The sequence below is a fragment of the Squalius cephalus genome (genome assembly GCF_949319135.1).
Source record: "Squalius cephalus genome assembly, chromosome: 3".
NCBI lineage: Eukaryota > Metazoa > Chordata > Actinopteri > Cypriniformes > Leuciscidae > Squalius > Squalius cephalus.
In genome coordinates, this window is record NC_137124.1 from 13,921,176 (window position 1) to 14,033,172 (window position 111,997).

General features: G+C 37.2%; 2 protein-coding genes across 4 annotated transcripts; both read right to left on the bottom strand.

Moving 5' to 3' along the window:
* Positions 1 to 3,595: 3,595 nt before the first annotated feature.
* On the bottom strand, positions 3,596 to 25,326 carry fes (FES proto-oncogene, tyrosine kinase). Of its 2 annotated transcripts, none has more exons than XM_079867212.1 (20): positions 25,078 to 25,326; positions 23,734 to 23,800; positions 23,380 to 23,626; positions 22,333 to 22,506; positions 19,560 to 19,656; positions 17,456 to 17,639; positions 15,986 to 16,123; positions 15,132 to 15,251; positions 13,726 to 13,848; positions 11,521 to 11,710; positions 10,186 to 10,266; positions 9,870 to 10,079; positions 9,426 to 9,548; positions 7,222 to 7,275; positions 7,001 to 7,119; positions 6,815 to 6,909; positions 6,276 to 6,399; positions 5,646 to 5,803; positions 4,161 to 4,292; positions 3,596 to 4,047 (listed from the first exon to the last, which is right to left on the bottom strand). In XM_079867212.1, exons 3-20 carry the CDS (start codon positions 23,602 to 23,604, stop codon positions 3,914 to 3,916), a joined length of 2,481 nt encoding a protein of 826 aa, XP_079723338.1. In that variant the 5' UTR covers positions 23,605 to 23,626; positions 23,734 to 23,800; positions 25,078 to 25,326; the 3' UTR covers positions 3,596 to 3,913. The 2 variants fall into 2 exon arrangements, with proteins under 2 accessions (XP_079723338.1, XP_079723337.1); XM_079867211.1 differs by having other exon boundaries at positions 9,870 to 10,106; positions 25,078 to 25,302.
* A 1,813-nt stretch (positions 25,327 to 27,139) lies between these two features.
* furina (furin (paired basic amino acid cleaving enzyme) a) lies at positions 27,140 to 110,533 on the bottom strand. Of its 2 annotated transcripts, none has more exons than XM_079867217.1 (16): positions 110,037 to 110,533; positions 105,788 to 106,112; positions 71,493 to 71,591; positions 64,503 to 64,598; positions 60,948 to 61,076; positions 60,789 to 60,865; positions 50,563 to 50,651; positions 46,337 to 46,509; positions 43,299 to 43,511; positions 39,601 to 39,701; positions 39,125 to 39,228; positions 38,751 to 38,868; positions 35,255 to 35,434; positions 35,040 to 35,164; positions 32,596 to 32,724; positions 27,140 to 30,043 (listed from the first exon to the last, which is right to left on the bottom strand). In XM_079867217.1, exons 2-16 carry the CDS (start codon positions 105,962 to 105,964, stop codon positions 29,424 to 29,426), a joined length of 2,430 nt encoding a protein of 809 aa, XP_079723343.1. In that variant the 5' UTR covers positions 105,965 to 106,112; positions 110,037 to 110,533; the 3' UTR covers positions 27,140 to 29,423. The 2 variants fall into 2 exon arrangements, with proteins under 2 accessions (XP_079723343.1, XP_079723344.1); XM_079867218.1 differs by lacking the exon at positions 110,037 to 110,533 and adding an exon at positions 108,569 to 108,677.
* Between the last annotated feature and the right edge of the window lie 1,464 nt (positions 110,534 to 111,997).

Consider the following 111,997-nt stretch of genomic DNA (forward strand, 5'->3'; position numbering starts at 1 on the left):
AATGAGCCACATGCCTGGGCATGTGATGCCACGGACATAGATATTAAAAAAAGATGCAATTTCTAGACTTTAGCAACAACAACAAAAATAACAAAAAAAAGAAAAGAAAAAATGCAGCATACTAAAGTGTAATTAGGAGATTTGTATAAGCTGGAAGACAATAAACAATGAGTAAATGCATTGAGTTTTAAAAAATGTGAAGAGGTGAAATTAGTTTCTAAGTTTCTGGCCAATGAAATCCTTGAAAGTTTCTCATAACTAAAATTCATATTCAAATTTCCACAACTTTTTTCATGTCTGGAAATCACAATTTTAAAATTCCGTCAAATACATTAACCAGGTTTTCCAAGACTGTGAAAAACCCTTAAATGACAGTTCTTAAAAGAACATAAGAAATATGTCTTTTATTTTTAGCTGTGTAAGCTTATTTTTAAACTTTTTTTTGTCTTATTTTAAATCATTTTAGTCCATTTTGTGTCCAGTCCCTTGTTTGAGAACCACTGCTATAATGTGTTTCTAACAAACATCTTTTTCCACATGAAACCAAAAAATTAGCCACCTGCATCTCTCTAGAGTTTTTGGTAGTGCTGTTCCTAGACCTTTCAAGATTCAATCTCTACTGTACACAAATGCTAATATCCGAACTGTAATAATCAATACAGGCAAGCTGAAATAACACACTCCATGTGTAGCAAAACCACTTGCAGAACATAAAAATTCAAATGTCCTCTAGCAAACTGGTACTGTCCTCTGGCAAACTCAGAACTGGTATGACTATATGTCCAGTTTCCTGAGCTGTATTTTTAATTGCATGTGGACAAAAACAACCAATTAAAAGTGTAATTTGACCACAGATCTGTCAAAAAACAAAAAAACACACTAGAGAATCTGCTACAGGCAATGCTTTGAAACGCCCTTTTAAGAAAGGTGTCCTGCTACATGCCTGGTCTTAACCCCCTTTGAGGCTGATCATCCTGTCAAGCGTTTAGATGGGAACATTTGTCCAATGTGCTTTTTTTTTGTGCATAATGAGTTATTTTATGCATAAAAAATAAGTTGTATAAACATAACACACATGGCAAACATCGAACACTCTTGACAGCACCAACCAGCGAGTGTTGTGAGGAAGCAGGTGCTCCATCACGAGATGTGTCAGCTGACACTCAACATGTCACAGTGGCATGTCGTTTATCAATTCAGGACCATCAATGTCACCCTCTCAGAACAATGATGACGTCTTTAACGCTCCATAAATTGAACTTGGGGCTCCTGTGTCAAATACATTGCAAAGCAACTTTGAGAGACAACAAAGTGAGGAAAAGCACATTTATCCACCCGTCTTTAAAAATCACGCTACTCTATCTTCATTTCTCTCTTCATGCAGCTGATTATTCTGCGCCAGAAAAACTGATATAGATCTGAATGCGTTTATTCTGTCTGCCGTGCGCGTAGACATAGTTTCATTCAAGATGCTCAAATATGTGCCAGCATCAAGTTTCAACATCTCCAATTGTGTCACACACAGTAAATGTAGAGGTATGATGCATTTTAAATATTTGCAAATATTTTAATTTAAAGTCCATAAGATACACCTGTACCAAAAAATAAAAAATAATAAAGTTATATACAAATATATATATTTTTTATGACCAGATCTGTTGAAACGTTGCGCTTTTCAGAAATAATAATATATTGTACGGAGCTGTAACTTCAGTGTGCAGACATTATGTTTTTTTCTATTTATCGTTCTTTTTTTTTTTTTTTTTTTTTTTCTTAGACCTGAGCCCAAATTGGGTTTAGGATGCGCACACCTTTTTGTAATTTTCGACCCCAAAAAGTATTTAGACATTTAACCCTCACTTAATGCATAAACGTCATTGCATAGATAGAATATCCCTGGAATCTGCAAACACACAATGCTAGATCTTTCTTGAATTTTCTGAGTAGTTTTTGCATTGCCATTTAACCAAATGGTGTTTAATTATGGACTTTTAATTAAACCTAACAAACTTCTTTTTGTGAAATGTTTTGATTAAGTAGTGTGCCTGTGCTATCTTTTAAATAAATGCATGTTTTGATATTATATTATAGTCTGGTTTAAGTGTCCTAACCCTTTTCATGGCCTCTGTACGTTGCATTTGTGCAGAAACAATGGTTGTTCTTGTGCGAGAAGAATTTTGATCTTTTGTAAACACTTTAGTTTAGGGTCCAATTCTCACTATTAACTAGTTGCTTATTAGCTTGCTTATTATTGGCTGTTTATATTATTTATAAAGCACTTATTCTGCATGACCATATTGTACATCTCTTAATCCTACCCAATACCCAAATTTAACAACTACCATACTAACTATTAATAGCAGTAATTAGGAGTTTATTAAGGCAAAAGTCATAAATAATAAGAATTGGACCCCAAACTAAATTACATTACAATACATTTTTCAATACCTCACACTCCATTAACCCATGTTGAGCATTTTTAGAACATAAAGATGAAAAAAAGGGTAATACTAAATAATGGTTTAATAGAGTTTAAATTGGCAGTTTGACAGTGCACTGAAATATTTTCTTATAATCCAAAAACTGTTCTGGACCCATGTTTATGGCATGTTAGCAGTAAAGCCTCTCAGCTTGGGTTATCTGTGACTTGTCCCAATAATCTCAACCAGCTTTATAAGCTAAATGAATCCTGGATCAGCAGAAATGAAAAATCCAAGAAGTGTCATATGATAGTCTTGTATCATGCAATCAATCTCAGTTATGCAAAGTGTTAAAGCCTTACAGCAAGTTTGGCTGTGAGTCACATGTCATATCTTCTGCTTTGTCTTCTTTCGTCCCTAAGGCAGATAAGACACATGAACAGATAGACACACCCATTCACACCTGTGTGGCTGTGAGTTCTGCAGTGCATTAATGCTTAGGAAAATGGAATGCTTTATGGAATCTATCCCATGTTTCATGATGAAACTGCAGCAGTGAAAGGCCAGAAATACATCTCAGTGTATGAAAGATTTAAGATTTGTTCACACCAACAGCTAAATTCATTTTTGGTGGAGTGAACAAAAACTAAATTGCCTCTAAGAAGATAATGTTAGCATATACAGTACTGTTCAAAGATTTTTGGGTTTTGAAAAAAGGTCTCTTCTGCTCGCCAATGATGCATTTATTTGATCAAAAATCAAGGAAAAATATTGTGAAATATTGTTACAATTTGAAATAACTGTTTTCTATTTTAATATATTTGAAAATGTAATTTATTCCTGTGTTGGTAAAGCTGAATTTTCAGCATTATTACTCTGTAAAAAAAAAACAGTGTGTCACATGATCCTTCAGAAATCATTCTAATATGCTGATTTGATGCTCAAAAAACAGTTCTCATTATTAATGATCTAAACAGTTGAGCTGCTTCATATTTTTAAGGAAACCAAAAGTATTTTTTTAGGATTCTTTGATGAATTGAAAGTTCGAAAGAACTTTTACAGCATTTATTTGAAATATAAATATTTTGTGAGATTATAATTGACTTTACTGTCACTTTTGGTACATTTTAATGTCTCCTGATTCATTTGAAAAAAAAAAAAGTACTCAAATTGTTATCAATAATTATTAAATTTATTTACAGTATTTGAATACAATAAACGGCGAATGTACAGACTTATATAAGATCACATTTGTCATCTGCAAAAAAATAATTTATTTGTTATTTAAACATCGGGATGTCACCCAAAAAACATTTGGAACACCACATTACACAGAATTGAATATATAAAATCAAATATTCTTAATTATAATCTATTCTTATTAATAATACTCATTCAGAATGCTTTTTTTTCAACTGTGGCACACAAATTAAAAAAATAAATCCTTTGCTTTGGCCTCATCTTAAAATATCTGCACTGTAAGCATGCGTGCGTTACCGACTTAAAGCATACAGATCTGCCTTTAGTTTGCGAAACGAGGGTCGTTTTCTTGGATCATACTGCCAGCACTGACACATGAGGGCATAGATTTCATCCGGACAGTTATTCGGGGCCGGCATACGATATCCTAAAAACAAAAACAAGACATAAAAAAAGATTTAAACAACACTTGCTTTACAAACAGGCAATAAGCCATAGTTTGCTGTGTGTGGTACAGTATGTGTACAGTATGTGAAGTACCTCTCTCCACCTCGTCTCTGGTCTGTTGGTTATTCATGTTATTTGGTATGGTATACGGTGTGACTCCTCTGGAGAACGTCTCCCACAGCAGCACTCCAAAACTCCACACATCACTCTCAGTGGTGTATCGCCCTGATGAAACAACAGAGGGCAGCGTTGAGACATGAAACCCTCAATCGTGACCAGTCAAACATAATGGATACTATGTGCTTCGGGTACAGACTGATCCCCCTTAACTTAGCATAAAATACTTAAGAAACAACTAAAGCAGCACATATAGTGCTTAACATCTGTTTTAGTTCTTTTTAATGAAGGTGACCAGATTTCTCATGGTGGAATACAAAACGGGATGGACAGGCATCTTTTTTTCACAACTTACTGCGCATAACACTTGATAAACTCTTTTTAAATATATTTGTTAAATGTACACACATGCTTTTTTGACATTGCATCTGACTTGATCTCCTCCACGCTCTTTAATATCCCTTTATTCCAATTAAGGAAAGAAGAAATAGGGAACAAAACATAAGTCGGGACACAAAAAAAAGAGCTGAAACACGGGACTATCCCAGGGAAAACGGGATGTCTGGTCAGCCTATTTTTGATGGATCAATCGATTGGCAATGTTTGCTTAGGGGAGCTATTATACAAAGTCTTGATTTAGTTTTTGGGGTCTAGTAGAATAGGTTTTCATGCTTGAATGTTCAAAAAACGTGTGATTTTTCACATATTTTCCATTGTTGCAGCACTTCTCTTCCCATTAGTCAGTAACACTCTGTTTAGTTCCAGTTTCTATGAATCCCCTCTTTATGAAAAAAGTGCAATGTGCTCTGATTGGTCGTCTGGACCAGTGTGTTGTGATTTGTCAACTGCTTCAGAAACGCGTGTTTCCATAACCCAGAGCTTTAACAGACTACAAACTTGGGAGAAACCCAACTGAGCCTGGTTTCTCCCAAGGTTTTGTTCTCCATTCTGTTACCTGAAGGAGTTTGGGTTCCTTGCCACTGTCGTGCTTAGTTGTGGAAACTTAATATTCAACAATATTACTGATCTGACTTACTGACGATGTTAAATGAGAACTGAACTCAGCCGGACGATGACATAATCTTTTTGCAGAACTGCTTCATAGATGAAATTAACTTATGATCTTTACAACGGAACTGAATCAACACTGAACTGACTTCAGCAGAACAACAGCCGAAATGCATCATTTTCCTGTTATCACTGTAAAGCTGCTTTGAAACAATCTGTATTGTATGAAGCGCTATATAAATAAAGGTGACTAGACTACAGACGCAACTCAACCAGGCCTCTAATTATTTAAATGAGGAACATTGTGATGTGTACGTTCCCTGAAGAAAACTCAAGACTAATCGAGGCGTTTCAGGGAGTTCAGACACAGTGCGCACTGATATTGAAAATATGTCCCTACAGAAATGTAAAAAAGCATAATAGGCTCCTTTAAGTGATAGTTGGTAGTGGTACCATAATTGAGGGCCTCTGGTGCCGTCCATTTGACTGGGATCTGCTTCATTCCTCCTGTAGCAGAATAAACACCATCCTGCTCCTCACGTGACATACCAAAATCACTGATCTTCACCACGCTCTCCTCTCCCACAAGACAGTTGCGGGCAGCCAGATCTCTACAGAGAGAGACAGGGAAAATTGGGATTTATTGTAGGTTGCTCTGAAAAAAAAGGAAAGCATAGTGTAGAGAGAGAGCAACCAGAGCACACTAGGAAAAAAAAAAGTATAAGAATGACAGACAGAGAAACACAGAATGCACTGGCTCTATTAAAACTCAATCCTTTCGAGAGACACTGAACCGTTTGACACAGCATGAGGGAAACAGGCACTATCAGATTTCCTCTCAGTCTCATTATCCCAAAATCTTCCCATTGGGCATTGCTTGCAAACCACTGGTAAAAAGACTTAACCATAATAGAGAAATACCTAGAGTCTACTTATTCGATTCAATAAAAACCAGCTGTGAGCTCTTTATGAGGTCTGCTAGCGCTTTATGGATCTACTATAGTTTTTCAGCGCTGAGACTAGGATCTTATGCAGTATATCACTATATTTCATTGTCTTTCTATTTAATTTTCAAACTCTCACCGATGAATGCATTTCTTGTTTTCCAGGTACGCCATGCCAGATGCAACATTTTCTGCCATTCTGATCAACATGTTTGGCTTCAAGTTGTGGCCCTCTGTGCGCAAAAAGGTTAGAAAGTCCCCTCCTGTCAGAAGAATACGCCATCAAGAGACTTGAACATTTTAAAGTAATAGTTCATCATTTATTCAATGATTTAATACTTTTAATAATAAAAAAATATATATATTAATTTAATAATAATAAACAAGCAAATAAACTTTTGTTCTTCAAAAAAAATCTATCATATAGATTAAGAGGATTTGCAATATAAGACACGAGATGTGTGAACTACGTTTATGGTGCTTTTTGCCATTTTTTAAGCTTAACAATATAAATCATGATCTACTTTCACTGTTACACTGCTAAACATCTTTTGAGTTTTGTGATAGAATGACAGTCATACAGCTTTGGAACAACATGAGGGAAGTAAATGATGGCAGAATTTTCATTTTTGGGTGCACTGTCCCTTTAAATGATTTGAATGAAAGGTTTAGATGTACCTTGGACTAGCTCCATGATGATATATATTGGCTGTTTTTGTGTGCAGACGCCGATTAGCTTCACTATGTTTGGGTGGTCGTACTGTTTTAGGATCCTGAGACAGAAATGGAGATAAGTTAGTTAAATGAGAGTGTGTATGTGTGAGTACACACGGTATGTGTGTGTTAATCAGTGTATCTACAAACCGGGCCTCCATTAGGAACTTGTTCTTGTGTTCTGCAGGCAGATTCTCTCGGCAGGCTTTCACAGCGACTGGCGTATTGTCTGAACGCAGGCGGCCACTGAACACCTCACCAAAGTTGCCCTAATATCATCCAAAATGTTACAAGAAGCAAGTTAGATCATATTTTTTATCTTTACTGAAATTTCAATCCTTTTATATAACACAGAAGATATCCGGGCTTACCCGACCAATGCTCTGTCCAAGGATAACATCGTCATGCTCCAAGACCCACTTATCCTAAAAACACCCCCACAAAAACTGTATTAATCGATGCAAACATAATAATGACTGGTCAATCACAGCACTCAGCAGCAGTGGTCGACTGATAATAATATTAATGGCCAATGCCCATATCTAGATATCTATAATGCCCATTCTCTAAGAAGAAACTTCAAATATAAAGTTCAACTATAAACTTTTAACTTCTGAAAATGTTAAAAGTTAATCTTCCAAATTCTATAAACGTCCTTTTGTCATTTGATATCATTAGTTGACTTAGTTGTCCGAGGTGTGTAGCTGAGCCAAAGAGAGTTGGTACTGATCCAGACTTTAGATTCAGACGTTCAGCAAGCCCAGCTCTGTATTGACCCAAGTTGAGGAAACAGTCGTCGGTGGAATGTTTGCCGCAGACATGCAAAACTTTGGGAAGTTGAGTCGGCGCATTTCCAGACAGAGAAAATGAAATTAATCCACTGGTTCTTCTTTTGGGGATTGGATGAAGGAACTAAAAAAATGCTTCAGTGTTCATTTGTACATCCAATTATTGAGCAATTATTATGCTTCGCTCGCTCAAAAGCCATGATATCTCTCGTGGACAAACTAAAATCGCGCGCGCGCGTTCCTACTTCCTAGCTCATTTTCTCAAGGGCGGAAAATATTCTCTGGGCGGGCAAAGCAGAGAAAGGGGAGGTAACATTTCCCCTTATAGAGCTGGTAAGTCCCGCCCATCCGTAAAACCCCAAGTGGACCTCTAGGTTGAAAAATTTTCAATGCAAGTGAATGGGAGAAAATAATTATTTTCTGGTCCCGTTTGAATTGTGCCATGAATGTGAATTGTCTGTGAATTTTTTATATAATTTTTCATGTTACGGTATATGGTATGATTCTTCGGCTAGCAGTTGTGGAAAAGACATAACGAGAAAGACTACATGTCGCCTATGTGACGTCACCCCATAAAGTTGACTTACCCGTGGTTTTCACCAACTTCAACGATTTTGTCCTCTCCCTGAAAGAAGGCGGTGAAGTGCACCAAAGACACAGCCATGTTTAGCGGGATCCGTGAGCTAGTGTCCGTGTGCGAGTGGTGATGACGTTTCAAACGCGTCGAAAGCAGCGAAGAGTTGTAGTCCACAAAGTGCTCTCACACAAAGTCTAACCGTATCAAACTTCTACCCGCTAAATTGTAGCATTCTTTACACGAAAAATTATATTAAAAATTCACAGACAACATATGTTCACATTCATGGCATAATTCAAACGGGACCAGAAAATAATTATTTTCTCCCATTCACTTGCATTGACGATTTTTCAGCCTAGAGCTCCAGTGGGGTTAGCGGAAGGGGCGGGACTTACCAGCTCTATAACGTCATAAGGAGGAGATTCAAGATCAGCCCGGTTGAGCTTCCATTTTCTCAAAGGCAGAGAAAGATAGCAAAAGCTCGATTTACACCAATTAAAATTTCTAGAAACTTGGGGACCATATACAGGCTAGGGGAACTCATATTAATGTTAAAAAACCTCAGAAAGTGAAAATTTCATGTCATGGGACCTTTAAATGTCCTTTAAGAATCTTTGCGTAAAAAAGGTTACTTTGTGACAAAAAGGTGTACATTTATGAACTTTTTTTCAAGGTGAACCTTAAAGGACAAACAAACAAACAATAAATTAAAAAATCCTTATTATTAGTATTAATTTAATAATTAATACCAATTATTATTATTATTATTGATGTATTACATATTTGAATAATTTAACAGTTTAACAGCGTAATCTTAATGTCATTATTAATTTATTTCTGACTAAAACTACTATTTTTGGATTGTGAGTTATGGATTTTTTTCTAATAATATTTTCTAATATTATTATTTTATTTATTATAATATCATTTGCAAATATACATAAAACCCCAAAATTTTGAAAACAGTTTATGAATAGTTCATCAAATGAACAGGCCTAAGTCGATTGTAGAGACCACTGGTGCCCATGCAGTTTAGTACATTCTGAAGTGGACAGGGAAAAGGGAAGCTCATATTTGGCCAAAGAGGAACTGATACCACTCAAAAAAAAAAAAGTTTTATTAATAACCTTGGCCAATAGATATCAACCTGTCACTACTCATCAGTAATATGTATAGTACTTGTGTAACTGGTTTGGGATCAGTGACAAACCTTGAGGATGGGTCTCTTCAGCACAATGTCTGTCCTCTTTGTGACGTTTTGATGGGAGCTGAGGAGATGATTCATTAGCAGTGGTACGGAGGCGAAGCCCTCACCGTCAAGACGATACACACCCTAAATACACACATAAACATGCCATCATCATATAAATGACAGCTAACCACTGCACACCGTGAACTGGAACAAAAAAATCACATGGTTACACTTTATTTTAAGGTGTCATTGTTACAGAGTAATTATATATTTAAGTACGGAGTAATATTAAGCAACTACATGTTCTTACTATAGGGTCAGGGTAGGATTAGGATTTGGTTTAGGGTTAGTTGCATGTAATTATGCTTAATTTACTGTTATTACTATGGTAAGTACATGTAACATATGTAACAAGGACACTGTAAAATAAAGTGTTACCAAAAGCACCTATAAAACACTCACTTCTGTACTCTGAATAAGGAAGTGCCGGCACTGGCCTCCCCAGTGAACAGACAACACGTATTCTTGTTTTCCCTGGCTTTCTCTAACCAGGAAGTCCCCATCATTCTTCAGCAGTTCCTGAACCTCCAGACGGGGGATGGCACCATGATACCAGCCCTGCTGGGACAGGGGCTTCTCTATCTCGGGCACCGGCGTCAGAGCGGGGGGAACCTGGTGAGATGCATAAAACACGCTACTCTACAGAAAGTTGTAGATACAACAGTGAGCAGGGAGGAGATGAGAGAGAAAGACTGCCACCAAACACAACACCACTAACCATATACTTGGGCTTGAACAAGCTGCTGAGATGGTTCACGATTACGTCTATGTTGAGGTGCTTATGGTCTTTGTCACGCTCCTGCAGGAAAACAACATGACAAATAACACAACGGCATGATAAACGAAGTAGTACTTTTGTTAAAAGTTCTTGCACTTCAGCTCATGATGCTCAGTGAGTGACTGAACAGTGGAGTTATTCGTTGAACTCTGATGTCTTTGATTGTTGTATTTAGTTATAGAATAAATTATGATTATTTATGCGCATGTCTGTTTTAATTTTTTATGAAAATGAAAATAAAGCTTCTTGTATTAAATAAATTCACATAATTTATATTCCCCCAAGCGCATATGCTTGAAATATTTTTTCTTTTAAGCAAAACATATCTGTTTGGAGAACGTTCAGTTAAATCGGGAGGTCAAACAAAAATGAAAATGATTTACAATTCATGTCTCAGTCTTCTGATATATGTAAGAGAAACATCCATATTCAGAAAGGTCAACCAGCAGCATGTGAGTACCAGGAGTTCAGAGTCAACAAAGGTTGCGCAATTCTCATATTTCAAAATCAATGTAAAAACACAGCATGACTGGCTTTGATATTTTACTGCACATAATTATGGTGCTGCATTTTACAGCTCTGAAGAAGCCACTAGATTCTTTACACGGGCCATAATGTGATTTTATTTCAGTCAAGTTATAATGTTCAATCATTATAAAAGTTTTTCTGCAATAATTTAGTTTGTTATGACCATTTCTCTTTATCCCTTATAAATAGATGGGACATTTTTTGCTCCTGTGCCTTTAAGAGTTCTGTAAAACACCCTCTTCTGCAAGTTTGACTAATTTCCCAACATTTTACTCTTATCATTATTTACTCTGGGTTTTAAAAATATTACTAGTTATCTATGCTACTTCCTTCTACCTTGACTAAATGGACCAAGTCAACAGGTGTCAAGTCAAGTCACCTTTATTTATATAGCGCTTTATACAATACAGAGTGTTTCAAAGCAGCTTTACAGTGAAAACACATACAGCGAAAAGAATTCAATTCTGTTGTAAAGCTGCTCTATAAAAGACAATAGAGCCATTATTTGTTCAGTGTTGATTCAGTTCAGATCAAAAATTGTAAACAAACATGAAAACATGCATGGCCTTGTGTTGACCTGACGTCAAAAAGTTGCAGATTTGTTTAAACAAATAGTCTTTCTTCACTGGGGAGGAAGTGGAAGCTACCGTATATGTTCCTATACTGTAACAATGAACTTTTATGAGAAGATTATGCAAAAAAACTGAAGCTCTCAGGACAGATTTATTGAGATGAGAGTGGACTCACTGAGTTGCTGGAGGTGACAGATATCCGATCATCATCCAGGCCTATAGGTGCGACCTCATTATTGCCCAGAGACTGAAGTTTATCGGAAAGAACTCTCCGCTGGGCCTCCAGACGAGCGCGAGCCACCATGGACAGAACTACCTGCTGTCTGCTGTCCTCCAGAGCATTACGCTTACTGAACTGATACACCCTAAAAAAAAACAAAAAACAGAGGAAGACAAGCTCTCATTAATACACTTTTTTTTTTTGTTGAGAATTTAGTGAAATCTAAATGTTCTTATTGTTTCAAAATGATTTGATTAGGTTCGTTTTAATTCAGTTCCTTTTATTGCCAGTCGAAGCACAAGAAGACTAGTTGATATACTATATATTGCAGAATGCTTCCATTAAAGGCGCAGTAAGCAATTTCTGAGAAAAACTGTTGAAAGTGCTGTTTAAAGGGATACTTCAGGATTTAGCATTAAGCTTTGTATTAGTAGAAAACCTGTAGTATTTTCGAATTACCGTGCTTTCCACCCTCATATCCCCCTGAGACGAGAGATTTATGTATTTTTTGTCTGGAAAAAATCCTCCGATGACGCAAAAATCGTCAAAAAAATCGTCATCGGAGGATTTTCTGGCCAGAGGCTAAAGACTACAGCCAGTAGGAGGGGCTGTTCCGCATGTTTTCAACCCGCCCATAGGAGGTGGGATCTCACTCACAGAATGTACACAGTGTCAGCCATCTTTTTTTGGAAGCTAAGCTAGCAGGCTCTTGTTCTGCGGAGAAAGCTGAGTAGTAGGAGAAAGCTGAGTAGTAGGAGAAAGCTGAGTAGTAGGAGAAAGCTGAGTAGTAGGAGAAAGCTGAGTAGTAGGAGAAAGCTGAGTAGTAGGAGAAAGCTTATCATCCTCTTTTTCCCGGACTTGTCCGGCCGTCGAGATCGTCCAAAATGTCCGGGATTCGTCTTTTGCTTTCTGCAGTCGCCATTCATTGTTTACATGCACACCTTTTGTTTCAATCTAACTGAATTCATTCCGATTGGTGAATCTGAATGTAGTGTTTACATGAACGCTAAACAAGTGATCGGTTGATGTACGTTTTAACATTGCTAAGAAAATTCCCGCTCCTCCGTGAGAGATGCGAGACCGGCGCTTCTCAGTAATCACACCACCGGCCGCGGGAGAACGGCACGGCGCGTCAGCCTCGTCCTGCTCGCCACAGTAAACATAATGAATGGCGACTGTAGAACGCAAAAGCTGAATCCCGGACATTTTGGGCGATCTCGAAATCCTGGGCAAACTCGTCACGGAGACTCACTAGTAGCCTAACCTTCTTGTTTTCAACTGCGCTCTCTAACTGTAGGCGTGGCTTGGGAGTCGCCTCCTAGGGCAGCGAAGCAAGTGCATTCTGGGAGTTGTTGTCTTTCATCCACATAAGCCAAAAATACATTTTCTGGCTTTTCTCAGTCTAGAAAGCTCCAAATTCAAACATTTCTTCACATTTCTTCTACATAAATGACCTATTTTAAATACACATTCATCTTTCCAGAGGTGAAGTATCCCTTTAAAGTATTAATACTAGTGTGGATTTTTTTCTACAATATTCACTCATGACAGTAAAATAGGGCATTCTAAGTCAATCTACCGCAGTATTTCCTCTCTCATTCAGTAGAAAATATGGTTAACACTAGTCATGCTTGAAAAAAAAAAAAAACGTCATATACCGTCAAACCGGTATTATTTCTGAAAAATTTGGATTTTTGGTCATACCGCCCAACACTACCAGAAATTTTCCATCAATGACGGGGAAGCGTTGTGTCATAAATGTAATGTGTGTCTGTCATTTTTATTTTAGTCCATAGATGAACGTTGTGAGGGATTTCCCCAATCCTCAAAAGAGGAGTGACATCAGCTTGGATTTCTATTATATAAGCTTTGATGGCGTCAATGGCGGTTCTCTCTCTATGTTGGATCTTCATGGTGGATCTTCACACCTCTCTCCTCTTTGCTGGAGTAATTAGCTTTGATTATAGTTTCATTTGGATTTTGGTGTTTTCGTTGACCCTTTGGAGTATATTTACATTTAATGTTCTTTATTTTAATCTCTTATCAGTAACAGGTAATGGACCTATTTTTCAGTTAATGTTTTAATTATTTAGAAAGTTCAGCGAGGGAAGCAGAGGTGTACTGCGTACTGTGGTGTGTTTGGAGAGCTCACAGACTCACCTCTGGCCTATGTTTGCAGAGCCTTCCTCATTCTGCAGATCCAACTCCAGCTGGTTGACAGTGGCCTGCTGGGAACCAAGAGTACTAGAAAGACACAAGAGCTCCTCCTCCACAGCGGTGAGCCTTGGAGGAGAGAAAATATGAGAAGCCACAACAGCGCAAAATGAGTTGTGATGCGATAGAAGATAGCCAAAATGCCGAGGGCCAGAAATAGTGAGTTACAAATTATATAACATGTAAATATGTGTGTGAATCATGGAGCATGACTATATTTGCTTGCATGTGCAATTGTGCATATACTGTATTTGCATACTACTGTTGAAAAGTTCGGGGTCAGTAAGATTTTTGAAAGAAGTCTCTTATGGTCAGTACGCATTTATTTGCTCAAAATTTTTTTCATATATTTCAAAATATAACTTGTTCTTGTGATGCAAAGCTGAATTTTCAGCATCATTACTCCAGTCTTCAGTGTCACGTGATCCTTCAGAAATAATTCTAATATGCTGATTTGCTGCTCAAGAAACATTTTATCATCAATGTTGAAAGCAGTTCTGCTGCTTGACATTTTTGTGAAAACCATGATGCATCTTTGATGAATAGAAAGTTCAACAGATCAACAGATATTTTGGTCAAATAAAAGTCTTTGTTGTCTCTTTTGATCAATTGAATGCATCCTTGCTGAATGAAAGTATAATTTCTTTAAAAAAAAAAAAAAAAAAAAAAAAAGACTCACTGACCCTAACCTTTTGGTATTATATATACTGTATAACATATTACTTTTCTTGCATTTCAGTATTTAGATGATCCCATGATCAATGTATGGTTTTGTGGTTTCTGCATGAACACATTGTGAATTTCTAAATGTGTGTTAAGAAAAAAAAGTGTTTTGGAAAGAAAAACCAGTTAAACGTTTTAACAAAATAACAGTTTAACATTGTTATAGAAATCGGCATAATGGGTCGGAATGTTCTGCTTCAAGAGTTGATTTGAATGTGTAAGTAATTGGAAAAAACAATTATCTGGTTCCTAATAAGCTTAAGATGGTGCCTTAAGGCCAAAATGCATGCACGCGCACACACACGCACACACACACACACACGCACACACACGCACACACGCACGCACGCACACGCACGCACACGCACGCACACACACACACACGCACGCGCATGCACGCACACACACACACACACACACACACACACACACACACACACACACACACACACACACACACACACACACACACACACACACACACACATCAAAAAAGACAATTCCAGAAATTCACATGACAGTTTCAGAAACAAAAACAAGGCTCCAGTGGGTGATTTCACTTCTGTCTTTCTATGACATTCACTTGCACTATTATGCTACACAGCGATGTAAAGAAAGAATAAACTCACCGATGCTGGATTCCCTCTACTGTGAGCTCATTGAGCTGCAGATCTTCAGGCATTAGACCTTCAGCATCCTCCAACAAACTGCTGTCAAACTCCACACATGCAGGAATCTCTCCTCTTGACCTGCACAGAAACATACATACATGTGCATGCAGAAAGATGTGGCCATTCAAAGGCAACATGAAAGGACATTTGCGATGCATTCCAAATGCATTGTATAAAGCAGAATATTTAACAGGAAATAATGCAAGGAAGGACTTGATTTTATCAATCATGATTTGATTGGACTGTAAAAACTGGGCTATGATGTTATTAGTTATATTATGTTGCCTCGCCCACATGGCCTTAGTTAATATTTGGTTGTTTATGCAAGAAAAACATTTTCATTCTATATTGACAGACATTTAGCATCGTAACACTTGTTTGGTCACATTTATTCACAAACAACTTATTTATTTTTGATTGTATGAAAATATTTAATTACAATATAATAGCTGTTTTGCCAGTGACCATTTATTTTTGGAGGAAAAGCTTGAAATTGACTTATTTTATGTTATTTATAGTAGCCTTCCACTTTTACACAGCTCATGCACCAGCAAGGTACTTCCTATTAAAAGGCCTGAGATTGTGAGCAACTGTTTGATCTCAGCTTTTTTTCTTTATAATAATAATCACTGATGAATCATGCACAATAAGACCTGGAACATTTCTTATGAAAGTAAACAGGATCCATTTTGATTTCATGTCGACTTCACGAGACGAGAAGTTAGCAAATGTGTGCAACATCCTTTGTTCTTCTGGTCTAGTTTCCCATTGCATTCTGCAAAAACTGGGAACAAAAGGGAATGTTAATGTACCTGTTCTGCTGAATGAAGCTCTCGTACTCTTTGTGAGGCTGGATGGCCTTCAGGGCGTTGGCCATTTCAGTGTGAACACTCACTACCTCATCATGAAGCAAATTAGACAGATCAAAATATTCCTGCAGAATCTCCTTCCTAAAAAAAAAACCAAGTAAGCCACACTAGTCATATGTGTTTTAATGCACAAGACGCTCAGCAAAACTACTTCTTCTTTTCAACTAACTGTAACTATGTGAGTAACGACTGTTAACATTGCTTGTGAGAGCTGAACAGGATGACATATCATCCATTCAAAAAAGCAGAAGTCTATAACTGTCACTGTCCTGTGTTTCTTAAAATAAGGCAACGAGTTCATAGTCTGAATTTCACTTTTATGCTTTGGGGTGCGACTACCACAGACGGTTCACCACTGCACAAGCTGGCAGTTATATTCAGTTATGAATTAAATGAATCAAATGTCTAAATGTCTACTTAACATCTGACAACATATTGACATATTGAGACATACTGCAGATGAGCAAACAGTCTAAAAAATCATCTTGCAGATGTAAATGCAGACATCAAATAGATGTCTCTGTGATGTACGTGTGCTATCAGCGAGCAAACTAAAATTTTAACTTTTAAAACTTTTTGTCAACCTAACAACAAACAGAGCAGCATCAAGAATATCAAAAACTGGGGGGCAATTTGGCCATTTCTAATTTTATGGGGGGACTTGTCCCTCTCAATCTCTATGGCAGGGGTGCCCAATCCTGCTCCTGCCGATCGACTGTCCTGCACAGTTCATCTCCAACCCTAATCAAACACACTTGCCTTTAATTTTCAAGTGATCCTGAAGACATTAATTGGTTGTTTCAGGTGTGTTTGATTAGGGTTGGAGATGAACTGTGCAGGACAGTCGATCGGCAGGAGCAGGATTGGGCACCCCTGCTCTATGGTGCTTACAGCCCTATATATTATATCTTCTACATTTCATACATTTATATATCATATCTTCAAAGTTTAAGATACATTAACAATGAACGACTGCTATACAAAAAGTTAAAAACATATCTTAGGCCTACCTAATGCAGAAGAAGCCACTTCTTTTTCAGAGTTGCGTAGATGTTGATAGTTGAAGAGTCAGAGTTAGAGCCCCCCCACTCCTTTAATTGTGGGTTTATTAAAAAAAAAAAACTTTGAATATACATTTTGTTTAGTTAGCCTGCTATTTAGCATATGCGTTAAAAAACGCGGGAACAGAACGAGAAGAGAGTGTACTCGTGTACCGCAATACTTGACTCGCGAGTTGTGAGAGAATGGGTCTTCTTGGTTTTTTATTATGGCATTTAAAAATAATCTAACTTTAGCTTACTAATTCTAACCACTGAAATACCCTAATAACACCCTAATCACCTAATAACCCATGTTAAAGGACTGATTTCCCCGTTTAACATTATAGTGCTGGTGTTATTGATGTTCACTCACAGAATAAGCACCATCTCCTCCTGCAGCGTCTGCAGGGCTCCCAGCAGGGCCGGCTGACTCTGGCCGTAGTGGAGTTGGTGATGCACCTGGGCGGCCTTCACCGACAGCACATATTCATTGTGATGCTCATGCAGCTTCAGAGTGGCTTTGATGTAGCGCTCCTTCGCTTTCTCCCGTTCTCTGTCTGTACAAAAGGCCACCCACAAACATACATGAACATGCAAGTGAAAGGTGACATGACAGCTGTATATCTGTCAACAAAAGAGGTAACCTGCAACTGTAATGTTAAAGAGCTTTTTCATTTCAACCTGATCTTAGCCTTAAATTTAGTTTTGTTTGTGTAACCCAATATTGATTTAATAATGTTAAATAACATTTGAATATATATTTGAATTAATTTGAATTTATATGTGTTTGTTATTTATTTGTTATTTTAAGGATTGTATAAGACACTTTCTTCTATTTTTCTAGATATCAGGCTGGTTTAGCTAGTAATCACAATTTGTCCATGTTTAAGTTCGCTGATAATTATAGTTTATATAGACATATTTCTCAAGTCTGTGTGACAAGTAGCCTACTGTAGGCCTATACGCGGTTCATTTTTGTGATGTGCTTCAGAAAGAACTTTATGGAGACAGAAACCGCAGAGAGCGCATAGCTGTTTGTTTTCTTGATTTCACAAAAGCACAATGTTTTGTTTTTATACTTATATTTTATATAGCCTATAGCCATCTCATTATCATGAAGGTTATTTTAAGCCGATTAAAAAATAACTCAATTTAAAAGACATTGAAATAGTTTGTAGTACAACCAAAGGCATCATGCCTGTTCAAAGCTGGGGGTTTTTAGCCAAATGGATTTAGAAAAAATTTGGATTTTTTTTATTTTTATAATTAAGTTCCACCATTACAAAATTATAAATGCCACAAAGTTGTTGACTTTTGGTAAATTTCGCCATTTTGAAGCCAAAGTATTTTGTATGCATGCAGGTGGTAGGGGGAATCAGTCCAATAATTGCCAACCATTCATTGTGTAAATTTAATGAATACATTTCAGTCTAACAAAAATTAAACAGAAAAATAAAATGCAATAGCTTAGAACTGTAAATAAAATAATGTAAAAATAATTAGTGCTGGGCAACGATTAATCGCGATTAATTGCATCCAAAATAAATTAGATTAATCGTTGCACAGCCCTAATATACACACACATGCATTAAGGAAAATGTGTTATTTATATACAAAATATTTATATTTATATATAATATAAATGATGTATAAATATATATACAGGCAAATATTTCTTAAATAAATACATGCATATGTGTGTATTTATATATACAAAATAATTATACACAGTACACACACATATATTATGTAAACACAAACTTTTATTTTGGATGCGATTAATCGTGATTAATCGTTGCCCAGCACTAAAAAATATATATAGAAAACAGTTATTTTAAGTTGACATAATATTTCACAATATTATTACTGCGTTTTTGATCAAATAAATGCAGTCTTGGTGAGCGTAAGAGACTTTAACTTTTGAACAGTAGTGTGTATTCTCGTAGAAATGAGCGTAGCCTATATTTAAATCAGGAAGCCATCAAACCACTATACTCCCCCATCTGCCAAGTGCTTTAAAGGTTGTGAACACTTTGCTTATCCTATCAAAGTCTGATATAAAGTACCCATCTATCACAGTACACTGAAGCTCATTGTAAGTACTGCCTTGCACAGTGCAAATATATCTGCCATTGCTCTTCATATCCGTTGTCTGTAGCTTTATATATCTAATGTTCTATTCATTGTGGCCCATATAAGTGCTGCAAAATGTGCTCTGTGGAGCATTCACACTTAGGTCACTGGAGAAACCACATTTAGTTTCCTATGTCAGTGTAACATAGAAACAAGTGTTCGTTTAAAGGCAGGTTACAAATGCCTTATTTACACATACTATCATAAAACCATTCGTGTTTAAACATTAAACAGTTCCTCTTATTGTATGTGTATCTCTTTCAGTACAAAGTACCCTATTCAGTCAAAATGAAAGGAAAGTGGCCATGCTTTTTAGAGAACTAGACAACATGGAGGCATCATACCTTTGCTTGCTTCCTGATATTTTCTTTTCGCCTGGGTCGCGTCCCGTACCAGTGGTCTGTAACTGGACTTGAGCCGGTCTACTTCGATTTGGGTGACCTAACCTTCCACAACAGGACACAAAATAAAAACAAATAAAAATCCAGGTTTGTGCATCAAAATGAGACACGTGTCATGTGTAATCATGAAAGGACGCTAGATTCACTGCTGACAATTCATTTCACATGTTATTAGCCTGGTTTAGCAATGAAGATGAATATGCACCATATTCAGCTAATAATAGTTTTACAAGCCTCCAGGCTAAACATAACAAAACCCACGCAAAAAAAAAAAAAAAAAAAAAAAAAGGTTCTCAACGTTAAACCATTCTAGAATCTAAAGACCAACAGGCAACTCGTGCATTGGTAATGGCTTCATTAAAGACATCAAACTAAATGATTTTCTAAATGATGATTTTGAAAACTCGTTTAATAAAATATTATTTAAAAACATTTAATATTAAATAAATGAGTTCATTTAAACTCATTTAATGATTTTCTAAACTCAAACTAAATGAGTACAAAAAGAAGTGCTATTTGATCACATACATTTCATCTATCTAAAATTAGATTCTGCCAGACGTCTAAACACATACACAAAGCCAGATGTGTGCTGATACAATGATAGTATGGTAGTGAGCAGCCTGTAAAGGTGTAGCTATGCGGTTTCTAATCTGTTACGAGTAGATTTTAGCATGCTATGAGGTTGATTACCAGCCCTAAAAAGAGCCTCCTCCTCCCTTTGCTTTACTAAACTGATCAAAAGTGAAAGCATAGACATTTATAATGTATTGTATAAAGGAATTTGTAAAAAATTCGAGCTCAAATAAATGCTGTTCTTTTGAACTTACTATTCATAAAAGAACTCTGACAATAATGTATCACGATTTTCACAAAAATATTAAGCAGCACCACTGTTTTCAACCTTTATGATTATTTGAGACAGCAAATCAGCATATTAGAATGATTTCTAAAGGATCATGTGACACTGAAGACTGGAAAAATGTTGCTGAAAACTCAGATTTGAATAAATTACAGTTTATAATATATTCAAATAGAAAACAGTTTATTAAAATTGTAATAATATTTCTCAATATAACTGTTTTTACTGTATTTATGATCAAATAAATGCATCCATATATATATATATATATATATATATACACACACACACACACACACAAAGAGTACTTCCTCATTTAATGTGTAACTACTTTTACTGACCCTTGACTATCTTCTGTTGCTTCAAAAATAATTTTATACATATGGGTTGGCCTTGTGAAGGGGTTTATAACTTTTGTGAAGCTATTTTAATGGCTTTAGTACTTATAATTAAAACAGTGGTATACTGAGTTTTTGGACATTGCATATATATATGGAAGTTTCAGTGGCTCGATGTCATGGTGCAAGAAAAGAAAATGTCAGTATGTGGCTGATCTTAATTTATAGAATTAAGTTGTTCCTTTAAGGGCCCTTTCCTTGCGTACAGGGTCCAATTGGGCAGGGGAGGGTATGTTATTTTAGGATATGTGCAGTTTATGTTTAAGGGTTAGTTCACCCAAAAAATATTTATTCTGTCATTAATTACTCACCCTCATGTCATTCCAAACCAGTAAGACTTTCGTTCATCTTCGGAACACAAATGAAGATATTTTTGATGGAATCTGAGAGCTTTCTGTACCTTCACTGACAGCTACGCAACTACCACTTTCAAAGAAAGCTAGTAAAGACATCAATAAAGTAATCATTGTAACTCCAGTGGTTAAATCTCCAACATGGGTGAACTAGCCCTTTAAGTGGGAGTAGTGAAGTTTTTTTTCCGTATATGCTTTTGAATTTTATTAAAACTAGAAATGAATAGTTAATTATAAAAATAACTTAATTTCCAATGGTAGTATATATAGAAAATTATTAATATTGAAAATTGTTCACCAAATTATCATAGTTACAACAGTTACTGTTCTGCAGAAAACATTTACAGTACAGTCTGTACAGTGTACTGTAAAATGATCATTTAATACAGATAGCAACAGTAAAATGTTGCCTTACGACAGTGTTATTCAAATGGCGGACATAATTGCGCCATTTTACAGTTTCTACAGATTAAAGTGTGCAGCACGTCAAAACAACAGAGCGGTTCACACAACAAGGACTCAGGTAATGATCTTTTGGAACTATATAATATTTTTTATCTAGTGCCAAAAGTAGACACGTTCGCTAAAACTAAAACACTGCAGAAAACGAGAATTCAGCTAATACATTTATTTTGACTGACCGTTTAACTAAACCAGGTTTGAGACAAGTTAAAGTGTGGCGTCTTTAGAGGTTTTTTTTCCAAATCATTTAGTATTATTAATCAGCATAAAAAGAGCATTTCGTAATAAACAATGTTACAATTTGGAAAACTATTTAGAGATGGCAAGGGAAGACCAAAAAAAACGTTGAAATTACTCGTTAACTTTCTGTCCTCATGATGAGAGTTTTGATTGGATTATGTACATTGTTTTTAGTAGTTTATTGCTTTGAGCAAACTATAAAATAAAATATTTTTTGCATTTCCCCTCTGTTCAAGTTTCATGGCCTAAATTTGGCATTGAATACTAATAAAAAAAACATTTTTAATAATAGTTGCAGTAAGTGCCTTTAAGCTCCCTTAATAAGAAACACGTCTGTATACGTGTGAGAATGTACTTGTTACGAGAGTGTAATAGTGAAGTGATGTGCGTGTGGCGCTGACCCTGCACATCTCTTGGCTGAGAAGGTTCCACTGTTCCCCGTAAGTCTTCCTCAGCTGCTGTTTGTCCCGGATAAGTAGGGTGAGTTTGCTGAGGGGTCCCACCATCAGATCCTCCGAATGCTTGCGCATGATCCGACTGAGGCTCTCCGTCTGACTGACCAGCACAGTCCACGACTGTAAGAACGAGAAAATTAATGCAATTTTAGGATTTACTAGGCATTGAAAATTTTGAATGCATGATTATATTTTATTGCGGTGCACTTATCACTGCTTGTAAGTGCTAAAGTGAAGGCAAGAATCCAAAAAAGACTCACCATCAAAGTGCATCCATCCATGATAAAAGTGCTCCACACTGCTCTGGCGGGTTAATAAAGGCCTTCTGAAGTGAAGCGATGCGTTTGTGTAAGAAAAATATCCATTTTGGCTATATCCAGACAGCCGTACGCATCGATTTACGGTGAAAGACTAACCCTTGAACTTGACGCACAACGTAAAGACGAAAGCGGTTGACCAGCCCTGTTTGTGTGAACCGCGAGAGGCGTCAAAGCTTACGCTACTCCTACATTCTACAACATACATCGTCAAGTGTTACTCTTTTGGCGCAAGTCGACTTGCGTAGGCCGTCTGCCGGAAGCTAGTTATTTTAGTCGATAAAGTTTTAAATATGGATATTTTTCTAACACTAATACATCACTTCACTTCAGAAGGCCTTTATTAACCCGCCAGAGCAGTGTGGAGCACTTTTATCATGGATGGATGCGCTTTGATGGACTTGAGTTGATACCCATTCACTCCCATTATGAAGCTTGGAAGAGCCAGGACATTTTTTTAATATAACTCCGATTGTATTCGTCTGAAAGAAGAATGTCATATACACCTAGGATGGCTTCAGGGTTTCATTTTTGGGAGAACTATCCCTTTAACATCATGTGGAAAGTAAGGATTCAGACTCAATGCAGTACTTAAGACCATTTTAGTGTGGATAATATATCATCTTAAATCTCCAATATACATTGAAATCAATCATGGGAACTTTATACTTTATACCTTATTGAACTGGCTGATGTAGTCGATACCTCCTCCAGGCTGGGAACCCTCCAGTTTCTCAACAATGGCTGACATCTGATGCAACTGTACGGAGAACTCGCGATCGCTCTTGGCCCTCTGCGTGATCCATTTCTTCATAACCTCCATCAAACGCAGCTCAGAGTCTTGTAGTTTCATCAGGGCGCCGTGACCCTGAGGGCACCACAAGTCCTCCGCAAAGCCCATACCTGCAGCTCACTACAACTGTCTGGGAAACATGCGCATCGTTACCATCGTTGGGATGTCATGCTGCTTTCTGATGTTCCAAATGTGTGTGAAAATGTTGTCAAAAACAATAACAAAGAGTCAAATTACCTATCTGTCAGCAGCAGTATGCTGGTAAAACAAACGTTCTGGTCAGGTCGACACCACAAATCGAGATCTACAGAAGGAGGAAGAATATTTTAGACTTTCAAAATATCATTTCATGGCATAATTAAAGCATTTTGAGCGCCTGTCGCAAAGTTTATTGCAAAAAAATGTAGGAGTTTTCAAATGCTTTCATTTCCTCAGTGGCAATTCAGGACAAAAAAGTGATGTTGTTTATTCTAACCACTTCCCGTATAGAAAAGACATTTCAGAAGGCTATTTTATAATGAACAGCTCAGTCATAAGGAACAATGCTGAAAACGTTAATGATTTACAATGCATACAGTCTACTTACAGAAAGAAAAATACATTGATTTTGTTCCATACTTCATGTCAAAAAACCTGATTTGCATGTGTAACTGGTCTTTATTGTCCCTCTGCGTTGTGTTGTGTTGTTAATAAAACTCGTTACACATGCTTTATTAAAACTCAACAAAGCCACATACAAGCTACTTAGGCTAGTTGTACAAAAGGGTAGGAAGTAAACTTCAATAAAAAAAGAACTTTATATAAAGACCAAGTGCACTTTATCCTACTATTTTCAAACCAATAGTAACTCAACATATTAACTTCTATATTAAATAATTATTTTCCCATAGCCCATTTTTGTTTGTGTAGCTATATGGTGTTTACTAATTAGACATTAGTCACATTTGGTTAACTCTAATAAGATGGAAGACATTACGTTTAAAAAATATGTCACTCAGATGTTTAAAGATAAAAAAAAAAAAAACACCACAATTTTATAACAAGGTAACACTTTATTTCGCTAGACCACTTTAGACATTTTACTTATGTAACTTACTTTACAACTACGTCAACTACCAGTCTGACCTGACCACTGACTACAAGTAACTTTGCAAGTACGTCAACTTGTTCTACTAACACAAATCTACTTATACTTTGAGATAGCCTACTCTGAATAATGAGAGTTAGTGGACATGTAACGTTAGTTGCAAATTAATGAGAGTTGAGAGACATGTCGTGCAAAGTTATTTATAGTTAAAAGAATGTTTAAAGGTAAACTAGCTAAAGAAAGAACTCTATTAAAAATATATATATATTTTACATTAACAGAGCTGAAAAATCAATTGTTTATTGTCTAAAGGGGATGTCGCCGTGACGTCACAGAAGCGTCTCTTCTATTATGTCGGTCAATGAAACATTATTATCTTATAATGATGCTCTTAAATCAGACAAACATATATATTCTTTTTTTTAAAAGCGATTATGTAACACTAGAGCTCCGAATAATTCATTGTCGAGACCTGAAATTGTGTGAATTCTCACCTCAGATGTGTCTGGCGCAGCAAAACGTCCTGTCAGAGCGACCGGAACACGTAATTATCCATAACAAAGCGATGAGAAGACAAGAGCGCGTCGAAACGCAAAATACTGGAGATGGTGAAATGAGCAGGGCGACAGACGAGCTCTTGTGTTGACAGAGGAGGCTGACTGAAACTGTACTGAAACCAGGAAGACAGTCCGGCAGCAGGACGCAGACTCACTACATTCAACAGGATTAAACCTCTAATGCACGACAACCCCTCAGTTACACAGGTACTAACATGTCTGCTAGGAATGCATTTATACATGCACATCTATTGATAAAAATAAACATGACAGTAAAATTCAGAAAAAAAAATTAAGAAGCTCATGACACACACACACACACACACACACACACACACACACACACACACACACACACACACACACATATATATATATATATATATACACAGTATCTCACAAAAGTGAGTACACCCCTCACATTTCAGCAAACATTTTAGTAGGCTATATCTTCTCAAGGGAAAATACTATAGAAATGAAACTTGGATATATTTTAGAGTAGTCAATGTGCTGCTTGTATAGCAATATTTATCGTCCTCTGAAAATAACTTAACACACAGCCATTATTGTCAAAATAGCTGGCAACAAAAGTGAGTACACCTAAAGTGAACATGTCAAAACTGTGTCCAAAGTGTCAATATTTTGTGTGAGCACCATTGTTATCTAGCACTGCTTTAATCCTCCTAGGCATGGAGTTCTCCAGATCTGCACAGGTTGTTGCTGGGATCCTCTTCCACTCCTCCATAATGACATCACGGAGCTGCTGGATGTTAGACACATGGTGCTTCTCCACCTTCCGCTTGAGGATCACCAGAGGTGCTCAATGGGGTCCAGGTCTGGAGACATACTTGGCCACTCCATCACCTTCACCTTCACCAGCAAGGCAGTGTGTTTGGGGTCGTTATCATGCCGTTCGGCCCAGTTTCTGAAGGGAGGGCATCATGTTCTGCTTCAGAACGTCACAGTACATTTTGGAATTGTAAGCCCGTCTAAATCGGTCCAATGGCGTATCCGATAGAACGGGTGAAGGTCTCTGCGTGTTACTGTCTTTTCCGCGTGGCAAAGTAATTTAGTTCCAATTAAACTTATCTGACTCCATATGTTTATAATTTATTTAGTAGCTTTACTAAGCTTTAATAAGAAATGCTCACATCAGATAGCAACATATAAAAGATCTAGCGGTCATACCACCGTCATGATTTAATATTTTGGTCAAAAAAAGACGATGAATCATAGTTATTTCAGTGAGCATGTTTTGCTGAGGATTACACACATTTTGCACCACTGATGTAACATTGTACAAATTGAGGGAAGTCGTCTGGAAGTCCACTTTTGTTGCAAAACTGGCAATGTTTCGTTCTGTCTACATTTTCATTGGATTTTCCAATCACGTTTCGAATAATTGCCAAGGCGCTGACCAGTAAATTGTTCCACACTTCTCTGTTTAACACTTTTTTTTTTAAACAAAAATCCTCGCTTTGAAGACATTGCAAGCCACACTTCAACCTCAACAGGATGCTAGACCTGTCTTAGCAAAGCCATTCTGGAAACCTTTAAAATGTCACATGTACCTTTGACAAGAGCATTTCAATTTAGCCACCTACTATAATTATAAAACCTTTGTTCAGACACAAACTACTAAAGCTGTGGACTACGAGATCGTCTGACCTACAGAAAATGCAATAAAGAGCTCACAAAGAAAAATTATGAAGTTTGCATAGATCTTTATTTTTTTTGTATAATCTTTAATTCGCATATTGACATCAATTAAATAAAAAGAGCAAAATAATCTTTAAATTACATGTAAATGACAATGCACCATATATAGTACAAAAATAGGCCTTATTTTTTATATCGTTGTCCCGTCTCAGGTAGTCATATAAATGATTGGTGTTTTCTACTTGGGGATCTACATGCAACAGTTGACTCTTCAAAAAAAGGTGAAAAAACCCCTATGAGTCTAAAAAATTCTCGTTGAGTCTGAACACACACACACACACACACACACACACACACACACACGCTCTTAAAGCACAACACAATCATCAGGGTGAAAGCATATTGCGCGTGGTTTACGCAAGAACTGTTGTCACAACACCAGCATTTTGTCCAAAACCCAACCTGCTTAAATTTGTCATTCAACAGCCTATTCTAAGCATTTCCTAAATGTGTATGGTCAAACCAGTGACCCAATTTAAAACTGCAACTAACCTCAACAAAAAGGTTTTTATTTATTTTTCAGGTCTTATCATCACTCGAAGGCAAGCAGATTTTCATCTGGTGGTCTTTGGTCATGCCTTTGCACACTTTAAGGCTTTCCAAAACACAAAACACCAAATCATTACCGCAGGGGGTGAAAGAGCTCAGCGGGGTCAACATTATTGTAAAATCTCACGTTATTTAATGGCCTTGAAATTGAAATGTTCGGTTGGTTTTCAGACCTTGAGTGTGTAGATAAACAAGACATTTCATTATAAGCCATGCTGCTGATGCATCGATAGTGTAAAACAAAACAAAAATTAAAAATCGGTTACCCTACTCAACTAAACGAAGGCAAGGCTGTTTGTGGACTGGCCACAGCTGTGTCCTTATCTATTTGTTGTGTGACAACAATGGTTTGGAGAGGCTGATCATGCTCACCAGTTATCGCAAATCACTGATATGATACATGATAAAAGAAAGCCGGACTCCAACTCCATCAGCATAACATCGCATAACCCTGTGGGGTCTGTATTGCACAGATTTGATAGATAGCATTGTCATTTCGTAAAGATACTGCATATGACCAACATATGTAAGATCATGAATATGTGATTCAGAAAAAAAAACTGAAAAACAACTACTATATTCCTGGAAAGTTGCAGATGAGCTGACAAGGCCAAGCAAATGACTAATAATAAACAGTAGTAAGCAAAGAAAATGACCTGATGAAGTGACTGTTCAGCATATAAAACGCACCAATCCTAACTGATATCTGGTATTCATTAGAGCCCTTTCTCTGATTTATTTCAAAAAGACACCCATACTGTGCAGAACAAAACCTCTAACATCTCTATATATAATCACTATAACACGACAAAATGGGAAGCCAGGTCCTTTCAGGATGCGCCTTTAGCAAAGACCTTTTCTAGTGTTTCAAACCCTTGACTGGAGGACAGAATTAAATTGACTTGGAGAGGATGGCCGACATCAGAGTTTCTTCCCTAAATACAGTCATATCTCACACAAAAATCTAAATATTTACCATATTCACTTACTCATGTCTTTTCAAACCTGCATGAGATCTTGCTAAAATAAAATACAAAAGTCATTTTGTAGAATCACCAGAGCAAATTTTGCACAAAATAAACGAGGATAGAGGCTGTCGAGCATCAAAAAAGACAACAAAAGCACCGGAAACGTGGTCCATAAAACTTGTGCACTATATTCAAATGCCATTCCTGCTCATGTTTAATTCAAATATGATACATAAAATATAAACAACAAATATAAAGGTTTGACGTCATGAATTTGACATTATGATGAGCCATATTTGAAGTGAATGACATTTGAGAATATAGTGCAGAGATCTGCACCCTAGTCCCTATTATATTTTGGTGATACGGATTCAAAGCATTTAGACTTTTGACAAAAAGTCATGCAGGTTTGCAATGACATGAGGGTTAAAAAGTTAGCAAATAATGACAGAGGTTTTATCTTTTGGAGAAGCATTCCATTAAACAGCCTACATCATGAATTCAGCAATGCAGATGCTCTAGGGGGAGTAGTAAGCTCTATAAATATGTGTAAGACAACATGCTGCTCTCCTCTCCATCTCTGACCATGTAGAAATAGTGATATGTTCTTCTAAAAGGCTCCCTGCGCAAAGCCAGTGGATCCGACCCACCGCAGCACTGACTGACTTCATATAAATGTAGTTTCACTCACTCACCCACTCACTCACTCAAAGATAAGCTTTGTTTTTCTCGTATGCAAATATTTCAATCTTATTTTTTTCTTTAAAATCTCACTCGGCAGGAGGAAGAGACCAAACAATAGTCATGTTTATTGTAGTTTCGACTCGTTCCCGTCGCTTGCGTTTGGAAGCTTTCCATGTTGAGGCACCGAGAGGTCAACGCCCAGGTGAATCATGGCTCAATATAACTAAGACAGGTGGGAAAAACAAACCAAAATGCCCCAAAAGTGTGATATGTTCAGACGAACCCCAAAATGAAAACACATTAAAAAAAGAGAGAGAGAGAGAGACAACAGTGCAGTAGAGGCTAGAGAGGGGAGGAACGGAGTTAAAGAGCACTTTGTGTTTTGATGAAGGCAGTCCTCTCGTTGTGGATCTCGAATTCCTCATTCTCAGACTCGGTGTTGCCCTCGTCCTCCCGCCAAACGTTTGGGATGCCTTTGTAGGCAACTGCGGTGCGGTTCAAGCCGAACCCGACCAGTAATCCGGATCCCGGCCCCGCTTCGGCAGATTGCAGTTTGTTCTGGTTGCGCGTGTGCATCTGCAGCAAGCCGAACACACCGACAAACGTAGCCACGATGAAGGCACAGCTGAGCACCGCCACGGTAACAGGCAGGCGAGAGGCGAGCTCGGCGTGGTTTTTCGGGGACGAGCCGACACCTTGCATCTGAAACAGTCCGCCGTCCGGAGACTCACGCAGGATCTGGTTCTGATGCAGACAGGAGCCGGTGACGTCGTCCAGGTGGCTGTGAGGTGGGCAGGAGAGGCAGTCCTGAGACCCGGGGGCGCTGCAGGTGAGACAGACGGGGTGGCAGGGCAGGCAGGTGGGGTGGAGGACGGACGACACCTCATTGTTGGGGAGGAAGGTGGAACGGGTGCCAGGGGTGAATCCGGCTGGACAGTCTCTCACACAGCCCTTCTGGTACAAGTAGAACCCGGGGTTGCACTCTGCATGAGGAGGAAGAAAAGTAAACTTTAATCATTTATAAAACGCTTCAGTACAGGCATGAAATTCTTCTGGGTTGAATACAAGTCTAAACTATGGTTCATTTCACAGAAAATCAACTTGACGAATAATGAAAAGTAAAAATGTGTGTATATATATATATATATATATATATAAAATCTATCTGTAAAAAAAAAAAAAAAAAACTCAAATGACAACAATCATTGTGATTTTAATTTTGAGAGAAATAATTGTGAAAATGTGACCAAGTTTTCATTGATTAAAACTAGACTAAAATGCTTAGACATTTAGTCGAGTAAATATGATAAAACCTAAAAAGGACATTTGACACAGGACTGACATTAATAAATAGCTGATGAAATTAACACTACTGTCAAGAGTGCTTTATAAAGAATGTGTTTTGTCAAAGCTGGGGCATTATCGTAGATAAACCCGTTCTTATATGGCACGCAAAAAACTGCCACTGGTTACTCTACGCGTCGGTCAGATGGTCTCTTCAGGTTTAAGTGGGCAGTTCTTGGCCAGAATAAGCCAGGTTGAATAAAAGTCTAAACTGCATTACACTAAGTGTAAACAGGCTTTGAGAATTAGATTTTTTGGAGAGAAATCAACTACATACTCCTCTGGCCATCACAGTACACACATAAAGAGATGAAGACTATCTTTTCAGCATTAATAAGGCCCTTTTAGGGTTGCATCATTTAAAGAAGGACAGGAGAGGAGGAGATGGCAAAGAAGAGAAAAAGGAAAGAGCTGATGAAGGAGGAAAACTGCTGAAAGAGAAGTGGTAGGGTCAAGTAAGTGTGTGTGTGTGTGTAAGAATGAGCTGGCAGTGAGTGGCCACATGAGGGGCATGGCCACAGGCTAAACTGGACAGCTGACTTGAACACGGCTGCCAATGCAGCTGGCACTGTGAACTAAATCCAGGATGGAGTTATGAACACACAATTTAACAGCTAAGACATGACCAGCACAACACACTCAAGACAAGCAAAGGGACCTATAAAAACAGCTGTAAAGTTTATAGCTTTATTTTTAAAGCATTAAATTATTGGGGAGATAGGGTCACATTTACAACCCATTATTAATTCATTAGTAGGAACATTTTGTAAAAACATAGACTAGCATTCAAAAGTCCCATAAGCTCACTAAGGCTGCATTCATTTGATCAACAATAAACTCAGTGAATTGTGAAATATTATTTGTTTAAAACAGCTGTTTTTCTATTTTAATATGTTTTAAAATGTAATTTATTCATGTGATGTAAAGCTGAATTTTCAACATTATTACTCCTGTCCTCAGTGTCACACGATCCTTCAGAAATCATTCTAATATGCTGATTTGCTGCTCAAGAAGCATTTCTTATTATCAATGTTGAAGTCAGTTGTGCTGCTTCATATTTTTGTGGAAACCGTGATGCATTTTTACAAGAAAGTTCAAAAGGACAGCAATTTTTTCTCTTGTAATTACTGTCACTTTTGATCAACTGAATGCATCCTTGCTGAATCTTATGAAAAAATCTTAAGGACATCTTAATCCTGGAACACACCAAGCAGACGGTCGGCCGTCGGGCAGTTTTTGTGTGTCGGCCGACTAAGTTTTCTCAGTGTGTTCCGCACCGTCGGCAGAAATTGGTCCTCGTCTGCTTTTTTTGTCGGGCCGTCGGTGAGAGAGAGAACTTTGATTGGCTGTTCAGCTTAGTGAACGAGTCAGTGCACGTGAATAATAGCAAAACAGCGAGCAAATTCAAAACGGTACAGATAGAAGGCTGTTCTAATGTTACGTCATCTTACCTGAGTGTTCCTTAGCGAATATTTCAATATTAACACGAGTGGAGTGGACTAAAGAAAGTGTTTAGCAGGATTGATATTCAAAACGGTAAGCACACACTGCTTTGTTTATGGTTTGTGTATCTGCAGCCTGCAGCGTTGGTTTCCCTTTTTGAATGACAAATATAGACGAATATATCTGCAGAAATAGACAGTTGTCTCATTTACACGCGGCTTGGTGTGTTCCAGGCTTTAATGGACAAAACCTTAGTCGACACACAACTAGTCTGATGTTTCAACAAAATTAAAGGTTGTGTTCCTAATGGAAAACCAGCTTAATGCATACTGAGCAGTATACACTTTATACTGACTTCTATTTCTTAAAAAAAGCATGTGAAACAAAAGGAATTGCACATAAACATTTCAAACAGTAGTAAGCTACATTGTTGTTGTTGAAAAAAATATGGCTGTTTCGAATTTTTTTTTTAAATTACATTTTGTGTAAAATGTCTAAATGTTTTGGATGGCAAATAAAATAGTCAAGATTACGTGCAGTGTACTTTACTGCACATCTTTGCAAATGCAATAGGTCATCTAGGTGTTCCATGCATGTAAATGTGCATAATGTAATACAGAAGGTGTGTCATCATACCATTCTGACAAATCAAGTCTGTACCTGAAAACTATCTGGAGTTATAGAGGAAAGCTAGTAAATCCCACTAATAGTTGACAGGGGGCGCACTTTCACCATTATTTACACTTACCTGTGCAGATCTGACTGAGGTCGTAGGTTTTGCAGCTGATGTCAGCGGTCTGGCTGGAGTCAGCTGTCGAAGGGCCGGATAAACTAGAAGCCGTGCCATAGAGAACCAGTGTGAACTGAGTCAGAGTGCCTAAAACAGACAGAAAGAGAGTCTGACTCGTGTACACAAGAAACGTACAAAATGATAAGAGTTGACATTTGTGAATCATCATGTCTGTGTTCTCTCTGTAATATTTCCAAATCAGTACAAGTCCTCGTGGAATTGTTTCTTATTAGGGCCCAAACACTAACGGTGCAAGGACCCTCTTGGAATTGCTGTTTCTTCTTCTTCTGCTTCTTCTCCAAAATGAATCGCATTTTTGAGGGCCTAAACATGTTTGAAAACTCATGAAACTGCAAACGCGTCAGAACTGGCGAAAGCTTACATCTGATATGGGTTTCAGAAATGGGTGTGGCAAAACGGCTCGATAGCGCCACCTATATAAATTCAACGAAGCGCCCCTCATGCTACGTTTCGCATATGTGTACGAAATTCGGCACATACATGTAATGTCCCAATACCTAAAAGAAATTCTCTTGGAGAATTAAACGCAACAGGAAGTCAGCCATTTTTAATTTCCTCTGCGATTTTTATGCAGTTTTTGCCATTTTCAGGCATCGTACTTTAACAAACTCCTTCTACAGTTTTAATCAGATCATCTTCAAATTAGGTGAGTGTAATCTTAAGGCCTTTGCGATGTTAAATTGTGAAGATCTTGAGTTTTTGTCAAAGGGCGTGTCCCTGGCGGCCTGACAAACTTCGATGTTTCGCCATGAAACAGGAAGTTGCTATAACTCTGGAAAACAATGTCCAATTTGCCCCAAACTTGACATGTTTGGTAAAACATGCCAGCAACACTTAGTAAAGTGATAATGAATGTTATTAATGCCACAAAATAGGACGTTGTAACCCAAACTGCCCCGAACTTCACGTTTAATAAGAGCCCCAGCCTGAAGACATCTACATGCCAAAATTCTGTTCTAGTCATCGCGCCACCAGCTGGAAGCAGGAAGTGTGGCAAATACAAGCGATTTTTATGCAGTCCTCCTATATTTACCTACTTAAATGCATATTTGCCCACTGTGCTCTGTTTTCCAAAAGCCAGGGTGGTGGTGGTCCCGGTGCGAGGGTCTTTTCATCGCTGCTTGCAGCTTTAATTATAATTAAGATTCTAATACATAATATATGAATAACATAGGGTTTTCTGGAATATTAAATTGTTTTTGGTCAATAACAGCATTCTGCGTTCAGAGGTTTTTGTACAATGACCAATAAACTGCATAAATGACCACTGTCACAGGTAAAAAAAACAACTAAAAAGCAACTATTTATTTATCTACTGAAGTAGCCATGTCTTAAGAACAAAATTATTCAAATGCAAAATAAACTCCATTACTATACTACACTTGTATTCAATTATTCAATAACCATTCTTACAGAAAAATAACATTTTATTTTGAAATAATGCCTGATTGTAGATTATCATCTGTATCTATTGCTCATTTTGTGCCCACTAACATGAATCGCTCAGAAGATACAAATCTGAACATCACGGTGCAACAGCACACAAAATGTTCTTGTCATCATCGTTCAGTAACTGTGGTGCCGCATCGCTTCGACATGCATTAGATTGATGGCCCATTTTGTCTCTATAGTACAATAAAGTCAGTAGCTCTGTAAATTCTAAAAGCAACAAAGAGAAATGGACTAGGTAATCCACTGGACTGATGGTCCGTTAAATCCAGATATAAAGCAGTTATGTTAGTGTCTGGGCAGGACAAAAGAATGGGGTTTGGCTGGAAGTCGCTCTATATTTACAGCTTTCAGGGGCGGCTGGAGAGTGTGATAGTGGGAGAGGGAGGAAAAACTCAGTCCGCTGATTTACTTAGCTAGATTTAATTAATCAGATTTACTGCAGGGTGTGGTGAAGGAAGACAAATTGACTGTGACATAAAAGAGGAAGACAACAGGATTGGGCAAATCAGGCGGATTTGGAGAGAAGATACTCCATACACTTCTGTGACATGCAGCGCACTGGGAGACATAAAAAAGAGACTTTTTTTTTTTCTGACCAAAATCTATGTCTGACTCTTTTTAATCATGTTAAAGGATAATGTTTTTCTATTTTATTTTTATTCTCTTTTTAATTTTATTATAATTTTTGTTTTATTACATTTTTACTATAATTTTTATTGTAGTTTTGGCATGTTTTTTATTAGCAGAGAAGTGTATAGTAGAAAAGAGACTGGAAAACATTGGGGGAAAAGTGACATCAGGGCATGTTGGAGGTCCAAATAAAATATGCTGGATTTGACTCATCTCTTGTATGAGCACCATAGCTCAATGCATTGAGAGCATAAATGGAATTTAAAAAAAAAAAGCAAAATATATGGACGAGATGTTACCATAGTCGGTGGTTCCAGCCACATTCTCGATCTCCAGCGTCCATTCTCCACGAGGATCTTCATCCCAGGAATGGGTGGTCATGAAAGCCCAGTCATTGAAGCCCTCAGAGGAGTAATCGTGAGGTCTGTGAGAGAGAGAGAATGTGTGAAGCTGCTCACATCACAGAGCAATGTTATATGTTAGTATTATGAGAGTGGATGTTTCAGTGGCTAACCTGGGTGCAAGCAGTGTGGAGCGGGTGCCCTGTGGGCTGATCAGGTAAATGGCCAGATTTCCTCTGCGGTTGTAGGACAGGGTGAGCTGGGCTTGAGCATGCTCTAATGAGCTCACAAAGTTGGCCGTCCCAGTACATGCATCCACAATTTTTGTGATCACCAAATGACTTCCAATATTCCTAAAAACAGGCAAATAGTAGGATTAAAGTCATTAAGCAAAAAGTGTTCAAGAAATGATAGTTAAAAAAAACGAAAGTTATACTTTTAAATACAAATAGATACGCATGTATCATACTCTGTTGTCCAAAAGTTTGGGGTCGGTGAGATTTTTGAAAGTAGTCTCTTATGCTCACCAAAGCTGCATTTATTTTATTTTATTTATTTGTGCTGCTTAATATTTTTCTGGAAACCGTGACTTTTTTCCCAGGATTCTTTGATGAATACAAAATTCTTAAGAACAGGTATATACGACTTTTACATCATTACAAAAAATCCTTTCATTTTTTATCAATTTAATGCAACTAATTAATACATCCTTGTTGAATAAAAGTATTCATTTCTTTAATCTTACTGACCCCAAACTTTTGTAAGTTCAGTGTAGGATCATCAAAAAACTCTCTACCAAGAACCACCATATAGCTGTAAACAGTCACAACACTAGATATTTTTATTTATCATCCAGCAGGTGAAAACGTTTAGTTCAACAGCTTATATAAAAGCAATAGCCCACATCTTCATGCAAAGCCACATGATTCAAAATAGTAAGTTACCCGGGAGTTCACTGAAATCCATTAAGAGACTATTACTTTGCATAAACCTTTAACAAATTTCCAAAAATTGTTTGGACCAATAGGTGTTTATTTCCCAAACGCGCACCACCAGCAATTGACATGTTAAAGGTGAAGTATGTAATTTCTGCGATACTTAGTGGCATTTAGTGGAAATACAAAAACAAAGCATACTTTTGAACAATCTTGCAAATGCCCCATTCGCACACCACCCCTAATGCATAGCAACACAATGGTCTGTTTACCTGGACTTGTTAACGACCCGTTTTATCTTTGATTTTTGACTTGCACTTCTATAACGCATGCAATGCATCAGTCATGGTCAGTGTTGCCAACTCTTGCAAGACAAATAAGCAACCGCAGCTTCAAAACAAAGCCCAACACAACAAGCTCAATACTATTATATTATCATCAATGTTATTATCAATGATTTATCATCAATAAATGAGCCTGCAACATATTAAGCTGAAACCAAACTGAGTTTGAAAAGCACAAACAGAAGTAAATTTTAAAAAATCTAAAATTTGCTGCAAATTGCAACAAGACGGGAGGGCACACACAATCCTCCGCAGAATAGGTTTGGAGAAAAAGACAAGAGCACTAATGGGGAGCTGTAAAATAGCCAGCCATATATTTATAATAAAATTAATTCGAACCATACATCTACTTTTAGCGACCATAAGTGTAAAGAAACAAAGTTTCTTGTCAGATTTTCCTAACAAGCAACCATATTGTTTAAAATACGGTTTTATTTTTACTTACCAAAAAAAGTCACGTGGTCCCACAGCAGCAAAACCCCCATTGGCTCTGCCTGCTACAATATGTTAATCTGACATACTTCACCTTTAAACAATGTTTTGAAAGCACTGCAATATTGACTTATTGTTGACTCTGCAACTCAAACTGGGATTTTAGTATTTTAACATTAAATAAAATTATACAAATAAATATCTTACTGAATCAGGAGTGTTATGCTGTATCAAACCTTTTCTACAACATTGAAGGGTGCAAAACACATTTCTGGTACATCAGAAAAGTTGAGCCAGGTTAAGACTTGTGCCACCAATGAACGCTACAGGAGCCAGTAGGCTTTTGGCAGTCTAAGCCCAATCCTGTAAGGAGCTTAGAGCGGCTCGGCCCTGCTCACCAGAGACATGGTAACACAGGAAGAAGAGCTTAAATCAAGAGAGAGAAGGACAGGCTACAGCCTCTGACAAGTCCATGAGGAATGAAGCGTAAACCCCCTCTGTGCAAGGCTTCAAGTCGGAGATGTTGCGAGCAGAAAAATGAAGAAACGTACGGCAGAGCCAAAGTGAGGCAGCCCGTAATCACTTTGCTCTGTGACTTCTGCAACCAGCATGTTAAATTGGGCTTTGCTCCAAAACCCCTTGATCTTTCCGTAACATTGGTGAACCATAAAGGATAACTGGAAGAAGGGATAAAAAGAGGGTGAATTTTTAGAGACAGACATGATACGCTGAGTGAGAGGACGAGATTGGAGAAGAAGCACTTTGAGGGTCTGTCTTGAGTTCCAAGATGTCAGCAGTGATGGTGTGACGAACGTGGATGTAACAAGCTTATCTGCAAGTCATTACCTCTTAAAAACATGCTCTGCAGGCGTGGAGATGTCTCATGCATTGAGGTATCATTCAAATTGCCCAGCTCTAAATTTAAATGTGACAGACCATCAAAAGTGATGGTTCGCTCCCACCTCGTTTCTTATTCCTGTTTCCTCTTGCACTCCATGACCTTTTTAGCAGCACTAAATTTAAAGCATCATCCCAGTTGTGTGCACCAAAGAACCTCAGTTTGCCACATGTTAGTGTAGAATCCATTAAGAATGCAGTTTCATCTAGTATGGAGGGTTTAGTTCACACAAAAATGAAAATTGGCACAATTTATTCACCCTTATGTTGTTTCAAACTGATGTCCTTCCTTGGAAGACAAACTTAGTTTTTAGGTTTGCAGAACATTCACACTGCTGTTTGTAATTTAGGACTTATATTTCCCCTCAAAATGATTAGAAATCATTAAAAGTTGCATTTTCAGTTGAACTTGGGGAAACCACTTGAAACATTTGTTGTGCTGAGCTATTTCAATTGCTTTTTTTCGATTTGTTCATTGCAAACAGCTGAAAGTCTGTACATTTTGCCAATAAACCTGATTTGCAATGGGGGTTGAACTGAAAAATAAATAACATTTTAATAATATCATTCATAAACACTACCATTCAAAATAAAAATAAATAAAACAAAACTTTTACTCTGCAATGATTAAATCAAAATACAGTGGTTTGATAATTGGACTAAACCAGGAATTGGAAGTATTTTTGATTAACATCATTCAAAATTTTTCAAATTCTATGAAATACAAAACAATTTTTAAGACTATATTTCCAAGATTCCGTCTGCATTTTCTGCACCACAAAAATCAGGCCTTTATCTATGCGATGAAAGTGAATGAAGACTAAACATGTTAAGCTTTGTTTTCGGACTACTTTATGGTGTATTTTTTGTGTTTTTTTTAAAGATCGGCAGTCCCTGGTCACTGGATGGTTTCACTATGGACAACAGCAGAGTGAACATTCAGTCTAAAATCTCCTATGGGTTTGGATGAACATGAAGGTGAGAAAATGATGACAGAATTGCCCTCTTTTGGTGAACCAACCCCTTTAAGCCTGTGATCTAGTTTGGAGGGTTTAACCTACATGGGCTCAGACACCAGGGAAAGGACACACTTCTGCTGAGGTCCAACATTTGTCCAGTTCTTTGCCAGAGATACTATAGCCCCAGCATCGAGCAGACCGTATCCATAAGAATGGCTTACTGTAAGACAGAGAGAAAAATCAATACTGTTGAAAGTAACTATAAAGGCAGTTTAAAAGACTGACATTATAAGTAAAGAGGTGAATAAAAGAGGCTGATATCATTAAGAGATCCAGAGCTGTTTGCCGATTGGTGCAGCCAATGATAATGTTATCGATTACATCACAAAATGTTCAAGCAGCTGGAAAGTGGAAAGAAAAACCGCAGGGAAAGGAAAAGGGAGTGAGCAATGAAAAGCAACGAGATGGGCTTTTACCTCGGCGACCCACTCCATTTATCTTCCAGTCATTGGTGCTGAGGTGGGCAGGGTTTGACGTCCTCACAACCAGATGCTGCATGTCTCTCCAGGTTAGGTTTTTACTGCAGAGAGAAGTCAAACTGTTAGTGCCTTTCAAACGTGAGATACATGGTGGAACGAAACTCAAAACTGCCTGCATGCTTCGCAGCTCTCCAAGATAATCTCTTCTGCCCTTTTAGAAAGGTCACTGATAGCTACAGGTAGAGTCATAAAGGTTATATTGTTGAGGGTGAATTCATTTAAAACTATATAAATCTGCCAATAAAAACTGCCACTCAATGCATGCATTTGATTCAAATGAGAATTTGAAGGTTAATTCCAGTCTGCCAATCTAGCCAGTAACCATTTTATTTTAAAAGCCTACGGTCACTCAAAGAGCTGGAAGAAATATGACCTCGCTCGAGGACAGAACAAACACGCTTCGGACGACTTACTTGGCCTCAAGGGCGAGGGCGATGATTCCTGCCGCCAGTGGGGCCGAGGCAGAGGTGCCTGTGTGGGAGTCTGTGCACTTCTGCCTGAGGTCTGTAGTGACCTGAAACAGGAAATAGAGCGAGACAACATTTCACATCACTGATATGATGGGAAAATCTAATTATTCCAGAAGGGAACACAATACCAACATGACAGTGAAGTCACTGCATTCCTCAAAATTATTTTATCCTGAGGTGCACTTATAATATTAGTAGGACTTTTACATCAAAAACTGTCATATTTGTGTAATAAAATGCCATTTTCTATTTTTATTTTCTTTAGCCTTCTGGTTTAAACGCACCATTTAAAGAGAGTGCGTCTCTTGTCAAACAAAAAAGTCTTTAAGAACTTAATTTACATCACATTCTACTTTATTTTTTCATGAAATAAATGCAGCCTTAGTGATGATAAGAGACCTTAAAAATAATTTTAAAAACCTTAATTAATTCAAATGTTTGACCGGTAGTGTGTGTCAAAAAATCAGGGAAAACTTTTTTCCATTTATGACTCCTTTAAAGGAGAACTCGGCAACTCTAGCGAACTCTAGTCACTTCTTCGCTGATTTTTCCTTTTGTTGTCGCATGTTTTCCCCACGAGCTCCCCCTACAGCCGTGGGTGGGCGTATATTTCACAACACGGTCGTAAAAAACTCACTTGCGGCGGCCTCCTCCCCCTCTCTACCGCTGCTCATGTGCGTTTGTTTTGATCGGAGCAAGCCAACTGTATCGTGTGGAGCTATGTCTACCGAGGTGGGCAATCTGGTAATACATCATACATGCGTGTGTGTTTATGTCGAATTGCCGTAAAGCAATTCGTGTTTCGCGCTCGTTCTCGTTTCTCACGAGACTTCCAATTTCTATCTTGCCGGGACGGTAGTCCCCAAGTTGCAAGGTTGGTTTTCCGCCTGGGAACACTGGGGGGAGCGGGGAAAGTCACCAATATCACCAGAACAGGATGTTTAACCATCCAAATGATTTCTAGACAGTTTTATTAAGTTAAAAAAGTTGCCAAGTTCTCCTTTAACAATCTTGCTAATGGTGTCTAGCATCTCTATTATTATTGCTCTTACTTACAATCAGGGATTCGAACAAACACATAACACTTAGTATCAGATTTTGATGTGACTATTTTCGCCTTTCAATTTTAGCAGACAAATTATGTGAAAAAAAACAAACAAAAAAAAACCCAGACTGGGGACCAGATTTTCATAGAGACTTTAAAACTGGGCTCTTTCCACTTGTGCCAGTAGGCAACCACCCAGAACTTCCTAGCAACTGCATACCAATGCCTTAGCAAACAACAGCATAGCATCTGCATGGGCAAGCAGCACTCACATATTCTTCAGAAAAAATCATATAGTTTAAGCCCGTAAAGTGACCCAGGTGGTTCAGTTAAATGTTTGACATTTTCGACACTTCAGGGTAAAAAGCGCAGCATCTTTAAGCCCTCAGGGTCACACAGACAGAGCTGAGACAAAGCTAGACAAATTCAAACACAAAAGGGTTGATGGGTGACACTTAAAAAGCCAGGCATCATAGGATGTGCACTGACTGCGACAGACCTCCTTGCGTGACTAATTGCTAAAAATGGCAGAGTCTGAATGACAGGAGCGATGACAGGAGAATTCAGCATTTGTACACTTAAAAATGAATCGTGGGAGACCACAGGAGAGGGATATCGCCTAGCAGAGTCTCTGCTGCAAGGAAAACAGTGGGTATATCAGGCTTCTGTCCTTTAGAAGCACACCTCCATTGTGAACAGTAGTGTCTGTGTCTTGAATGCTGGACAATGGATGACTCAGTCAGGCACAGCCGGTTATGAAAACAATGCTTGGGTGTGTGCCTCGGTCGGCACTGAGCCGGGTAAGGAAACAAAACCGAAAAAGGAGCAAAAGAAAATTTCATGCTATGACAGAGAGGTATTGTTTTGAATCACAAGGACATTCATGTTTTGAAAATAGAGTTGAACATTTTCTGAAGAACACGAAAGGGTTGCTTGCTCATGTAAATGCCATCGTCACTAGGGTGCCAGGGTGTTGCTTTGGGGTTACTTAGATGTTCTGAGTGGTCCTTAGAAATAATTTATATTCATGAAAAGCATCGTAATTAACTAAGTTGGATAACCTCGAACTTGTTTTAAATTCTGAAAGGTAAGATGTTTAATGAATTTATTGGGTTGTTTCAATTGTTGTAATCATTACAACATAACACTAGCTACATATAAAAGGTAACACTTTAGTTTAGGGTCCAATTCTCACTATTAACTAGTTGCTTATTAGCATCCATATTACTAGGATATTGTTTATTAGTATGTATAAAGCACATATTAATGCCTTATTCTGCATGACCATATTCTACATCCCTTAATCCTACCCAATACCTAAACTTAACAACTACCATACTAACTATTAATAAGCAGTAATTAGGAGTTTATTCAGGCAAAAGTCATAGTTGAAAGTAAGTTAATAGTGAGAATTGGACCCTAATCTAAAGTGTAAAGTGGGGAGAGAAAAAAAAACACGTGCACACAACACAGACCCATGTAATACATATTACTATTCCTCTTAAGTGACGAATAATCTTATGTAAACAATGATCGGTCATGATTATATTCAACATACATTTTTGCTGAACGGATGAGTCAAATAGGGATCTCTTTTTTTAATTTGATAAAATTACGGCAGAATTTTCAGCACATACACAGGAGACGCAAGAAAGACGGAGGGCAAATGAAAGCAATAGCCTGTTTCTTAATCTTGAGACAGGTTATTTAAAAATAACTATTTAAACAAGTCACAACAAAAATAGTGTGTGTGCTTATTTAGATTATTACAGTAATCTGCAAGCAGTGGAAAACGATGGCATTGAGTTGATTTGCGAGTCTTCGGTAAGAACCGCCATACAATCTGAAATCACCATAAGTCTGTCATTTCATTATTAAGAAAAACAAGATACCCTTGAGGAAATATTTTAGAACATGTGTGAATCTGGCCCCTGGGTAGTTGCCTACTGGATCAAGTTGCCACCTAAAAATCTCCATGATATTCTGGTCTCTAGATATGGTCTTTCAATTACCTTTTTTCCAATTTTATCATCTGACAGGCCAAAATTGTAAGTATGATACTTAAAGTAATAGAACACCTCTCCTTAACATGCTGCACAATTTGATTTACAAGGAAGTGATACTGTAACTTTTATGGCTTGTCGCTTTGTCTGGTTAGGACACGGTGAAATGCTCGGAGCTGGGGTTTGTAAGTATAAACAATAAAAATTGTGATGCTTGACATAACAATCATCATTAAGCACAAACACAAACCATGTGTGATAGTTAGAGGTTATGGTTTTGATTCACAAGAACATCCGTGTTTTTTAAGGCTTTTAAACAGAGTAAGGCTTGGAAAAGCACTTAAAGGGCCATGAAGACGAAAGCATCTATCTTCCCCCTCACTAGTGACCGCAGTATTCATTGACAGCCAAAAAGCCTGTAAGAACTTTAAAGACGCTGCAAACAATTCTTAATAAATTGGCTTGGCAGTTTATCTTCTGAACTCCAACTGTTTTCAGATCCTTTATTTTTGGATTAGATTAGCTATGCCACTTCTTCAATTAAAGGATAACTGGTGCTGATTATCTGGAGGCGGAGAGAGAAAGAGACTCACAATCTGTTTCTCATTGAGGCCTCCACTGCTGTAGGTTGTGGCGAGGGTGGACGAACAGGCCTCGCTGTACCAGGGCACGTTGCCGTTCTGCGTACTGCTGCTGATTGACAGCGTGTAGATGCTATTGGTGTAGCCGTCACAATTGCAGCTGTCCTTCTCGCGGCCGCCGTTCCCCGAAGCCCACACAAAGATGGACCCCCGTCCTCCGCGGCCCTAGAATTTGGGAGAAGAAACAGTCACTCAAATGCATTTCCCTTCATGCAAGCCCAATCAAATGCCGTTAAGATATTGAGAGCCAGATTCGAGCAGTGCGCTGCCAAGTCTGAGATGGAGGGATTACCGGCGGGGACAGTACTCAAAACAAGTGGATACTATTTGTGAGGAGTGGAGTCTGGAAAGTATTGTCTCCCAGAAAGGATTTTCAGTGTCATGGACTATTAAAGCACTATCATGGTTTCGATTGCCGGGCCAGATGATTTTGAAAGGACCTTGTGGAACAAAGCTAATGTTCTCAAGTCATTTATCATGCATGTTTATTTTCATGCGCAAATGAAAGACACAAACAGCACCGGGCTCTTGTGGTCTACTTCTCAGATGAAGCACAGTAATACAAAAGCAAACTGTCAGAACTGATAATAAGCTTGTGAAAAATGCACGCACCACATTAACAAGCCATATTTCAATAGCCGCGACTTTCATTTCACCATGTTGCCACAAGGAAAGGGCAGCAGTGCAAATAATTAGATTCAGATGCTGTTTGCTCGATATCCTTTGATCGTTGTGTTTTTTTTTACGGTCATTACTGTACCTTACAATTTCAACAATGCACCAAATAAAAGTCTGCAGTGCAACGTTTGGCTCCGTCTTTCAGAGTTTGCTCTCGGTTACAGCACACACCTGCTCGATTGTGGGCATCCATTCAGTGAGGGTGTTTACACAGACCAGAGCCACATTTGCATTGGCCTTTTCCCCACACAAAATGGATCTTGTTCACCAAACAAATCTGACTGCTAGTACACGCATGTAACAATGACTAGAAAATATAAATAAATATGGATGGGAAAAACACTGTGCTATTCTATGTAATAGGTTAAAAAAAGATTTTTATATTTGGTATCTCTAACACCTACTTAAAACTTTATATTTTCACTGGTTACAGTGAAACATCAATAAATACCTCAGAATATTGTTGAATATTAAAGTAGTATCTTAACTCCGACTAAGGGATAATCAAACTATGTAAATGGAGAAAAAAAGAACGACAGTGATCATTTTAAAATAAGTAAAGCAGTTGTGGTTGAGTGCTTGCACACTAGAGTTTCCCCATATGTCAGCGGATGTTGTGAATCTACTGATATCAAAGGAGATTATAAGTGAAAGACATTTTGAAATATTTGTTGTACAATTTAAAATGTTGTAACAACGCTTTTGCTGTTGACCAATGATAAATTAAACCAACTTTAAAATATAATATGCCATTCAGGGGCCTGTTTAATGTAAGTATCTTTGTCTTAGACTATAAAATACAGTCTTTTTACACAGTTGTAATATTTAATGCATAGCTTACATGTTTCCATGAACGTGGAAACTGAACAATTTTCTTCACTTCAATTCTTTCATCACTTACTCACCCCGATGTCATTCCAAACCTGTTTGACTTTCTATCTTCAAAAGAGAATATTTTGATAATTTAACTGTAAAAATTAAACAAAGCAACAACAACAACAACAACAAAAGCCAAAAAGCAAACAAACAAACAAAACCGAAAATTGTCAGTTTTTGGTGTTCCATATAAACAAGTCATAGTGGTTTGCTACGACATGAGGGTGAGTAAATGATGACAGAATTGACATTTTTGGGAAGAACTATCCCTTTAAGTGATGCACATCAATCTGACATAGTCGTCTCCCATAATGTTTCTATAAAAAGTCTGCTCCTATAGACAATGCGGTAGGTAGCATCTTGGCACGACTCTCTTCCATTGTCCTTTTATTGGCCGACAGCCAGTTTTACAACCCTGGTGCACATTCATGTGTGAGTGAAGGGCTAAAACTAATGCCGTTCCGTTACCCCACGCATGATAGCAGTTTAGCTCAAATGGCGTTAAGTAATTAGGTATTAAGAATGTCAATACTGTTCACGCTCTGGAAAATCTGCATGAAGATGTCTCAGTTAGAATTGCCATTTAATGTGACATTCTAAATTAAACAAACTTCACTCTGACTAGTAAGTGCTTTTATGACTCAAGGCACTCGCAAATGAAGTGTGGCAATATCAAATACAGTTCATCCCTCCCAAAGCCACCCTGACATTGCTAACTTCAAAGCAAATAAGAAAAAAATAATAATTTGAACCACAAATTTCTACCCTCTAAATGACGCTGCTGGTAAAAGTTCAAGATTAATAGGCAAATTCAGGCTCAGATAGGACCATTTCAGCACAAGAATATCAATGAAAGCACATCTACTGTTTGTGGCAAAGACCAACTGATGTAGATAATGGCAGGAAACAGTGAAAATAGCTCATGAGTCACAGAAGCAATTGTACAAGTCATGGAAAACAGGACCTTTTCTTTGCTCTTTTTAAATGGGTTTTATGTAGACATTCACAGAGCAAAACTTCCTCCCTAGTCCACCCTAATGAAAAAAATAGACTTTGTACCAAGCACTGGTGCCTTGGTATACAAATAAATAAACAGCCTCAAATATTTGTAATTAATTATTTAGCATTGCATTCAGTCCCTTCTAAAGGAAGTAAAAATGATCTCTTTTCAATCTAAATAGAAAATTAGTAAATCATGACAGCATTTTCATTTTAAATAACTAACATTTGCATATACATACTATTCAGATAAGTCTTAAAGGTACAGTAATACAAGCCAATTTAATTCTAACGTGCAGAGAGGTGTACCAGTTTTAGAGAAGGGATATAAAAAGCCTTCCAGCATAAAATAAAATGAGGCAAAAGTGAAGAATAGTGTTTCTGATCATCATCTAAATGACAAAGTGCAACAAGTTCAGATTAAAGAGATGCCAAACCTCTAATACACCACGTAGGAAAGCCTCTTTGGCCAACTTTGCAGGTCCGTCCACCGTTTTGCCGTCATCTTCGGGTCCCCAGCTGGCGCTGTAGATGTCGATGTGATTTGGGTTGAGACTAAGGGACTGAGCTTCCACCACATCAGTGACCTCTCCATCCAACATACGCACACCTGCAAAACACAAAACATCATAAACATTAAAGCATAGGACAGAGAGCAAATTATGAACATACTTTGGTTAAATTATTTTTGCAATGATTATTGTAATACCTCTATTTAGATGAGATGATAAAAGGTTAAGAATTATTGTGAAAACTGCCACATGATAGGGGATGGCCATTACAAGCATTTCACATTTAGATGGGATGTTAGGGGAAATGGATTCCATAATATCTAGATTTACAGTGATATTAGTAAAAATGCAGAATGCAGATGCCAAAAAAATGCTACAGAGGGCTAGATTAAGAACTGGTAACATGTTTTAATGTTTTTGAAAGAAGTCTCTTATGTTCACCAAGGCTATATATATTTGACAAAAAGAATACAGTAAAAACAGTAATATTGTAAAACTGTTTCCTACTTTATTATGTCATACGTAATTTATTCCTGTGATGCAAAGCTGAATTTTCAGCATCATTACTCCAGTCATTCAGTGTCACATGATCCTTCAGAAATCATACTAATATGCGGATTTACTGCTCAAGAAACATTTATTATCAATGCTAAAATCCTTTGAATGAAAACTGATACATTTTTATATATAAAATTTAAAATTACATTTACAATATATATATATTTTACATGAATATAACTAAATAAATAAATAAATTACATATCAAATACTTTAAACAATCTTTAAAGTGAAAACAATCATTTCCTTTGAGAAGCAAGCAAGTAAATTGATTACCAATCTTTTTAAGAGAATGCGCAGAGATGCAACATAATACAATATGCATAATACAGCTGAATACAAAGAAACCACTTTGAATAACCCTACTAAAACCCCCATCTGATAGAGATATTTCTGCTGTTTATAACTTGCAGCATGAAAGGAACGAGGTGCACAAACAGATAGTGCTGCATATAAAAGTTCTTTTAAAAGTAAAAGGATGAGTGTATGCGATCTCGTGTTCGAATTTGGAGTTCATTCAAAGGTGACAAGCGGCTACATTCTTCTCTTTCAAACATCCCTTCACAGATGCTTCACAACAGAGGAGACCATCTTATCTTTTTCCACTTCCCTGTACAAAAGGGAATCTTAAACCGAATTGTGGGTTTGGGAACGAGCCAGAGCGTTTGGTCCAAAAATGTCAGAGGTGTTGAGTTATTGTGATCCCAGCATCAGAACGTTATCTCAGCCTCGAATAAAAAAAAGAGAGCACATTCTGCCCACAGCTCTTAGTTTTTAAAGTGGTAAAGATGAGAAATCAGAGTCAAACATCTTCAAAACAATGTGAATCACTCCTTTGATACACAAGGGGGCGAGGTTACTCAAGGTTGCCCTCATACGGGTTAGTGCAAATAAACAAAAGTTCAGTCCTTTCAGGTTTTCCAAAGCAATCTGAGAGCATTGGTGCAGACAGTACTGCAAACAAACGGACAACAACTACAGAAAAATACAGCACAGCATCTTGGAAAGACTGTTACTATCCCATATCTGCATTCCAAAAGTCCCAAATATCCCCACAGGACAAAGAGAGAGCTGGCTATGATTACTTCCCAGGAAATGAGAAAGGCATAACAGATATACACGGACGCACTGTGGACACAAAAGAAGGGAATTTTTTATTCAGACTTGGTAAATACAAATAATCTACGTCCCCTCAAAAATGCAACATGAAACCTCAGGTTTATTCTTTATAAAGCAAATTTTAACAAATGTACCCTACTGTTTCCTCCAAATCTTTCAAAACAATATTCTCTCTTAATGAGTTCTGGCAGAGGAATTAGCCGTGTTGTGTGCCATCTCTGCTAGTGCGCTGCCATCTCCACATTCAGCCTTCCTCTAGCAGAAGCACTGCCTGCCAGTTTGGGCTGATGTTATGGGTCAGCTATCCAAAGACCTCCAGTTCTCTCTGCCTTCTGTCCCCATGGTACATTAGGAGTAGTATCTGCCATAAATACATAGGTGCCACATTCGACCGCTCCAGACACATTGGCACGCCCGGCATCTTGGAACGGTCAGCATGTCGTCACTCACAGTAAGAATCAATGATGCCACAACATCCCAGAAATGGGATAACATTTCACAGGTGAAAATGTATTGCTTTGTGTTTTTATGTATTAACTCACTATTACAGGTTTTTGCTATGGTACTTTTTAATGTTTTAACTTTTACTATGGTAACTTTTTAATGTCGTGTTAGCTGACGTCTTGTATTGTGTTAGTTTATAAAATCATCTGCTGAAGTCTATTGCAGATATAGATAGTAACATGTGTCTAAATATGGCTGCAGACGCTCAGTCAAATTGCTCTTGAATGTTCACGGACCGGCTTTGACTGTTACAATATGGCCCATAGAAACAACTGCTAATAAGGCATCTATAGACACACAGACACACACACACTGTATGTGTGTGTATCTATTATACATTATAAGTATCTGCTGCTTATTAAGCAAAGATTTCCCCCTGGATTGAAGGTGAAACTGGGCACAGGAAGATTTATCCTTCACTGCTTCTCATTAGGAGGCTAATTCAAAAACAGCTGCTTTAGAGAAAAACAAAGCTGACAGAAAAGAAATGCACATTACCCATAATGCATTATCTTTCTGCATAAAAGGGAAGATTTGAAATGTAGCATATATTTAGTCCCAGAAAAAAACAAGACCTGTCAACAGAGCCCACCCACCCGCACTTTGGTGTTTTCATACTGTATGGCAGACTTGCGGATCAACCCAATGAAACCCAATAAAATTTTATGATGCATTAGAGCTGCATGATTCTGGATAAATTGAGAATCACTTTTTTTAATTTTTTTGTAAAATGGACATTGCAATTCTCCCGTAGGGGAAAAACATCAGACGACTAAACAAAACATGCAAACTAGAGGTTCTGACAAAATGGTCATTGGTTCAGTGATGCTAGGTGAACACCTCTTATAACAATCACCAGCAAAAATTATAAATGGGAGAAAACATACAAGGTAGAGTGTGTTTCAAAGTCAAAGTTTAAAATAAATAGAATAAAAAAAACCAAAATCTCCTGGGTGTCGTTAAAAGCAATTTCTCTCTGAACATACAGAACCTAAATGTTGTTTGATTAGTCAGTGCTTAAAAATGCTATAATGGCTGCTGCTGTATAGAGCCAGTGTGACCTCATAATACACGTTATATAAACAGAAACATAAAGGTGTTACATAATCTATTCTGTGGTGTCATTCATCAAATGTGCTATCAAATGGTAAAACTTAATTCACCCAAAATGAAAATTCTGTCATCATTTACTCAACCTCCTGTTGTTTCAAACAAATGTGATTTTTTTCTCCCATGAAAAAAACACAATAAAAAAATGTTAAACAGTTCATACAGCTTGTGTACTATCATTCTTTTGCAGTCATATGATAGCTTTTGGTGATGAACAGCTATCGTTATGAAGTTATCGTACTGGAGAAGAGCAGTAAATAAATTCTGCTTAACGTCTCCTTGTGTTAAACCAAAGAAAGTCAAACAGTATTTTGCACAACATAAGGGTGACAATTAATAATGACAATTTGCATATTTTAGTGAATTTACCCATTAAAGTGGAGCATTTTATCATATTGATAATCTAAAGTGAGAATGTTTTGGAGAGAGTGTGGAAAGCGTTTGTCACTATCAACAACACTATCAATGACATTTATCCCTGAGTCCAAGAGCCTGTAGACAGCAGAAAATCTGCACCGAAAAGGATAAAATCACCTCAGCCAATTAAAAGGATTACATATGCTAGCGTCCAAATCGTTGGCGCAAAGGGACCTGTGCTGGAGCCTGTGATAACTGTCCCACTTGAGCTCATGAAGCCATCACTAATGGAGTTCCTCTTCTGAAGTGCTCTCGGTACGGAGAGGAGGAAGAGTTATCATACAGTTTAATGGACAGAGACAGGGCTAATCTGAATGCAAAGCTAATTGGATGCTTCACTGAGGTGTTTTGCAATTCAAATATTAGAAAGGGCAGGGTGTGTGCTGACAATAGACTGTACGTGATAAAACACGATAAATGTATGTTTAAATACGCCAACTCACCTCCGATCTTGGCATTGTATGCCACTCCGACACCACAGATGCCATTGTTGGCAACAGCAGCAACTTCTCCAGCACAACGTGTCCCGTGTCTTCAAAAAAAGAATAAAAAGAAGAGAGATAGAGATTGAATGATGACTTTTCTGTACACTTTCAAAACATTATTCCCAAAATATTCCCATGCATAACAGAATAAAATGTAATATAATATTATAACCAAAATATATCAAGAGTTAAATACCCATTTAAAATAAAAATCATTTAATGTAATGCATTTTTATACATGCAGAGAAAGTAGGAGCAAGCATAAATGAAGGAATGCAATTCATGAATTGAACATTCTCAGTACTGCCAAAGACGGCTGGCAACAGGATCAAACTACAGTGCTGATGACGAGGGGCGGGCAAAAAGACGCCCTAATCCTCATTCACAGCAGGTGACTGAAGCTTCTCATCCCGCAGGACTTATTCACAGCTATTTTGCATGTGTGAAGAGCTCCTTCTCTCAGTCCTGCTGTAAAACAGGCGGCTATCTGTTAAATATGATAGCAGGGGACACACTGATAACCGTGGCTTTTAGGAATAAGATTACAGCCTGTGACAATGTGCAAATGCAATTTGCTGTATGCATTTAATCAAAATGAGTGAGGACCAAAGGCAAGGAACCAGCTAAAGAACCTCAACGGTTTTAGACTGAGCAGAGACGTGTCACCTAGATCACTATCCAAATGCATTCTAATATTATATTTAGCCTTTTCAACACAGAAGAAATACTACATATTTTAAACTTGTTTGAATTTGCACTGTAGCTACAACTAAACTTTTTTTTTTTTTGACATAACTAACAAACAGATTCTACACTCATTGTACCACATCCAAGCATCTGAGACGGCGATGGATTCAAGCATAAATCCACAGCGTCCGTGTCACAATAATCTGCCGGGTCAGTAGACATATAAAAGTCAAGAGAGCAATGAAGGCTAAACACAGAGTTAAACAGCACAGAGGAAGGATCAGTGAAATCCCAGGAGAACCCCTGCAGTCATCGGTCCATTCATAGCAAGCATGCGATCAGTGAGGCTAATGTCTCAGACATACTCAGTCCTGCAATAAGGAGGATCATGGGACCTAGATTACATCCAAAAGGAGGAGGTTTTATGGGAACAAAGCTTGCGGATCGTTAAAATTACAAGAGGGTATTTGTTTGAGTGAATGCAAGATTACAAAACAAAAAGTGTGCACATGACGTAAATATGATTAAATATCATCATTTATATTGCATTTTACATTTTAGTGATAAATCTTTGTGGGACAAAATATGTGGACTTGATGTATATACAAGTTAAATAAAATATTTACATAATATTCTTTTTATTTCATAAGTTTATTTAACTTTTATACATACATTACATATGAAGACTTCAGATGCAAAAACCTCTTTCTTTTAAATGAGCATTTTTATCAGGCTCCTCTGTTTAGGTTCAGTAATTTCACTTAAATGGCAGTGAAAAGGTTATTAGTCAGTTATTGAAATGCCATTTTTCAAAAAATGTCACTTAAGTCAATTCATTAGTATTTAACTAATTTGATTGTCCGTGTGTGTGTGTGTGTGTGTGTGTGTGTGTGTGTGTGTGTGTGTGTGTGTGTGTGTGTGTGTGTGTGTGTTTTTGCAAAAACCTCTAAGTCGGCGTCATGTTTCACTTTATCATGGGAAGAATAGAGCTGTTCTTTAATGTAGCTTATGTCCGTTTCTGTCAGAGTTACAGTATCACACGAAACACTGTTGTGTTTACATGCTACTTCCAAAACCCTGTCATTGCCACTGTAACGATTTTCTTTAGCCTTAGAACGGACAGAATTACGAGGTTGATGACGTTTCCTTTTGCCAGTGACTGAAACTCCAGTACCACAGGTTCATCCATTTCATCATACTCCTCCATCTTGTTTAGTTAAAAATCAGGATAAAAACTTGCAGCTCATATGTACGCCATCATTCATCCTGAAATCACATGATTCGATTAGCGTCTTCTGATTGGTTCTTTGAACTTCGAGGCTTTTGCTTGTACAATGAATTTCTGAATGGGCTGAGGCTGGGATTTAGCGGGTTTGAAGCGAAAGTATTTGATGATCGTACACTATGTGCGAAGAGCATTCGCTCAATATCGTTATCTAGCATCGATTGACGGAGGTGGCGGCTTTTGCATATGAAGTCTTCATACATATTACACTATTATTTATTTATTTTAAAACATTGCTTTACATTACACAATTTGAATTTGTATTTAACTTTGCATATACTGGCAATCTGCCTGTCTCAAAACATCACAATTTGATGAAGATAAATGTGGTGAATGTTCACCATTCTTCAACTGTCCCCGATGATGCATGGATGAGTGACATGTTCTAAATGAAAAACTAGTCCAGATGCTCCTCGACACATTTCTACAATGCAAACGCCCTGGATGACTGAATTTGTGCAGAGACTGAACAGCAATGTAGTGACACTAACCTGACTTGCCCTTTCTAATGCATTTTAAACTAAAATGTGAATCAATAGATAATCGATGCATCTCCCATGCACCTGAACAAGATATAGATTTCAGCAGCTTAAATTATAACCGTGGGATTTCTCAATTCCCAACCCACCACTGTTCTTTAATAACTGTGAATTATCCTCGGGCTTGAACCTCGAAAAGTGCTGTTCTTGTGTACGTGATAATTGTACGTGACTGCATCCAAATTCATGGGCTGTTATCGTGGCTGGATGGTTTAATGCTGAAGATTTAGTTTGGTGAGACACCTTGCGTTGCCTTCCCCCCATGCTGACTCACTTTAAAGCTAAACAGATGCAGGTTTCTGATGTTGAGAGTGAGATATGCCACTACTGAGCTGTCTGATAGATGTAAAGCCTGGACAAATATAAGAGTTTTATTGCCATTTCAGATTGAATCTAGCAGGTCTGGAAGGAATGTGCAGACCATTGCATTTCCTGCACTGATTTTGGGAGGACAAAAATCTAGGCAAAATTCTGCTGATTTAAACGGACTTTTACAGAGCTGAGAGTAATACAATTTTACACTGGCAGCTGAAAAAGCATAATAAAATTAGGCAAAACATCTCGTAAATGAGCAGGCAAGAGGCGGGAGATGTGTAGAGCTCGAATCGTGCGGAAACCTGAGCAGTTTTCTATAAAATTCTGAAACTGTAGGTTATGTGTGAGCCCAGTAATGAGCAAGTCGAAACACATTTTACACTAATTATCAAACATGTAAAACAAAAAAAAAACAGGTAATTATTGTGAAATATGACAACAATTTTAATTAACCGTTTTCTTTGTGAATGTATTTGAATGCAAATGTAAAAATGTAATTTATTCCTTTGATGGCAAAGCTGAATTTTCAGCATGATTACTCCAGTCTTCAGTGTCACATGATCCTACAGAAATCACTCTAATATGCTGATTTGCTGCTCAAGAAACATTTCTTATTATCACTGTTGAAAACAATTGTGCTTCATATTTTTGTGTAAACTGTTGTACATTTGTTTCTTGTTCTTTGATAAATAAAAATTTAAAAAGCATTTATTTGAAATAGAAATCTAAACATTTATAAGACAGAGTACTGCATAAAATTTGCCAACAAGTCAATCAGCACTAACAGCAGATGTAAAATAAGAGTATTTCTGCTTCATATAACAGAAGAAAATCAGTCAATGTAGGACACGCTGGACCATCTGCTTTCTCCAACACCACAGGCGTTTTTACTAAGACATCCGGTTTGGACCTTTATATAACCCTGAGAGGATTCAAACCTGCAAACGTACTGCTCTTGACATACAGCTCAGTTCTTATAAGAACAGGATTATTCTGGGCTGGATGACTGTTTGGCATCTCCTCCACAGGAAGTCATCCAAAAAGTTTGTAGACGCAACCAAGCAAACTATTCTTTACATATGGAAGAGATAATGAGTGAGGCAATTGGAACTATATTTTAAATAGCTTTTGCTAAGAAGTGCAATGTCATTCAAAACATGTAAAGACAACAGATGTGATGGGAAAGGGCTAATAAAGGGTTAATTTAAACAAAAAAATGAAAAGAATCTGTCATTTACCCTCATGTGGATAAAATGACATTTCAAAAATGCCATTTTGTCCATTAAATTAATGACTTTATGATTTATGGAATTACTTATCTTGTGTTTGGATTGAGATGAGGGTGCATACATTATATTTTTGGATAAACCTTTAAGTGTGTAACTGCTCTTTGACCTACAAATTAAAATTTTGAAAAGGACTGAAATATCTCACTATTTTATAGAAAATAAATAGAATTTATTAAATAAATAAAATATAAAGAATAAATAAATAAAAGATTCTGACAACTGACAAGGATTCCTCACTGAAAATGTTCCAGCATTCTCACATTAAAGTGGCTTTATTAATGGTTTCTTGTACTGCCAATGTGTGAACAGCTTGTGATGAAACTTAAAAAACAACACCAATTCCCTGACTCTCTAGGTTGTCTATGAAAGCCTGTAGACTGATTTTAATGTGAAGGACTCGGGCCGGTTTCACTGGGAACCTCTCTTCCGTTCAATGACACATAAAATGAATGCTTACACAATATTCGGGATAATGCCATGCAAAGAAATGCAAAATGTCATGCAAAGAAAGGGGATTATTTCAAACTATATTCTCACATAGTCAGATCTATATAGTATATAGTCTCAGATATACTTCATCAAACTATCATAAGTGTCATTTTAATTTTTGTTGTGTTTATCTGGCTATTGAGAGGAAAGTGGGCAGCACATATAATCATCTAAATGTCGCTCTCAGTGTGAACAACGCCTAGATGTTCGTTAACAGTATATTGCTGCAAAGCCGTTTCCAAAATCTTTTTTACTTCTGAGCAAATTACGAAAAATGTATGTGTGCACGAGTGTGAGCACGAGCAGTAAGTTGCTGGGTGCAGTTCGTTTAACGGCCAGCGGTGTCGCTAATAACAAGGGTTTCTGAATTATACATATAGCCACTTTTAACTAAACGAAGCTTCTACAGAATGCATATTATCATCTACAACCCTCACCATATTAAACATCATGATATGTCGTGTTAATTGGAGATTACCAGAAGTGAATGAAAAAATATAGTTGGATATCATATGTAAAGACATTTAAGATGTTTAAAAAGGTTTCCTGCAGAAAGATCAGCATGTTTTGCTTGAATTAGCAGGCCCACGTTACACATACTGAGTGTTTTAATACATTCAATACAGATGTATTCATAACCATCTTAAAATTGGATTAGGCAGAATTCCAGCTGGCTTTATCGGAGGCTCAGGAAAATAAGTCCAGGGGAGTGCTTCAGTGTTTTAATCTTGGGAGAGAAACCAGGCGCAAGTCTAGAGGCCGTCAAGCGGAATCTTTAACGGAAGGCTCACTATCCTCTCTACGAGTTATGATTTTATGGAAGAGCAGAGCTGTTCTGCTTGACTTAACACTACATATTTCTGTCTTCTCTCTCATATTGTGCCTGATGAATTAACAATGACAGGACAGGAAAGTATACAGTCCTTTTTGAGCTGCTGCTAAGCAAAACTCACTTGACTGGCTAGTACAAACACATTAACTGTGGGAACTGTATATGAGGGAATACTTCATCCTGCCTTTGTCTGAACAAAAGGCATTTCCAGATGTGCAGTTTTAATACACCAAACAACACTGTGTGTTATGGTAACCTCTGATGTTTTATCAGCACACGTTTTGAGCCGATCTTGATCAGATTACACCCTGAGAGAACGGGTCTCTAAAGTTGTGCCAAACACCCATAAAGCACTGCATGGCTGAAGACAGCGATCTATAAAAGATATGATTTCTAATACATGTTCATCTTTACTATAACTCACTGCTGAACATTTTTAAGTGCAGAGGAAAGCTTGAGACTCAGTCTCAATCTGTAATTGTATCAAAGCCAACTGAATTTTTTATTTTATTTTTAACATATGGTAAGAGTCAACACAGAACTGCACATGAGAGTAATTAATGTATTAAGGTGCTTGGCATAGTCAACTGATACGAGTATCGGATATCTAGAGAGAAAGATAAGAAAATTAAATACAACGAATTCTAAAAAAAAGATAAGATTTAATCATGGTAAAGACATCCATCTGCATGTGTACATAGACCAACACCACCACACACACACACACACACACACGCAGACACAGACACACACACAGATATATATATGAATGATATCATTGTTGAATTTTATCATACGCAGACAATGTACACAAACATATCTGAAAAATATTTTTAAGGTAAATTACAGAAATGACTAAAAAAACAATAATTGTTTTACGGAAAAGAGCTCTTCAGAGATGAAAGTATGAAAAGAAAGGCCTTTATGTGGCTCCAACACTTCTCGCCACAGCTTAGGTTTCTGCCGAAACACAGCGCTGACTCAACATGCCCCACTTCCGTGGAAACGCACTTAAAAATTCAAAATGCGAACTGCATTATTTATCCACTTTATAACACAGCCGAGGATTGTTAGAGCACTGGTAAACGGATGTTTTACAAAAAATCCAGATTTGACACTGAGAAAAGCACACTAAAATGCACCATACAAACACTAGGGGTGGGGGCTAGGGTTAAATCTCAATATTTATTATCCTTTGAAGATATTTGACAAATAATATCAAAATAAATAGAAAAACATTTCTGTATTTATACTTTAGCTCAGAAACCGATAAAAAGCATTAATAAAAGCCAAGATTCTAAATGTTTTAAGTAAAACTAAAAATAGATCGAAAAAATGAATGTAAGAAACTATTATCATGTACTATACATGCACCAAGAAAACAATTAATATCAGTCTACAAACAGTAATATGTATCCAATAACAGTCATATGAGTAATAAGAGTATGAATTTATTAATTGAAATTGAGCTTTTAAATAAATATAAGAAATGGGTTACTGAATTGCCCATTAAAAGCATTTTAAAATCAATTTAACTATGTTTTTTTAATAACTTAACAATTGCACATTTAAAATGGCAAATTATTAAATTGCATGTGCAATGATTTTGTATTGTACATGCACTTATTTACGTACACACACACACAGGGTTGGTGTCACACAAGCCTTGAGAACAGAAAGTGTTACTAAAGGTTCCCTGCTACTGTTGCAAACCTGAAACCAGCTTTGTGGTTCTGTGGTATAAGATGCAAAGACTAGATCAGTGCAATGGTGAAATACCTATCTGGAGTGCAGTGTGTTAGAACAGAGAGGAATAAAGCGACAAGAAGAGATGGGTATCTGAAAAAACTGTGGATTGAAGAAGGGGAATTTCACAGCAGGGGTCAGAAGAAAACATGGCAGCTAAATAACGTGTAGGACGAGCAAAATTGCTCCTGCTGTTGTACTACTGCTACTAATGTATCTCCTGCTGTCTTTGCATTATCAGACAGAGACATTTTAACTGATCCTTAATGCTTTATAGTGACTAGGAAAGTGTTTCTGCATTGCAAAATCATTTACGAAATGTTTTAAAAGTCAAACTTGATCACATTTCATCTAGCACCAAAGATGTTATTTCATTAGAGTACATTATAGGAGTTACGCCAACGCGGCCTACACTGTGGGGTACTTTCATTAGTGGAGCACGGGACGGCCCCTCCAAAGACTACAAAGCTGTGCCATTCAGCCCAAGAGCATTGATTTCTACCCACTCGTAACTATACGCTTTTCTGCCTGTCATCACCAATCATGGTTAGCCTCAAGATAAAAACGGCTCTTTGGCTGGTATCCTAAAAAAAAAAAAAAAAAATGGACAAAAGAGGAAAATCCCAAAGTGAAATAAGGACAGACCAGAGTTCAACTCTTCATTAGATGGCAACAGAGAGTTTAGCGGTGATGTCCATAACAATGTCTTGTTTTATAAATATTGATTTGATTCAGTTTGGAGGGGTGGTGATGACAGAAATGAATAGAAGGAATAGTTCACCCGATGAAATGACCGTTCTGTCATCACTGACTAACCTTCATTTCACTACAAATTTGTATACGGTTAGTTATTCCATGGAAAACTTAAAAAAAAAAAAAAAAAAAAACACAAAAAACGTTTAAATCTTCATACATATCTTTTGCATTATATTGCCCACAAACTGAATCAAAAAAACAATATAAAAGCACTGTGAAAAAGCTCATATCACTCATGTGTATATATTCCAATTCATCTGAAGCTATAGCCTACATCTTTGAGTGATAAACAGACAGATATTTTTACACTACCGTTCAAAAGTTTGGGGTCAGTAAGATTAAAAAAAAGTTTTTTACTCTCATTCATGAAGCATGCATTACAGCCATAAAGTGACTGTAAAGGCATTTGTGTTACAAAATTTCTATTTCAAATAAATGCTGTTTTTTTTTTAGCATTCTATTCATCAAAGAATCCTGAAAAAACATGATCATGGATGCCACAAAAACATTAAGCAATTTCAACATTCTTAACAATAAGAAATGTTTCATGTGCATAAATTCAACATTTTAGAATGATTTCTGAAGGATCATGTGACACTGAAGACTGGAGTAATGATGCTGAAAATTCAGCTTTTCCATCACAGGAATAAATTACACTTTAAAATATATTAAAATATAAAATGGTTATTTAAAATTTTTAATAATATTTCACAATATTACTATTATTATTATTATTATTATTATTTTGGGATCAAATAAATGCAGCCTTGGTGAACATAAGAGGCAGCAAAAACATTTAAAAACCTTACCGAACCCAAACTATTTATTCTTTTTTTTTTCATTGATTATTCAATTATTACCTTCATCTCCAATGCAGCTCTCAAATCAAATATGCCGCATATTTATACATAAAACAAATAAAACAACAACAACTGCGAGCTACGGCGGAGGTAAACAATTAGGGATTTTGTTCTTTTTGGTTTGTCACAAAACTATCGTATGGCTCCAGAAGACCAGGAATTTAGCGCTCAAGTCGCATGGACTAATTTGAGGGGTTTTTTTAGCTTGAAAGTCCAAGGTCACTACTAACTGTGTCTAAATGGAGATTTTCACAGAAAGAAAAAAGCTTACAGGTTCAGATTGACATACTGACAGAATCTTCTCCTTTAAAGTAACCCGTTCTCAACACCAACCTTCTTCACAATTTAACCTAAATCCCTAGTGATTTAAGGAACTAGGCCAAAAAACACCCAGTAAAGTGAATAGCCATTACCAAGGCAACAAAACACAATCCACAGAGGGAACTAAATTCACAACACATCAATCACAAAGAAACTAATTTCCCAGCAACAAAACGCACAATGCAGAAAGCATCCAGTGAAAGCTGTTGCCTGCTGCCTACTACTAACTGCATGCTTGTCTCAAGAGTATTACATATAAATGAATTTAATTTAGTGTAAAAAATATGCTTTCGGCAGGAAGATATGCTAGCTCCAGCACACCCAGTGACCCTACATACTGTAGGATAAACTTGAACAGAAAACAGCATGCAGCCGGGTAGGAACGGCAGCTACAGTACAGAGACTTTTGAATAGCTGTCAGTGTGAATGTCACTGAATGTGCACTAAAATATCAAGTAACTTCTTTTGTTGTACGTTTTGCATTTTGCTGAGTCAATTCACATAAACTGCAGAAGTTTATTTATTTATTTTTTTGCAGGGATTTTACATAGTAAACTGCATCTGACCAAGAGTGATCATGTGTAACACCATTAAATTAGTAAATGATGCAATAAATGAATAATGATGAATGATGAACGAAAATCATTATTGTAGATTGCATTTCTGAAAATTATAGTGGTACCATGTGCTTGCTGGGTAAGCAAAAAAACTCATTAGGAAAAGCAGTTCCTGTCCAATATAAATGGGCTACGGCAACAGCACTAATCACACCATTACAGGCTGTGTATTCCTGTGCCCATCTCCACACTGCAGGGGAAACCTTTGGCCTCATTAAGTAAAGCAGTAAATGTATAGTAGTATTCATACTTCAGCTGGTTTTATGCCAGGAGCTTCAGGCCTAGGCACAAAATACAGTGATGGCTAAGACGGGAAAAACAAACAACAACAGTTTGAGCTGCAACAGCCCATGAGTCACTGGCTTTGCAAATGGGGACCTAAACTAGGTTTGAATCCATCAAGTAAATTACAGTCAATTATGTTAACTGGTTATCTTGTACACAATACCTGTTATCATTGAGCTGGGTGTATCGAGGTTGAGGGTCTGGGTCGCCATCGTTAACATCATAGCTAGCATCTGGATCCTGAAAATATGAGGGAACATTTAGTGAACTTATTTTGTTTTAGGTTTTATGTCAAAGGAAATGGTTGTTTACTCAAACTCACATAGTTTTGAAGCAAATCTGGGTGGTTTTTTTCAATTCCATCATCTAATATGGACACGACGACGCCTTGTCCAGTGACGCCCTGCTTCCAGGCTTCCTTCACGTTGAGGTCACGATGATCTTCATTGTACTGAATGGAACAGGGAGAAAAAAAAAAACAGATCAGCATAGATGCCACTTCTCTCCGGCTAGCTATTCAGCTGACGCCAAACATCAACCTGTGCTTGAGGATTATCTTTCACTTTTGAAGCTCAAACCAGCTCTCTAGTTCAAGCCTGCAGACTGCAGTCACCTCAATAGCACATGGCGTCCTGTACTAGACATGAAAGATGCTGAAACTCTAGTAAATGCTTTCACAACATCCTGTCTCAGTTATTGCAATGCCCTGACACACTCAATGCCCTTCACATACTGTACCCTAAGTTCTGGAGTTTCTTGTGGTTCTCTTGCTGTGTTAACTGATAGAGATTTTGCTGTAGTTTACACTAGTTTTATGTCGCACAATTTTATGTTATTTCCACACAAACTAATATATAAAATAATATGAAGCAGTTTTTGCGCAGTTTTTCTAATATTATGTTTGCATAAATATAATTAATTGAATTATTGTCCATGCATAGGCTATCCCATTTTATTTATCCATGGCATATACATGTTGATTCTTTATACACACGTAATGTTGTCAAATGACTTGTTTGCATTATTTAGGCATTGTTTTATTTATTTATATGGCAATATATCTATTTTTTTTGTGTGTAAAATTAATTTTAAAACTTACTTTTTCATATCGGTGCATCCCGAAAACAAACACATGCAAATGTCGAACAACCAAGCAAAAAACGCTGTGAGGGTGACGGTACAGCCAACCACTGTCTGACCAAAGAGATCTGACTTCACCCCACTTCACACGTGTGTCACTCCAGTGCAGAAATGAGCGTGGCCACCCGAGTTTATCTGAGCAGAAAATTGAATTTATTTCTCTGCATGGCTCTTTGAATCTCCTCTTGGTCACAGTGTAACTGCTCTGCTCCCCAGGGTGGTTGCAGGGAGAAATTGAAGCCAGTAAGGCGCAGTAAGTTCTGATGACCCCAAAATTATACATTCTCTTGTGTATCCTGGGATTGCAAGTCAAACGAAGAGAACTGACAGTTTATTTCTTAGGTCTACATCAGGCAAAATGATGCAATCTCGCCTCAAAGGTCCAGTTATAATGGCGGTGAGGCTGATAAATTGCAGTTGATAACCTTCGGTCAACTTTCCCAGCATTCCATTCTGCGGAAATGTTATTGAGTGGCTTTTACCCGTTGTACTGATAAACATGATTGATTGCCACAAAGATGGGAAAAAAATGTGTTGAAAAAGGACTGGAGCTCAGAGTACAATTTTATTGTTTTTTTTTTGTGGGTTTTTTCCAAGTCATGACATTCCTCAAAATGATGTGAGAAAAAGCATCTATTGTCTTCTTGGTTCATTAGCTGGAACAAAACGTCCGGGTCTGGTGAATCACCACTGAATGAAGAAATGACTGAGCAATGACTTAACACAAATTAACGATTCTCAGAATTCTCATAAAAAACATATATGGGGTGTTGGGGGAACCTTAACAACTAGTTAAATAACTGTCATTGAAAACAGATCTTTAAGTTATAATTTAAGTATGCATGAGGGTTTTAAAAAGTGCACATTCATTTAATGGTCATTGTTTTAGTAATAGTGAAAGTAGAAAAATAAGAGGAGACTATAAGAAAAACATTACAAATAACAGTAAAACACTGCATGAATTATTATAGTATCAGAGTTGAAATATAGCACTCTAAAACCATCTTTTAAAAAAAATTTGAACTGAATCATAAGCTTTCCAACCTTGACAAATGGTCATATGATCCCATGAGTTACATTTACATGGAGTCTAATAATGATAATAATCTCACTAATAGCTCAGTATGAAAAAAGCCTTTGTAAACACCTCAATCGTGGGAAAAAAGAAGAATTGGTGTAATCTAAATGAAATTTCTATCCAATTAAAAGAGGTGGAGCAGATCTAAGATAATAATAGAAAAATACACAGATCAGCCAAAACATTATGACCACATGCCTAATACGCTGTTGGCCCTGCGCATGCTTCCCAAAACAGCACTGACCCACCTAGGCAAGAAGTCTACAAGAAGGTGTCCTGTGGTATCAGGCACCAGGACATTAGCAGCAGATCCTTCAAGACCTGAAGGTTGTGAGGTGGAGCCGCTGTCGATCGAACTTGGTTTCAAGATGAAGTTCCAACGCTTGCATGCCCATTGTAAGCACTTTTGACGATGGACAGGGGTCATCATAGGTGCTCTGATAGGTACAGAGTCCCATACGCAGCAGAGTGCGATGCACTGGGTGTTGTAACACATTCCTCCCATAACCATCATTAAAAGTTTGTGTGACCTGTGCCACAGTAGAATTTCTGTTGGCTCGGACCAGATGGGATAGCCTTTGTTGTCCTCGAGCAACAATAAGCCTTGGTGGCCCAACACCCTGTTGCCAGTTTGTGGTTTGTCCCTCCTCGGACCATTGTTGGTAAATTCTCTCCACTGCTGGGAGCAAGCCACAAGCCAGAGATAGTCTGACCCAGGCACCTTGCCATTACAATTTGGCACTTGTCAAAGTCGCTCAGACCTTTATTCCTGTGCATTTCTCCTGCATCCAACACGTTGATTATAAGAACTGATTGTTTGCCTACCATCTAATCTACCTAGACCTGATGATTAACAATATTCGCTTCACCCGTGACTGGTCATAATGTTTAGGCTGATCAGTCACTGCCATGTAATCTTTTCAATCACAAACATATCCCCTCTTTCACCCATCTTTGTTACATCCAAGTTTCATCCAGAGATTTATTTGAGGAGGCAGCTAATATTTACGGCAGATGCAATTGGGGTGCTGCTTCGAATTCTTGTGTTTTCAAGTAAGAAGCAGGTGATCAAGCACTTCTTTAGTCAAGTGACTCTCAGAGCATTGCTTTCTTCACGTGTTATTGTTATTTTGGTAGTGTTGATTCTAAATGCTGCTCATTTCTCATGAAAATGTGTATTTTCATCAAATTGCAGTTTAAACTGCATCCAAACAGTAAAAATCTTCAATAGGAATGAAATTAATTTAGATCAATAAAAATGTGTGAATATAAATAGTCATAAATCATTTCAACATCTCACTCACAAACAAATTAAATACGGCCACTTTAAAATAGTGAGTGGCATATCAGGAGAAGATATGTATAAAGACTGACGGAAAGTGAAGGCCAGCACTTCTGGAATGTTTCCGAAGAGCCAAATCACAACCGGCTGATTAAACTTTAAGCTCCACCGGATGACCATAATGGCAACAAGTTCGCCGTTACACAACGTCCCATTTAATAGGGGCAAAAGGAACAGAATTCTATGAATCCAAACAGAACATTACAACAGCCCACCCAGACCATCCAATCTGAGCGGGAGGTATAGTGCTTCCAAATAAACAAACAGTTTGTGAACACACGTATGCACACAAAGAAACCGATGAGCTATTTACTCACCAAGTACCACTGCTGTGCAAACTTCGGATCGGTCGGCTCGTTGTAAATATCCCTCTTCTTTCTTCGTTTTACCACCTGCTGTTCCGCCCACATTACCTTGAAAAAACAAACAAACAGTCAGAGTCATATGAGAAGTATTTGTTTCCAAGGTTTCCCATCAGTTCAGTTCTAAAGATCCAGAATCATTAATGGATAATTAAAGGGGTCATTACATGAGAAATCAAATTTGCCTTGAACTTTTGACATAAGAGGTCTTTGTACCTCCTCATTATAAACAAAGCATTTATTTACTAAAGCTCCAAAATCAGCTTGTTTTTTTATATTGCAGGATCTGGAAAGTCATACAGGCAAATACATTGGCATATTATGTCTGCCTACACAGCCTACACAAGACATCGACGAATAGTTCTAAATCATCGCACCGTAGTTGGTTATAATCTTTGATGCTGTCTACACGGGATACAGTATACAGATGCGTGTTCAGTTTCTGATGTACTCAACGCACTTGAGTCTGTCGACAACAGGACAAATGAAAGCCCTAAAGTAGTAGCCCCTTAAAAGTTGGAAGGGTTAAGGGTTGTGTGTGTGTGTGTGTGTGTGTGTGTGCGTGCGTGCGACCCTCAAGGAACATATTGAATATATATGGAACATACATGACAGTCATGATAATGGTACCAAATCTTAAATAGATTTAGGTATCTAAAACTGCATTCAAAATGCATCTTCTGTAACATGAAATGTTTGTGTGAAACAGAATACTCAGTATCACTATTTATTCATTTATTATTATATATATATATATTTATAAGAACATTGAATTACATTATTGTAGGTCAGGATATGATTGGATTTGATTTTATAATTTTTCCAAGGCCATTCAGCCTTAGTAATGGCTGCAGAAAAATTAAAGCTAATGCATTTTGATGAAAGATATTAAAGACATTTAGAATAAAGCAGAATAGCAAGTAACGACTAAACGTGTGCAATAAGACCAGAAACATTACAGTAAATCTGGTCAATTTGGATTTCATGTCATTAAATAAGAGCTGATGAAATCTGCTGACAGACACCGTCCTGTTTTCCATCTCCTCACAATCCTCCTCCACTCAACACAAAGACAGAGAGGCCTGCTGAAAGACGGGATGCTGTTTCTCTGGGGCAGCGACTGCTGCAGCAGGGCAGAAAACGCAGACGGTGGCAGATTATGTGATTGACAGCTCAGTGTTGCTCACGCCAGAGCTCACTGCTCACTGTCTAGAATGAGTTTTTGTAAAGTGGATGAAATGGACAGACATGTGACAGCAGAGTGAAGTAAATATTAAGAAAAATGAATGACGGGCCAGTTGGGACCTTCACAGGCCTAAAGACGAATCAGGACACATCAACTTGACCCACCACTCAACTTTCCTCAAGGTCAAGTTGTTATGATGACATTTTATGTGCAATCTGAGCATGATATTCTGGTAAACTATAGAATTGCAGAATATTAGCTTTCTCCATGATGAATTAGTTAATAATTAACCAATCATTTGTGCAGTGACGGCTGTTCAAAGTTTAGGTCGTGTTGTCAGATGTTCTTTGTTTGACTTGACTGACAAAATCAAACATTTCCACAAACATTTTAGTGTTGTTGAAGGCAAGCATCACTGTTAACGTGGTGTATACTTGGAGTTAGGGATTTATTCATGTTTCAAGGTTAAAACTTTGCCGTGTGACCCATAACCGTACGCAATTGATCTTTGAAAAGTCAAAACAAAATTAAATTTCAAATTCCAAATTCCAAAAAGTCAATAAGATAATTGTTGAATAAAAATAAAAGTTTGTCATTTCAAAGTTTCAGATAAAAACTTATTTTTATGATCAAGTCCCTTAAGTTTTGGAGTAGATATATTTTTTGTCACTTTTTGAACATGTAAGATAAAGTTCAAAACCCACTGATGTTATCACTGGAACGCAGATCCAAGAAAATGCATGAAAAAAAGTGCCGGATAGGAACGCGGTTTTATATCTGAGGCTGTCTGCTTGGCAAGTTATTGAAGAGAGACATGTTGTCTAAACATTGTATCACTCTCCCCCAAGCTGATTAATTAGCAAGAGTAATACGGTAATTAAAAAAGTAGCACACATAAGCGTTTCTAACTTTTAAAGACCGACCTCATCTGAAAGTAAGCTCAATTAGAGCCAGTACTCAGTTGGCAATGCAATGCATAATGTATAACCTCATGACTGATGTTGCTACATCTGTGACAGCTCTGATGTTTTGACTTGAGCCAAATGTGTTTCAAAGAGAATATGAATGCTGCCAAAAGACTCAGAAATATGAAATGCATTTCTGAAGCTATGAAGATGGACTGAGTGATGGACAGAACAGAGAGAGAGCTGAAGATGAAACAAAGTGATCTGAAATATCTTAACCTCTACAAAAATGCAGTTGCTGAAATCATATTTTCACAAAACATTTAGCCATAAAGACTAATGCGTGCTTTTTCTTAATATGTAATTTATTAGACATAAAATACTTTACTTAAAACTGAGGCACAAATGAAAAGGTCAAGTAAAATATGATGCATGAAGACTGCATAGTATAAATAAAGTAATTAGCACTCCAAATCTGACAACAGTCACTATTGTTTGAGATTAAACATGTAGAGCGAAAGGGAGCGAAAGAATTCAACAACAGGAAGTGGAGCAGGGCAGTCAGGGGAAATGCCACAGGGACCCGCTGAGAGCAACAGGACTGACATGCTTTACAAGAGCAACATCTTCACATGACTGCAGGTTTCACTTCACAAGGAGCGATTTCTGTCACAATAATAGTCATTTGTGGGGTTGTGAAAAGTACTGGTACTTTGGTGCAAAGTCGTACTGACATTTTAAAAGCTTGTAGTACCGAGTACCGGTTATATTCGGTAGCCGCTGATAGGCGGATGCTTTCAAACACTCCTGTGTGTATCTGTGTAAGTGAAGAGCGTCAAAGGTTTCGTTTCACAACATGTTTTTGAAGTATTGATCATTGGAGCCAATCACAGACATACAGTACTGTGCAAAAGTCTTAGGCATGTTAATATCCAAAAAAAATGGTTTTAAGTCAGTTATTTATATCTTTTGCTGTAGTGTGTCAGTAGGAAATATCAGTTTACATTTCCAAACATTCTTTTTGCCATTAATTGTAATAATCCAGTGAGATTTCTGTATGCACAAGGAATCTGACACCAGCCGGTATGATCTGATCTCACCATCATCGAGTCCGTCTGTGATTACATGAAGAAACAGAAAAAACTGAGACAGACTAAATCCAGAAGAACTGCGGGAACGTCAACGAGATGCTTGAAGAAACCAACATATGTTTAATTAAAACATTTTATTTTATGTATAATATTTGTATCATTTTATTTTTAGATTTTTCATCCAATTAATCTAAGAAAAAATTCAACAGATTAATCGATTATCAACATAATCCCTAGTACCGACTACTAGAATTTTGTACCATGGCAACCCTAGTCATTTGCATAATTAAAATGGCCAGAAGTCAATCTTCTGCTGCTATCTGAATGACAGTGATGATTAACAATCCTACAATGTCAATAGGGCTGAGAAATCAATCAATCAATTTTGCTCTGACTAAAATTAAATATATAAATAAAAGTAAACCAAATATTCACACATTTTACGTATTGATTTAAAGATGTATTAAAAAAAGTGAAAACTGCCCTTGTTGTGAAAACCTCCAAAATACTAGTTACAAAGAGCACACTACTGTAATACAATAATTTTTTATGCTTTGGTTTTGAACGTACTTTGCTATTGTAGAAAAAGAGCACATTTACAAAGTGACTTACCATTAGTGCAGTTCACTTTCATGATGCATTCTCATTTTGTGCAGAAGCAAATTGCTAAATTATCTTTATGTTGTGTATTTGTCTGATTATATTTTTAAGGGTACAAGATGCATTTGGGCGAATGAATTAAAATGTTAGTAAAGCACTTCATTTTACTGGTGTTCAGCAAGCAGTGCAATCCACGATATTATTGTCTATGACTGGATTATTTGAAACACTAGAACTGTTCTTTCTAGATTTTTCTACTTACTGTTATTGCACTGTTAATATAATTTTTTTAACATGGTTTTAATTGAAATTACTTTCCAATTAGCTTTTTTTATCTTAAATACGACAAATATTTGCAGCTAAAATTACAGATCACTAATTGTTTTTACATAATCATTGGAGAATGAGAGGTGTTGGTTCACTTGGCGAGCGAGCATTGACAATCCCAGCAACAAAAAGGTATTTTTAAAATTTAACAGATGCGTTCATCAAAAGTGACTGACAAAGGAGGAATACAAAAAGCGATTGATCATAAGGTGGCAGTAGCATGAGAAAAGCTATAATAGAAATTTACCAGATTGTTCAAAAGTGTACTTCCCAAAAGACTTGTGTCTTTGACAATGCATCCAATGCATGAAATTTAAGTGGACAACCAGCATCACCGTAGCTCAAGGACTAATCATTGAGTGTTCATGAACAAAATAAACTTTTTGGAAATTTATTTGACATCAGACAGGCTTCGTGCGATGACTCTCCTTCATTGTGTTGGGACCCAGCTGGGTTTATTATTCACACACCTCATCACTTCTGCACACTGGACAATGGAGTGCTTTTCCCATCTCGAGGGAAGTCGCTTTACTCCTGGAGGCCATTCTCGCTGATGGAGCGTGGCGCTGCAGCCATGTTACAAGATGGACTTTTTAACCCCCTCTAAAAGTTGAGTAATGGGCCATACGGGTCCAGTCAGTGATTTCCATTAAGGGGGTTTCTAGCCCTTAGCATTCCTCTGGCATTAAAATTGCAGGGTTTGTGTTTCACGTCTCCTCAAAACTCGCCATCTGGATCAGAGAGGCCGGTGAATGACAAATTCTAAGGCTGTACTGAACGAACGCAGATGTCAGGTCGACGCATCGTGAGCAACGCAACTTTAAACCCTCGTATTTCACACCTGTGACAAGAGAAACCGAAAGTGTTTTATTTGGTGTTCTTAAAAGCAGTGTACACAGGGGAGGAAACTGAGGAGTTGTGATATATAAGCTTTACAAAAACAGTGTGCGAGTGTGAACGGAAAGATTCACAACAACATTCAGAGTAGACGATTCAAACAGAAGAACATAAAAAAGCAAGGTTTCTAGAAACAGTTGGGAAAAGAAAAAAAGGATCTAAGGAAAGAAAAAGAAAAGAGAGTGTGCTGCAGAGTGTCAGTGAAATTATAACAAAGATGAAAGACTTGAAAATTGAGTGTGCAGGTCCTGGTGCTTCCTTACATGCCCAACAATGATTGGGTCTAGTTGGAGTCCCTGAAGAAATATAATGAGGTCTTTGTGGAACCAGACAAAAACTTAAAAACATCAAGGGCAATAGCGAATGTCCAAAGTAATGCAATGTCCTATTAGCTGAAGCTAGGCTAAAGTTAGAAAAAGGGGTACACAGCAAAATATAGTCATATAGTCCAATGTCATAAATCAGCACAAAGCAAATAACTTGCTCGCTTTAAACTTTACTTGCTTCAAGGCACTTTCCATGAATAGTGTACAAATTAGGGGCAGAAATTCTTACAAGACCAGTGAAGGATGTGTTTAACCTTCATAACATGTTGATTATCAACCTCATAAGGTCAAACTAAATATTATATGAATTGTTTCATTTTCTATTAATTTTAGGACTGCGTGATACATCGTTTTAGCACTGATATCATGATGTGTGCATTCACGACAGTAACATCGCAGAATGTGCAATGTCATGTATAAGGATCGTAGTTCAAACCGCATGTATTTCTCGGATTAATTGCAAAGTTTGATCATCAACATAGAGTGAAAATGTATCATTCGCACGATTTTAGGTCCTGTCAGTTTAAACATTCAAGCGAGTTTAAACAATTTGAGCGCACAAAGATGCCAAAGAGTATAGCTTACGTGAATGTAAACAATTGAGAAAGAAAATGGATAAATATCATTATATTGGATCCATGCATTAGCTCTTAAAGTGACAGCAGCCTAATTTAAACACTGCTGTCTGAGTCATTAATGTTAATAAACAACAAAATACAAAGAAACAAAACCCTTTTGTAGCTTTAACAAAGATTAATTATATTTAATTTATACAGTGAAGCCTATACAGTGTTATTTATGTACCTGAATACCATTAGACATACTTGAAAACAGATTAAAGCACTGTTTATTTAATTTGTATATTTGTTCTATTGCATTTATCTATGCTATTTGTTTATTATTTTCAATGCAGATTCACTCCCCAACAAAATCATCCCAATCATTCTAGAATTATTAATTCTTTCCAAATAGAGCTATTATTCTGGTGAAACTGTTTTCATATTGCAATATATCATAGAAAAACAAAATATCACAATGTCAGTTTTTTCCCAATATCATGCAGCCCTAATTCATTTTATATGAGGTCAGCAAATGTTGCAACCCTTTCATCAAAAATCATGATGAAATGCTCCATTTCTTCAAATTTGATCATGACTAAAATGCCATTTATTTTCTAACAATTATCATTAAATATCAAAATTAAAAAGAAAGGGGGGATAGGCTAGATTAGGAACCAAATGTTGGTCCCAAAAAACATTTATTCAAGCAAAGTCATGTTAAAATAAAATGGTTGCATTATTGAGCATGATGAATGGTGTGTAAAAAAAGGAGAAACTTTAATGAGAAGGGGTCCAAATTGTGAAACTTTCTTCGTTTTTTTTTTTTTTTTTTTTTTTACAGTTTTTTAGTTTTAGTTTTTTTGTGTATTTTTACAACGTAATATTCACTCATTTCTTTACTCTCTATCAGGCTTATTCAGATATCAATGGCTTCCGTGTTTTGGCTTTTTACATCTCATTTAGACAAGGCTTGGTCAATAAAACCTTTGAGTTTCCTGGGGGGGGGGGGGGGGGGGTTCTGAGGCGGTTCCGGAATCTACATTTCACACATACCTGGGGTTCTGTTTGCAGACGAATGTGTGTTCCTCTGTGCTCTGATAAAGACCTCTTCACCACCTTGCGGTGCCTGAAGTGATAATAATCTCCAAATACCTGAGGGGAAGAAAAAAAAACACAAGGCTACATTTAGCTCAACACATACAGATTTTTCCAGGAATTCAAACAGCCATTTTGTTTGTAGACTCTAAATGTTTTAAAATGTACGTGCAAGAACTAAAACATTGCAAAAAAATCTAGTTTCCAACATTTTTGGGTGAACTATACATTTAAGTTTAAATCAAAGACTTAAATATTGTGTCTTAATGTCCGCTTGTTCACAATTAGCTTCAGTCTATTCTGTAACACAAAATCATCAGTACGAAGCCCAGCTTTGGACCCCTGCGTGACCTTAATGATCCAGATGGAAGAAATATTAACAGAGAGAAAAGCATTGCACACAGCACATGTCCAACAGCCTCAAGTACAAGTAACACTGAACGAGTCAACCTCCTGTCAGCTGACTGCACAATCACACATGACAAGATCATCCAGAGGGCCAGAGTCATCAAACCGGCACTGGTGCAGATCGATTTCTCTCTCCGTTTGATGAAAGCTAAAACTCTGGAGTGAGCCAGGGTTCAAGCCGTCATGCTATAGATTCAGACACGTGCTATTTGCAAGACCAGAAACATTGACGATTGTATAGACCAGTTACTAAACACATTGATTGATTAAAGCAGGAAACCAGTAGTGAATTACACACAGACCAACCCAAATTTTAACTACATTTTTAAGCAATAAATTCAAAGGTACAGCAAAACAACTTTCGCAAAGTGCAGTGCAAAAAGTTGTTCTTTATTCGAAGGGCGGTAACATGTAATAGGAACCCCTCTCAGGAGGATCGAGGACAACAGGCTCAACATTTATTCTTCCATGACGTCCTCAGTATACAGACCGGATTACAGTGATGCAAACATCTCCATCCAAACAAAGCCAGTGAGTCAATAAGCCCTTGACAAAGCAAATTTGACAACCGGTGACCGAGTAAAAATCATTCTAAACACTGAAAGCATCAAACAGGGGTAAAAATAAAACCCTTAAATGAGGTAAAAGCCAAAGAGATGGAAGACTGAATGAGGGAAGAAACACATTTATTGAATGCTAGCTAGAGCCTGGCACGTCTTGTGGTTAACAAGAGAACAATAATGACAGAAAATAACACAAGAATCGATCGCAAGAAAAGATAACCAAAGAGGGATGGGTAATAAGAACAGGCAGTGCTCTGAGAGCTTTGTTAGTCACAAAGGGAAATAGATTGAGGATGGGTATGGGTGTATTGTAAGATAAGAGTCCTAAAAAGATGAGCATCAATCTCAGACAGGCCTGAATCCAGCGGCTCCAGGGCACAGGGGAGCGCAGATGGAGATATGCTGGTCTTGTCATATCAGACCACCATCAGACAACCATCTCAACTGCCTGGAAACATGCAAGAGGAAAGGCATGTGGAGGAGAAAAAAAAAAACTTATATCTACACTAAAACTTACAACCCACATCTGAAAATGATATCAGTGTTGGTTAAACAGTTGGCATGCCTTTGCGAAATGTGTTCCTTATGTCTGGAAGCAACCTACACATTTCAACTCTACTCTTCAGACCAGACTACACTAGAATAAATATTTGTAATTATTAACTTACTTTAATTACCAAAAAAAATTATAGCTAGTTTTGTCCCACTATTTGCATGCAACATTGTTAATGGCATGATTTGCATTCTTAAGAGACGTAACACAGATGGGCTACAAATTGCTGTCCAATTATACTTTTAAAGCATTAGAGGCACTTTTGAAAAATGATTTATTGAAAAAAAAATGATTTATTGAAATTATTCCAACATGAAAAGCAGCTAGCTTTAAACACAAGCATTTGTTACCAAACTTTGTTACTGTAAAAATGATAAAGGTAGATTTATTTTTGTAATTCAATTTATGTGAAATGTATAAATTTTTTAATCAATAACTAAAAACCAACTGAAAGCTTCATTTAAGATAAATCTGCAATCCACTTACTTATAGCTTTTAATTTATTATAATCTTTAATCTAAGTATTTTTAAAAAATAAAAATAAAAAAGACAATCTGATATATTAAGCTTTGACTAATTAATGATTCATTAGAATGAAATGAAATACGAAACTAAATGAAATATGAAATGAAAAGAAAGTCTTTATTCAGACATGTCCCAGGACTGCATATGAGAAAAAGGCTACACAAACTTGAGATCTTACAACTATGACTAAGGAGTATGACCTGTAATTAAAAAGAACATTGTAAATCTTGCATTTAAGAGCTTTACATGAGTATTAGCCAAGACGCTGAGGTAATGCTAGCATGCAATAACCACATAATAATGGCATGTAAAGAGTATTATTACACAGCTCTGTGGAACACTTGATTCGGGTATAACATACCGCTCAAAACAGATAACACAGGCTCATCCGGGTTACTGAAGTCATTGCTAGGAACGTTTTTTTTCCTCGTGGAGGTTTTGCGTTGAGTGAGCAAATAAATATTAAAAATCAATATTTAGTGTACAGTTATTTCCTTATGTCATTCGGTATCGCGGACTCGCTCTCTATTGTTTCATACAAACGCAGCTGCTGCCATTTTGCGACTATTGTTTTGGACACTGTTGGATTATAAGATAACAAACAGGTACGATTTTAAAACAGTTTCACCTCAGATTACTATTTCTTATCCCCATATTTATTTATTTATATGGCAAAATGCTGTGTAATGATATGACTGCACCGTATCCTTTAAATGTCCGTCTAGTTTGAACTTGCTGCTTGTTCGCAACTGATCTCTCCCCAGGAAATTTGCATTTAAAGAACTAATAAAATATTTAGACTAAGATCAATATTTCATGTCTAATAATTTACTTATGTGGCAAGTATCCGTGTAATAAGCGGGATAATGTACATCCAGTCGGTTGTTATTGCAGAATAAACCCCTTCAGGCTGATGCAATACCCCTCCGCGTCGTGGTCCTGATCATCCTGTCGGGGTTTATTCTGCAATAACTGTCTGAACTCAAAATTAAACTTAAAATCTGAACTCAGTGACCTCAGTTTAGGGGTTAGACCATATAACACAGACCAGGAGTGGTCCACAGTATCCCACACAAATTAGGGCTATTATCTAAAATTAGCCTCCGCCTCGCATCAGCTTGAACCTACCATTAACATTCCTTGCCATCTTCTCTTTAATGAAGGCAAGCACACGTACAGCTGTTGGAACTTTAACTAGTAGGTAGAATAAAACAATGGAAACGGCAAGTTGTAGATAAGCCAAAGCTGGTGGAGGAAACACGGATGTTTTCTGTGGGAAAATGAGCTGGCAGTGGGCAGGCTAAATTTGTGATAATTTCAAGAGCAATTACAAATCAAGGGAACAATCCATCTGACTCATTGAGCAAATGGAGCAATTAGTCTGCAATTGAAATCAGTCTTTATGGATGTGCATCACAACCATGCATCAGTCCAACTTATCCATAAAGCATCAAAATATTGGCCCGGGGTGCATTTCCCAAAGCCAACTATGGTCGCAAGTTATCTGGATCTCCAAAATCTACTGACAGCTTTGACAAAGGATGAGAATATACACAAAAATACTAATCTAAAGATATCATACTAAATGTAAATGGAATACACAGCAACTGTTTGACATTATAAAAACAAACATCAAAGACGTGTCAGAAACTATACACAGTAAGTCTAACAAACTCTTCAGAAAAGTACAAATGAAGCACCACTCATTAAAAAAATGATATGGCTTAATGTTTAATGTAAAACTGTTAGACCAAACACTGACTAAAGCATGAAATGGTTAAAACATTTCCTGACAAGAGTTGTTCCAGCATTTCTATGTGAATCAACACTGAAAGGGAGCGCTGTGAAAACAGAGTTTAATAGTGTAATTTATCTTGTAATGAGCATGACCTTAAGATACGCAAACAACCACTAACAAACTTAATGAGGACAAGGGCAAGTATGAGAGCGTATATACAGAGAACACTGAAAGAAGACATTTCAGAGAAACTCTATGACACCAGTGACATCAACAAAAAAAGGTTATACCCCATTTACAGCTTTTGGTTAGAAAAAGTGCTTGTCCATGTTTATATAAAGTCTTAAGACCCAACCACACCCCACGTCAGCGGTGCTCACTGGAGCTGAAGCAGCAGCCCAAACCCACGCTGGAAAACAACAGATAACTAGCAGTTTCTCTTAATACCAGAAGGACAAATATGCTGCGAAAAATCATGGAAAGCAGCAATGGTCAACCAAAGCTTTTAACCAAGGTTATTTAATACTATTTTATGTAAGTGCATTTACAATACAAATGGATACAAAACATTAAAAGATATATAATATAAGATGGGATATAAAAATGTAATCAAATAAATACATATTTTATTTTAAATATACTGTTCAAAAGTTTGAGGTCGGTAAGATATTTTAATGTTTTTAAAGAAGTCTCTTATGCTCGCCAGCGCTAAATGTATCATTATAAAATGTCCTTACTGTCACTTTTGATCAGTTTAATGAGTCCCTACTGAGTAAAATAATTCCTTAAAAAATGAATTTTGAATTTTTTGGTAGTGCATTTTATAATCTATCCTCAAATAAACTATGTAATTGTAGTCTCTTCTTATTGACAGATCTGTCACTTTCTCTTCCTATTCTATCCCTGCCATTTCTCCTATTCCTTTATACCAGAATGTCTTCATTTCTTATACTTCACTCATAATGCTCTCTTTTCCTCTTTCTCTAACTTATTTTGAGTCTCATTTCAGCTATTCTCAGCCAGGGATTGATGAATCACCACAGCCATCAATCCACATTGCAGCCCCTTCTCTGAGTCCACCAACCTTCCAAACAACATTTAGAGAAAATTAGACCGCACAAATAGCCCCTGCAGATCCCAGTCCAGGTGTAAGTGAACATGGAACATTAAGGGTGTGCTTCACACTCCAGGTGGGTCGAGCCATGAATCGTGATACTCCAGTGAAGAGTATCTCCGCACATCGTCTTAAGATTATTAGCATTATTTTTTTCTGCTGAGGTCATCTGCTAGCTTTATTCAGATTTATGAAGATGGCCAAAAGACGAGGTTCCAGCTGCACGGTACCTTCCCTAGAGATGGACCAAGAAGAAAACTCTCACAGCTGCCAAAAGAAAAATTATAAATGTCTAAATCTGTGAAGGAACCTTTTAGGGGAAGATATGGGTTGCTTCTTGCCTGGGTGAGCTGAATTTATGGAGTTCATTGCTGTAAAAAAAAGGCTGCAAGCACTGCTAAATAGCAACTTTTTGGAAGCAGGTCCATGAGCTGATTTGACAACCCTCTGCAATGCAAGTAAATCACTTGCATTTGTGACTAAATCTTCACTCTGGGCGACTAAATAATGTCTACCATTAGCCATTGGCTAATAAATTCTTAGATTTTACTTGCCAGTGTGTGTGTTAGAGGCTTAGTAAGTTTAGCATAGATATATTTACACTCGCTGAACACTGAGTGCTTGAGAGTTTTGCTCACCGTCAAGCGATCTGTACTATATTTAAATTCATCTCAATGGATACGCAGAGTATTTGACGTACCATAAACTCTAGTGCGAATGCGCACAACTCGTCATCGCTTTGCTGAGAGCGCTGTGTTTCTCACATACACTCAAAGAGAGAGGGAAGCGAGAGGGAAGCGAGAGACTTTTCCTGTCAGAATAATGGAGTTCATTTGGAATTATTCATCTTTTAAGAACAAGCAGAAGATATGCAGGTTTCTCCGGTAGTGGACGGAACAAATTCGCAAAGGGCAATCTCATTGTTATCTCATACCTTAAAGTTCTATCATTAAATAAAGCTTGATAATCATAATATTATAATATAATGCTTGATTGACTTATGTTAAGCTGTGCCATTTCATATCAGTCTGGCAAGTAAACTAAAAAACAATTACAAGCCAATGGCAATTCTATTGCCAAAATGTGAGTAGAGGGTTGCTTGAAAGTTGTTCCCAAAGTGGATAATTTAGGGCTAGGGCAATTTACAAGAACTTAAGGTTCTTCATAATTTTAAAGTTCTATTAGAGGTGAAGCAAAGGATGAATATTTTGGAGAAGCTCTGGATAACTTATCTGCAAGACCTATCATAATCAATTAAACCTGATCAATGGATATGGCTCCACTGAAAGCAAAACATTTCCTCTTTTGGAAACCGATCTGTGCATTCAGGTTTTCACATTAGTAGCTGGTTAATCAATTATGCCTGAAAAACCAACTAGAGCTATCCAAACATAACAGGTCTCCTTCAACTCATGCATTATTAAAGAGAGATTTTGGGAAAATGTCCCGTGGAGGGAAAAAAAGATAGAGAGGGCATTGACAGAAGATGAGGAGCGAAAAAAGAAATATTCATACCTGGCTACCCATGGTTACTATAGAAACAGCCCATGGTAGGCAATGAATTTGACATCTTGGTTTTATAACGGCAAAAACAGACAGACCAATAATCTTTCCAGAGAAATAATATCCATGTTGCACTGTCAAGTGAGTTGACATCACATTTTCCATGCTTTAACAACTGCTTTCATGCCTACTATGACACAATATTCAAAATGAGCCATAGTGAAGTGATTCGATGATGTTCAAATAAATTGCAATGCATTCCCTAGGTGATTTCCCTTTGTGAATGAACTGAGAAAAAAAAAGAAAAGATTGGTCAGAAAAATAAATAAATAAACAAATGTGTGAAATTATCAACGTATCGCAATATGGAACAGCATGTTAGTAGGTTCACCAAAGAATTTCCCTGTGTTCAACAATGGGACTTGATGCTCTGCGGCAGCTAATGTGCGAACCACAACCTGCTGAAGATGTAAAAAGATTTGCACAGGCAAGAAAACCCCTTTTTACAGGTGTGAAAGACAAGAACCAGAAAATGCATAACGGCACTGAAAGACGTCAATGCTCCAGTATCCAACCGCTTTACGTCACTAGACTTGGGGCAAATCCATTACAATTTGTCGTCAATCTCACCTTCGGATAAGCTTGTTCAGATACTGCACATTGTTATGGAAATGATTTCAATTTTAGGTTTGGGTTGACTTTGGTCTAAGATGAAAACATCAGTAGCCGAAGCTGGGCCAAGTCTAAGTGAAAAATTGAGACCTTGGAAAAAGAAAAGAAAAAATACCTTGATGAAACCTAGACAAACCAGTGCTGTTAGGAAAAAAAAGGACCCTTGTCTGCATGGCAAATAAAAACCTGAACTGTGTTCCTTACTCAACAGGAAAAGTACCGGAGCAAATAAATGTAATCTTAAAAAAATTATTCACCAAGAAATGAAAACTGTGAGATGATACTCAACCTCATGTAGTTTCAAACCCATGTGTGTGTGTGTGTGGTTAGAAACACCAAAGGCAAATACATCTCTTTATTTTACTTTAAAGACTGAGCAGGATTCTGTTGAAGTATATCCGGGCGACTCAATATAGTGAAAGAGAAAGAGAATTGGAGCTGTCAAGCACCAACATTACTACAACAACAAAAAAAGCACCATTAAAGTGTTATAAAAATAGCTAATACAATGTGTACACTGTATTCAAAGCTTTCTAAATCCATAGCTTTGTGTGATTAACAGACATAAATTTAATGTATTAAAAATTTATTATAACTACTCTCCTAAATTCTGATAAAGAAAGATTCACAAATGTTCAGTTAATCCAGTTCACAATACTGATCTGAATTATTAGTTCACAAATCGAACTAATCTGGTTCTTGATTTCAAATAATAAAACTGTTCTTTAGAGGTGGCAATTATTAATGTATAATTTCTGTCTGTTCCTCACGTAAAGTTATTGTATGGCTTCAGAAGACTGAACGTAGTGCATATATAGTCGAATATAGCGGTATACATTATTTTTAAGATATTTGTATGGTGCTGGCAGCCCCCAACTTTACTTTTATTATAAGAGTGGCCATTGTTTTCCTGAAAAGACAGACAGATATGGGTTTGAAACAACACGTGAGTAGGTACATAAAATATAATTTTCATTTCTTTAAAGAAGCAAATGTCACTGAGCTTTTTGAGTGCGTTTTTACATATTAAAATCTCGATATACAAACCATACAGACTACACCCATAACAGGAAGTAGCAAATTTCATTTGTGGTCTCTGAAAAGTTCCTGTTAAGCCAAGAAAAGCAAAGCACATTTATATTTGAGGAAAAGTAAATCATCACAGATTTGCATGCATCACCTGCAATATGAATTAAGTGTTTCAAGAACTGTATCAAATCATGAGAAAAATGGCATAATTTTGTCCATTCAGAAATTAAGCTTAATACTTTACATCCTGATTGAGGCACTGAAGCTCCCTTTTATGGAGTGTGAAAAATACAATAATGACTCTTGATTAAAATCCCATGAGGCAAACAAGACTGCTTTTTTTTCTTAAGACGCCAACAATATTAAGCAACTAAAAAACACAAAACCAATAACTTAGTTGAAGTGTTCTTATGCGGTTGCTAGAGTGCAGGTTATTGTTAGGCTAAAAACACCCATAATACACCGGTTAATCGACGTGTGACAACACATGTAATACCGCTATCACTTGCTTATGTTAACATAGAACTTTTATTAACAAAATGAATAAGCATGATGGCACACACCATGCTGATAAATGAAATCTGACTCCTGCTGCTGATCTGTGCTGCGACTCTCGTTCGGCTCGCACTAAATTGAGCAAACACATTTAGTTTTTAATTGTATTGTCTGTTCTTTAACTAAACTAAACTTTTATTATTATAATAAATCAAAATGCTGCTGTGGGAAAATGATGTAATCGGTGTGCGGCTGAACACCGTAACACTGACTATTGACTAAGTCAAAAGGGCATAGGACTAAGTCTCTATGATATTCTGGTCTCTTTATATAGTTTATAGTATACATTTATAAGACTTTTTCCACCTGTTTTACTGTCGGCCAATGAAAATCTTAAGTACAGTTGCTAGATAAAAAAGTAATACAATGCCTCTTCCTCAACAATCCGACAAGGCCAATATTAACTTGGTTAGTTCTAACCTCAAATCTCATCAATAAGTAAGATGTTTGTTGTGAAAAACACTTTCTTAAAGCACTTAAGTTTGTTGTAATGAAAACAGTACCATTACAGTCATAAAAATGAATCCACAGACCCTAGCACTTCATGACACAGCAAAGAATCAAGAACTTCCAGGATGGTGTCTTAAAAATAAACGCCGTATGCAGTAACTTCTGAAGCATAAAAAATATTTGGCATCTACAAACTGAACCTCAATGGTCAAAGGAGCCTCATTTAACGCTTCCTCGTCGTCAGCGAGACTTTTAAGGGAGCGCTGCAAAAAAAGCCCATGCAGGGAAACTGTAGGGGTATTGGGACGCTATCCATTAGACCATGGGCGACATTAATCACGGCTATAGCGCTGTAAGTTCCCGTGAAGGCGACAGAATAGAGTGGCAAAGTCAGTAACTAAATTGTTTTCCAAAGCTCTGGATAAGCACCTTTTCCAAAAGTTACTACAGCCAATGGAAAAACACAAACAGAGCGAGCAAGAGCAGTGGAAAGTTAATCTTTATTTTCAGAGGAGCCGGAGAAGCTGGTGCAGATGGATCGCGAGCCGCACCATTAACCGGCGCCGTGTATCAGCAAGTCAACAAGCTGCAGTACGGGCCGCTGCTGACCTCCAGGCTTAAATGCTATAGGAGGAATAGAAAAAAAAAGTTCACTAAAGCGGCACCACCCTGCTCCAGTGGAGAAGCGAGTTTGGGAGAAAAAAAAACATCTTTACAGTCTTTTGAAAGAGTTCTTCAACGTATGCATACTATTATTCTTTTCAAATTCTTTTAATTTCCCTAACTCAGGAGAACCAATGCTGCATCTCTGTCTCGCAAACAGCACTCAATTAGTTTATCTAAGCCTACTAAAACAAAAACATTATCTGAGGTTTTGGAGGGTCTTTTTTTAAATTGCAGTCTGCTGCATATTTAACGAAATGCACACATGGTTCTTATTTGCGTCGGAGGAGGCTGAAAGAATGCCCGAAGCATGGACTTTCAAAGAGATTTCACCATAGGCTCCGAACATTAAATCAAAGTGAGAAGCAGGACCAGGTTACGCAAGCAAAGTCATTCATTTAACACTTCTTCTCATTAGAACCAGATTGACTTGCCCTGTAATACAAATTGTGTCTCCTGTCTCACAAAACCAAAACATTAGACTGTCATTTGGTGATTAAAATGATATCTAAAGCAATTGCACTTGTGGAAAACAAAAGGATGTGTTATTTTTTTAAGAGGACCATGTTGCCCACGAGACCTCTCAGTTGATACATCTAGAATGGAAGTGTCTGAAAGCCCAGGTCAAAGGTGAATTAATTTGCACAGAAACGCAATTGGTTTTCCCTTCTGGGCTCTGGCCCAATTACAGGAAGACAGGGGAATATGATTGCTCAGGTGTTCAAGAAAAAAAAAAATGCAACAATTAATCTCAGACGTCTACGGCCGAGTCACATCAAAAGACGTGAAAGAGTAGCCCGGGAAAAAACACACAGTCTGTTAAGAGACTTTACTTGAGCTTTGAGATTGATTGAAGATAATCTATCACGGTGACGGTGAAAACAGTTACAAAACCATACGCAGTAATAAATCACTGAAGTTATGCTACAATGATATTGCCTACATTCTTATGGAGAATGTTTTTTTTTTGGGGGGGGGGGGGGGGGGGTTTCACAGAAATCTGAACTGACATCAATAAGATTATTTTGAGACATTTAAGACACATGTTATATAAGAGACACATACACTGCCGGTCAAAAGTTTGGAATCAGTCAAATTATAAAGAAGTCTCTTATACTCACCAAGTCTGCATTTATTTGATCAAAAAAAAAAACAGTAAACAGTAAAACAGTAACATTCTGAAAAATTACATTTTAAAATACTTTTTATTCCTGTGATCCGAAGCTGAATTTTCAGCATCATTACTCCAGTCAGAAATCATTCTAACATGATGATTTGCTGCTCAAGGAACATTTCTTGTTATTATCAAATGTTGAAAACAATGATTGAAAAGAAAATAATTATGCTTGAAATCTAAGGCAGCATCAGATGTATCCTTCACAGAGAAGGCAATCCAGAATGCATTGTGACAAGCTCAATGAATGCCAGACGACTCGAGTTAACTATAAATCTACTCCTATTTCATTCAATTAGAGTAATAAATATACATGTAAAAAAAAAAAAAAGAAATCTTATTTTTGTGTTTGAACCAACATACAACATGGCTGGCATGGCCTTTGAAGTGCCCTACAAAGGTGTATTTTATTTGCCACATTTGAAGTGCATTTCAAATCAGTCACACGATTTCAGCTCATAAAATTTGGAACAGACTTATTTCTATCTCCATGACTGTGGCGGCACTGGAAATACATGAAGTAAAGGCAGATTTCCCCTTGTAAAAACACATTACTGCTTCCTCTGAGCCATGAGCCAGCTGAAAGATCCAAGGATCAATATATACCCTACAAAAGACTAGACTTGGTATATGGCAATAAATGTCAGGGGATTTCTTTATGGATATCAAAATCAGTAATTGATTTAGGATGCCACAGTGACATCTAAAGCTTACATACCCACATCCAAACGAGACGCAGGACAGAAGATACTGCTTGGCTGATGAACATTAATGCAATGCAGTTCTACTGAAGAAACATGAAAGGGAAGGAAAAAAGGCAAAGCTGGAGTTGAAGTATGATAACTTGTGCTTTGGGATGGCTGAGTACCTATAAATGAACCATATGAAATTACTGGCATGAAACGTTTTTTTGGACTCTTTTGTCATGGCTTAGTCTTGACATGTTATTTTATATATATTACGGTCAGAATGTCTACGAACGTCACCCTTACTAATAAAGTCTGTTTCAAGTCCCATGCTAAAGATGAAAAATTACATTAAAAATGTGTCATGTTTTTCTGGCATTTATGATTTTTTCACTATAGGCTTGTTACATTTAAAAGTGGAAAAGTTATTTTTAATTTTATTTTAAGGCTTTTGACACTTTCATTGAAAGGACAGCGTAGAGGTCAGAGATAACAATATGGAAAAGTGGAGGGCTGAGTCAGGAAATCATCAAAGCCATATTTAAATTCGGGTCACCCGAATGGTAAAGTGTCAGAGAACAAGCGAATATTAAAATTCTTATGTACTTTCATGTTGAATAGCGCTGAATGGACAATATTAAATAGTTATTTTAATTTACATTTTTTCTATAAAAAAATAAATAGTAATAATAATACAAAAACACTAAAAGACACTGTGATCATAATGAAATATAAATAGCAGGTTTTTTCAGCACTGAAAATATTGGCAGCCGCCAAATTGAATCTTTGTCCCGCCAAAGAATTATCTGATCATTTAATATGACAACACCTTCCGTTCTTCAGTACCGATAGCCAGCTGCTTTAAAACACTTTAAAACGCTCCAGTGAGTGTTTGTGTAAGCGCTTTGTGAAGAGTGTCATAGGTTTCTATATTACAACTTGTTTTTGCAGTGTTGACCTTTATAGTCAATCACAGACATATGAGCATGTGAATGCAATGGTCAAACAGATGTGTTTAAGAGTTTGTTCAGCGCAGGTTCTGCATGCTCGCAAATAGCAAAAATGCACAAGACAGCTTAATTTATTATAATGGGAGTTTAAGCAAAAGTACAGCTTTGTGCACCTTGCGTTGTAATTGACAGCTTCAGTGATTCCTTACTTTCTGTATATAATATATATTTTTCATGCTGTGAACTACACTTTGCAAAGTTTCTGGTTTGACAGCCATATTTAAATCTGATTGACATTTATGAGGATAGCAATGGATGGAACAAAACAATCTGATACTTTATCTCAAATGAACTGTACATTCAGTCTTGGACTGTAAACACTAAATAATAGATCTGCCACTTTTCATATGTAACGTGTAATGTGTTACTTTGTTCATTTTATTACTAACTTTTCAAATCAGTCACTTCATGATTTTTGACATTATTATGATCCTGTGATTATTTAAAGTTAATATTACAGACTGTTTCTTTGCATTTATTTTGGATTTCTTGTCAGTACTGGGCTTACTAGATGACCTTGTCCGTCCGACACCACCAAAGACCATCTCTGACCCAGGAAAAACCCTGAATAATTATTCATTTTGAGATCAGAAGTTAATGAGAAAGTATCTACAATAGAGATGTGAAGTACTCATAAATAATAAAACCTTTTCAGAATTAAAAATACAGTATAGAAAACTATTACGTCTATGGAGAGTCCCCACAAAGATAGTAAACCAGACGTGTGTGTGTGCGTACATAAACTAGTGGTGTAACTGTTCTCTGTAAAATAATAATAATAATAATAATTAACGAACCATACCTTTGTCTGCCCACGGTTCGGCACGCACTTGCACCACAGTTAATCTCAAATCTGATGATGCATCTATAATATTTTTATTTTTTTACTTTTTTTTTAAGAAAAAAAACTGCGTAAAATGGACAGTTACGCTAATGTGTTTCTGTCAATACGTCTCAAGCGTTTCACGTGAGAGTAGCTTTCTAATAAACTGTTAGTAGGCCTATGTAAATCTGTTGTTGACGGTTCCTCATGTGCCGGTGTGTTGCAGTTCAGCATGGCAAGCATAGGAGACAAGCCGCTGATAGAGCCGCCGTCTGAGTCATATAAATCTCCTCTCTGGGAACATTCTGTTTTCTCAATACATGACAACCCTGATGCAATGGTCTAAATAATGTGGACAAAACAGTAACTCTTTGTAAACTCTGTATGTGGCGTATGCTCTAATTTGGCCAGTCATTTATGCTGTCATCACCCGGGTATTGATAGCGTGAGAACGCAGGTGAGACCAAAACAGCACACATTGCCTTCTGTGTTTAAACAGGCACTCAGTGACGAAACTGTCATTGTCCCGATCGAGCCAGTGCTGCGTCGTCACAAAAGTTGATCATTTGTTTTTAAGCCTTGCTGATTTAAACACTCGGAAGAAGATGCGAAAAAGAACCCGCGCTCGCTGTGTGAGAAGCTTTCTGTGCGCACACATCCGAAGCCCCCACATGGAAAGCCGCATCTCAGACAGCATGTGAAAACTAAATCGAGTTTTCCTTCAAGTCTTCTTGCAAAGTTGCGCTTATGTATATTGGATCCGTGCATTATGTCCTAAAGTGACAGAAGACTAACATTTACATTTGAGGCTACTTTATTCAATATCTGTATCTGAAAACTACTGTTAGACCTTCCTGAAAAGCAGTTTATTTCATTAGCATCTTTGCTCTAGTCTATTCTTTATTTTTATGGCAGTAGTTCTTTTTTTTTTTTCGTACCAAAAAAGTTACCCTAAAACCGATACAAATCGAACCGTGAGCAATTTGAACCGTTAAACCCCTAATACACACACAAGCACATGTAAATACAACACACACACACAAACATTGAAAGGATACATAGTAGATCTTTGCTCATATCTATCTTTAGGAACATTAGATATCATAAAAACCTGAACTTGCCTCAACCAAATGGTCAGTGCGGCCTATACAAAATATGCCCAAACACACAACTATTCCACACTGTCAGCCTTGTTTTGACATGTCAGACATCACTTTTTCAGCACACAGAGAGAATGACAAAGGGGAAAAAACCCACTGGAGTATGTGATGTTAAACCACAACAGACTAGCGTCTGCAATATCCAGACCGTCAGATGTTAGGACCCACTCACTGAATAATAAGTCTCTCTCACGCACTTGATTATGCATGCTCATACCACAATATGACTCAAAATAATAAATAAATAAATAAATAAATTGAATGAGTAAGAGAAGTCTAGGCACCTACTCCAGATGGCACACAAAACTCACAGATCCCATGGAGCCTAATATAGGCTAGTTGTGAAAATCAATTCAAGATTAAATTTGCTCACTCAATGCCTCCAACATGAAATTTTATTAGAAAACAAGAAGTAGGTAAGCTGCAACTACACAAACTTGATTTGCTACAATGGAAAAACGAACAGATGCTACTTCTCCTGGCTGGAAATCATGTTTTATTGAACAAAATGAATGGACAGTGAACTGCTGGAAGCTCGTGATATGGCACATCTGAAGCTAATTGTTCTTTTAAACTGCTGCCATAAATCCAGCACTGTGCCTCGTCCATCCTCATGCATGCCCTCCAAGTCCAGGTACAGCATAATACAGTCGGGTCACCATCAATTGAATGACCAATGCCCTTTTGTTCTCACACTCGGCTTGCTGCGGAAGTCTGTGTTACCGGTGTTACATGGTGTTCAGCCATACACCAATTACATTACTTGGCCACCTTGGCACCACCTCAGTGTAATTTAGCTTTTTTATAGAAATAAAACCCATTTTGTTCAGTTGCGCAACTGAAAGCGTCTACTCTGCTCCATATACAGCACAGGCTGCAGAGTCAAAGAAATCAGATTTCACTTAGCATGTGACGAGAGTAAGGAGATATGACTGACAGGACGAAGGCAGAGGATTTGTTGCGCAACAGATACTGAGCATCATTGACATTAATCTCATCTTGTAAAATGTGCCGTCGCGCCCATATACAGAGTAGGCTACTCGCATATAGAGTAGGCAATGTGTGATTGTGAATTTAAAAGCTAAAGTGAAAAGAGAACAATTTGAGATTATTTTTAAATTGTGTGAAATTATTGCATTCAATTCATAAAATTACAAATAAATAATATGCCACAACAACCCCTACTGGGAATCTAATTTTGTTTAAAGAAGCCAAGTTTGAAGCTAGTATTTTAATAACATCATGCAATATAAGATCTGATAAAGTCACATCATGAAACACTCGGCAGAACAACTGACATGAACATTTAGCAAAATCAAACCTTCTCTGACCTTGGGAAACATTGCTACTCGCCTATGAACACATCTCGCCTCAAGGAGGAACACATGCTCTTGATTCCAGCAATGCCATTCAACACCTTGAGCAGAGCTGTGACTAACGTGTCAGCATTTGATATAAAACCACAGCAATCTAAGAGGTTGGAGGTAAGAAATACAAATAAGAAATGCATCATATGACATAAAAACAAATAGGTTATTATTTAGAACTGCCAAACCGTGACAAGACAATGAGGCCAGTTTGAAGAGATCATACAGGTTTTATTACTTGCCAACATTAGGAGGAAAAAATGACTTGACATTGAAGTGTGTCAAGTCAATGTCATTGAAATTACTCTGAGGAAAAAAGCTTTAAAAAGACTGCAAATTGGGTCAGAACAATTTTGAGGTCTGTCAAAAAAGATCCCCACGGTGTATAAGTAAATGCGTTCGACTAGATATTTTAAAAACTGAGTAAAAGGGATTTAGAAAGGAGGACAACACCACATTTAAGGTGTGTTGTCGGCAAAATGGTGGCATTAACTAAATTCAATAAATGTTCAAGAAATAACGGCATTACTACTAAAAAGTAAATAAATAAATAAATCACAAATACATTCAGCATATATAAGTTAAACTTTAATGCTTATAAATTTCACATTACAATGTAAAAAAAAAAAAAAAAAAAAATTGTGTTAGACACTAATCTACTCGAAGACTAGACAATAAGAAGCCCTGTATTGGGCTGATTCAAAGTCATCTGGTCTGAGTCACCCGTTTTATAAAACATAAGCATGTGCAATGCAGACACCTAGGCTACATTTCAAAATTTTGGACTCAGAAAGATATGCCTCTTATGCTCACCAAGGCTATATTTATACAGTATAGTAAAAAATACAGTAAAAACAGCAACATTATTGCAATTTTCAATAGCTTTTTTCTTTTTACATTTTTAAAAATATAAATTATTCCTGCATTTCTCCATTATAAATGTCACATTTGATCAATTTAATGTATCCTTGCTGAATAAAATGAATTTCTTTAAAAAAAAACTGATTCCAAACTTATGAACGTTAAAAAAATAAAAAAGAACACTGAAAAAGAACACATTATAAAGCAAATTACAGCAACATCTAATTGATGCAGCTCTGGTTGATTATTAAATTGTGTAAAACTCAAAATTACTAATAAATGCGTCTTAAGTAGACAGTGGAAGTCTCACAAACATCCCTCATTTCCTTCACTTTCTTTATCCTTATCGAAATCAGTTCTCCTTGGAAATGATTGCCTGTGATTTTCAAAAATGTAACGCATCATTTGCACAATCACGTAATCAAACTATTTCCTCTACAGACAGTTATGTGACTTTTCTCAATTCCCAATAATTTTCCAATTATGTAATTTTCCTGAGGAGGATCCCTTCTTCACACAATTGCTACTGTTCATTTTGGTGTTCACGGTGAGATATTTAAACAGCTTTGCAAATGGGTCTGTAACAAAGATGTGGCCAAAACAATGTTAACACTAAAAACAATTGGCAACCTCCAACCACACCCAAAATAATACAAAGCAATACATCAACCTTCATTGAGTGTTTCTCATTAGGAATTTATAGCGATTTCTACAGTATCAGCAATTTATAAATATCTGTGTAGAGTAAAAGTAAGTGCAGCCTTGAGTTGTCCCAGGTGCACGTATGATCCCATACTGTTCTGTGATTAGCCTGCGCCGCTCTGTTCAGTTCTAACACAGAACATTCCATTCCCTCCCCGGAGGCCACTTCCACTCCCAACTTCTGTAGCTGCTCGGGAAGGTCAGACGGTCACTATGGCGACAGTTCTGAGGTCGCAGGTCAACGCGGACGCAATGCTGACTGGTGATGAGAGATGACAGCACAAGAGGCCACGGGGAGCTCTTTGAAGTTCATAAAAACGAGTCACATGGACTCCATTACGATCCCTGTATGAGCGACTAATATCACATTGCGGGATCTAATAAATAAACATCAGCTCCTGGACCTGCTTTAAGCACTACCGTCAGGGTTGCATGAGATAAATGCGCTCCTGTTAAATATTAGACAGCATACTAAACAATTCACCACCCAGCACCATTAAACATCTCTTTTGTCTGACATTGGCCACACAACAGTTTGCAAACATCCAAGTGTTTCCTCAAACAAAACATTAAACTTAAAAAGCACAAAATAGTTTAACGAGTGGGTTCCTATTGCAGTGCAGCTGCTACTAGCAGCTTTTGTTAAAGCGAATTCAGTGCCATGCCATAGAAGTAGTCGGCTGTGTTCTGTACACAAAAGCCTACTGGTTGCAGAATCGCCCAGACGAAACATAGCTCAGCTATTTCCACATGCCCGTAATTGCACACTGTGTGGTTTGGTACCATGGACCAAAGTTGTGGAGGACCCAAACGGAGTAGGCTGGACATGATCCCGACGAGTCAACAAAGATGCGTACGCGAGTGAATCTGGCTTGCTGCGGCTCTCCAATTATAACCTGCCCAAGTTTCCTGTCCGAGACGCTGCGGTCAAGTGTTCCCTGGCGAACTTACCCTTGAGCTATTCGCTGAGCCAAATACATTTTTTTTTATTTAAAATAATTGCCACAGGTCCCAGATGGAGCTGAGGCAGAGGTGAACATTTGAAATTGTACTCAATCATTCAATTCCTATTACCAACAAAGTTAACAAAAAAAATGCATACATTTTTGGGGGGGCCAGACAGAGAGAAAAAGGGCATCTTCATTTCAAATTCAACTCATTCAACTCAAAAATTACATTTTTGTTAGAGTCCCATTAACTGAAGTGTAATTGATAAAGGGAAAGTCCACCCCAAATAAAAATTCTGTCATCATGTTGTTTCATTGCTGTGTAAATGTAATAGGAGACATTAAACAAGTTTTCAATTCTTTTTGTCCATGCAGTGAAAGTCAGGGTCAATCAAGGTCTGTTGACTTATTGACTTTCATTATATGGAGGAAAAAAATACTGATACATTTTTTAAATATCTTTAAGTGTTCCACAGAAGAAAGAAAGGTATATCAAACAGGTATAGAATTACATGAGGGTGAGTAAATGGTAATTGAAATTTCATTTTTGGGTGAATTATCCATTAAAATGAGCAGGTTGAAATTTCTTAAATCTGGTTACCCGTGATGGCTAACAATCCAGATCTGGCTTATTATTCTTCTGATACTGAAGCTTTAACCTTAATTCAATGTTACTGAAGTCTCTGAGGAACTAGGCCTAACACAGAAACACATAACCAATAGTACTGCATATGCCTGAATAGGGATGGACTTAAATAGAGAAAGCAATGACTGATTATGAAAACACAACTACGTATTCAGACAATTAAAATTAAATGGTTTGGTTGCATTTTAGGCAGTATCGTTAGAGTTGGCACACCAACAGTGCTCAACACGTTTGGAGATGACTGGGGCGTACACACATAGGACCCAGCTAAATGGGATACAACTGATGAAATGTAACGGAACACAACCCGTTATGGACCTTTTTCCACAGATTGTGATGACGCATTTCTGCTGTTATCAACATCGCAAATCTATTTTGGAGCAAATGGAAACACATAGAAGTTTACCCATCTATGACGACTTCCGCTTCTGAGAACCCCGGAAATCTGAAAAGGGTCCGTTAAAATAATTAATGTTAAGTACTAAATGATTAACTATTTTTAACTTAAAAATGAGAAGTACATTGCATGAGACACTAAAAGAAATAGCAGGGTGAGCATTTGCATTTTGGTCATTTTGACTACCTCAAACACAATGTGAGCATAAGGCAAGATGATTGATTTGACAAGCAGAAAACAGGTGTACCATACGGCAACAAGGATTCATAATCCAAAATAGGAGCAATGCTGCCGTCACTGGTGTCATCACAATGAGACTAGTGTTATCTGAGGTTTTTGCCAAGACAAGTAGATAAATGTCCTGCAGGTGGCCAGTCCCTGTTGCATGACTTCATAGTGTGCGGTTAATCGATGGTTTCTGTTGATTATTATTGCTGTAGAGAAAGATTCATACGTCTGGAGAGCGAGCCTCAGACCGAGCCTTGTCTTCGAAAAACAAACAGCGGGTAGCAATTTGTTCCAAGCACAATATCAGTGCTCTTTTCGCATTGAAATCTCCAAGAAGCAATTCAAAACTCCAAACCAAAAAGTGGCAAGCCAAGCCAAAGCTGCTGGAATAATTTTCCCCAACTTGGAGTTAGAAACAGAAGACACATAAACACGCACATATTTATAGATAGATAGAGACAGATAGAGATTACGAGGGTAGACATTAAAAACCAACTTCCAGGAAAATGCACCCCATTCAGGACAGAATTACACTCTGCAGGTCTCCATAATGTTAGCAGTTGACCCACAATGAGTGTTATCAAATGGCCAATGTAATATCTATGTCATATATCCAATACAAATTAACAATATCAAATAATTATATAAAATGATGGCAATAGCTAAAGTTTTTGCTCACCTAGCCAACAGCCTAAAAAATAGTTTTTAATTGCACATATCATTAAAAACATTACATATTTTTGATATATATATATACTGTATATAAAATGTGGTTCATGGATTCTCATCCATAGAATGCGCCACTTCCGGTGTTTTACCGGTTACGACACGGGTAAATTGCAGTCAATGGTTTTTTTTAAGATCGAGTACTCAAATTGAGGAAATGTGACAGCTCCACATTATACTGTATTACTCATTGCCTATAGAGAAAGATATATATGTTTCCTGACAACGCACAAATCTTGTTGTTTAACTTTAAGTCTGTATAGAGCTGGTAAGTCCCGCCCATCCGTAAAACCCCAAGTGGACCTCTAAGTTGAAAAATCGTCAATGCAAGTGAATGGGAGAAAATAATTATTTTCTGATCCCGTTTGAATTGTGCCATGAATGTGAACATATGTTGTCTGTGAATTTTTTATATAATTTTTCATGTTACGAGTTTGACTGTATATTGTGGCTAGCAGTTGTGGAAAAGACATAACGAGAAAGACATGTCGACTATGTGACGTCACCCACACATTTTCCCTCCACTTGTCAAATCACGGTGCTAATGCTGCGATAAACTATGGAGACAGATCGAGATGCCTGTGTGTTTTGTACCCAAATGTCACCATTCAAACAAAATCGGCTGTTCTTTCTTCAGAAACGCGTCGAAAGCAGCGAAGAGTTGTAGTCCACAAAGTGCCCTCACACAAAGTCTAACCGTATCAAACTTCTACCCGCTAAATTGTAGCATTCTTCACACGAAAAATTATATTAAAAATTCACAGACAACATATGTCCACATTCATGGCAAAATTCAAACGGGACCAGAAAATAATTACTTTCTCACATTCACTTGCATTGACGATTTTTCAACCTAGAGGTCCAGCGGGGTTAGCGGAAGGGGCGGGACTTACCAGCTCTATTCTGGTTTAAAAATTTGAATTTAGTATCCGATAGCCAATTATGATCTCAAATGAAAAAGAAAATTGACCAAGATAAACAATTCTTTCTTAATTAGCTGGATCATACAATGTATTAAAACAATATTGAGTTTAAATTGGTTGGCGAAATGAACTGCAGAAAAAAAAACAAATGAATTAAGATGAAAGAAGAACTTATTGTTGATATCGAGCCACTTCCTGACTACATAAAATTACTGAATATCCTGTTCATTAGTTAACTTCAAAAGAACTAAATAAGTGCTTTTAGCCGGTTCGCCCCCTCAGTGCTGGGCTCCTGAATTCTTTCAAGTATTACGCTGATCGCTAAATGCAAGAGCACAGCAGAATGTCAATATTCAATTACTATTAATAGGATTCATTTCTTCCATATCTACTGCAAGCATCCAAAGACAGTGAACACCCAGGAACTCCCCCCCCCCCCCTCCCCCTCCCCACACAGGAGTTTGTTATCTCTTATGGTCAGTCTCCCTCCATTAGAATAACAGATGAATGTTTTCCATGTCAGACCGCTCTCCACTACAAAACAAAATAAACCCCACACTCAAAAAAAAAACAATATTTTTGTACGTACGTTGCCCGTTAATTCAAGTGCACTGGCAACAATCCAGACCACCTCATAGTGGGCAATGTAAGACAAACATGCTGCAGTCCAGTACATTCATTTCAATTTGCTTACAATACTAAATTACAACCAAAATTAAAAACGTACCAACCTTTATCAGCTTAACCAGTGGCTCTGGTTGAAGTGGCTCTGGCTGTACATTCTCTGGTTATGGTTTCACTTTCGTGATGATGCATGTGTTTTTGAGCCTTTTAAATATTCATGTGCAAGAAGACGCAAAAGAGAACTCAATTTTATGCTTGCTGTGAAATGTTGTGTGTGTGTATCTAGCACGTGAATACTGAATTAAGTTCTCTTTCATGTGTTCTTGCGCTTGAAAGGACAAATTCACACAAAATTATGCCACCATGCCCGTCTTGGTGAGTAAAGTCAGTTATAAAAATCATGTCTAACAGTATCAGCATATTGGATCTGTGCATGAGGTCTTAAAATGACAGCAGCCTATTACTATTACTAATCAATGCTAATAAAAAAAAAAAGATTGCTCACTTTTTGACCGAATAACTTTAATAAGAATTAATATAATTCATACAGTGAAGAATATGCAGTGTTATTTTACATTTGATTACTTTACTATACCTTAATGCATGTATTTTTTTAACTTTTCTCATTTAAAAATCCTACTAGTGCATCCCTTCTTTTTTTATTTTAATGAAAGTGTTTTAATTCAAGAACTGACCTTGCATTCTAGATACGGTACCAGTTGGCCATTAAAAAGTAATTAGGTGCACTTTTAAGGAATGTTTGTTTCTGAATTATTCTGCATTCTCAATGAGTTCATGAAGTTCACAGTTTATCAGAAAGCTCATGACTTTTAAGAAGCATCATTACCATGTGAATATTAAAGTCATCTTAAAGAACTCTGAGATTGCTAGAAGAGCAACAGGGCATTTTGAACTTATTGATTTTGAGTTTTACACACACACACACACACACAAAAAAAAGCAAATATCCAAAATGCAAATACAAGCATTTAGTTTTTCTTGTAAAAGAGTTACTAATTACCCCAAACTTAAAAGTAAAGAACATTAATGCAGTCCTGATTTATAAAAAGTTTGCCTATTTAGCTAACCAACATATAAAATTAGCACATGACCTTAAAACGGAAGGAATACAAATCAGAGCACGGCTCAAAACATCCAAGCACTGTGTAATAATGAATTTTTGGGTACGCATTATGTGTTCTTGTAAATGCAAATTCTTGTTAATTGAGTTCGTTCCGCAGAGGTCACCTGTTCTTCTGGGACCTCTCTTCAAAAACAGTCTCATACAAACAGGTCTTTAAGCAATGCCCAATGTCAGTGAGCTCATTTGCAATGCAAATGCTCATTTGCTGTGATTTCAGCAAAACAAAACTGCAGTTTTGACTTCCGAAACCAAGCAGCATCGATTTATCATATAACAACATCAAAGTTTGAGTTCAGCACAAATTAAATATCTTGGCATTGATTAGTCCGGTAATGCACAAACACTTCGCACGCTTCAAATTTGAAAGCTTCAATTAAAATAGTTGTGACATCTAATCTCCTTATAAATGTAGAGCGTCTCACATTCCACTCTAGTCTCCCAGTGTGATTACCAGCTAGATGGCCCTGGGCAACACTAAAATGTTTTTATTGCAAAAGACTTAATTACAAAATCATAACTCCTTATAAGCCGCAAAAGTACACAAACACACACCTGGGCTTGCAGATGCTTGCAACTGAATGTCTTTATTGAGTGGAAAGAAAAGGGCAAATGTTAGGAAACACTGACAGTGATGCACCAAACCCAGGTTCCTTGCCGTATACAGCCTACATCCTCTTAAGATAGAATCATAACTGAAATGCATCCTCACAAGTGAATCTGTACACTGCATCTTGCCAAGTCAATATTGTGATATTCTCAGTGTTTCCCATTTACTACCTAGACCGTAACCCATCTAATCTGTCCTGCCACAGTTTCATAATGAACTGAAAATAATATTGCTGTGTTTTGAGCCATCTGTCAATCCAGATAAAATCAAAATGGCTATATGGCAAAAAGCTGTGATTTAATTAAAGGTACAGTATGTAACTTTTGGCCCTCTAGCAGTTAAAAAAATTAAACTGCATGCATTTACATCGTATCATAGTGACAGTGCATTAGGGAACGCGACATGGGGAAGTTACTCTTTATTTTCATATTCGCAAAATGTCCTACATGCTTGAGTATGATTTCACTATTTGTAATAAAGAAGCATTTGTATACCTGTTGGTATCAGCAGTTTTCCACCTAAATAAAAGCTCAAGAGTTTAATATCTTGCAAGTGAAGAAATTTCACTACTGTAGTGTAAAGTAAAAAAAACAAAAAACTTATATTTGGGGGGAGCATGTCATCCTAGCGAGTCAGAGGTCCACTTACCATAGTCTTATATTCTAAAAAAAAAAAATTGAAGAAGTGAAGGCCAAGTATGGTAACACATACTTGGAATTTTTCCTCTGCATTTAACCCATCCCATTTAGTGAACACACATTAGGAGCAGTGAGTAGTGAACACACACACACACACACACACCTGCAAACCGTGGACAGCGGGTAGCCATGTTGTGGCGCCTGGGGAGCAATTGGGGGTTAGGTACCTTGCTCAAGGGCACCTCTGTCATTTTCTGTCGGTATTGAGAATTGAACCTGTGACCTTCGGGCTACCAGTCTGACTATCTAAAAAATTAGACAACAACTGCCCTATCTATAATAACTAAATACAGTACTAATACTAAGTACACACAAGTATTGGGTAAATTGGGTCTGTTAGACTAGACCTTTCAGAAAAAAAAAAAAAAAACATATTAACATAAGCATACAACATTTCTCTAGCTTCATTATTCTTGGATAACTCTTTCCCAGATGGAATGTATTCTGAGAATGCCTTCTCTATGAAAGATACACATGATGCTGCTTATGATTTAGCTAAAATGGGTCACCTTAAAAGTCAATATAAGACTGCTATCAACCTTTTGAAACAGCCTTCCTGTAGGAAGTGAATCTGTGATATTACAGGAAGTGTTCAGTTGGCTGTAAAAACATCTTAAGGGCAACTCAACTTCTCTTACCAAGATCAAGAATACATTTACCATTCTGCTCCTACATTTCCCAAATATACTACATTCTCTAAGCTTTTGTTATAGACAATAAATTATCATTCAAAATTCATCACTGGCCTTACACTGACGAAGCACATGTACCTTCAACAGTAGACAAGCCCAGCACAATGTCAAGACATTGTTTTTTTTTTGTCTAGCTCAAGGACTCGTTCGTTTTAAGCAATTCCTTTCCGTTCACAGATGATTTATCTCTGTGACAGGCCAAGGGGCATGGCGTGCACACGAGCTTGGCCTTGACAAATTGAGCCAAGGCCTTGGTGAAAAAAGGGGGGGAAAAATGCAGACAATCTAATGAAATCTCACTCTATCCGACCATGTCGAACTATGCCATGTCTTAATTAAACGGTTTGTGGAGAAACCCGAGCCGGAGTGGGAGGCAGGGTGACAATGCTTGAAAAAAAGGACATTAAGCTCACACCTTAAACACATCTGGCTTTGGTTATGGATTCTTCCATTTCTCGAGTCTATCTTTCACTCTGGACAGCTGCTGAAGCTGCAACACAGCAAAGGACATGGCTAAAAAGAACGATCAAATTCTGCTAGTGTCGCTTCAAATCTGTCATGCTGAGAGAGTTCACTCCGGTTGCAGGTTTGCAACAATGGTTTATTATAACAGGGGTGTAATTTCTCTGAAACTGAAGGAGATGTTTTGTGTGGAGGTGTCGAGGTGTGGTTAAAGACCAGACCAAACCCCAGACTGTTGTATCATTACCCTGCTGTTGTCTGCAACCTCAAGTTAGAGCTTGTTTTGCAAGTATGAGGCGTAGTCAAGATTCTCAGGACTATCAGTGTACAGTATTGACATACTGGACAAATCTGAAACCTTATTTTCCACACAACCACTAAATCTGATCCTTTTCTCCTTTAGTTTCTGACTGGGCAAGAGCAACTCTATGCCTGATTTCAAAACAAACCATTTAGCTTCAACTAATCTGCTCATTAAATGTGTTACAAGAAAATCTTTGATAAACTTTGTAATGTTTGACCAGTTAAACAGCGTTAATCTGGAGTGTTGAAAAACATTTAGACAAATCCAATCATCCATTAAATACTGAAATCACAAAAAAAAATTTTTTGGAAAAGCAAACATACAAAAGACAAATCAAACATTCTGAAATCACAACATTAGCCAACTTTAATTAGAGTGCACACATATACTGTCTTATACATTAGCCTACATATTAAAAGTTTCTTTGCTGGATCATTCAAGTCAGATCATTTTTCAACTTGGTAACACACAGACTGCATTGATCAAAGTTCACAGGAAATATTTAAAATGGAGACAACGATAGCCTGTCCTATATGTTAAAAAACAAACAAATACTATGCAAATAATAGCCTAGTATTTTTAGAAAAATAAGGAAATATACACTACCATTCAAAAGTTTGGGGTCAGTAACATTTTTAATGTTTTTCCCCCCATAATATCATTTGCTCACCAAGGCTGCAATTATCTGATAAAAATTATATCACAAAAATTGTGAAAAACTATTAAAATTTAAAATAAGTTTTCTATTTTCAAATATGTTAAAAATTAAGTCTTCAGTGTCACATGATCCTTCAGAAATAATTATAATATGCTGATTTGATGTTCAAAAGACATGTTATTGTTAAAAACATTATTGTTGAAAACATTTGTGTTGCTTAATATTTTCGTGGAAACCTGGATATTTGAAAGAACAGCATTCATTTAAAAAGAAATCTTCTGCAGTATTATAAATTATATATACAAGTTACTGAGACTAAACTTCTGATTAATTTTAGAAGTCATGAGCAAACTTCGTGTTGTTCAATAGGAAATGAGTCAACGCAAAAGAAAAACTGCATGGGTTCTTTCATTTTTTTGGATACAAAAAATGATACAAAATACCAAAACACACTTCTAATAAATGATCAACAAAACAAAATGCCCTTCTAGTCCTTCGTTAGCTCAGGGGAACTCTATTAATTACTAGAGCAGCAGCAGACACATTGCAGATGACTTGTTGTGGGTCTTTAACAGTCTGGCAGGACGCTTGGGCTTAAGATGTGTGAAAAGATGTCAACAGATGTAAGAAAGCCTTCCAAACAGGAACACACCACCCGAGGCTGCTCAAGAACATAAATTCACTGAGTTTTGCATTACGTCATTACATTATAAAACAAACTGGCTTTTTATACTGTCTGGAAATGTAGCTGGCTTTCAAACAAACACCAACTCTTTAAGAGGTGGGATCTTTATTACAAAGAACATTTAGGCTTTATGGCTACTTCAGCTTGAACTACACAGGTAGCACTAGAAGCACTTAAAAGTAGACTGCTTTCCACAGCTAGTTTATATGATACAACCAGCTGATGTCAGGGAGGGGGATGGCACATGACAACTTGCTCAGAATCATATGATCTGAAACTGTACAATGGCAATTTCAATGGCAGAAGTGTTCAGTTGGGCCCGACAACCTAACTAGAGAAAAGTGTTGACTAATCATATAGGCTAAGTAGTCAAAAGAGTCCACCCCAAAATCTCTCTGATGTTCTGCTCCATCTTTCAATGCTTGTGCGCAACCAGGCAAAAAATCTTAATTTAAATTGGTTATACATTTTAATTTAAAATGTAAAGTCATTTAATTAGACAATTAAATACAATTAAACTTTATTGTTATCAATGGGTAATCGTTCAAGAATGTAAATATTTTTAGTTTTCAAAACAAGAAAACCAAAAAATATTCACATTTTAATTAGGCTAGAACTTCATTCTAATCAAAGAGTAAAAAAAGCAGAGGAAAAAGAGGTTGTTTCTACAAGCACAACAAATGAATAAAACTAGTCACATGCATGTAGATCGATACGTCAATGTCTATCGACTCGAGGAGTTAAAGATCTTGCACTGTGGTCTTGAGAAAATCAACCAGAGTAAGAATGATGCTTGCGGTGCCTGAAAAACCTGACTAGTCAAAAGAGTATTCTCACCCTCAATTCTCACTCTTCCTCTATCATAAAAGACAAGTCAATGTTCATAGCTCATTAGCTTTCATTAGAAATATCCAACTGTGGTGTGATTGTCTACAGGGAGCGGTGGGGAGCCATGGTGCAAGAACAGGCATAAAGACAATGAAGCCGACTCTATGGAGTGGAATAATACACTCTTATATGTCTGAAAAACAAAAGGCAAAAAGATTAAAATCAAGAGCAATCAACACCCTAGCTTTAAGGGTTCATTCTTTCTGCTGTGCTTTGCGGAGAAGGCAAGTTGACAGTTAAAAACTTATCAACAACCGCTTGCACCAACATGCTGAGTTACAAAACAGTGAATTGTGATGCAATATTTATCTTGTAAGGACACCTCTTTGAACCAATGTGATGAAAAACAGTGGATTTCTGAGAAAATGGAAATCTTTTTTTTAAAGTTTAGTTCCCCTGAATAAACCACTTCACTAAATAAACGGTTTAGATAAAATGGAGAGAAAGGAAATACCTGGACAACTCTATTGAAGAGTGTCAGTCTGGACTAACATGGACTACGACGAGCCAGTTCCTCTCAACAGCTGAAACTCTCTGGGGGCCAATTATGCGCTTTTTATTCCCCTTTCCTTCTGGGTAATTTTTAGCCTTAAGCCTTCATATTATCTTTCATTGTAACATTTTTGAGGGAGTGAAAGGAATTTGAGCAAGCTAAAAAGGGTTAAATAAGATACATGAACCACAGAAGAACACCGCGACAGCTACTGAGAAAAAAACAGCGAGCTTGAAACATGTTTGCGGTTCCCATGAATGTGGCAAGTGCTGTTTTCTGACTCAAGATCCCCACAGTTCCAAAGAAAGGCATGGGAACCCATCAAAAGCTATAAATCATTGGGACGGCAAGTAAAAATTCTTTTGCAAAATAGTATTACGGTTGTGAGGACAAAAGACAAGATTTGTTTTTGAGGTTCCGCAATCCTCTCTTTATGAAGTAGATATTGCTTCTAGGAAGGTATACCAGGTAATGGGGTAAAATAACCTTTGCATCCAGATGCAATATAACCTGCATCTTGTGCTGTAGGCACAGAAATAAGGTTAAAACAAACAAGCAAGACATTACGAGAACAAAATCATCATTATATGAAAGCCTCTAAGTGACATGGAATAAAAATAGTCTGGAACAGTCAAGACAATTTCCCAACGACAACTAATTGGTCTGTACACACTGAAAGGGAGAACGTTGCGTGAATTCACACAACGGCAGCCAATTTGAACATATTTGATGTTTAGAGATGCTTTATGTCATTTTTTTACTGTTCTAAAGCATAAGAATACCATAATATGTTAGCAGATATTTAGGAAACATGCTAAGTTCACATACTGGCTTCTCTGAAAAACAATGCTATTGTACAATTACTTTGAAATGTGCGTCCCATATCAGATTTTTTTTTTTTGGTCTGTGTTTCCGCCCACTGCCAATTTTCCCAATAGTGTTTCGACACCCAGTGCATTGCAGTCATGGAAGCCAGCAAACGAACTGGGTCAGAGTTTTGACCACTATCAAAGCACACCAATTCAGTATTTCTCATTTGATTATTAATTCAAACTGAACCGAGTTCAATTTAATTCAATTCTATCCTTTATCTGATGATTACTCATCAAGAAACAACTGATCAAACTCAAAAGTTCTCTTGTTTTTAGCTTAGGTGCTAGCTTGACTAAAAAGCTGTCTGTAAATAAAACATTAGAAATATCAGCTGTCCTCCTCATCTAGAAAAACAACACGGCCTTTGTAACGGGAACTACTAAATGAGTCTCTTAGTAATGGTAAAAAGCACAACATGGAGAAGAAAGCAAACAGCAGGACTGTATGAATTAGTGAAATTTGGCTTTGAACATTAATTTATAAGCTAGCAGGATGTAGGTTAGTAGGCAAGGCACTAAATGCAACTGCAAGACTCTCATAAACTCACAAACTAGAACACTTCTCTCATTACTATCAGTTTATTTCATACATGCTTCTCTATCAGACATCATCTTAAGGGCATTACCAATATTTTTAAACTGCATTACTGAAGTTAAAAAAGTAACTTGTTTACATTTTGTGTCAGTCAACTACAGAGGCACATTATCATGATATTGAGCAAGTCCCTATAATTCAACTTGTGCCTTGAAGCAAATCTACTGCCTTGTAGTCCTGGCACAATTGCGTGCCATAAAACTTCAGCTGCAGCCCAGGATCTTGCCTTCCCTCCACATCAGCGCAAACACCTGCAAGGATCCGTCTGGTTTCCCAGCTGTGAAATCCTTCAAACAGATTCATTTCTGGTAATCCAAGCCCTTGTTTTCCATCAACATAATAATAAAAGAAATGGAACAAGGAATTTCTCACAGACAATTCAAAGTGATTTTGGGTGGGATTCATAATTGGTCTTTATGGGAAAGTTGCCATCTACAACATACTACATTCAAAGTAAAAAAAAAAAAAAAAAAAAAAACACTATTCCACCATGATTTGGCCCTAGAGCGTCTGTGAATTATGATCATGAGGGAATGAAAGCAAAGATAACTAAAATGGAACAGATGTCTCAGACAATCCTAAAGACTTCATCGTGAAACCATCGAGTCACAACGGCTGCCTAAACTCCAAACACACAGGGAGGTAACAAAATGTATCCTGACCAAGCAACCAGGAAAATAATGAGATGATGTATCTGGATGGTGTCCAGGACCTAAAGGGATCCACCTCTAACCCACTTTTTCTTTGCAGACTTTGCCGGGCTCACAGCTTCTCTTCATAAATCTAATAATGGCACCCCTCAATAACATAGCCAAGTCATCTCATTTATTATTTCACTCTTTTCCCTCAGTCACATCGCCTCACTTAAAGTCCCCCTGTGTTGAAAAATCAAGCTTTTAATGTAGTTTATATGTCCATGTGGTGTTTATAATTTAACCGCAAATGCATTAAAACTGAATTAAAACTGCATTGAACCAAAGACTCTCAAAAATGCGGTTTGAAATCGCTGGTGTTTCTGACGTCGCAAACTACCTTGTAATCAATCATATACGAAATGAGGCAAGGTGTAGTTACATTCAAGCTATTTTTTAATTTTATTTTTATTAACCCTTTTTTAATTGCACTTTTTTGGACTTCAAAATCAGGACCGCCATTCACTACCATTATAAAGCTTGGAATGATATTGCAAAGATATTTTTTAAAATAACTCCGATTGTGTTCGTCTGAAAGAAGAAAGTCATATACATCTAGGATGGCTTGAGGGTGAGTAAAACATGGGGTAATTTTCCTTTTTGGGTGAACTATCCCTTTAAATATTTAACCGAAAAAAATTTGAGAGGAAATTCTAAAGTATTTTTCTAAGTTAAATGTTTTCACACTCGAGAGCACATCAACGGCTTATTCATGCCACTCATTACATCACCAAAGAAAAACAGAGAGGAAAAAACTACACAAAAGCATCCTCAAATGCACAAGAAAAAGAGCAGGTACTGTTTGGATAAATCAGAAGCTTTTCTCTGTCTGTAGAAGAAATCCTCCACTTGGAACACAAATGAGACATGTTAAAAACGTTAAGCCCACGGCACTAGTGTAACCAAACAATACGCTTTTCAAACTCTGCCAACAGTGCTGTCAGCATGTCTCATCACACAATGTGGGTCTGGGGCTCGGCCAGGTGTGATTTCTGTTCTGCGGAGCTGCAGCGGTCTCACAGTGAGAAAAACCATGCTACAATCTTATTATAAAAGATCACAGGTGATTTACAGTGATCCATAGCAGCTCGACAGTCCAACATAAACATTCTCCGTTTCAAGCTCAAAAGCATCCTGTGGCTTCAGGTTTTTTCCCCTTCTTACGATCATAACCAACAGTTTCAAAGAAAGCTCTGGCAATAAATTGCTAAATGCAATGTTAATGCAAATCAAAATTACATGTTTAGTTCTTTAACATGAATCAAAGGGTTCTGGTAAAGTTCCAAAAAAATCATGAAGATCATCAGAAACAGATTTCAAAATAAAACTTCCATGCACAAGTCTATGACTTTCTAGTCTCTATGGCTCAATATAAGTCTATGGGATTTTTAACCCATTTATGGACACACTAACCTTTTAAATAGTAGGATATAGTAATAATAATGGCAATTAATAGTAATGCCTGCCTTGGCTGGTCCTACACAACCAACTCCAGTTCTACCGATGATAAAAGCAGAAATATGTCTGTAGTAATGCACTTTGGTAAGCTGCGAAACCATCACTCAGGCTGCGTTTACACTGGCACGTTCTGAGCCACTTCCAAATGTGGTTTTAAATCAGATACATATCGGATATCTGAACATCTGACCTGCGTCTAAACACGTACACCCGGTTCCCCTTGGAATTCCCAGACACCACAAGAGGCGAGGGCGACGCATTTGCCACAAAGATAACTTTTTAATGCAACATTATGAAGCAGGAGAGCCTGTATGCGCTCGCATTTTTGAGGTGGAAACTTTATATATGGTTGCAAAATTGCACGCACACAGAACCATTCAGGAGCATAGAAACTGGTTTTCAACCTCTGCCTCGTGAATTTTATAAATAAAACAGCTTCACTACTGAAAGATAAGATACATTATATTTCTCAGCAACAAGGAGATAAATTCGATCTAAACGAACCGTAGATAAAACAAACGAAAATTACCAATATTTTCCGGACTATATCCGTTCAGTCAGATTTTGCACTGCAAACATCCATTACAGCTTTTAACTAGTCCATGCTGGCAAATAATCATGGCCACTCAACTATTATATACCATTGACCATTGTATAAATAATTTTAGTAAGGACATTCAAAATCTGAAAGTCAACCATGTCGCATAGTAAAGCGATCACCAACAGAATCATTTTGGGTGGGGATTAAAGTAACAGAAACCGGATACTAGTCATGTATTAAAGTGAAGGTAAACAGGCGGGACCACAAAAAATGGATATATGGTCAAAAGATCAGATCCGTGCATTAAGAGTGTAAACGCAGCCTCAGTGACAAGTCATCATGAATAAACCTGAGCATAGAAGCTGCATTTATAAAGCTGCGCACACACGCTGCCTCGCAACACTAAAAATGGCAGCATTATTAGTTCATCTCTCAAGAGATACAGGACTGAATGCCAGCGTGGACCCTGAGGCATTCATTTTCAGCAATTACTAACCGCAGCATATTCAGTGCTCCCGACAATGCGTGCAAGGATCCATTCATCACCTGGCTTTACAGTACCATCTGGACACAGGGCTGTTTGCGTTTTAAAGTGAACCCATTACTAGAGGGTGGGCTGTAATATACATCTAAATTAATCATCTAACCTAATGAATTGACTCTCGACTGCTATAATGTGCTTTCAATTACTTATGGTAAATGAAAAATCGGATCAGTTTTGTTCAAGAGCAGGAAGTTGCAAAACTGTCTAATCGAAACAAAACCTATATAGGTTTTGGATGTAAAAAAAAAAAAACATTGTATCTTGGTCAGGAAGTGAGGTTGCAGCACATTCCACACAGTCAAGTCAAGGGCATGTTACAAGCTGAGAATATCAAATGACAACCGGAGAAAGAGGAAGATGTTTTATGCATTCCTTCAGAGAGAGTCAGAGCATTCAGACGCAACATGCAGGAAATATTCAAAATTCATGAGTTCTACAGAATGGGGTAGTGAGAGGAAGAAAAAGGACAAATCTGCATCTTTACTAATTAGAATCTCATGGTGCAGCGGCAGCAAGCTTTAAAAGTTATCTTCAAAGTCAAGTGGACAGTCAGTGTTTGAGACCCTCTCTTCTGTGGGGGGTGTCGACACAAGACGGGTAAAGTGCTGCCTTGGCTGAAAGTATACAAATGGCTGAGAGCGGAAATATATGCTAATACGGGACAGTCCGTCAGTGGTTGTGGACGGAGCATGAGCAATATGACACCATATTGCTCAGAAAATCCAAACGGCTTGATTATTAAAAATAAAAGCAGTTCAATAGGCCTTAACGCCTTTCATTTTAAAAAGGAACATGGATGCACATAGATGAGCAAGCCACCCAACCCAAGCGAGCCAAACATACAATAATTACTTGTCTGAACGTAACACTCACATTCCCGTGGTTTACAAAGCCATGCTTGCTGGCAATCCGGTTAGCTTCCTGCTCTCCCCCTGTGATGTGGACGGCCCATGCGTTGGTGTAAACCTTCTCTCCAATGGATGGCTGTGGCCCAGAGGTCACGAGAATCAGTAGTGTACAGAGCGTCAATGAGGCAAGCCTGAGATCCATTAGACACAATGGAGGAAACCAAGGCAGGAGTTCCTAATGTCACCAAGTCCGTCAGCACAGCGGCCCACTGCTATATCTGTGCTGCCCCGGGCACATGCAGAGACGAAGCCGGGGAAGAGAGATGGACTCGGAGCGCTTCAGGAATCACCTGGGGAGAGAAAAAGATGGAAGATTGCAGAATGAGTCATTTGAGTTGCAGGTGCAAGAGAATAATTGAGGATATGAATCATAGATGAGCTTTAATACTGTGGAACTGACTAACTAGGCTAGATTAAAATTTAACAGCACACCCAAACAAAATGTTCCGGTGACAGCTAAATGCAGGGGTTTGATTCCAATCAGTTAAAGGACCTTAGTCATATAGTTTATTAAATGCAAACGTAAAAAAAGGCTGTGAGGGAGTGAAGTATATATTTTTTCTATGTCTGCCTGGGATCGTAGAGAAAATATTCAATTCACATTTATTCACAATACATATTGTTTCAAAGCAGCTTTACAGAAAACGCATGTCTACATTACAATTTAGAGTGATCGGTTATCAGAGGTGACTGTGTCCAAGTTTAGATATAAAATATCTAAATACGTCTTTCCAAAAACCTTTCCAGAGTACACAAAAAGTCTGACAGTGAAAATGAAAGGTTGTTCACACTGACAGTGTGTGGCGAGCAGGACAAAAATAATTTTGTATTTGTTTATTTTATTATTAAAGTCTTCAAATGTTCGCCGGTTCCCGCCTCCTTCGCATAACAACGAACTGTGTTACATTTGAGGTGACTTGAGCAACAGCAAATTTACGCAACTGTACAGCATCATGTCACATGATCTGGCGCCTGATACAGCTGGATTGTAGTCGAGTATGAATGCCTGCAACTAAGCAAAAGTAAATATATTTCTGCAACCGCCAGTGATTTAATCGCTATCCAACTCCCCTTTAGATCCAATAAGACATTAATACTGTACAACCATCAAAAGAAGCCAACAAAGTCTTTTCGCTGAAAACGAAAAAAAAAAAAGTAAGCTTTCTGACTTCCATAAATAATGTGCCAAGTCATCATCTTTGCTGGTAAGCCACCAGTTATCCAAAGATGGGAGGGAGCACAGTTGACTTATTCTTACACAGAAATATTAATCAACGTCCATGTTCAGTGACCGACTGTTGTCTCACTTCAAAACCATCATCCTGCTTCTCCACTCTTATGACTAAGCAAACTCTGATGCAAGATTCTTGTTGACTTGAGGCTCAACTTGCCAGAAACTTGCCGTTTCATTAGGGAATAAATCAACGTACTCAGTTCACCCTGCATTTTGTCCATTCATTTGTCTAAAGGCAGAGAAAAGTTTTTTTCGGAAACCATTGTCAGTGACTGGTGGGATAAGTTTGGCTTGCACTTTATTTGATCTTATCAGAACCAAAAAAAAAACTAAGAATAAAAACCCTTGCTTGTTCTAAACAAGTCTGGTTCGCTTCAGCAGAACTATATGATGATTAAATGTAGGTGTAGCGATTCTGTCCACACCCTTAATGGCCTATTTTACAAAACACATAAACACTTGTTACACAGTCTCATTAGACAATATGTCTTCTTTTTGTGTTAAACGAGGGGCAATTGAAATTTTGTCCCAAGATCTGATAAGACAACTCACATTTTCATTCTGTTTGACATCAAGGCAAAAAAAAAAACAACAACAACAACAAAAAAACAACTGCTGGTATTTCCTTATAGGACAGAGATTTTACTCTATTATTCTACCTAACAAATGTGAAGCACATTGGCTCAAATGACATGTCCCCATTTACCTGCTTTTTGATAGACTCTCAGTGTCATTCCCACCATAACAATGTCAAAAGAATGCAGTCGGCTGGGTTACACTAGTAGATTTCATCGAAATCCAGAGTCAGACGCACTACCTGTTCTACCACAAATTTGCTCATTACAATCAGGAAATTAATTCTGTAAAATCTGAAACGCACAGGATTTCCTACAAACACTTTTGCAATTTAAAAATCTAAATGTTGCATAAAACCTTTATACTTGTTTTAACTAGCCTTAATGTTTTCATTAAAAAGATGCTTATATTAGTAAATCAATCTGCATTTTTTTTTTTTTTCAGATTTGAAAGCACAACACAGAAAAACAATCCAAATGACAGAATTCAGGCTGATACGTAAAGCCTGTAATTGTATTACGAGTTTAGGAAGACTAATTGAGCATTACTGTAAAGTAAACAGCTAACAGATTTTTTGATCACCAAACACTGTTTATGAGAGCACAAAAATATTGCTACAAAATGTTTGACAACCGAGTCAAATAATTTACCTCGTAAGATCCATTTACTACACATGCATAAACAAATTTAGTCTTCATATTCTAAGACCAGTATTTCACATAAAACAATGCTTCAACAACCCCAAACCTTTGGCCAAAACCTTCAGTTATTGGAAAAAAAGTGAAATAAATAAATAAATATTCACACGGAAATCTGTTTACAAGCAAGTTCTTAACATGGACGGTAAATTACTATCACTAAGCAATAGACTCCAGGTCACATTTCCCTACACAATGTTTTTATCAGGTGAAGAGAAGAAAATAAAACAATACTCACTTGAGCACTGAACGTGTGTCTAACCCAGATTAAGTAGGTTAAGCAAGAAGTGCGTAACTTTCCTGACAGCAATTTAAAGCTGTGCCAGCCCTGATCTCAAAGTACACCCACTCATGACATCACAACATGGTTAACACTTAACAGGGAGAGGAAACCGGCAGTGAGACGACTGACAGTAAGTGCGGACCACTTGGGAAAGAAAAACTCAAGACAGGATGCAACTTGTGGGACTTTTAGAAGCCCATTTTATCTGAAAATTAAAGGGAATCTAAATGTTATCTGACAGCTGTATATATGCAATCCATTCTTCATTTCAAAACACAAGTGGATGCTTTTTCCAAAGAAGAGGCAAACTTTTGTTTCCTGGCAGGCATGACACTGGGATTGGTAATGGATGAAACATTAGTCTCATGAGGAAAAAGAATGAAAGTATGATCACTTTTTTTTTCCGGCCAATAGAATAGAATAAAATAAAAAGAGAAACAGGACAACTCTAACTTTAACATTGGGATCACAGCACTTCACTTTGATACAAATAATTTAAATTATATTTAAAAAGTTGAACGCTCCACCTTGCAACAACAGCACACATTTATACATGACTGTGAGACCATTTCCAAATGGTATATAGTCACTTAAAAAAAGAATTAAACTGAATTAGACAGCAAAAGAACAAACCAGTTGGTATCTGCAAACAAATTATGCTTTTCTCAGAACTAATTTTCTGAGACATTTTTTTTATTTAACTTTTATTCAACTGGACTCTTATTTTAGGTATCAAAATCAATTCTTAGTTAATTAGTTTTATTCTTGTTTTATTTGTCAAAAACAATCATGTCATGTTATTGTCAACAAGACAGCTATAAATGAATAATATGAATAGCAGTAAATAAGTAAAAATGATAAAAAATATAAAGTTGTAATGCAAGTTTTAGACAAAAAAGTACAAAAGCAGCATGCACAAATTGTAGGTGTGCAAACACTAGTGAGGTTGACAACAAAAATGTTAACTTGTCCAAATTTTTTTTTTTTTTTGTCCTTATTTAAAATCTAAATAAACTATAAATTAAATTGAGAAATGTGTTGAATGTAAAATGTGTGTGTTGTTTTAAAAAATAAATAAAATATTAAACCAATTCATATCCATATCGCAATGAAATTACGTTTTATTAAGTGTCCAGATACTTTTAGGTGGAACTGTATGTTTCATTTATAAAGATATTATAATTTATTTATAAATGTAATGCAGCAGCTGTGTGTCTTTTTAAAAAATAAGTCATTCAATAGAACATGATATTGTTTTCAGACGAAGGTAAGCATTCAAAGAGATAAGTTAGTTATAAAACAGTCGTATGTGGTTCACATAAGTTTGTAGACTAACGTTACTTAACTTACTCTAGTGCGGAACAAGTCACAAGCCTAAACCACCTTCTTGGTTTCCTTCATAACTACTGAATGAATATCTTACCTCAACAGCATCAGCGTCTAATCTTCCGTTTCCTTGGACACGACGTAAATCCACTAACGTAAAACCTGTCCACGGACACGACGAGACGAAAAGTCCTCCGTGTTTGACTGACGACAAATGCAGTCCCAAAAACAAAGCTAAACTCAAGAGACCGACGAAGTAGTGTTGTCAAGAGGACAGAATGAAATGTCCTGGCGACCTGGACTGTCCTAAAGTCCACGCGCACTCATCTACTGTACAATAGGGAAACTTTGCGATAGGTTTGCTCGCTCGGTCGCACGTAACGCGACGCTAAGGCATCACTGAGACCCGGTTCGTCTGTGCCACCTTTGGGCCGATACGCCAACATAGTTACGTACGCATGCTAGCACGTTTCAAAACGGCGGAATCAAGTAAACAAACAAGATATAAAAAAAAATACACATCTATCCAGGGGACTGGACTGGAGAGATGTCTACGTACTGCTTCTCAGGAAATACGTCACACACATACGCAATGAGAAGCGACGTCAGGACGCGTCCACTTGAGCGCGTCACGCGGTGTTTGGTTTTCTGGCGCCATCTAGTGGAAACCTGTGCGCAGTTCACTTTGAAAACACGATGTGAAAAAAATATGATACATAAAAAATCAAAGTACTTACAATATAAATATTGTATGATTTGAATGTAATTTTTATATCATGTTTATTAAAAGTTTGCAGGTTTGTGTCCATGAAGTAAACTTCCATAATTATGTTTTAGCCTACTAAGGAAAACGAAGCACATAAACCATTCACTGCAAAACGTAATAAACTGATAGTTTTTCACGTTATGTAATTATACCATCTAGCATCTATCCCCATGTGACCCAATGCACCCCGTGTTTACTTAATTGTGGTATGTTGATAAAAGAAAACCAACTAATATAATTTCATGCTTTGATTTTATATTACATGTATGATGATAGGAACATGAAAAATGTAGACATAGCAATGAATATGTGTGTGTGTGTGTGTGTGTGTGTGTGTGTGTGTGTGTGTGTGTGTTGTCTCATATATATATATATATATATATATATATATATATATATATACACACACACACATATATATATATATATATACATATACATATATATAAGGTTGGTCTGGAAGGTTGGGGAAGCTGTAAAGGGAAAATATATCAAATTGTTTTATTCTGTATGGATGTGCTGTTTTATGCTACAACTTTTGCGGGGGTAAACGCGCATGCGCAGTTAAAACCCAAAACTTGTTGGATTGTGTTCAAACTTCGCAGAATAGACCACAACTGGTATTTGATAATTCTTCTTTATTTTAACATAAACTTGATCATGGAACTCTTGAGTATTTTTTTTATTTATTTATTTTTTATAAAAATTAAATATGTTAATTTTCTTATTAAGCACAACAGCAGTCTCACCACTCCTTGAGTACGATGATGAAAAGCAGCCCTTCAAGTTGGAATGCAAATTAGGCGGGTAAGTGCTTCCTCTCTCGCGCACCCATCAATTAGATTGGGAACATCTAACCACAGCTGACTTAATGATCCAGATAATGAAGCTCCTGAAGCCCAAACTCATTATGGTCACGTCAACTGGGATCACGTTTCAAAGTGTATATTTCATATTTCCCTTCTTGCTTGTCATAATTGTAATATTCAAGCATCGTTGGTTTGTTGACCGAAGGTCAAGCTGTTTTATTTGTCAGTGATCTTTGTGAAAGGCAATTCAATGGACTGACAATTCATTATGTAGATGGACAGTTCGTAGCTAACTGTATATCATTATGAATGCATTAGAAACTTTGAAATGCTTTTGCCCTTAATATAAAAGCTACAGTTCTGTCTGCAATTATGAAAAGAAACATTCTTATTAGATTTGTTTGGAAAAGTCTTGGACATAAACTTAAAATTAATGCATTTTCATATAGTGCACAGAAAAAAAAATAGAATCTGGCTTGTTTA

Coding starts and splice junctions, on each gene's coding strand:
- fes (XM_079867211.1), bottom strand. CDS start 23,604: ATGGGCTTTGCGGAGGACTTGTGGTGCCCTCAGGGTCACGGCGCCCTG. Junction 6,400..6,814: donor CATCATGGAGCTAGTCCAAG/GTACATCTAAAC, acceptor TTCTTCTGACAG/GAGGGGACTTTCTAACCTTT. Junction 5,804..6,275: donor AACAAGAAATGCATTCATCG/GTGAGAGTTTGA, acceptor CTCTCTCTGTAG/AGATCTGGCTGCCCGCAACT.
- furina (XM_079867217.1), bottom strand. CDS start 105,964: ATGGATCTCAGGCTTGCCTCATTGACGCTCTGTACACTACTGATTCTC. Junction 60,866..60,947: donor CAGATTTGCTTCAAAACTAT/GTGAGTTTGAGT, acceptor TCATATTTTCAG/GATCCAGATGCTAGCTATGA. Junction 43,512..46,336: donor TCCTACGTGGTGTATTAGAG/GTTTGGCATCTC, acceptor CCCAAATTCTAG/GGCCGCGGAGGACGGGGGTC.